Source organism: Biomphalaria glabrata, chromosome 16, assembly GCF_947242115.1.
Source record: "Biomphalaria glabrata chromosome 16, xgBioGlab47.1, whole genome shotgun sequence".
Lineage (NCBI taxonomy): Eukaryota > Metazoa > Mollusca > Gastropoda > Planorbidae > Biomphalaria > Biomphalaria glabrata.
The window spans coordinates 25,057,643-25,177,220 of NC_074726.1; the positions used below are offsets into that span (position 1 = coordinate 25,057,643).

General features: G+C 33.9%; 7 protein-coding genes across 11 annotated transcripts; 5 read left to right on the forward strand and 2 right to left on the reverse strand.

Moving 5' to 3' along the window:
- Positions 1–3,542: 3,542 nt before the first annotated feature.
- Positions 3,543–15,505, reverse strand: LOC106060322 (2',5'-phosphodiesterase 12-like). The gene is made up of 7 exons (XM_056014408.1): positions 14,366–15,505; positions 13,064–13,203; positions 11,610–11,772; positions 9,695–9,827; positions 6,955–7,110; positions 5,852–5,966; positions 3,543–4,001 (listed from the first exon to the last, which is right to left on the reverse strand). Exons 1-7 carry the CDS (start codon positions 15,262–15,264, stop codon positions 3,739–3,741), a joined length of 1,869 nt encoding a protein of 622 aa, XP_055870383.1. The 5' UTR covers positions 15,265–15,505; the 3' UTR covers positions 3,543–3,738.
- Positions 15,506–18,023: 2,518 nt separating this feature from the next.
- LOC106060321 (voltage-dependent L-type calcium channel subunit beta-1-like) lies at positions 18,024–60,122 on the forward strand. 4 transcript variants are annotated; one of them, XM_056013979.1, is made up of 13 exons: positions 18,024–18,521; positions 23,592–23,675; positions 42,871–42,987; positions 43,432–43,554; positions 44,976–45,112; positions 45,377–45,462; positions 46,393–46,523; positions 47,258–47,397; positions 48,738–48,850; positions 49,349–49,500; positions 50,018–50,113; positions 51,763–51,965; positions 52,350–60,122. In XM_056013979.1, the coding sequence occupies exons 1-13, from the start codon at positions 18,459–18,461 to the stop codon at positions 52,588–52,590; spliced, it is 1,686 nt and encodes a 561-aa protein (XP_055869954.1). In that variant the 5' UTR covers positions 18,024–18,458; the 3' UTR covers positions 52,591–60,122. The 4 variants fall into 4 exon arrangements, with proteins under 4 accessions (XP_055869954.1, XP_055869955.1, XP_055869956.1 ...); XM_056013980.1 differs by lacking the exons at positions 18,024–18,521; positions 23,592–23,675 and adding exons at positions 27,070–27,415; positions 41,121–41,516; XM_056013981.1 differs by lacking the exons at positions 18,024–18,521; positions 23,592–23,675 and adding exons at positions 27,070–27,415; positions 41,180–41,516.
- A 2,365-nt stretch (positions 60,123–62,487) lies between these two features.
- Positions 62,488–73,589, forward strand: LOC106060320 (serum paraoxonase/arylesterase 2-like). Its single transcript, XM_013218146.2, has 9 exons — positions 62,488–63,013; positions 64,157–64,227; positions 66,316–66,371; positions 66,677–66,875; positions 68,106–68,232; positions 68,917–69,123; positions 70,368–70,449; positions 71,295–71,432; positions 72,051–73,589. The coding sequence occupies exons 1-9, from the start codon at positions 62,949–62,951 to the stop codon at positions 72,219–72,221; spliced, it is 1,116 nt and encodes a 371-aa protein (XP_013073600.2). The 5' UTR covers positions 62,488–62,948; the 3' UTR covers positions 72,222–73,589.
- A 5,004-nt stretch (positions 73,590–78,593) lies between these two features.
- Positions 78,594–83,562, forward strand: LOC106060319 (40S ribosomal protein S26-like). Of its 2 annotated transcripts, none has more exons than XM_013218144.2 (4): positions 78,594–78,695; positions 82,256–82,433; positions 83,221–83,354; positions 83,445–83,562. In XM_013218144.2, exons 1-4 carry the CDS (start codon positions 78,693–78,695, stop codon positions 83,502–83,504), a joined length of 375 nt encoding a protein of 124 aa, XP_013073598.1. In that variant the 5' UTR covers positions 78,594–78,692; the 3' UTR covers positions 83,505–83,562. The 2 variants fall into 2 exon arrangements, with proteins under 2 accessions (XP_013073598.1, XP_013073599.1); XM_013218145.2 differs by lacking the exon at positions 78,594–78,695 and adding an exon at positions 78,842–78,862.
- A 2,220-nt stretch (positions 83,563–85,782) lies between these two features.
- On the forward strand, positions 85,783–95,537 carry LOC106063250 (cell division control protein 6 homolog). Its single transcript, XM_056014232.1, has 14 exons — positions 85,783–85,966; positions 87,893–88,058; positions 88,242–88,343; positions 88,929–89,069; positions 89,507–89,710; positions 89,822–89,977; positions 90,425–90,624; positions 90,962–91,122; positions 92,247–92,353; positions 92,455–92,594; positions 92,751–92,901; positions 93,154–93,362; positions 93,728–93,868; positions 94,777–95,537. The coding sequence occupies exons 2-14, from the start codon at positions 87,929–87,931 to the stop codon at positions 94,867–94,869; spliced, it is 1,935 nt and encodes a 644-aa protein (XP_055870207.1). The 5' UTR covers positions 85,783–85,966; positions 87,893–87,928; the 3' UTR covers positions 94,870–95,537.
- LOC106075723 (integrator complex subunit 9-like) lies at positions 95,532–112,602 on the reverse strand. Its single transcript, XM_056014231.1, has 20 exons — positions 112,404–112,602; positions 109,920–110,047; positions 109,664–109,733; positions 109,480–109,548; positions 109,052–109,191; positions 108,374–108,460; positions 107,899–108,019; positions 107,651–107,740; positions 106,964–107,008; positions 105,751–105,862; positions 105,138–105,318; positions 104,573–104,633; positions 103,682–103,724; positions 101,562–101,690; positions 101,267–101,322; positions 100,249–100,398; positions 99,599–99,685; positions 97,998–98,216; positions 97,778–97,834; positions 95,532–95,730 (listed from the first exon to the last, which is right to left on the reverse strand). Exons 1-20 carry the CDS (start codon positions 112,410–112,412, stop codon positions 95,614–95,616), a joined length of 1,971 nt encoding a protein of 656 aa, XP_055870206.1. The 5' UTR covers positions 112,413–112,602; the 3' UTR covers positions 95,532–95,613.
- A 212-nt stretch (positions 112,603–112,814) lies between these two features.
- Positions 112,815–119,222, forward strand: LOC106060328 (coiled-coil domain-containing protein 103-like). Its single transcript, XM_056014233.1, has 4 exons — positions 112,815–113,087; positions 115,962–116,125; positions 118,197–118,347; positions 118,786–119,222. The coding sequence occupies exons 2-4, from the start codon at positions 115,965–115,967 to the stop codon at positions 119,170–119,172; spliced, it is 699 nt and encodes a 232-aa protein (XP_055870208.1). The 5' UTR covers positions 112,815–113,087; positions 115,962–115,964; the 3' UTR covers positions 119,173–119,222.
- Positions 119,223–119,578: the final 356 nt, after the last annotated feature.

Here is a 119,578-nt window from a genome sequence, read left to right on the forward strand (position 1 = left end):
TCACATGGAATAAATCAGGTTTCTGGTAATGATACATATCAGGTCGAGATGAGTGAATCACAATCACTTGGAATAAATCAGGTTTCTGGTAATGGTACATATCATGTCAAGCTGAATGAATCACAATCACTTGGAATAAATCAGGTTTCTGGTAATGGTACATATCAGGTCGAGATGAATGAATCACAATCACTTGGAATAAATCAGGTTTCTGGTAATGATACATAACATGTCTAGATGAATGAATCACAATCACTTGGAATAAATCAGGTTTCTGGTAATGATACATATCATGTCAAGCTGAATGAATCACAATCACTTGGAATAAATTAGGTTTCTGGTAATGATACATATCAGGTCGAGATGAGTGAATCACAATCACTTGAAACAAGACCAGACATAAAGACCAAAACGAGCTGAGAGATTTAAATAATTATTTCGAATCCTAAGCTTCAGAAAAAGAGTTAATGCTTGACTACAAATTTTGATTGAACTTCCGGCTGTGCATTCGTCCTTCACCCTTTCTCTTCTGCTTGACAAGATTCCTTTTTTTTTGTTTTTAGGGAAGCGTTTCTTTAACTGAGGGAGAACGGCTGCCAAACGTGCGGCGAAAAGGCGGCCATGTTCTCCTTTTTTTTTTTGGGTCGTGTCCTCCGTCTGGTAGGCATTGGCCTAAAGTGTAAAAATGTCCGAGTTTGTTGTTTTTGTTTTTTACAACAATTGGATATTATCCACCAATCAAGTTTATTCCTTCACATCTTCTGGATTATTTGCGCAAACTCACTCATAGACAGCACAGTGATAGTAGGGATTTTTAATTCCGGGATATTGAGCGCCTCTTGAGCCCACCCAGCTTTAATGGGTACTTGACATTAGTTGGGGAAAAGTAAAGGCAGTAGGTCATTTTGCTGGCCACATGACACCCTCGTAAAAACTGCCGGACACAAAAGCAGATAAGGTCTGAAAAGGGGGAACTCTATGAAAATCTCCAACTAATTGAGGATTTATCCTGCCTTTAAGAATAAAGGGTGAGATAGGATCCCCAGGAAAAAAAAAAAAAAGGTCACGTTGTAGAACGCAGACCACTTCAAACCTTTTTGAAACCTTTTGTGTAGGGAGCAAAACCCAAATTCAGTTCATCAAACATAAATCATAAAGGGTAGACAGCTTTTTATTTCATCTCAAAAGTCTTCTCGGATGATTATTCTTCCTTGTTGATTAGTTAATCTGTTTCATGCTCTAATTATCTAATAGCACTGGTGAAGAAGGAGCATGTTTATTATTAGACATGTAGGCCTACTACATGTCCTGCATAACAATTTTTTTTAAGCTCTACTGTAACTCTGTTTCTCACTTTTATTTAGTTGAAAAATTTTGAAGTTCAATGTCCTTGACATTGTTAAGTTAGGCCTTATTTACAATAGTTACAAAAAAAGAATAATTATATATAAATATATAAAGAATAACTATTAACTTTTTAAAAAATTGAGCTTTAAACATTTCTTTTAAAAAATTAATTTTAATGTCTAAAAATGTGAAGATGTAGCACTAAAGAATCATGGGTAAGATTTTTTACAACTTCAATAAAGACATTTGCAAACAAAAATATTGATTAAGTGGTTTGTAGGCTACAAACAAGTTACATTAAATCTAAACAAACACATTATTTGTGGACCATTAACAGATATGCTCTACATTTCAAGCAATCTGTTTTGTTTAAACATCATTTCAAAAAACCTTTTCTATAAAAATTTGAGATATGTAGCTAGAAAAGTATTTTTGTTGACCTCATTTTAAAAAATTATTAGTTATTACAATTTTTTTAACTTAGAAAATTTTCTTTTTACTCCCATCGGAGCTGTTCATTAAGTAATCCACAAAATTCAAAATGTAGCAAACGCTCATCTCTGAGAAACTAAAGTAAAGCAAATGCAGTACAAAGTATAGGTGCCAGGGGGCAGAAACAACGACAACTACATTGCACCAATCGTTTCTTTTTTATTTATTAGTTATAAATTTTGGATGTTCCTTCAATGATGAGAACTTATTACGTCCTAGCCCAAATCTTGTTCAGGACAGCACTCGTGCGCAGTGGATTCAAAGTCGTGACAATGAAGATGACAGTCCAAATTGAATGGCCAGGCAGCCTTTATGTTGGACTCGAAGACATGTTTTGTGATTAATATTAATAGGATGCATAATGGGCATCTCTTGTAGGGACCATGTCTCCAATCAGGAAGTTTTAAGATTGGCCAATATGAACAGCATGTATGCTCTCCTGACACAAAGAAGATTACGCTGGCTCGGACATGTCACCCGCATGCCAGATGGTAGAATCCCGAAAGATATCTTATATGCTGAGCTTGTGGAAGGAGTCAGACCCAAGGGCCGCCCAAGACTAACATATAGAGATGTCTGCAAGCGAGACATGAGAGCCTCAGGCATCAGCGAAAGTATGTGGGAAAACATAGCCAAAGACCGGAGTGCATGGAGACAGACTGTGCGTGCTGGTACAACCCTTGCTGAGAACAAAAGAATTGAAGCGGCTTTAATCAAGAGGGATAAAAAGAAGCTGCCCTGTCTGCTAGCCCTAAATCAGAGGCATACACATGTACGAATTGTGGCAAAGTCTGCCATTCTAGAATTGGCTTGATTGGCCACACCAGATTCTGCCCCGTCTCAAGATTAAGCCAAAGCCAGTGACTCATTTGGGCGCATCCATTGCCTTTCGAGACAAAAGGAGCCATATATATTAATAGGAAGGGAAACAAGGAGGAGGGATGGCATTGAATTGGAGGGGGGGGGGGCTGCTAATGCTTGAAGTGCCAAGACTAGACTAAATGTCAATAACTCTTTCCTTAAAGTGAGATCAAGACTCAATCATGACTAGACTATTCTTACAATTACAATACATCTTCTTCTTCTAGCCAGCATTTTGCTGCTGAGCTGTCAGCTCTTTTGCAGACTGTGCCAAGACCAAGAAAAAATAGTGTGCTGTTCTCTTCAGTTGTTCAGCACTGCTGTACAGGGTGTTGGTTACAATACAAGATAATACATTTTAGAAAAAAAAAAAAAACTATGATGTATAATGTAAATAAGAATTTTTTTTTAACTTGTAGATTGTACGATAAAACATACAATGTGTAAGTTTGTGTTATACTTCTTTCACATTATTACATTTCAGCCTAAACACTACTGCAGCAAGACAGGGGATACGGCAAAGATGTAGGGGGGGGGGGGGGGAGAGAATTTGAAAGCCCCTAGGGCCCCCACTTGAAAAAGGGGGGGGGGGGGCCAAATGAGCGTTTTTTACATTAAATATTAAATATTAAGCAAAATGCAGCGCCCCCAAAGAGCTCAAGCCCCTGGGTTTCAAAATGATGGCAGATTTTTAGCTACACCAATGGGATGGGAGTGAGCAGGGTTCAAACTTGGAACAATCCCAATGACAGTACAAAACGCATACCACATAACCATGTGTCAGGTAACCATATAACATTTCTACAGTGATGTCTAGTCACAGATGAAAAATTAAAATGGGGAACATTTTTGAAATCCTTTAATTACAATATTAATAGTCTTAATAAATTATGTGACAATCTATTGTAACAAATGGCAATGTCTGATCATATTACTACTAAATACATTCTCAAGATTTACAGGTTCTTTAACTTAACACCATTAACAATACCATTACAAACACTAGATAAATAACAAAGATTTGATCAGAAGATAAACCTATCTAAACTTAAGCTCACATATCTGAGCAATATGATCGGAGGGAAACACAACACTAGGGAGGGCTTGGTGTGCAGTGACGTCCTGATGGTCTGGCATTGGGATCACACGCGTAACCTCAAGCTTGTCAGAGTCAAAGAATATGTAATCCAGAGTCTCCTTGAAGCCCCGGGTGAAGTTGGTGTAAGGTGGCACTCCACAAGCGCTGGCCATGTTGATGGGTTGTGAAAGTTCGAGGCCTGTCAAATATTCCTCAGGTCCAGCTGGGAAAAAATTTAAGCAAAGAATAAAACTCTCAGTTGTGAAAAAGAAAACACCTTTTTTTTCCACTTCTGATGACCAATAAATACAACTCAAATGCAGTGCCATGAATAATACTATCTTGGTAATTATCATACTGTTTAGTCGTTAGGTAAATGTCACGGCCTGGTTATTGTTGTAGGCGTGATGACGCGAATGTCTCTGTTGCAGGTACCTCTTCTGGTACTACTATAATGTTCTTCTTGACTAAATACTTTCTTACACGCACTAGATTTGCAAGTGCGTAATAACACTAGTACACTAAAGTCTCCAACGACAACATTTAGAATTATTGATAAACACACTGGTAGCAGACATAAATTTTATTGACACGATAATATAGTTCACAAAAGATATTGGCAACTTAAGCCATCACAAATGTAATCCAATGAAAAGAACAGCATGCTACATAATAATTACTCAGTGCTCATATAATATACCTAAGGAGATAATAACGCTCCTCTACCTACAAAGGTCCATGGTTCACTGAGGTGTCCACCTCAAGGTCAGTCCCTGACCAAACAAAAACTTGTGCTGACAGCACAGAATAGTTCAGTGACTACTAGTCACCAAATATTACAGGGGTTCTAAAACTGATACATGACAGTAAAAAACAGTATGCATAACAGCTTCACTGAGGTCTAGTTAAAAAGTGCTGAGAAGTAGTGGTGATGTTAGAAATAATAATAAATTTTAAAAAAAGAGCAGTTAGATTAACTCTGTGTAGAAAAGAGTTATTCACTTAGGGGCATGCACAGAAGAGCACTTAGAGACATGTGTAATTAGATCTTTAGTTAGAGACCTTCACAGAAGGACACATAGGGACAAGCAGAATATTCAAATTTACTTTCTGGTTGAGAAATATATGACAGTTCAAGCCAATAGTACATACAAATTGTCACATACAAATCAAGGTCATATGTTTGAAAATAGCTTGTTTTATTTGTCACTAGTGTATTTTTAGAACAGAGTAATTGGGCAGCAAGATGTTTAGATTAGTTAGTTACAACTAGGACAACATTAGCATTGTCCATTCGAAACCAAAAAATAGCTAAGATAGTTCTAGCAAAAGGTGAAAGACACAGATTGTAGAGACTATACAAGGAGATGAATTCTATATAAGGAGTTGCATTAACTGTTTCTGGGTCTCAGCCACTGTTGTAAATGTATACATATTAAATTGTATTGTTTATGAAGTTTCTTCATCATTTCACTGATTCCAAGTTCTATGTATTTATTTAAAAAGTATTTCTGTATGAAACCAAAATTGGTATCTCTGGCATTCAATTATGCTTGAAAGATCAGAAATTACTTTGAAAGGAAAAATATAGAAGATTTTAATATCACAATCTCAACCACAATCGTATAGTTTTATCTACACAATCTCATCATTGCATAAATTCTACTGATCCTACACGACTGAACCAAGAACCATCTAATAAGTTTCATGAATATATTCTAAGGAAAAATATGTTAAAAGTAATAATAGTATAATAATCAAAAATACTTTTTCCCAGATATTTACTATAAACATTTTATACACATATAAAAATGAAGGATTATTTTTATTAATTAATGACTGTTTAAAATATTTGATAGAGCTTTCACCAATTACGATATCTTTAAGGCAAAAAAAGAAATGACCAATAAAAAATTAACTTTTTTAAAGAAATTTTACAGAAATGAAATAAAATAAATTGAATCAAAAATTGTCATTGGGATTTTTGAATTACAATTTTTATTACATAAAAATTAAATTTGACTAAACAAAAGATTTTATTACACAGGAGTAATAAAAAAGAAATCAACTTACCAGAGCTCCAGTCCACATGGTCAGCTGGTACCATTTGTGCTGTCATGAGTTGATAGATTCCCAGGTGTGGGGCGCTATTAAAATCTCCACAGAAGATAATAGAGATGTCTTTATTCTGTTGGGCAAAAAGCAGAAAATACATTTTTAAAAATGTATCCAAAAGTAGATATTAACAATCTAAACATGCCTGCTTCTAAGTCCGCAACAAAGACAAGACACTTTTATTAATGATGAAGTCAGATAGGCTAAAAGACTTCAAGTATGAAGAAATTAACAAGCAAAATATAAAAAATACTTTTTAACAAAACAAGGCTTATATTAAATATAATTGTATCAATTAGTTTGGATGGGTCATGTATTATATATGATCGACTTAGACATAATAAATCAGTGCAATTAGAAATATTTTTACCAATAAATTTTTTGTTTGTCTTTTTGCTTTCTCTATGCCCTATGGTCCTAGCACTTATCTGGACCAGTTGTGAAAGGGGGAGGGAAGATGGGGGTATCTTTGTGAATGTTTACATAATCTTTTTTTTTTAAATGCATAAAAAAAATGTTCATTCAAGGCTTGAGTCTTCAAGGGGATTAATTCAACTTATAGCACCATATCTGTCAAGTATGATTTCTTTCCCTTATTTAAGATACCACAACAAAATAACTAATTACCTATAGTTAATTAATTAATTGGTTAATTTTATTATTGATTCGTGTGTTTTCAGTTAAAAGAAATAATTGTGCAAAAATTTCAGCTTAATCCGAGATTTGGTGTGGGAGAAATAACATGTACAAACTTTTTACCATACAGACACAGATGTTTCTTCAGTTTGTTGTCAAGTTATTGATATACATCTCCGGCAAGATGATTATGTTTGAGCCATTGTTAATATAAGAATAAATGTCAGGCAATAAAGGAACAGAAACCATCACAGCAAGAAGGTTTGTCTTTTAATAAGTTAAGACAGAGAGCTTTAGAGCTTTGAAGTTTGTTTTTTTTTTATTTTAATTACCACACCCCCACTGGTGCTAGACAAAGGACCTATGAAAATGAAGTGACACAATGGCTGGTCTACTAAAGGGAGAGGGAAAAAACAACAACTTACCTCTTGAATGTATGCCTCTCTGATACTCTGCAGATGCCTCAATGCAGTAACTGCATGGATGAGGCGGATGTTGCAAGCGGTTGGATGAAAGTAGAGGTGTGTGTTGGCTAGACAGACAAACTTTCCAGGAGTCTCTAAGCTTTCAACAACAGAAACCTGTTTACAGTCGACATCAAAAACCAAAAAATGAATTTTTTTTTTCACAGCAAAATATTCTATCTACATCTGTATTAGACTAGAGACTTTCAAGGCCAAAAAAAAAAATTAAATGAGAAAGAAAGAGCTTCCTCAAATTGGGGATATTTTATTTTGGTATCGTCTTCAATTTATTTTCACACAATGTTCTTTGATCTATTGATAATGTCCTTTATTTAAGAAAAAGCAGAGTTACTTTCACCATGGTCATAACTCTTTTCAGTTTGTTTTCAGGAAGAATTCAGATTTTATGTTTATGTTTGCCAGTTTTCCTTTTCATTATACAAGAAATAACGAAACTTCAACCCTCGCTGATACTCTGCAGATGCCTCAATGCAGTTACTGCATGGATGAGGCGGATGTTGCAAGCGGTTGGATGAAAGTAGAGGTGTGTGTTGGCTAGACAGACAAACTTTCCAGGAGTCTCTAAGCTTTCAACAACAGAAACCTGTTTACAGTCGACATCAAAAACCAAAAAATGAATTTTTTTTTTCACAGCAAAATATTCTATCTACATCTGTATTAGACTAAAGACTTTCAAGGCCAAAAAAAAAAAAAATTAAATGAGAAAGAAAGAGCTTCCTCAAATTGGGGATATTTTATTTTGGTATCGTCTTCAATTTATTTTCACACAATGTTCTTTGATCTATTGATAATGTCCTTTATTTAAGAAAAAGCAGAGTTACTTTCACCATGGTCATAACTCTTTTCAGTTTGTTTTCAGGAAGAATTCAGATTTTATGTTTATGTTTGCCAGTTTTCCTTTTCATTATACAAGAAATAACGAAACTTCAACCCTCGCTGATACTCTGCAGATGCCTCAATGCAGTTACTGCATGGATGAGGCGGATGTTGCAAGCGGTTGGATGAAAGTAGAGGTGTGTGTTGGCTAGACAGACAAACTTTCCAGGAGTCTCTAAGCTTTCAACAACAGAAACCTGTTTACAGTCGACATCAAAAACCAAAAAATGAATTTTTTTTTTCACAGCAAAATATTCTATCTACATCTGTATTAGACTAAAGACTTTCAAGGCCAAAAAAAAAAAAAATTAAATGAGAAAGAAAGAGCTTCCTCAAATTGGGGATATTTTATTTTGGTATCGTCTTCAATTTATTTTCACACAATGTTCTTTGATCTATTGATAATGTCCTTTATTTAAGAAAAAGCAGAGTTACTTTCACCATGGTCATAACTCTTTTCAGTTTGTTTTCAGGAAGAATTCAGATTTTATGTTTATGTTTGCCAGTTTTCCTTTTCATTATACAAGAAATAACGAAACTTCAACCCTCGCTGATACTCTGCAGATGCCTCAATGCAGTTACTGCATGGATGAGGCGGATGTTGCAAGCGGTTGGATGAAAGTAGAGGTGTGTGTTGGCTAGACAGACAAACTTTCCAGGAGTCTCTAAGCTTTCAACAACAGAAACCTGTTTACAGTCGACATCAAAAACCAAAAAATGAATTTTTTTTTTCACAGCAAAATATTCTATCTACATCTGTATTAGACTAAAGACTTTCAAGGCCAAAAAAAAAAAAAATTAAATGAGAAAGAAAGAGCTTCCTCAAATTGGGGATATTTTATTTTGGTATCGTCTTCAATTTATTTTCACACAATGTTCTTTGATCTATTAATAATGTCCTTTATTTAAGAAATAGCAGAGTTACTTTCACCATGGTCATAACTCTTTTCAGTTTGTTTTCAGGAAGAATTCAGATTTTATGTTTATGTTTGCCAGTTTTCCTTTTCATTATACAAGAAATAACGAAACTTCAACCCTAAAAAAAAAGGCAGGTGAACTGTCATATAGTAATCAAAGAAATAAACTCAAGAACATATCACCCTTGAACTTAGCAAGGGACAAATGAAAAGAGGTGAGACAAGTGTTTTGTGTGTTACTACACACAGCTGATGCACACATTGTCACCACGTTGGAGTGTGTCAGATTAAATGTGTTGAACTATTAAGAGTCAACTGTAGTTTGTCTACACATAGTTTATGCTGAAGAGTAGAATTACTCAATTTTATTTTAGATTTGCCTCTATTACAGAAGGCGCAGTGACAGAGTAATGTGATTTTTTATTTGGGATCTTTAGGGCACCTCTGAGTCCACCCAGGTGGTCATTGTGCTGGCCACATGACACCCTCATTAACCATGGGCCAAAGAAACAGATAACCTTACATTATCTGCACCATAGATTGAAAAGTCTGAAAGGGAAACTTTGAAACTTTACTCTATTTCAGAATAGCTTCATAGTACAGCCACTAAGGTAGACGATAAATATAACAAGAAAGAAATAAAACTATGGGTGACACAGAAAAAATAAAGTCGATGCCCCATCAGTGGAATAAGATACCTTTCAAAATGGAGAAATTAATAAGAAGAACAATGTATATTTCATAGATATAATTAGAGATGTCTTCTGATTCTCTTATATAGAGCTTGCATACTTTTCATCCTACTTTGAATTCTAGCTCCACTCTCCTTCCCAGTGGTTCTCAAACAGTAATCTGATATAATTATTAGTCACATGTACTACACACACCTGAAGAATGGAAGACCTTTGTTCAAGTTTTTCTTTCAGTGCTGGTACTTGGCTTACTTGAGCCCAAATGTCTGCACAGTTTGGGCTAGTAGATAAATATTCTGACAATGTTACGTCCAATTCACTTACTAGCCTGAAAAAAAAAAAGAGACATCAGTAAAATTTGCTGCTAATCTGAGACCACTGAAAACACAGTAATAAAAACAGAATTTTTGCTGTATTATACTACATAACAGGGCTATTTGGTGGATACTGTTAATCTAGACCAGTGATCCCCAAACTAATTTGACATGCTGGCCATTTTAATTTCCAACACTTGTCTCTAATACTAAATTAATTAATGGGGATATTTGACAATTATATTTTTTTACGTGTCAGAAAATAGCATCAGACTTCTATTTAAAATATGAGCAACATGTCAGTGACTCATTTTCTTGTCTCTTTTTGGTAAATATTCCAATCAATCCTACAATCTCTACGCATAGTTAAACAATTTATTTATTTGCGGGTCATATCAAGAATGCCTCAATGTTTATTTTATATGCCATTAGTCTGTTCTTGTTTTATTGGTATTTAACTCTTTCTCTCCTATTTGACAATACCATTGTTGATTTGACCCCATTAAATTAATTTTTTTTTATAAACATTAATTTGGGTTGTATAAAAAGAGCATGTATTCTCTGTCAATTCTATACCAAATAAAATATTTTCTGATAACAAAGTTATAGAAGTTTAATCATAACAGGTAAGTGAACTGCAAATGAACAAAATGAATAATTCTGTCGGGTCATTAAAATAGTTATGGAGAGAAAGAGTTAAACAGCCACACTTTCTTTATAAAACAAACATGTTGGCTTACTATCATGTTCCACAAAAAAAGTAAAGATCTGTTTACTTTTTCTGGTAGGCTCTAAATTCAGAGTCCCATTTCATAATCACACAAATGATAAAGACCATGATACCAATCCATCAGAGAAAAAGTGAGGGCCTTAACGTAGGTAAAAATACATCTTTCAACCTTTTCTTTTTGGAGGGGGGATTTTCTACACTTTGTGCAGACATTTCAGGAGGCCGGATAGAGCTGCTTTGCGGGCCAGGTCTTGCCTGCAATCCGTATTTAAGGCAACACTGATTTAGTCTATTAATTTATATTCTTCATCTGAGCCATAAGCTCTTGGCAAGGAAATTTATATCAAGAACTTAATCACTGCCAGCAAGATAACTAGCAGAAGATCCCTTTCTAGAATCTGTCTGAAAAAAAAATGTCCCAAAAAAAAAAAAAAAGCTTTAAACAATAAATAATACCCTCATAGTATCAATTTGTATCCTTTCACAGTTGAAATTTGATACAAGTCAATGATGAATTTCAAATTGTCTATTTGACATAATAATAATAATAATAATCATCATTTTATTCTAATTTTATTACCTTTTAAAAAAAATGTCTCAGTAAAGTCACAAAAGTCTTAGAAGACAACCACAATCTGTGTCATTATAACTATGTCAAGTGAGAGACTTTTGTGCATCAAGGCTAGAACCAAACATCACAAAAATTTGTTTATTCCAGACTCTGTCAGACTGTATCAGAGCTACTCATTGACTAGGGCTACGCATTGACTAGGGCTACTCATTGACTAGGGCTATGCATTCACTAGGGCTACTCATTGACTAGGGCTATGCATTCACTAGGGCTACTCATTGACTAGGCTACTCATTGACTAGGGCTACTCATTGACTAGGGCTACTCATTGACTAGGAAACATAAAAAGGATTGAGACATCTGTGTATAGTCTTTCAATGAACTTCTCTGACTGTTGTGTCTGTTCTCTCTTGTGGAATGTTAATGTTGTTTTTGAATGTCAGGAATGGGTAATAAATAGGTCAAAGAAATTTCTTAGAGACAAAAAAAACTGACCGAAATTTGTCTTGTCTGATAAAATGGCAACACCCCTCAGCTACTTGACCAGCCTTAGGTCTAAACAGTCCAAAGTATCCCAAGGCAGTGAGAGCTGGTGTTAGATGAGAATGAAAGATTGAATAATCCACTTCTTGTAAGCATAATAAGTCTCCCTTGTAACCTAAAAAGTTAAAATATTACAAATGTATTAATTTACATCAATTACTAATTGGGTGTTTTAAAAAATAAAAAGTAAAAGTCTAATAAGGCCAAGAGATTTATTGGGCAGATGATGTAATCATTATGTCTGGGAAAGGATGGGGTGTTGTTGTCAACAGTTAACAAGGGTGTCATGCTGAGAGCATAATTAGCAGCATATACCTTGTCCTAAGATCTTGAAATTTAAAAACACAGCCTTTAACAGGATTCAAATTTAAAACCCAAACCTATTGAACGACATGTTGTGCAGGAAAAAAATGGTTGGAAATAAGTGAAGGATTAGAAAAAGTCAATCAGATAATCTTCAAAGCAATTAGACTGACAACTATTACTTGACAAAAACTTTCACAATGCTTTAACTAATTTTTTCTATTCATTTAAGCATACATATGCGTTAAATCAAATCTTTTTTATCTTGGCCTTCTTCAGTCGTAGAATGACTATGGTTCATCTTGTAAAGCCCTACTTTTAAGAAACATTGCTGTCCACATATATAGCTCACCCTTCGTGGTCGAAGATGAGCAAATTTTCCAATAAAAACTAAGATGACTATAAAGTCCAATCCTCACTTTAAAAAGCCGGCCTCATATGTGGCATGAGTAGGCTTGGTCAATTGCAGATAGACCTGCTTCTTCTCTCAGCTTTTTGTTAGTTTGACACTCTTTCATGCTGGCCACTCTCCTTCCTTCATATTTCAGTGACTCTGACATTCACCTGTTCACGCCATGAGGAGCTCTGAACGGTGTCTTTATAGCGCTGGTATTGACAACCCTGGGAGCAATCAGTTCCTGTAATTAAGTTGTTTGGGAAGGTGTTTTTCTGACATGCACACTATGTGTACCGCCCATTGAAATTGGGACCTTCTTACAGTGGCATGGATACTGTTCATATTTGACAACTGTAGGATTTCAGCATTCGGTATGTCAGAACAATGAACCATATGGATTTTTCTAAGACAGCGAAGTTGGAAGGAGTTTTAAAGCATTTTGATTAGGCAGGAATATAAGGTCCAGGAGTATAAGAGTGAAGGGCGCACTACAGCACTGTAGACTTTCAGTTTTGTGGATATGCTGTCGACCACATACAATGGTGGCATTTGCTCTGGTGGTAGAGGAACCAGCCATTTTTTTTATTTGGCTCACTCCACTCCTAGAGCTGAGACGAAACACTAGGTTTAGTTATTCAACATCCCAACACAGCTAGGGATATTAAAATTGGTTTATTAAGTTATTATTCAAGCCTGCTTTACATACCAATGATTTCTTTTAACAAAAGATGTTTTCTGTAATTCATGTCTAATGCCTCCAAAGGACAATAATTGAACAGTTCCTGTCTCGCTAGATCGGTGTCTGCGTAGATCTGTGCTAGTATGTTGTAGGTCAGCACTCTAAAACTGTTTAAATAATATGTAGAACAATAAATTTAACATTATCAGTTACAGCAAAACTGTTATATGAACAGTTGTAATATTTTGTTTAAGGTAAAACCATTTTCCTTCAAAATGATAAAGAAATTCTTCTTCTTATTTCTACATTTTATTACATGCACAACTAGATTAACATATGGATACACATTAGACGTAATTTACCTGGATGTAATTAAAAAGATTTATTAAAAAGCTTATATCAACTCACTGTCTGTCTGGTAAAAAGTTTGTATACATTATTTCTCCCACACCCGATATCAGATCAACATGAAATTTTTGCATATTTATTTCTTTTACCTGACAACACAAGTATCAATAAAAAAAATTAACCAATTAGTTAATTAATTATTGGTAATTCATTATTTTGTTTGTTATCTCAAACAAGGGAAAGAATTTGTACTTGACTGAAGTGGTGATATAAGCTGAATTAGTCAGAGTCTTAGTGAACACAACATTAAAAAAAGGACAAAACTATAGAAACAATAGATAAATTATAACAATACAATCTTCAATGCTCATAGGCTCTCCACTAGCAGAGTGGTTACCATGTTGGCTTGAGCTATGAGTTTGAAATAAGGTCGTTCACCCTTTTTTTTATTATTATAAATGCTTTTTTATTGTTAGTCTAGATCTATTAAAAATTTATTTACATGATTGATCCAAACTAATTGATGCAAGTATGCTTAATATTTATAAGCTTTGTTTTTTAAATGCTTTTTTTATATAAGCTTTGTTTGTTTTTTTAAGTACTTTTTTTATTATTTTCTTATTATCAATGTCACACTTAAAGAGGCTTTAATGTCTAATATGTTTACATGCTGTTTTTAAACACCGGCAGCTAAATTCATTGCCATTAGCTTTAAAATGGAGATTTTGTTCATATAATATAATAAAAATATCTGAGCATTTAATATCATTTTAAGCAAACCTACAGTACATGTCAAATGATAATCAAATAAAAGAAAATGGTTGTGCGTAATGTAGTTAACCTATGAATGATGTTAGTAGTAGTTAAAAGAGATTCAGTACTGAAATTACAAATTAACTCCAAGTGTATCTTATTTAAGCCTAAACAAAGGAATATGACATTTTAACTTTTACCATCAGTACTCATCATACAGGTTTTTACCTTCCTTTTGGAGCCGCTTCTAATGTATGTGCATGACGCTTTTCAAAAGGACAAGGACCTGGTCCTTGAGTTACAGGAACTGTTGATATGACAGCTTCCATTTTTCCAGTAGACGCACTAAATTTTGGTACACAAACTAATAAAATATGATGTCCTAAATCTCCAACCAAAGGGGTGTAGCTGTAACTTTTTACTGCATCGCTCAGATCTACCTGACCCTTGCTAACCAATAAATTCATTTTCTGAAGATGTTTAGCTTCAAACGTTTTCCAATAAAATTCACATTCTTGAAGGTTTGCGAACTCAATCTCTATCTCGGGGAATAAAGGAAACCCTTCTAAAATGATTGTAGGCAAATTTCTTAATTTAACACTTGGTGGATTAAAATTTATAGGAATTTCTTCCTCACCAACTTTAAGAAGAGCTCCTCTCACCCAGGCGTCTTGATTACTAGTAGATAAATCAACACTTTTTCCATTTAAAATTATATCTAGAGGAATTTCTAAATAATCATTACTTTTATCAGTAGATTGGTCAACAGAAGACTCAGCATTATTTTCTGTTTCTTTCTTCTTTTTCTTTACTTTTTTGTTTAACTTTTTTGACAAATTGAGACGCAGTCTGTCCAATGTTACTTTCAGCTCTTCATTTTTCTGTCTGTTCAAATTGAATGTTTTTACTGTTCCCCGACCTTCTTTTGAGTCTGACAAATCAAGTGTTATTTGTAATCTTTCTTCGGTTTCTAAATTTCTGACGAATACAGTAGACATTTTAGTTGGAAAATAGGATAGCTTACTGGCCTGCACACTAGAGAAATTTAATTTTGATATTAAATAACGCTCTTTTGATAAAGTATTCCAAGTGTGTTTGGTGAAATAGTGCCACAACTTTGATGACATCGTTAATACAGAACCGGAAACACACTGTTGAAATTGAAAGTACGAAATAACACAGGTTTATCTAAAAATTTATTTAGATTCTAATGATTTTGCTGACACACATTTCCATTTTAAAATAAAATCTACAAATAATCTACATCTACTACATCGGCATATCTAGATCTATCTAATGTTTCCTTTATTATTTCTTTTTATGATAAACAATTACATTACATACTCTTGCTGCATGTATAGAATTACGAATTCGCTTTTTTAAATCAAGTCTTTAACACAAATTCGAATTTTTATTATTAAGTATAAGTATGAAAAGTTAAAATGTAGCCAGCATAATTAAGCTGTGCTTAAAATGACGTCTGGCCATTTAACCATTATGTAAACGGTATATTTAACCATTATATCAACGATATATTCGATATGATTGAGCTCTACGTGTTCAACAAAGTAATAACAAGATGTAGATCTAGAATCATCTTTTTTTAAGTAACGTCTGTATTTTATAAGATAAAATTAATTTAATTTACAATCATTATTCCCTATCCGAAGGCGTTTCTTATATTGAATGAGACCCCAAAACGACAATTTCGTCTATTTTTACGAGTTTTATGAGATTTCCAAGATCTCCTGGAAAATCAGGAGGCCGAGGGAATCTTTATTATAAGTTATAATGGTTTAAAATTAATTTAATAATTTACACCTTGAATTAGCGCGGGGCCTATGAAAGTGTGGGGCCTAAGGCCGGCACTGGACATATATACGATATAGTATGATCTATTTTTTTAAACGCTCAATGTAGCCTACATTGTTTTCCTACACCAAGCAGTAGACCTCTCTGTTGTACGGATGTAACGTCTGTATTATATAAGATAAGAAGATAAGATAAGATGAAACGGAGACTCTTGAAGGTAAACATATTTAAGGTTTTGTGTGGCTACATGTAGGTCTACATAGATTTTTTTTTCGAGCCCTTATCCCTCCCAATGCTTATTTTGGGACAGAGGCAAAATTTTAAGACACGTTAAAAATAAAAAGAGGATAACTCTTTTATTGTAAAAATTATTTTCTTTTTATTTCTTGGTTGTTTCCCGTTTACCATATTTTCATCATACTTAGCCACTCGTGGAGAAAAAACAAAAAGAAATACCGGTAGAATCATTACATATAGGCTGTACAAAAGTATATAGGCCTAGATGAATCGAGAAAGTTATTGGAATATGTTTCTACATATAAGAACTAACTAGATGCTACGATGTAAAGAAGGTTTATTGTAAACATGTTATAATTTTGCCAATTCATTTTCACCAATTCGAATCCCATTAAATAGTTTAACCTGGTAAGCTTATAAACTCATTTCAAATCATAATATATAGAAAAATATGAATAACACAAGATATTGAAATTTTACAAAAAGAATTAGACGAATTTTAAAAATTGGTATCAAATTAGGCTATGTCTAAAAAATACCAGTTATGAAAAGTAAAAAAAAAATCTACAACAAATAAAAACTACTTACTTTATCTACGGTAAACCAGTAACGTGACACAGACTAAAAACTCAAAAGATGTTGGTGTATTAATAAATGAATAAGTTATCATGGAATCCCCAAATTTTATGAAATCATTTAAAAATCAAGCAAAACATTAGGGCTTATTAAAAGAATTCTTTACAAATCAAGTAAGAAAATAAAAATTGAAATGATTTTTAACTTCAGTTAGGCCAATATTAGAATATGCATCCTCTATTTGGAATCCCTCAAAGAAATTAGAACAAATACAAAATAGAGCAGTGAGATTTATAACAAACGAATATTCACATTTTGTTAGAGTAACACAATCAGTAAAATCACTAACATTAGAGACACTTCAGGACAGAAGAATAAAAGTAAAGTAGCTATAATACATAAAACACTAAACCATAATTTAGGCCTACCAATAGAAAAACAAAACCTAATGAAATACTCAGAAAGATACAAAGATAGAGGCATATTTCTTATTCCATACGCTAGAAAAAATTCATACAAGTGCTCCTTCCTTCCTAGTGCCATAAGAGAATGGAATGGGTTGCCTCAATCAGCCAGGAAAACCAAGCACTTAGAAGAGTTTAAGTCACTGATAAACACGCGTGACAGATGAAATGCGTAGGGCGCAATTATATTCTTTTTAGAAGCAACGTCTGTAGCAGATAAAAGATAAGATCAAATTTAACTAATCTTGAGAGCATGTTGGTCAATTCAAGTTATTGGTTTTAGTATTCAAGTACATTTTTTGGGCCTGTGAAACATGGCAAATTGTATACGCTACATTTTCTTGTTGTTTTTTTTTTTTTGTAGGCATGCACTAATCCACTTTCAATAACAAAAATCTAAAAATCCCCAATTTACTTTGGTTTATCAATACTTTTTCAGTATAATATAAATGAGAACAAAATTGCGTTAATAAAAATTAACTAAAAAAAATATATATCTGTTGCCATTTTTTTTACGTGAATAGTTACAGACTTGTTGATTTTTTTTTATTGCTTGCAGTATGTAATAAATAATGCATTTTTCGTGCCACTTCATCGTTTTGTTAAGAGCATGTTAATATTCGGAGTTTCTCAAAATAGTATTAATTAATTAAGCTTTTATTTATTTTAACGGTAAAAGTTTTGGCCTAAAAAATCCAAACTGGCAAGAAAAGAAATACTCACGGGCTAGATGCCAGATTATTTGGCCTAGTTACACAAGTACTCACGGGGAAATACAACCAATGAGACTTAAAATAGACATTTGCTTCGCCTGTTAAAATATCTGTGTTACGATCGAAAGGAATGTACTAATATTTGTAATTTGAAAAAAATTAATTTAAGAATTCAACGTTTATTTTCACATTCTCATTGTGTTTATTCGTGATAAAATCGATTGATAACTTTAAAGTTTCCCTGCAATTGCTACTCAAAAATTGATACATTTGTCAAGGACTAGCATCCTTTCGACCTAACGTGAAGTCAACACATCCATGTTAGTGAAGAAAATTTTACTGGGACATTAATTCCAGTTTTGTAATTTCATTCATCACTTTCGTGCTATTTACTTTTCATCAACTGCTGTAGGGACATCACGCTATGTGACAGGTTTGAAGGAGTATCCTTGTGGAGCCTATTTCTATGGCTTCGATTTGGGCTAGCTGTAGTGCTAGGGTGCATCTTCAAAGCAAAAGATGGCGCTTGCATCTTCTCAGTTTCAGGAATTTGTAGAGACTGCTTTGCCTAATGTTTCACAGGTAACAACAAACATCATTCGCAATGTATTAATTTAATTATCACACTTATAATTAACTAAAGTCATATAACCAAGTTAACCCTTTATTTTCATGAGTATAAAATCCTTTTTTTCTTCTTGCAAGCCCCAGGACTTAATCTGTATACAATGATCATAGTATGATGTGTATCACATTCACAGTGTATCACTGCAGTGTATGAAGTGTAGTACTACTCCTAGTACTAGTACTACTCACTAGAGTACTAGATCTAGAAGTAGTACTAAGTACTGTGTAGGCATATAAATGATATTACTTTTATTACTATATAGTTAGATCTATTATACGATACTCTAGTATAGTCTATAGATAGGGTCTAGTTATTAGATTCTATCTAGCTCACTTCCACACAGATCTAAATTCTAAATCTAATCTTCTAAATCTATTAAATCTATTACCTTGATCTATTTACTTAGTTTAATTTCACAGTATTCATACAGCTCTAAAATCTAAATCATTGAGCAAATCTAATCTTCTATTACAATTGAATTAGTTCACTTTCACACAGCTTTAAATCTAATCTTCATTGATCACTATTAGTTCACTTCCACACAGCTCTAAATCTTATCTTCTATCACTATTAGTTCACTTCCACACAGCTCTAAATCTAATCTTCTAAGTTCTATTACTATTAATTCACTTCCACACAGCTCTAAATCTTATCTTCTATCACTATTAGTTCACTTCCACACAGCTCTAAATCTAATCTTCTAAGTTCTATTACTATTAGTTCACTTCCACACAGCTCTAAATCTTATCTTCTGTCACTATTAGTTCACTTCCACACAGCTCTAAATCTAATCTTCTATCACTATTAGTTCACTTACACACAGCTCTAAATCTAATCTTCTGTCACTATTAGTTCACTTCCACACAGCTCTAAATCTAATCTTCTATCACTATTAGTTCACTTTCACACAGCTCTAAATCTAATCTTCTATCACTATTAGTTCACTCCCACACAGCTCTAAATCTAATCTTCTATCACTATTAGTTCACTCCCACACAGCTCTAAATCTAATCTTCTATCACTATTAGTTCACTTTCACACAGCTCTAAATCTAATCTTCTATCACTATTAGTTCACTCCCACACAGCTCTAAATCTAATCTTCTATCACTATTAGTTCACTTTCACACAGCTCTAAATTTAATCTTCTATCACTATTAGTTCACTTCCACACATCTCTAAATCTAATCTTCTATCACTATTAGTACACTTTCACAGCTCTAAATCCATTTCCATTAGCCTAGTAAGTTACCACACACACACACACCAGGCATACACAATCTTATTCTCACTTCTAGATCTTCATATAGAGTCTATTTATTTGTGCCCCTCTGCCTATGGGCTAATGTGCATCAGTTATATAAATAAATAGCTTTGTTGAGTTGTTAGATTTTTCAAGCTACAAGTCTAAATTACAAGTAAAATATGCAGTAATATTCACCACTGTAGGCGAGATGGCTGACCGGTAAAGCTCTTGGCTTCCAAACTGTTGTTTGAAACCTGATGAAGACTGGGATTTTTAATTTCGTGATCTTCGGGCGCCTCTGAGTCTACCCAGCTTGAATGGGTACCTGACATTAGTTGGCGAAAGTAAAGGCAGTTGGTCGTTGTGCTGGCCACATGACACCCTCGTTAATCGTAGGCCACAGAAACAAATGACCTTTACATCATCTGACCTATAGATCACAAGATCTGAAAGGGGAACTTTTTTTTTTAATGTTCACCACTGCTAGAAGAAGTATTTTTATAGATCTATAATATTGCCATTGGCTGCCAGGTCATGTGGAATGCACTTTGAACTGTAATCTCGATAATTGAACCTGCCTGTCACCCACCTCCACTGTTTTGTAGGAGCTTTGTTCTTGGTTGTAATTATCTTCAATTCAGGATTATCAGAAACACATGAAACAAACAAAAAACTTTGTTAAAATGTTAAATTACTCCCTTTGTGTTTCTTAGTTTGATGTCATCTACTCTCTTAGTTAGATACTTAGGGTTAAGTACAGTTGCATGTCAAAGGTGGAATAGTATATATAACAGTTGACTCTTGATAGTTCAACACTTCATAATCTGACACATTCAGTAACCCAATCCCTTACTTCAATACATAAAAGAAAAATAACTTGAAATAGATTTACCAAAATATTTACTTTGTCATTTGTATTTTGCTAACAATACCTGTACGAACTAATCAGGAAAGACTTTCAATTTTGGCAGTTTTAGCTATTAAAGCAGATATTATATAGCTTCTGAGATTATATAACATACTATTAAAATAGTTAAGTTATGTAGAAGACCTCGCAAAATTTATCTCGACCTCATGAAATTTACGTCTTGCCCTGCCATTGCAATACTCATTACAAAATTAAAGTGCTTGACTTAAGACCAGAAGTGTCGTGAGTAAAAACTGGTTTTTGAACTTCAGGACTATTAGAATTTTCCAGTGTCCACCCAATTCAAGATATGTATCTCGCATTAGTTCGGGAAAGTAAATGCACTTGTTGTACTGACCACTTGACACTAAAGAAATAAATGAGCTTTATTTCATCTGCTTCATGGTCTTGAAAAGAAAAAAACATTTTTATTGAGGTTGGGACAAATAATAAAGTTACAGACAAAATTGTTTAGGGTGTTGGAAGCAAGCAAGGTTTATGCTGTTGATGTAAACAAAATATTATTTCAGTATATACATTAATTAAGAAACATTAAATGGTTCGAATAGCAGAATTAATTATAAGAGGAAAACTGAATCCAACCCCATAGTAATTTGTAAATCTAGATATATTTTTAAAGATCATTTGGAGTCAGGCCTGAGACAAATCCATGAGTGTCTTTATAAGTAATTTGTAGACACATTGCTTCATTCTGGCAAATCCTGCAATTGCTGCTGATTCTAAATTGTATTTCTTAAAGCCTAACAGATTGATATTTCTATAATAAATCTAAGAATTATATTTTGATATTAATAACAAATATCGACAATTACCACACATATTAGGTCATACAAAATAAAATGCTGTTATAACACTATTCTTCTAATTGCAGTGCCGGTTAACAAGTGTCTAATATTATTTTTATAACCAAGTTCCAATAACATATACATACCAAAATCACACACACACACACATACTTCATTGTATATTATATCTAATATATAAAGTTAAATGTAAGGAGTCTGTATGTATAGATATATCCTGCATAGAAATAAAAACCATGTGACCAATCTTGATAAGACTTGGCATAAATGTTCCTTAGATCATGGCGGAGACCATCAGTGTATGTTTATTGTCCCTCACACAACCGGAAGGCCCTAAAAATAACAAAAAATACCTAAATTTATCACTATTATAGAACGAAACTTTTTAACAAATCAGGTAAACCTGTTTTCAAAGTATTTTATTTTAGATATCAATATGTCGGCTAAACTGGCAAAACCTTTTTCACACTCTAGTTTCATTTTTTGTAATCAAAATATTTTTTTAATTTGTAGGGAACGTTTGACAGATCTAAATCTAATCCACTAGATCAGTAATATCCAAACTAAGGATAAATAAAGCTACCTATTGGCGTCCCAATCATAAGATAAAAATTGACAATCATTTTGTGCATATGAGAGGCAAAAGACCTTGCAGACAATAAGATAGCTTAGTTGGAAACAAAAGCATAAGAATATAACTAATATGGGTTCCATTGAATATTTTAGTTTTATTCAAATAGACCTAATTGCAACCTAATTATTACATTATTTGAGGATTATTACAAATTATTTAAGATTCTTGTAGGTTTCCAATAGCATTATATTTATTGGAGATCCATACAGTTAGATAGGCAACATTTAAACCTGTATTTCATCTTCACAATATTCTTACCTAAAACTTTTAGATTGCCCACACCACAACCAATGTCTCTTACTTTGACCCTGTTTTTTTGTTTTTTTTTTAGCGTAAGATAGACAATCAGATGGTATTTACACACTAGAACTAATAAACAGTGATTCTATCATATCATTTCTCTTTATATAATTAGGCAAAAAAAAAATGTACAGTTGCAAAATGGACAGTGATAACACACTTCTGATGCAGAATGATGTTTGATGCTTGTAGAGTGACACAATGGTATTTTCAGAAGTGTAATCTGGTGATCCAATTGTATGTAGGATACAGAATGCCTCTTTAAGGAAATAGAATAATTTAGTCCTTCATGTAGAGATCATGAAAAGATTGAACACACACTATATCAAGAAATAATACATGTTATAATTCAAATTTATTTAACAGTTTTTCAAATGTAGACTTAACATAGAGCTTGTAGGTTTTCTAACCGAAAGTTCTAGGAGAAACTAAATTTTAAAAAATGTCATTTCTAATTATCTTCCTTACATTGTTTACTCATTGTTATAGAAACTAGAAGCCAAATTTCTTCTTTACGTACTTCTCTGGCAACTTGGATGTGTACACTACCGAGACAAGACATGCCAAGATAGAAAAGAAATAGGACATTTATAGACATACACATTTTTTTTTTTGTTTAATAGTTCTCTTATTGTTAGTAAATGGGATGTAGGGCAGAGAGGCTAAGTATGCTTTAACTTGACTTGGCTACCCATCAAGTGGGTAGAGGTTCGACACCCAACTCAAGCATAGTTGTGTTTTTTTACTGAGCACCTGTAGGCAACACAGAAAACTTCTCCCACATACCCCCTCTCCCCACTGGTCCACAAATATATCAAGTTTCTCTATTTCCCCTTGGTGAATAATTTCTTTTAAAAAATATTGTATACAAATGAATAGAGTATGTTTTAAAATAAGTTTTATGTGTTCCTTCAAGATTTAAGGGTGCTTACATCCTATCCCAAACCTCCTGCAGAACAGCGGGGGGTGACAAAGAGAAGGTGTAACCTTGGTCCATTGTGATGGCAGTTTGACTCAACTGGAACAATATAAGAATGTGTAGCAAGAGATGAAACACTTCCATGAAAGGTTATATACATTTTAGTATGATTCTTTTTTAATATTTTGCTTGCAGGGCAAAGGAGGCAAAAGAAAAGGAAAATTTAATAAAAGATCAGATGGCAGTTTCTCTGATAGCTCCAACAGTTTTATTCGACAGGTAAGAGGACTTGAATTTTTTATTTAGTCCTTGCAAGTTAGTCTTTCAGAAAGTAGTCAAATAAATCGAACCAGCTGATAATTTTGACTGACTCCGAAAGTATCTATGCATTCTTGCAAAATAGAAAATATTGGCTAAGACCAGCAGGTTGATAAGGACCAAACCAGAAGTCATGGATTGTACTATGTGTAAATGTACATGTGATTAATAGTTCAGGAAAAGTGAATCCAACTTCATTTTGAACTAAGGCAAAACTTCAAAAGTTTCAGATGTATTGTAATCCATGGATCTCATCCTTGTAGACTCACTAGAGAAGACCTATTAACGTTTTGTCTGCAATTTAATACGAAAATTGCGCCATTGGCATAATAAATTGTTATATGGAATGGATTTGGTTGAATGAATCTTATTGTAAAAATACTTTATGAACAAGTGGGTTATGTTATTGTAAAACGCTTTTAAGTGTAAACCCAAATATACATTGGAAATAACTTATTCCATGCTGTTGTGACATTTGGATAGAAAATGTATTTGTCCGTCAAAGACAAAGAAATAAGCAAACAAAATATTTGCCTTTAGTTATGATTTGCATATGAATCCAGAGCTCTAGATCTTTGTGGACTGGGTTTCTTTTGGTTGCAATGCTCTGTTCGTTCATCTAATAGGACGCGATGCTATGTACCACAAGCTTATACGGTTTATTTTTAGACAGTCATTAAGCAAAACGTACATTAAATACAAATGAAGGGCAAAAGGCCCCCCCCACCTCTCATTTTGCGTTGTCTGCTCACTGACCAGGCCTCCTCGCCACCATCTCCTTACTCTCCCCCCCTCACTCACCCCCCCCTCCCCCCCCCGTTAACTTTCTAATGGCGGGCTTCCCTCAGCGTGTCGCGCGTGGTGGAGGAAATAAATGAAGGAAGAAACTCGCTCGCGACAGACGATGGACGAATAAGCGGTCATTGATCGACCATGACGTCATTTAAAATGGGGGGGGGGGTCCGCGAAGCGTTGGACGGAGGTGGGTCTGATTGAGGCACTGGTTCTCTCCGTTGTCCGTAGTTAGCGCCACCCCGCCTCTCTCCCCCTGTATCATAAATATTCCGTTAGCATGTTGCTTTGTTTTCTTGAAATGCGTCTTCATTAGACTCCTGAGCTTATAGTGTCCTGGTGGCCAGTTGCTCGCTATCAGACCTTTGTAGCCAGCTGTATAGTGCGTACATCACAAGGAATTACCGCTACGCAAATGTTTTCTGAGTAAAACCTGGTGCACTAAGAGGAGTTAATCACATCAAACACAAAATTTTAAGTTTTTAAACTTAACTCATCCATGTCATAGGTCTAGTGAAATACCTGTTATGGCGCATTCGGATTGGGCTTGCTGTCGTCATACCGAAGTCTCGTGATTTACCGCTCAATTTCTAGCGTACTTCGCTCTATCAAAATAACAGCCGCAATATAAAGGGAAAGAATTCCCAGTCGGCGAATCTTTTGGGGATGCAATAGATGTGAGCATTGAAATTGTAATTTAGATCAGGATCGAACTATCAGTACAGACTGTACAAACACACATTATATGGGACATGGCTCATTGAGCTCTTGCCTTCGAAAAGACAAGGCGTCGGTTTATTTGTCGAAATGCTATGACTCCACATCTTTGGGTTATGTCCTATCGTGCATAAAGTGTAGCTGATGATGTCGCGGGCTCATTAAAGCAAACTATAAGAAAAACACAAGCAGCTGCCCTAATTAATGGCGACAGTCAACAGTTTTTTCTCTACATGCACAATGTGTTGGTCATATTCTACGTTTTGACATTTTGTACTGCGTCATACCTTTGATTGTTTCAACACGATGGCATAGTTGAAAAGATGCAAATACTCAGAGGAAAGAAATACTAGAAGAATTTTAGTAGCAACTTTTCTGTCTTTATGACTATCCATGTAGATCAACATATTGAGTTTCGTTTTGTTGTATCAGAAAGATGTGGATGGATGGACTGAAATAGATCACTATATTACTTTTGTTATGAGCTGCGTTCAAAGCTGCTTACGCGTTCTATTCATTGCGGTAACCAGAGCATTGCAATCAAAACAAACAAAATTGAGAATAGAAAGTTTTAGACTTTCAACTGTACAGTGTCAAGATAACAAACAGAAAATGGTGCATTGTAAGCCTACTTATTAGAAACACAATATATCAGACACAATTTCAATGATCTCAAAGTTCATGCTTGCGTGGCTACCAAAAATTGAATAGACTGTTGTTGTTTTTTTAATTCAGTGATGTCACTGTTATAAAACTCTTATCTTCTGGCTATTGGGGGTCACTGCTATAACATTTTATAGTTTGGCCATTGGGTCACTGCTATAACACTCTATAGCCTGGCCACTGGGTTAACGTTTCTTTAGTGTATTATGAAATTATTCATATAATCTCCGGTCTGTGATGGTCTGTGATGATTCGGTTGGATCAATAATAATTAAATATAAGAAGTATTACCAAGAAATAAATAACACAGAAATCGTCACACAGTGTACCACATCTCGTGATGATGTCAGTGTATCACATCTCGTGATGATGTCAGTGTATCACATCTTATGGCTATGTCTGTACATACATCTCGTACACATATACATCTTTTGGTGATGTCAATGTACCATATCTCGTGATGATGTCAGTGTATCACATCTCGTGATGATGTCAGTGTATCACATCTCGTGATGATGTCAGTGTATCACATCTCGTGATGATGTCAGTGTATCACATCTCGTGATGATGTCAGTGTATCACATCTCGTGATGATGTCAGTGTATCACATCTCGTGATGATGTCAGTGTATCACATCTCGTGATGATGTCAGTGTATCACATCTTATGGCTATGTCTGTACATACATCTCGTACACTTATACATTTTTTGGTGATGTCAGTGTATCACATCTCGTGATGATGTCAGTGTATCACATCTTGTGATGATGTCAGTGTATCACATCTCGTACACATATACATGTTTTGGTGATGTCAATGTACCATATCTGGTGATGAAAGTCTTTGAATCTTGTCGTGTAGTCTTCTACGTTGATACAGATTGATTATCAGAGTTATTATTACCTTCATGTTTTAGCGAATCGACGATTAACCTTATTTTGTGGGGCGGTGGTGGTTACAACTTGATTGTCACATGAAAGGTATCCCCTGCAGAACTTGACTGGCCTATATGTTGCCGTTGTACGCACCTCCCTGCCATCTGTTGTCCTCTACCTCATCAACATGTGTTTTGTTTTCATTAACCCTCGTGTATTGCCGCGTGCGCTGTTGGCCAATCACTCGACTTGCAGGCTCGCTAGAGCCTGGTGGTAGGGCGAGCCGTGCCCGAACATCTAATGGGTAACGGGTGCTGTGAGTTTGTGGCGGTGGTGCTGCTGGTGGGGAAACGGTGTTGACCACAGATTCTTGCTGGTGTGTCTGTGTGTGTGTATAAATTTAAAAAAAAATAGATCAATGTGTGTGCGCGCTTGCGTGAGTGACGCGAAGACTCTTCCACTACACCACTGCTGTTTGTGTGTCGTTCCTATTCATCTATTGTTGTTGTAATCTAGGCTGCTGACAGCGGCAACATCCTTAGGAATGCCAAGACTTCGTGTGTTTGTTGTGATGGGCAACCGTTAATAAGTGTAATGTTGTTGACTTGGTGTCGTGTGGTGTTTTCTAAGCGTGGTGTATATCAACATTCATCTAGGTCTGTGCATTGCTAGAGTATCTCATCTGTAGAATGGACAATCGCTGTATAGACTTATTGCTGTATAGGCTTTGGACACTTACATCTGTCTATATTATGAACTAGAGTTCTTGTGCTTATTTTGGAGAAACGCTTTGTTGCTATTACGAGCTATAAATAGATTCCAACATAGAATTTCTCGTGTGTTGCTAGTATGAGACGGTCGGGGACGGAGTGGGCTAAATATCAGGAATAGCATCTTGATTCAATAGATTGTAGTTATCTACGTTACCGGGGAATTCATTTGTATCTATACGACTATAACGCAATCATTTGCGATCTACTTGATATGACCATGAATTAGAGTATACTTCATGTAGCCTAGGCCTATTCATTGACATAGAATCAACAGCGTCTTCCCTTAACCGTGTGGTTTACTTTTTAGGTATATTTGACTGCGTATATTTGACTGGGGCTAGACGTTCTGAAACGCAACCTATCCGTGATTGTCACTACATCTAGTTCGAATCTTGACCAGAGCGAAATGGACCATGAAAAAAAAAACGTACATTGTTATAGGAATAACAGTGTTTACCTCAAGCCCATTGGGCATTGTCTTGTTTTTTAGTGCTCAGTATTAGATCCTACATTACATCACTAAATAACATGGGGAGGCTTGGAATCATTGAGTAAATTGAGTTAAGGATTTCAAACAACAGGCCACAGAGAGCAGTCGCTCTGAAGTACATTGAAAGTGATAGGACGTATCGAGCTTCTTTCTACAAGTAGATCTGTTGATTAAAAATTTTAAAGAAAATCATTTAAATCAATTTTGTTTTTTTTTTAAGGGGGGGGGGGTTTATGATGAAATAAGGATTTATTGATCAGTCAAAGGATTTTTTGTTTTGAAAAGTTTCTTTCATTGACACTTTCGAGCTTATGACGTTTCTGGTTTGTTTTTTAATTTATTTAACAAAGTGCATTCTTCTTGACTTTGTTTAACAATCAGGTGAGAGATACATCTTACAATGTACACTTAGATCTTGATATTGCGCTATTCTGTCGTGTGCTGTGTCAGATTTGAAGTCGTGGCCAGAGGTGATGTGATGTCATGTCAAAGCTGTATCGGCAGATGCTGGCAGTATTGACGGAATTTGTAAGTGTTCACAGCCAGACCTGTGTTAGTGATTGGGCTGGCTGTATTGACCCGGAGTATTGTTGTGTTGAGTCAGTGTCAAAGCAGGAACTGTGTTTGCAGCTGGTAGCAGTGTATCGACCCGACCAGCTGTTGTTGTCAGATCGAGAGCTGTATTAACAAACGACAGTCGTTTTGACCAGGTCTATGGTCTTGTTAGGGCGAACCTCTGGGAATGAGTATAGACCAGACCTGTTGTATTTAGCATCGAACCTCAGGGACTTTAGTCTTGACCAGGCATGTATTGTAGTACCGAGCCTATGGGGCTAACTATTGACCAGGACTATTGTCTTGTAGCACGGAACCATTGGGACTGAGCAGGGCCGGCCTTGGATAATTGGAGGCCTTAGGCGAAGTGACTTAGGGGAATTAAAAAGAGACAGCGAAAAAATAAATTTGCCCAATGGAATAAAAAAAAAACTTTCTTTCTAAATCTAAATCGGCAAAAAACTAAAATTGATATATCGCAATTTACGTAGAAGAGACAAAGTTAGACTAGAAAACATAGTCTTAGTATAGACAAAGTTAGACTATGTTTGAGATCCAGTTTTCCAAAAAATGTTTAGTCCTGGTGCGAGGCCTCCACAAATTGGAGGCTTTTGGCGGCTGTCTAGTTTGCCTATGCCTAAAGCCGGCCCTAGACTGTGTATTGACCAGGCCACTTGTCTTGAAGCACCAAACCTAGGCCTATTGTATCAAGCAGCACCGAACCTATGAGATTGGGTGTTGACCAGGCCTGTTGTTTTGTAATACCGTTCCAAAGAATCATTAAAAAAAAAAAAAAAAGACTACAAGATATTTTGATATAGCATTATTCTAGTGGAGATCCTTCCCTTGCATATAATATGCTCGTGAGAAGTGGAATATTAACCAGCCTACCATCTTTGCCCACCCTTTTTTTTTTTGGTACTTATCACAATAACTTTCTTCTGGCACTATTTTTAGCATTTCACCAATTGACAAATCGGATGCTTCACCCGGTTCCATTGTTGTTTACAGTACCGTAGATTTAAAAAAAAAAACAGCAGTTATTTAAGGCTTCGCTAATATAACACCCATGACTATAGTAGGCCCTAAGTAGAAACTGCTGTAAGTCAGGACTATAGTCTTATCAATACTAAAGTTAGAATGGGAAATTTGATTTGTATCAAATGTACAGATTTGATCGGGGTTTTCGTGTCCACTTTAAAAATACTCGTGTGTATATATATATATATATATATATATATTGTTAAGGCCTGACAAATGAAAGCTAGAGTGTATTGGCCTGGCATCCTAGGTTAGAGGCGGCGGCTGAATGCGATATTGACCAGACGTATTGTGTCAAAGCTGAACATGTATTGACCTGGCATGTCAACGCTAGATTTATGTACCAAGTATTGACCAGGCCTGGGCTTCATTGGCTGATGGTTTGTCCGTTGATGTGACTGTCAACTCATTGAGTGTCTCCTGTGTACAATATAGTGATCCCTTCGTGTAAAACACAGGAAGATTTCTCGAGTGCCTAGTAGTCACGTGACTTGCACTGAAACGCACTGTTTGAATAAAAAGGACACAGAGGGGGGGGGGGGGGATTGGATGTAGGATTTCTAGTTGCTGTTTACACATATTTGAAGCATTTGTATTTGTACTTAGAAAGGTATAAAGCATTATGAAGCTTATTACGAAGCTTATTTCTACTCTCTCTGTCTGTCGGATACACATTTCTGTTCACTCTATTTCACCAACACCCATTTTCGGATCAAGTTGAAACGTTACACAATTATTTGTTTTTTACCTACAGAAACATGAATCAATCGAGAAAATACAACAGATTTATTAAGTAATTATAGGTAAATAATTTATTTTTTTTTGGTATAGAAAAAGGGAAATAAATGATACTTGTTGAAAGATGTGGCTGTATATATGGGGATATATTCCCCGTAATAACATTTTGTACACGTTATTTCTTCCTCTTTCCATTTTGGAAATAAGCTGACATGTTGCACAATTAATCATAGTCGAGGACCATACATAAGTCGATGAAAAAAAAAACACTTTGTTAATTAGTTGGTGACCATACATAAATCGATGGGAAAAAAATTGTTAATCAGTTGGTATGATTTATTAATTTTGTTTTTATATACGAAAAGGGAGCTTATTCGTGCAGTATTGAGTTATATGGTAGTGATTTTGCGTTTTTTTTCCCATACTTAATCTTCTGATTTGAAAAAAAAATATTTTTTTTTTAAAAATAAATCTATATATTTGCTTGTTTGTAGTTAGTTTCAAATCTACCTATCTGGTAGTCTCTAATGGTGTGTCCTGTATTCTGACCATTTTCTTCTGTGTTTGCTCTGACTGGCGTCTCATTCTGTGTAAGGTTCGTCCATTCTTTGATGTTATGTCTCCCTATTCTTTGTCTCGCCTATTTCCTGATGTTTTCCTTGCAGGTCCTGTACCCCAGTTTGCCTACACCCGTTTTTTTTATTTTGTAATCTAATAAACAAAACAAAGCCGTTCCTAGATCTTAACACATACGCGATGGGAGGCTATGTTTACCCTAAGCAAGATTGATAGCCCTGGACACGGTCTAATGAAACATTAATAGAACAGGTCGTTGTGTATAAGCTTGCACAAAGTTTGTGTTCACTTGAGTTAGCTATTGATTTGACATGAAACTAGTGTAAGCTGTAATTTAAAAAAAAAAAGGTTTCGCTTATATTGTTTTGTGCGAAGGTGAATCGATACGTAGCGGGTTTAGTAGACTGCTGAGATGTGCGTGTGACTTGGCCTCCGTGAGTGTGAACTGTGTACACACGCTCGTAGAGGTACCGGTAACTGTCTGAACTTTGCGGGGGGGGGGTGTCAGTGCAACAAAATCTTCACAAGAAATGCAAAGATGGGAAACATGTTTCTTATATAGAAGTGAAACGATTCCCTTTACAGATGGGATTATAGGGGTCTACTGCGGGTGTGGAGGGAAGGGAAAAGGAGGGAGAATGGATTAAAGATTGGCACGTTAGCGGAGACGTTTTTAAATGTCTTCCTCATAAGGTTTTTAAGTCGATATTGTCGCTGACCCCCCGCTGGTGAAAACGGTAGATATTTGAAAAGCTTCTCGTCATAATCTTATCTTTTTATATTATTGAGACGTTACTTCAAAAAAGAAAAAAAAAAGAAGATAAAATGGCGTCTCTAACTTGAAATATTGTAATTGTTAAAACATTGGTAACAATGCCATTTTCTTTGGTTGATATTTAAAGTTGGATTGTACAATGCATATACAACTTATTTTTGGCTCTTGATATATAAATTAACCCGACCCCTTTCTTAGTCAGCATCTCGCTCTACCCTTGAGAGAGGTGCTACCCACAGTTTAAGAAACGCTGATGTATCATTATTTACTCTTGTTAAAATCTCATTGGATAAGTATCATAGTCAATGCCATCTGTGTCCTGAAGAGCTTAGCAATCCAAATACTAGATAATACTAAGAAAAATGCAACACTAAAGTGTAGGCCTATCATGAACACTTTTTGAAATAATGTGGCCTAAAAACTTTTGTTGCATCATAAGTTGACTTTTCATGGCATTATCACTTTTTTCAAATGTTAACTATTGGAATCATCTTTGTCTTTCTTGCTTGTCTTATACTGCAGCTGTTACCATTTAAATCTTCTTTAAGGACAAAATCTTTCATTTATATTTCAACTTTGCAAACTGAAGACAAAGATTAATTCTGTTCTACTCTGGATTTGAACTCCAGCCCCTCTTGATAGATCTTTTCAATTATTCCCATACAGCCATTTTCTCTTTATTGTAAACTGAATTAACGTTTCCCTTTCAGACCTTGCGGTCTGTAGGGCAGATGATGTAAAGGTCATCTGTTTCTGTGGCCCATTGTTAACGAGGGTGTCATGTGGCCAGCACAACAACCAACCGCCTTTACTTTTACGCAACTATTGTCAGGTACTCATTTGAGCTGGGTGGACTCGGAGGCGCCCCAAGATCCCAAAATTTAAAATCCAAGTCTTCACCAGGGTTTGAACATGGAACACCCAGTTGACAACAATTTACAGCTCTCTTTATTACATTAGAGAACCATGTCAATCACAATAATCTGCTTTTGTGGAACAGAATAGCTTTTTTTCCCCAGTTTTTGGCAAAGAAAGGATTAAAGCAATTCTTATTGTGCTATATCTTTTTTTTTTTTTTTCTAAAAGTTTAAGCTTTACATTTGTCCATTTTGATTTACCTTTATTTTATTTTGTAAGGCTCTTTAAATATATGATAAAAAAATAATTGTTTAAAAAAGAAAATAAGCCTAACCAACACAGCTAAACATTTTTCTTCAATATCAATGATTTTAATCTGATGGTCCTAGTCTCAGATGTCTGTCACAAAACACAACTCAGAATAACCAAGCTTATGCCCCTTGAATGTTGGTTGGTTCCTTATGTTGTGCATATCCCAACTAATGATACACTAACTATGCAAATAGCCCTCGCATGTAAACTAGAGTATTACAGCCGGGAGACTCTTTCTACAGGGGACTTGGCAGAATAGCAATCAGGGTTGGTCAGATCAGGCCATAGGAGGAAATGGCTGGAAGAAATGGCGACATTTGATTAGTGTACAATTCATCCTGTATATATGGGGAGTTGACATTTACAGCCACTATTTGTAACAGATGTCTGCATAAGTTCCCTAGAGAGTTAATTATGATGCCAGCTGAAGTTCTTTTACTTTTGCAAATATTATCTTAGTAGAATGGATAAGCAACCAGTAATAATGGTTATTAAGAATTCTATCTTGTCATTTTACTGATTGCTGTTAAAGGTGTTTTTTTATGTCTTATTAAGCAAGATATTTGTAAACATATAAATCTATGATATAAATGCAAAATACCACTCATTCATTCACTGATCTGTTGAGAGATCTTAAAAAGTACAAAACAGATTCTCGTATACTTTTGTACGCATGTTCCTTTTACCACTTAAGTAAGGTACTCACTAAGAAACAGTTTTGATAGATTCATGGCCTGAACTCTGCAATTTGCAAAAAATCACAAGCTTTCTATTAATCATTTGTATTTTATTTTTGGTCTTTCCCAAAAATGCAAATGTATGTAGGTGTGTATGTATGTACGTCTGAAAAAAATCTAAGCCGTTTGACCAATCTTGATAAAACTTGTTATAAATGTTCCTTACATTATGGGGGGGATGTCCCTACCACATTCTATATCTATAATGTAAAGCAGAAAGTAAAGGTGTATGTATTTATATGTGTGTTTGTGTTTCTACAGTATTTTATATTTGGTATGATTGTATCAGCTTAGTGGGTAAACTTATTTTTGCAATCTACTTTTATTTTTGTGGATTAAGAAAATAACTTGAATCCAATCCACTAGATAAGTAATACCCAAACTAAGGCCTGCAAGCTGCATTAATATCCGGCTAGTATATACATATAAAGCATAAATACAAATAATTCAGAAATAAGACTTAGGTTTTGTTTTTTTTTAAAGCAAATTTTCTTTCTTTTTCCCTAATTCTACTTAAAAATAAAAATAATATAAACATAATAATAATAATATAAAAATGAAAAAAAAAATTGCCTTTCATCATGTTGTATGTATTTTCATTTCTGCTTCCTTGTAGACACAGTCAAAGTAAAGAACAACACTTAACATCAAAAAGATAGATGTATTTCTTTTTTTTTTTTTTTCTCAATAGAGAGCAAAGACTACAATGATTTCGCACCTGTGCTTGTGTATATAAGACTTAACACTGTCTTTCCTTTAGATCTATAGCCACATTTCCTCTATACCGAGAATTAACATTTAGAACCCACAGAATTGTTGCAGTGAATGTGAGGGATTATTCACAGACCTGTTGGGTTCTCAAATGTATTTTAGGGGATTGGATCTGGTGTTGTTCTATATATTAATATAGTATTTATATGTTAGGCCTATATAATTCACAGGCTATAACAAAATGTAGTGTGAGGATTCAAAAAGGGTTCAGTTAAACATATTAATAAACATATTTGGTTCTTTTAGAGAACACAATGCCAAAATAAATGTGTTGTGGGGGGAAAGGGAGGCATTCAGTTGAGTGCTTCCGAAAATGCTGTTTTTTTCCCTTTGGGCCTGAAATTGAGGGTCTAAAGAAATGTTTGTGGTGTTTAATACCCTACATTTTCTGCCTTAGGATTGAAGTATAAAAAAAAACTTTGAATGGTTAAACTAACCAAAGGTGCTATATCTGGAATTCAAGAGCAGCTGAAAAGTGTGTGGTGAGAGGTCATTGGAGGATGCTTTTAAAGAAAAGTTAAGGGCTGAAAAGTGTGAAAGGGGAGGGGGGGGAGTCTGGTTGGCAAGCAACATAGAGTATATTAAATATATTGCATTTAATCAGAACATTCAGAGATAGGGTCAACTTTGCTGCTTGAGGGTGGAGGGAAGGGCCAAAAGTGTGTGTGTATGTTGGAGGGGGGGGGTGTAAAGTGGGTCATTCCAGTTCAAGTTAAAAGCCTATTTAGAGAATATATCACAATGTGCAGGCTGAAAAACAAAATTGGGGTACCAGAGAAAACAAAGAGAGCTGGTCATTCCAATTCAGTGTAACAGAGGCCAGAAAGTATGTTAGGGGCGGATGTTCTGGACAAATTAACAAATAATATAGCCTGGTAACAAATCAGAAGCCAGTCTGTAATGCTAGTACCATTATGTAACACACTAATGTCATAATTATAATAATAATAATAATGTCTTGCGATTTGTGCATTACTCCAAATAAAACATTATAGCTATAGAAAATAAAATATACATTGCTAGCAATATAAATATATGAATCCATCATTTTAAAAAAAGATACATATATATATATATAGCGAATAATTTGTTTACCTTGAACTAAATTTATGGTTAAAATAATATCCTTTTGTGTATTTGTGTAACTTGAGACATGGCATCTGCTTATGTTAACACACTGACTCACTACTTTCTATGCACAATTAGTGACATCATCATGTTTTAAATAACCATCTGAAACTAGTTTGTGTTATTAACTTGTAGGTTTTAACTTCAATATTTTGAATAAAAGAAAAAAAAAAAGGTTCTTATCTAGCATAGATCTTGGTTGATGTAGTTGTCCATGTGTGGTATGTGCCCTGCGATGTCATCTAAGCTGTCCTGGGTTTGAACCCTATCTGCTGCCATCCCCAGCAGTCCAGTAGGAGGTTTAGGCTGGGATGTAATAATCTTTTAATTCTGAAGAAACATCCATAACATGTCAAACAAACAAGTACCAACGATAGTATGTTTAATGTCACTGTCATAAGGGGCAACATAATGTGCTATTGAACTTAAATTGCCTGGAAATATTAAACCCGCTCCAAGTGATGTGAAATATTCAACTTAATGGCATATATTTAAGTACAAACCAAAATAACTGGCTTCCTTTTGTACTTGAAACACTTATTTTCTTGATTACATTTTAGTAGTAAGTTTTCCTAGGAAGGAGCCTTGATGACATAGTAATTTTTAGTTTCCAAGTAATGACCAAGTCCTATACTTCTATTATTCTCTCCAAGCTTGCTAGGTGACATTTATAGTTGGTTATTGCATTGTATCTATTGTTTAAGTGTTTAATTACACTAAGCTTAGTGTGCTTTAAACTGAGGCTTTATTATAGTGGGAAAAGAATTGTATGTCTGGTCTTGGAATTTTAGGTTGATGATTCAGGATAGCAATTATTTTTGCAGCATTCTGGTGCCCTGTGGCATATTCTAGATATATTTTATAATAATGTGAAGGATCCTACAACAAAGGGAAGCATCTGTAATTACTAACCCTAACTTGTTAATGTACTGTGCACATACAAAGCTGGCTATACTCTTGGGTTGTGTGCCACAGATTGTATAGAGTCTCTGTGTCTCCCCCAAGGTATTAACCATGACACAAGACACATAAAAAAAAAAGCTTAGCCACTAGTCATGATTAGCAAGCACAGGGGGGAGGGTGTGATGAGGAGCAGCAAAGGCTGGATGCTGAGAGAGCAAATTCATGTGTGTATTGATCTTTCCTTTACTGGGGGGCTTGTAGCATTGATGTTTGTAATAGCCCTGTGTCATTGGCAATACCAGACACAATACAGACCCTGTGTGCTGTTGCAGGAAATGTAGTTGCTGTATATCTGAATGTGGTGAACTCTTTGGATGATGTACTTAGTCTGAGTGTAAGATAGGGGCCTGAATGTGACTTCTGGGGATTTCTGTAACTCCATTTTGTTTCACATAGGTCTTAGTCCTGCTTCTTCAAAGTTTCTTATATGTAGTCCCTGTTTTATTCACTTGGTTGCAGAGACTTGTAGAGATCATATATGTAGTCTCTGTTTATTCACTTGGTTGCAGAGAGATCATATATGTAGTCCCTGTTTTATTCACTTGGTTGCAGAGACTTTTAGAGATCATATATGTAGTCCCTGTTTTATTCACTTGGTTGCAGAGACCTGTAGATCATTTTAAAAATAAATGTAATAGCCAACTTGATCCCATAGACTTGTGGTTAAGGTTGTCTGGCCACTAGATATTCTTAGTTTAGAAGTGAGGTCATCTTTCTTAATTAATACATTTTTATCCTTGACTAGAGGAGTTGAAAAATTGAGGTACCTTTTTAAACTCAACAATAAGAAAACCTTAAAGGACTACATAGTTATGTGTCATTGCTATAAAAGACAATTATGAAGTGATTTAATTTTTTTTCTTTTTTAGCGGCCCCCGAAAGGGGAAAAGACGCTATTAGTTTTGTGTGAAATGTCTGTCCGTCCGTCCCGTTTAGATCTCGTAAACTAGAAAATATATTGAAAATTGGACATCACAATATTTTAGACCATTCAAAGTTCTGATGCAATGGCTACTTTTTTTTTTCCTGAAAGCGAAAAATCTAATTTTTAAAATGCAAGAGAAAAAGCTAATTAGTATGCATTATAAGTTAGACCTAATTTAAAACGAATAGTAATCTTATAAACTTCATTTTTCTGAACCTTTTTTTTTATTGCGGAATTTTTTAATTTTTTTTTTGAGGTTTTGAATAAGAGATTGAGCCTTTTCAAAAAATTAGATCAATTATAAGACATCAGTTACGCCAGGGGAGGCGCGGTGGCTGAGCGGTAAGGCGCTTGGCTTCAGAACCTGGGGTCCCGGGTTCGAATCCTGGTGAAGACTGACATTAGTTGGGGAAAAGTAAAGGCGGTTGGTCGTTGTGCTGGCTACATGAGACCCTCGTTAACCGTAGGCCACAAAAACAGATGAACTTTACATCATCTGCCCTATAGACCACAAGGTCTGAAAGGGGAACTAGTTAGGCCAGGTTCACATCTAACTTTACATTCACTTTCACCTATCCTTTGATGTGGTGGACCGTTGGGGCACTACACAAGATCTGTTAACCTTCTTTTTCCATTCTTATCTCTCATTTGTCTTTGATATAATTTCATTCGGATGTTCTTTCTGAAAATATTGAAGCCTGCCTGGGTGCAGGGCCGGTCTTAGGCCACTGCTACCTATGCGGTCGCAGTGGGCCCTGCGCTTTCATAGGCCCCGCGCTAATTCTAGGTGTAATCATTATATTGCAAAATATATGCGGAAAATTCATGGAAATCTGAATTTATTAATTTATTATCCTCATTCCCACCAACACTAGGCCCAGCGCAATCAGTTTCGTATAGGGCCCCGTAACTGTTAGGACCAGCCCTGCCTGGGTGGACCACTTCGGGGCCGATTTTGAGTTTGTGTTTCCACACAAACTGTCTTTTGTAACCTTGTTTATTTTTTTGTATTCTTTTGATTTTTTTTCTTGGTGCCTCTATGAGAAAGTAATAAAGATAACTAGATAATAGTTTTGTTTAGAATTCTGCAAGTCATTTTCTTAGTTTTGTCAATGTTGCCTATATGTCTTCTCTAGTTGATGCTCTTAACCATCTCCAAGATAAACTAAAGAATAGTGCTACTTCTTTGAATTAATAAAATTCTACACAATCTTTAAAATCTTTGTTCTAGGCCTAATTAAATGACAATATACCTCTGTTTTCATGGCTGTACATTAATAATGGTTTGATGAAGCAAGCTTGTGGAATAACATTCTTGTCATGTTTCCATTTGAACAATAAAAAATCACAGCCTTCTTTGGTGTCTCTTGGTTCAGAAGCCAAACTCTGCTCCAACTTATTCTTTTGTGGCACTAATAGTGTTGCAAGTTACTGTAAGCATCACTTTATTCAAAACAGTTGTTCATGTCTTGCTAGACAGAGACAATTTATAAATACATAAGAAAGCTTCACTTTCTATAAATCAAATAAGAACATAAATTTAAAATGTTATTTAACCTTGGTTAGGCCAATAATAGAATATGCATCCTCCATTTGGGACCCCTCAACTCAAGAAAACATTAAGAAACTGGAACAAACACAAAATAGAGCAGTGAGATTTATAACAAACGAATATTCACATTTGACTAGAGTAACACCATTAGTAAAATCACTAAATTTAGAAAGCCTTCAGGACAGAAGACTCATAAGTAAAGTAGCAATTATACATAAAACACTGAACCATAATCTTCAAATACAAAAACAAAATTTAATATAATACTCTGAAAGACACAAAGATAAAGGCACATTCCTCGTCCTATATGCTAGGACAAATTTGTACAAATACTCCTTCTTCCCTAGTGCTATTAGAGCATGGAATGGGTTGCCTGAGCTAGCCAGGAAAACCAGTGACTTGGCAGAATTTAAGTCATTGGTTAATATGCATGACTAAATGCATGAGGCATAGGACGTAATCATCTTCTTTTTTGAAGTAACGTCTGTATTATATAATATAAGAAGATAAGATAAGATGAACAAGTGTTTATATATTTTGTTTTATTTGATAGCATATTAATAATAAATAATAAGAAAAGAAAAATCATAATATATATATCATGCTGATAAAGCTTACTAAGTCACACTAAAAAGTGAAAACAAGAGTTGTCTTTATACTGTTTGGTAGGAGGTGGCTTAATTTGCTCAAGTCATTGCTTTTGAAGCTTATCAAAAGATAGACTGTAAACTGGTGTACTTTAGAGGACTTAATTAATCAGCAAGGCCAATATTTACTTTGATAGTAAGCGTTAGGTCATTGTCAGAGTGAGACTGGGCTGGGTGCCAAAGTGGATTAAGTGGATACAGGTGTGCCTGGAATGTCTTCTCATGACATCAGTTCTTGTCTGTCTGTCTCTCAAGGTGTGCTACTACCTGAGTCTAGCTGCACCTGTAATTTGATCTTAATAGAAGATTGTGAATAAAGTTTGTTTTGTAGAGAAACAGTTTCTGTTGCTAACTTACTAAATAGACATCTAAGTTGTTTTGTTGTTTTTTTTACTTGAATGCTTTTAGTTAACTAGTCACTTGATGAAAAAGAAGTCAATTTCTATAAAGCAATAAACTAGGAATGACTGTGATGAGAATAAAATATAAAATAGAATTTTTAAAAACTTAAGTTATTTATTGGGCCAGGGCAATGTTGTTTAGTAAAAAAAAGATAATTGACTGGAAAGTTTCAAAGGTTAGGAAATAGATGGCTGCCTGGTCGTGTGGTGTGTGCTCTGGACTGTTGTCTCGATGAACCCTGGCTCCAGACCTGCCAGCTACCATCCCCCACCATCCTGTGGAAGGTTTGAGCTAGGATGTAATAATCTTCTATTCAGAAGGAACATCATTAAAACAATACAATTTTCCTTCTGAAATGCATATTATTATCCTAGACCCAACCTCCTGCAGAAGGCTGGTGATGGCAGCAGGAAGGGTTTGAACCTGGGATGACTATCTGGAGTGCACAACCAAGCGAATGAAACGGAATCTTATGTGGAGAGCCTATACTTAAGTCATTACTAAAATAATGATAATAATTAAGCTTGTTAAATCAATATTGTTGTTGTTGTTTTTTAATACAAAAAAATTGTGTCGCTAAACGTGATCAAAAGATTAATTGACTTTTTAGATGAAAATGCAAATAGTTTTATTAATTTTAGGTCTGTTTTCAATTCTGTTTTCATTTAGTCTTTTATTTTATCTTATCATGGTCTGTGTAGAAAGAACAGTAGTTAACTTGTGATGTGATAGGTGAACTTTTTCATTGTGATCCAAGATAAGCACAGTCTCATTCCTGTAAACTGAAAGATTGCTATAGAGTCTAAGTCTATTGATGGGATGGTTAGGTTGTTGCTGTAGAGTCTTGAGTTAAACCAATTAGATTTAGGCCATGGTTAGATTGTTGCTGTAGAGTCTCAGATAAACCAACTACATTTAGGCCATGGTTAGGTTGGGCTTAATAATAGATGGATGACACAGGTTATGAAAACATCTTGTAGTGCTATATAAAATTCAGGTCTTCCATTTTCAAAGATAACTGTGGCTGTTTTACTTTCAAATGAAATATGTGTTTGAAATATTCAGAGATGTGCAGATTTTTTTCTGTTTATATAATGGGATTATCAACCATTGACCAGATTATTATGGATCCATACATTTTTATGTCTCTTTGATTATTTGATCCTTCTCTTAACAGTATGTTTCTTGGATTATTTTCTGAATGGTGAAATAAAAGTGTAGACATCTGTGACATATTTATTCATAGACATGTGCTTGAGTTTTATAAAACTGTGGTGTCAATAAGACAGATAAGGCACTACAGGACAGAGGTCTTTCATGGATCCGCGCTTAGTTAGTTATAGCCTTACTCTTGCACTGTTTGTGACACTGACATGCGACTCAAAGCTGGGGAGGCCAATGGACTTCTGGGTACTATGGAGAGCAATGCCATGATTCACGAGACCTTGCCACAAGGCAGGATGGGCCGTTTGAAAAAGGATGTGACTTCTGGGCTCAGTGACATCGACTCCTTGGTAATGAAATTGCCTATGCACTGATACATTACATTTTCTTAATTTTCATCAAATCATTATCATGATCAAACGATATGAATGAAAATAAGCTGCTAAACTTGATAACCTAGTCGAACATAATTCCTGATTTGTAATTAAGTTGTTTATTTAAAAATGCATTTTTTGAAGTTCTGCACTAGTTTTGTATCTCTCCAGTGTTATGATATTTTTTGCATCAACAAGAGCTATCAAGTGAAAGAAGAAATATCTTATTAGCTTTAGAATTAATCATATAATAAAAGAACATTCCACCATAAATTAAAGTAATGTAAAATAAAGTTCTCCAATAAACCATTGAGGGATGTAGGGGAGGACACCACTTATGACTCACAACTGTGTGCTTCAATAAATTCTCCCAAGGAATATCCGTTTATTATAAGCCTCGCCCAACAAATGCCAGGTGCTCATTAGAGCTTGGTGGACTGAAAAAGGTCCATTAAATGAAGTTTTCACGAGGATTGGAAGCCAAGCTTTTTACCACTCAGCCACTACTTTTTATCTTCTTGCTCTGCCCCTTAAGCAGTGGTGTAAAATTTTAGAAAGTGATGTGATTGTGGACATGAGCATTTGAATGTAATGAATAATTTGTTACAAATTTGAAATTGAATCAATCAATCAATACTATCTACTTTTATAGTTATTCTCAAAATATTCAAAGCCCAATTCAATCCATAAAAGTTCTAAATAAGTTAGAGACCAGATCTTTACTCTTTCACTATAGTACTTAATGTAATAGATGAATAACCATAAATTCAATAATACAATATATAAAATTAACCTTCTTCAGTACATACATGTACATCAAACTTTAATTAGGTCTTTCCTGTCAGTAAAGATTTTATTTCTTAATAGGCTATGAAGATTTTTGTTGTGACTTCTAAATTTTCCACATCTGACACAGATATATGTTGTAAAAGTATAATGAATATGTATTTTTACAAAATTTATTAGTACGCTGACTTAAATGAAAACATCTTAGAAAAATGGCTCACAATTTGTTTTTGGACTATCACATTTTAAAGCTAGTATTTGAACTTTGGGACAAAACGTTATTGCATTGACATTATGTAAAATGGCTGTAAAATGACATGCAACTTGTGCCTTCCTATGGTTGTTATGTTAGAAGCATAACTAATCTGTACGTAGGTATTGTTCTATAAAAAAAATATTTTTACCTCAAAGTATTAACAAGCTACTTTTTCTTGAAGTGACATGCTATACAAGCATCTATCCTTTTTGATAATAATTTCAAGAAAGAAAATATAAAACCAAATGAAACGTCTGTATTTTCATTCTGTATTATTGTGTTGTCCAGGGCTCAGCAGATTCTAACTATAGTCAGCCATCTTCAGACATCTCACTAGATGAAGAGAAGGAAGCATTACGGAGAGAGACAGAGAAGCAGGCTCTATCTCAGTTAGAGAAGGCTAAGGTATTGGAAACTAAATAATATACTGCTTTCAACAAGCATTCTAAATTTTCTGACCCAATAATAGTCAATCAAAAACAAAAACAACATTTAGCACTATTTTGATTATAAAATTAGAAAAAGAAATATTGAATGATCTGTTCACCATCTTATTTTAAAAGTTAATTAGATAATAGTGTTTTAGTTCTATGAAATTAAATTGAATCAAGCATCTTATAATGGCTCAAGACTTCAACCAAATAGAAATGTTTTGTGTGATTTCCTACAGGTTACATAAAATGTGCAGATTCTCTTCCCTTGTAGGTCTGTGTATTACCCTTGACATTGAGAATCACTTTAACTAATAACCGCCATGATTCTGCTTCTGGTATATGATCACTTTATACTAATGCTATTGATACTGTCTAATATATCCGATGTCTGATTACTTTATCTTTTGCTCTTTAGACTAAACCTGTAGCCTTTGCTGTTAGAACCAATGTGTCCTATGACGGGTCAGCTGATGATGACTCCCCTGTCCATGGTTGTGCTGTATCTTTTGGCGTTAGGGATTACTTACACATTAAAGAAGTAAGTGCTGCTCCAATAGTGTAGAACCCATATTGAAATAATATATTGTAATACTATATTCAGATGCTATGTTGAGATACTTTATTTTGACTTGTTTTGTTTTGTTTATACGTTTTTTGAATGCTCATTCAGAATTAAAGATTATAATATCCTAGCCCAAACCTCCCATAGGACGGCAGGGTATGGCGTCAGATCTGTGAGGTGGCAACAAGCTATCTAAACTGCCCACAGGTTGCGATGTCGCAGGTCAATGTTGAGGCCTACTATAACAATTGGTCTCGGTAGGCAGGGTTCGAACCCGGGACCATTGATTAACAGTCCAGAGCGCATTCCATTATTATTCATTATTATTATTTTTTAGATACCTCATTGAAATGCTACATATCACATAAAATATAGCCGTTACATTAAAAAAGAAGATGCACTAACATAATTTAATTAGCTTAATGAAACATTGAACTTCATTGCGTTCTTGTGTGTTTTGAGGTACTAAAGTGTAGAGCACAACATCTTTATATAGTCCATGTCACTGATATATATATCTTTAAGTCTTTTAGGACTCAGCTTCACACTGTATATTTTAGCTCAACTCTAAACTGTAAATACATTATTTGATGGTGGGCATAGGACATGTTATGAGGAAAGTGATATTTATTTATTAGAAAAATAATTTGAAAATGTGTCCAATGTTCCACTAAATCAAAACGTAATGTACAAAATCTTTATTTGTATAGTTAATTTTCAAAATGGAATGTTTATTATTATTATATGAGTAACATGTAAATCAGGGTGACTGCGTAGCCATGTGGTATGAGATTTGGACTGTCATCATAAGTTCAAACCCTGCCATCCTGAAGAATGTTTGGGCTAGAATGCAATCTTCTTTTCTGAAGAAATATTTATGACTTTGCCGTGCCTAGGTTATTTCCCTATAACTTTATTTTATAGAGATTTTTATGTTAAAATTCTTAAATAGTTGGATTAAAGGTCATATACAGAGAAACTTTCAAGACATAAACCTGATGTGGTGGCTAAGTGGTAAACCACTTTGCTTCCAAACCAAGGAGTCCCAGGTTTGAATCCTGGTGAAGACTGGGATTTTAAATTTCAGGATCTTTAGAGTGCCTCTTGAGTCCACCGAGCTGAAATGGATACTCATCATTAGTTGGGAAAAAGTAAAGGTTGTTGGTCGTTGTGTTGGCCACATGACACCCTCGTTAACTGTGGACCACAGAAACCTATGTCCTTGCGTCATCTGCACCATAGATGTCAAGTACTGAAAGAGTACTCTACTTACTTGGTTTGTGTAGGCACATACAATACTTCATTCTTCTTTACTCTTCAGACTTGAAGACAAGCTTTATATAGAAATAAAATAATTCACGTCTAATTCCTAAAGCTGTTCTTTTCTTTGTAAACAGAAATTCAATAACGACTGGTGGATAGGTCGTCTGGTAAAGGAAGGATGTGATGTCAGATTTATTCCTAGTCCTGCTAAGCTAGAGAATCTGAAGACCCTGTCAGGAGGAGGGGGGAGACAGGGGAAACTATACACAAGGTAAGTCTGGATGTTACAAGTTCCTGGTCCTTTTTTTTAATCTCTGAGTACATGAGAGACTGTTTACTGATAGAGAGTATTTCTTTATTGGTTCTGAGTTAACTACAATCAATGTCACTAACAAGTTAATAAAAAAAAATTAGATCTTATTTTCAATTCATTTCAATTTTGATATATTTTCATTAAAATTAGTTTTCTTGAAGAATATAAAAAGAAGTTTCATTTGGGTGTGTTTTATATCATGTCTTTAATTTCTCTTCCCAGTAAAACCAACTCATCTTCCAATATAGATAATTTGTTGAATTCTTCAAAGCCATCTAACTCAAGGGGATCTACTCCACCTACTCCAGGTAAACACTATAACCCCAAAAATGTTTTATAAAAAATGATCACATCTTTGTGAAATTTTACAAAGCTTATATTAACTCACTGTGTCTGTCGTGTCAGTCTGACCAAAAGTTTGTACATGTTATTTCTCCGTGACCCAATCTTGGATCAAGCTGAAATTTTGCACAATTATTTCTTTTACCTGACAACACAAGAATCAATTTTAAAAAATAACCAATTAGTTAATTAACTATTGGTAATAGATTATTTTATTTCTTATTTCAAACAAGAGAAAGAATTAGTACTTAAGTGAAGTGGTGGTATAAGCTGAATTATTCCCCTTTATAGATTGCCATCTGAGGCTTAGTGAATTTTAAAATAAAAACAATTGTTAACTATACAATCTTCCTTGTTCATAGACTCTTCGCTAGTAGAGTTTTAAAATGTATGCATGAAAAAAAAAAGTATTGTAGAATTGCTTATTGTTTTAGACTTTTCAGAATCACAGAATAGGATGGAGGGGAAAGTGTGTCTTCCTGTCTATTGGGGGGGGGGGGGGTATTTTTTTAAAATGTAGGAATACATATAATTTTTTTTTTTTGAGTCGCATTACATTTTGTTACTATTTCCCTTTAACTGTATAAGGATCTCACGAACAAGTCACAACAAGTGAGACTCATTTCATTTAATTATGGACTGTAATGTCTACTGGAAAGTTTGTTCATTATTTTTCAGATCTTTTTTTTTTCTTCTAGTCCATCTCGGAGCTTTATTGACCTATGCATTATTCAGCCATTTTACTTTTACTATTTTTATTGGGCAATTCTAGATCAAATTAAGTTAAATCCACTTCTTCACCTGCTGCTATTATTTTCTCAAAAACTGTGTTCATTTTAAATATGATGATATATGAGTTTTGAGCATCCAAATAAAATTGTCTTATGTCCCGCCAGGTATTGAAGAGACCCAGAATGGAGTGGATAGCAATGTAGGAGAAGACAGTGATAGCTTAGGAAACTCCAAGTCCAGTAAAGCCAGTATAACACCTCCAGCTAAAGAGAAGAGAAAACCTTTCTTCAAAAAGGTATATGCCTTGTGTCACTAAACTAAACTTTAATGATAGTAGGAGTTGGTAGATGATTGCTCACACATTGTTCTGATGACATTTTCAATGTATTTTACCTGAAAAGAAATTAAAATGTTTCTGTTCCTAGTAGTGTTTACATTTTCCAAATTATCTACAATAGTGGTGTAATTTTTTAAGTTATACTATAAGCCTCTAGATATGTCTGCTCTCAGCATGTGACTCATGTGTGACACACATTTTAAATGAGTGGTCTTAACTTGAGAGCAGGTGTTTTCAAACTTATTTCGAAGTTGGGGATTCAGCAGGTCTCAACATTGTGACCTTAAGGTTTCTTTGTGATCTTGGCTTCCGAACTGGGTGGTTCAAATCCTGGTGAAGACTGGGATTTTTAATTTTAGGATCTTTGGACGCCTCTAATTCCACCCAACTCGAATAGGTACTTGACATTGGGGAAAGCAAAGGGTTGTGCATTGTGCTGGCCACGACACCCTTGTTAACCATAGGCCACAGAAACAGATAACCTTTACATCATCTACCCTATAGGTCGCAAAATCTGAATGGGGAATTTTTACTATAGTGAGCAACTGGAACTAATTTTAATCGGCAAACTGTCTTTAAAATTTATTGGAAAAAAAAACTAGCATGTTGACTCTGAAAATAAATGATTTATTGAAATCAGCTCTAGGAGTTGTCACGTAACCTTTTGTTTTACCTTTTTCTCTCTTCACCAGTCTGAAAGTGCCCCACCTTATGAAGTTGTGCCTTCCATGCGCCCCGTAGTTCTCATTGGGCCGTCTCTCAAGGGCTATGAGGTGACAGACATGATGCAGAAGGCACTTTTTGACTTCCTGAAACACAGATTTGAAGGACGGTATGTAAAGATCTTCTTGGTATAAGGAGAGAAAAGAAAGAGATGGCTGTGTAGGACAGGCTAATGTAGTTGGTATAATTTTCTGGAAAAAGGGCATCCATAACTTGAAAAATAGATCATTCCAAAAGCTTGCTCTTTAAAAACTTTGAAATGTAAGACATAGTGATTGTCTATTCTTTTTAGTCGCCTGTCCTTTAATCTGGTAGATTGAGTTTTACATGTATCTTGCTACTCTTTGGGCTTTATAGCATCATTCATTTCCTCCATTTCTTGATTCTTTCTTCTCCTTTGTTACTTCACCAAGCCCTTGGTCAATTCATAATATGCATACATATCCTCTGGAGCTCATCTCATAAAGCACAGTCAGTATTTACACCATTAGGTGTGAGTTTAACCCATCTTCCCTACTTACTGCTTTCTGTTGTATTTGACACACAAATCACTTTTAAAGTATTTATAGACAGGGAAGAGAATATTTTTCACTCAAATATTTAGTGACTACTTGCCTATTCTTGAAGTAACAGGGTTTTTTGTATAAATGTATTGATTTTAGAAGAATTATTTTTCGCAGTTATCATCATCTTAAAAAAATATTCTTTAAACTGTGTACAGTATAAACCAGTGATGCCCAAAGTACAGCCTGCGGGCCAGATCCGGTCCGCCGAAATGTCTGCACAAAGTGTTGAAAATCCCCCCTTTTTGAAAAAAAAAATGTAAACATTTATCTTTACTTACGTTAGGGGCTTAGGGTTCTCAACATATTTGTTTTATAAAGAAAGTGTGGCTGTTTAAAAAAAATAACAACATATAAACGACATTATGAAACAAATATGACAGCATTCTTGGTTTGAGCCGCGAATAAAAGATTGTTAAAATAAGCCTAGAAATAGGAGGATTGATGAGTATATTTACCAAAAAAAATTACTCCGTTGTAAAGCTAGCTACAATGTTGCTGATATTTTAAGTAGAGAAATGAAGCCACCTTCTGACTCAGGGAAAAAAAGATAAATTTCAAATATCCCATTAATTAATGACACACAGGATCTATGGGTTTCAGGTCAATATCGTTTTTGTAGACCTACTTTTTGTTCATGTGGCCTAGACGAGTGTTGGAAATAAAAATGGTTATGTGTATGCCTAGCAGTGCATGTGTCTTCAGGGTAATAGATCATCCTAGTATATTTTTTTCATCTTTGAATAACTTTTTTGTATTATTTCAATTTGTGTTAGACCGTTGGGCTATTTGTATCTTAGTGAGTGTTAATTATTTTCAAACCATGTACGATGATGAATGTTATAATTTATAAAATTAGTTCAATCCTTAAATCTATACATTGCAGAATTATAATAACAAGAGTAACTGCTGACATCTCATTGGCCAAGAGGTCATTGTTGAATAATCCAAGTAAACGAGCCATTATGGAAAGAACCAACCCCAGGGCCTCAGGTTTAGGTAAGATTTGTTTGCGTAGTAAATATATAGAAATGTTCCAAAAATCTTTGATTCATCCAGGCTAAGTGCTCATATTGATTTTGTACTGGCGAGTGGTGTATAATGTCAGTTTGTACTGGCTTGTGGTATTAACTGTCATTTTGTACTGGGCAGTGATCTGTACTCTCATTTTTTAATTGTAAAGAGTTTATATCAGCTAAAGCTTTGTGCTGGCCAGTGAACTATGAGTATATAGTGTCATGGAGACTATACTTTTAGAATATCTATTGGCTAGCCAGGGCGTCTATTTATAAGTATATCCTTCTAAACAAAATGTTTTTAGTATAGCAAAAATGCGCTTTTCCAATTTAATTGCAAAAAATATTTGCTCTATAAAGTTTTGTATGGCTAAATACTGTTACCCTCAACAAATAGTTGCTACTGTTTACTTTAAAAGTAAAACTTCAGTAATGTTTGAAAATTGTGAAGTGCATGACATATGTACCTACTTATTTTCAGCTGAGGTCCAAGCTGAGATTGAAAGAATCTTTGAGCTAGCAAGAGCGTTGCAACTGGTTGTGTTAGACTGTGACACTATCAATCACCCATCACAGTTGGCCAAAACCTCACTAGCACCAATAGTTGCTTATGTGAAAATATCTTCACCAAAAGTCAGTCAAAAATACTTAAGTTTTATACACCTATAATTATCAACACATTATTCATATTATGTTTTAAAGCAAAAAAAAAAGGTATCTTTAAGCCCTTAAAAGATGTCTGAATATACTGTATGCTTTGAGCAATTTCAAAAAGCTGTTAGGTCTTTTAAAACATATCTATGATCTAATTAGTAAAATATATTTATGATCTAATTAGTAAAACATATCTATGATCTAATTAGTAAAACATATCTATGATCTAATTAGTAAAACATATCTATGATCTAATTAGTAAAACATATCTATGATCTAATTAGTAAAACATATCTATGATCTGATTAGTAAAACATCTATGATCTGATAAGTAAGACATATATGTGATCTGATTAGTAAAACATATATATGATCTGATTAGTAAAACATATGATCTGATTAGTAAAATATCTAGGATCTGATTAGTAAAATATATTTATGATCTGATTTACTTAAACAGGTTGAAGAGTCATATGTTTGATCCTTTATCTTTCAGGTATTACAAAGGTTGATCAAGTCACGGGGGAAATCTCAATCTCGTAACATGAATGTACAGTTAGTAGCTGCTGATAAGTTGGCTCAGTGTGCCCCTGTAAGTTTTTGTAGAGCTAAGTTTTAAAGCCCTTGCACATAAGTTTTAAATGACTTTGGTATCTCATTGTGGGAACCATTTTACAGTGCATTATCGTTACTAGCCACTTTTTAAATACAGTGTTGTTACTCCTAATAAAAATTATGAACCACAGGTTAAGAGTAAAACTTTATGATCCAACAAAACTGCACAAAGACACAACCATGTTTTTTAGCTCTATGACTAGAAATTGGCTTGGGGGCAGAACCATTGTCCTTTCTGAGCATACAAAAAAAAAATGTACAATATAAAATGGTACATAACATATGTATATATAGAAATACAGCACTAGAAACCTATCAACAGTGAAGATAAGATGTAATTTGCTACAGCCTGATATTAATTAAACTGTTTATTCACTTGACACAATTTGACATTGTCCTCCAACAACTAAAAAAGATATATTAGATGATTTGTTTATTTGTTCAATGAACAGACTAGTTAATCTGGACATTGCTGACCCAAAAGTTCAAATGTAACCATGATCGGAGGTCAATGTCTATATCCATTACTTCCAACTCTTAGTAAATAGACATAACTCGAGTTGAATATTATTATAAAATTCTTAAAACTAATTAAATTCAAAGATGAACGAACTTTGAAATGTAATTCATATACTGAATTAGAATTTTTTAGAATACCAGAATACTTATTACCATTAGAGTAAGCAACAATTATAACAAATAGTCCCTTTTTTTTTTTTCTTTTTTTTTTTAAAGTAAAACTCACTATTTAAAAAGTGATCCATGTTTGCAATACATTTTACTCTTATACACTTGGCAATCCCTTTTCAACATGGGACAAATGGATTGGAACATTCTGTCTTTGAAGTTATAATAATTTCCAACAGAGTATTGAAAACTCACAAGCCTAAAAGATAGACTAACTTCTATTGCAGTTAAAACAATGCACAGTTTTAATAAAAATACCTCAGCAAATCTTGCCAGTTTGCAATGTCTTTCATGAAACTATGGCAGAGTAATTTAATTACTATCATTCTGTACTTAATGACTGAAGATTTCAACTAGTCTCGACTAATAACCAGAAATCTTGAACCAGAAGCCACAAAATGAATAGAAAATTTAGCATTATAAATAAACATGAATGATTGTTCCTTAGTTGTAATGGACATTTGTTGTAATGATAAAAACATAATCAGAATGTGAATTGATCTGATCATCATGAATTTAAATATTATTTATATATATATATATTCCAATGTCACAACTTCTCAATGTCACTCCAGGTCCACAATCTAGTTCTCTGTTCACTAGAATCCTTAATTACTTCTTGGCCCTTTTAGGCTTGCGCTGGTGCAGGGAAAGAGTTGAAAAACTGTTGGTGCCAGTACCTATTATGAAAAATGCCAAAACATACTTTTGGTGCCATACTAAGAAAGATTGTAAAATTTACTGTAAATAATATTTAGCAATAAAGAAAGCTAACTTATTGCTTGGTGATTAAGCTAAATACATCCTAGAGTGTATGGGTTTGGTGCATGTTAATAATTCGGAAAGAGCACTGATAGTTGTTGGGCAGAGATGTCTTAATGCATTTGTTCCTTCGTTTGAAAGGATGAACTTAATTGTTTGTTCTGTTTGTTCCACTAGGAAATGTTTGATGTCATTCTGGATGAGAACCAGTTAGACGATGCATGTGAGCATTTAGCTGAGTTTTTAGAGGCTTATTGGAGGGCCACTCATCCTCCCAACATGAGTCCACCCTCGCCCCATGGTCCCCATAGAAGTCTGCCTGGCTCCTCCATGCCTTTGGCCAGACACAACACAGCCCCTGCTAGTCACATGTCACACAGGTCAGTGGTTTTAATTTAGAGTTTATTGCTAATCATGTTTATGATTTCCTTTAATTTAAAATTCAAATCACTTAAATCATAAATTAAACAAATACATTTTTGAGACATTGATGAATAAAATAAATTGCAAATGTAGGTATCTCTCACAGAGTGAAACTGAAGTTTGGGAAACATGTTCAGTTTTATTTAATTTGATGTAAGCCAAACTTAAATAAGTAATCTTGTATATATTTGTGTTTATATGTTTAGGCTTTGTCATTGTGCATTAATTGGAAAAAAATGCGAAAAGTACATGTATTTTTTTTTTCCTTATTTAATCATTTAAATGCTTGAAAATTTTATTGCACCTCACTTCAACATTAATTATCTTTTCTACTGTTTCAGTCGGTCAGGAAGTCTTGACAGAGTCAGCTCCCCTGATGGTGAGCGCCAGCACCACCACCGAGAACACAGCAGCCACCACCACCACCACGACAGGCAGGGCAGCAGCAGACACCACGATGACGACTACGACAGCGACCGGCATGGTGACCACCACCGCTCACATGACCGAGATCATGATCACAGTCACACTTCCCCGAGAGGCTCAAAGTATCCTGTGAGGCAAGGAAGTATAGACATTTAGCGTCAGCTTGTTTGCGTAGGGGCACTGGCTGGCTGAAATCTGAACATTTGCATTTTTTTTTTATTATTAAATCATATTATTCCATTTATGTGAATTGTTTATTTTGCACCTTACTTGACACTTGAATTGATGCACACAAACCAGAGGTCATCAGTGCACTACAGAACAAAGAGAACTTACTATGCTTGTTTATTTTTTTGTTGTTTTTTTTTCAACATTGTTCAACTGTAAATGCAAATTTTAAAGGAATTCATGTCAATGAGAATTGTGGATTTATCTTTTTTTCCGGAGGATAGTATTCATTGTGAATGTATGACCTGTGATCTTTTCTAAGCATAAACTAAATGCAGACGTGAATGGGGATGTAGCTGTGTCAGAATTGACAAAAAAAAAAAACTGAAGTTCTGCTGGAATCCCTGGATTAATATTTTTTCTTTCACCAGCCGATATGTATAGTTGGAATGGAATCTTGATATATTTTTTTTCTTCAAATTCTGCAGCCATATACGTTATCTTTTTACATGTCCTAATTGTATACCTTTTACTTTTCTTTGTTTTAACCACCTGTTTACATCATTTGAAATGCATGGGGGTATGGGGCTTGATAGAGCGTGTGATATGTGACATTTATAAAGTTGATATCTCTTATAGCTTCAATTTGTTACATTTTTCTATGTGCAATATTCATAGGTTTGGAAGGATATATCTGTATGGACTTTACACTAGCAGATTTTATTTTTTTTTAAATCCAACAGATCATTATAAGTTTCCAACCTAGCTATACATAAATATTTATATATTTATACATTTATAATTATTTATTTATTTATTTCCATATTAATATTTATCACAATTGTAACTTTAAAACTAGTATTCCTCTCGATAAAATGTTATTAACAATATTAATTCTTACTCAATGTATTTCGATTGAAGAGCTACAGATTGAATATTAAATTTGGACAAAAGTAAAGAGATAAAAAGAAATTTTGCTTGTTATGAACAAAATCATTCTGATCTTTAGTGCCAAAACCAAAATTCAAGCTACATTCGATGTTAAATGACAAAACCCATTCAAACAGCTACTGTTTGTAAAAACAATCTAAAATTATTGTTATTGTTTGATCTATGTCATTAATTTATAACTACACTCAGCTAGTTCATTGAAGAAAGACATTTATTTTCTTGTATACTTTTGTAAAGATTTCTTGCAGTTTATCTCTACGTTTTTGATATGCTCTAAATACTTCATCGCAATCTTCACAAATGTGATGTGTGAGACTAATTTTTTAGTTGTCCTGCATGCAGTGTGTGACCTTTTTGTGTAGGTTTATATGGGCTTAGTAAATTGTCAGTTTAGGTATCAGTTTTAATGCAGTTCATGTTATGCTGGTTTCAATGATTGCTTTTTTTTTTTTTTTTTTTGTTTTTTTTTTTTTACTTTGGCTATGGGTATTAAAGATTAAGAAATAAGTCATGTTGATTTTAGTAACCTATTATATTGGATCATTCAGGCATTAGTGATAGATCATCTGTGAATTTTGGTAATATTGGCTTACATATAATGATATTGTTTTCACAAACAGGTCTTATCACTTAATTAGCAAATTGAAAAGGCTTTAAGTATTTTCACATTATTGTCAGTGACGGGGAAGGGGGGGGGGTCATGAGTAGTTATCTTTTTACTAGATAAGCACATTGAAGTATTTTCGCATTATTGTCATTGTCAGTGACTCATGAGATACATTTGCTTTGATTTCTGACCCATTAGAATGTGTTCTTGTTTGTATTTTTTAGTTAACTCATTTGATCTTTATTTTTTGGCCTTACAATGTGTGATACAAACATTCACTACAAGGTAAATCAACATTTTCTTTAGAACAGTGAGAAGATCTAGGTTAATGATCTGTAATTGTGTTTCATTTTTTATCATTTGAATTTTTTTGGTGGCTGCCTGGTCATGCAGTATGCGCTCTGGATTGTCGTTCGGTCATCTAGATGGTCCGCATTTCCCATTGTCCTGCATGAGGTTTGGACTAGGAATTTTTTTTAAGAAGAAAACAAAAGATTTGTTTTTGAATATTGTTAAAAAGGAGGGAAAGGAGTACTTGGTATACAGTGTACTTGAGAGGGGAAAAAAAGTTGAGAAAACTGAACTAATTGATAGTTCTAGTGGCTTTTTTGCATGTGAGAAAGAAAAGCTGATTTTTTTATTTTTTTTTTTGAGTGCTGAAATTTGCTGATAAGTAATGCGGGTATCACTTACCTGATGTTTTTTTTACATCAGGTCATAAGCTTTGAGTGTTGTTGTATGTCCCTATTTGGTTACAGATCAGACTAATAAGCCCCTTTTTTAGTATTTTGATTGCAGAAAGGTCTGGATTTTGTTGGTTTTATTGCAGTTGAGATTAGGCTTGCTTGTTTTCTATCTTCTTTTTGTTGGTTTACTTTATTTCATCATGTTTCCCCTCTGCATAGAGACTTTATCTCACCATATTTATACATTTTTTTTGTATCAATCAGTATGTTTAATGTATAGTTCAAAACATGTTTGGATTTGGTATTCAGTTTTGTTACCTAGAGTTAAAAAAAATATTTTTAAAATTTTATTATCTTTTTGGGAATTTGGTAGTCCGTCTACCTCAGCCTGTGTTTGGCATCAGTTGCATTAAAGGTATTTGTTTCTGTTTCCAATGTTAAGGAATTTCAGCACTAAATTACAGAATGATCCTGAGTCTACCCAGCACTAAATTGTAGAATGATACTGGGTCTACCCAGCTCTAAACTCTGGAACTAAATATATTGGCAGCAGTATATACAGTTTATCACTAAGCTGACAAGGATCACCTTTGCAAACAAATGTATACACACAAAAATGAGCTTTTCTTCCCTTTAAGTCTCAAAAAAGAGGTGCAGATAATAGAGAGGAAGTGGAGATGGATCGGTCACTCCTAGAAAAGATACCAACATCAGAGCTAGACAGGCCTTAGAATGGAACCCCCATGGCACACCACTGTAAAGTAAGACCTAAAAGAATGCGAAGCTGTGTACTGGATAAAGCCGAGAGGACAGGAAAGTGCTGGGAAGTCAAAAAAAAAAAAAAATAGCAAGAGGCAGTGGAAAGTGACATGTTTTTACTGAGGCCCTGTGTTCCATGAGGAATGCAAAGGAAAGATGATGATGAAGTCTCCAAAAAGAAGTTTGACATCCAGAAATGAGAACATGTAAATCATTAGAGAGAAGATACATCATATTTAACTCTAAATACTTTATTGAGGACATACAACAGAATTGACTTTTGTAATAAAGAGAGAGAGCAATATTAATAAAGATTAAATGATTCCCACAAAAAATGTCCTAGTTTCTTAGAGCATCAAGTTCTATCTGCCTTTATAATCCTCAGTTGGAACTGAATAGACTTCACCAGGATTTAGCTTTGATTTTTTTTTCTGGAACATTGTTAGCACTGCGTGTGCACACCTATAGACATTTTTCTTTTCTTTTTGAAATATAGCATGTGTGTGTAATTGACTCATCATTCTTCATCACAGAAGATGTAATACCTCTATAGGTATTGCAGAGAAAAGATTGTATGCAAACAATTATTGTTCATATTTTTGTAAATGACCCCCCAAGAAAAAAATAGTGTAAATAGTGCTGGTTTGACTGTATATGTTTGTGTGTGTGTGTACATATTTTTAAACAATCACAAGGATTGCATATGTTGTTTTTTTTGTTTCCTTCTGCACTGTAATTTGATTGTTGAATGTCTAACTTATTTCTCATACTTCCTCCTCCAAGAACTACAATTGTAAAGGGATACAGCTTATTGTGTGACCACCACTGCATGGCCTTGAGTAATCAATCATTTACCTTGTTACAGCTTCAAGTTTTGTTGCATTCTTCTCATAAAAGTGCAACTATTTGCAGTTAACTACAATTAAAACAATCAAAGATACTGTAATGTTACATTTTAAAAAATGTTATCAGTTACAAACATTTTATAGTAGTGTCTTTTCCATCTAAAAAAACTGTAGATGAATGTTTACAGAAAAAAAAAATGTAACCAAATACAATTAACTTGTCTTATTCATGGTAAACGCATGGCTGAAACTAATCTGAAAATACTTTAATTTTTTTATCTTTTAATACAAAGTACAAAAGTAACTTAGAAAAAAAAATTATGGTTTACAAATATCCTTACACTTCTTCATTTTAATTAGAGATTTCAATTCAATTCATTAGTTTTCCTAGCTGGTTCTGTTATTTCTCTTTGTAAAGCTGTTATGGACTCCCATATTGATGAAATAATAGACAAGCAAGGCATAATGGTTTATTAAATAACATTTTACACATTTATAAAAACTTTATATGACATGTATTATTATTTTGGGCATAACATTGAGAAAATAAAGCAGTGAAATTTTTTTTTATTTTTCACAGTCAATTTGGTCACTCATTGTGGTGCACTCCAATGTTTGATGAGAAAATAGATAAAAACATACAACTTAAAAATCCAATCTAAAACACCTTAAAAGTCACATGGGTAAAAAAAAAATTATATTCCATAAAGCTGGACAAAAGATATAAAAGCACATTATTTTCAACTGCCATTATAGCAAGAATGTTACCCTAATTCGGGTAATATAACCTTAATTAAGAAGAATTCAAATCTCAAATTAGCATATAACTGAAATAGAGCATTTAAAAACAATTGATATGCATTGAATGTAATAATGTTCCTTTTTAATTGCAATGACTTCTAAGACCGGAGAAAGTTGTTTCTCATATTACATGCTTTTGAAGATGTTAGATTTCAAGAAATCACCTTGAATCAGATGATGAAACAACTAATAAGTACTTAGATCAAATAGATCAGGAGCTATGAAATAAATATTTTTAAAAAACTAGAATGAAATCATATTTTCTTTTATAGCTTTATTTCTTGACTTATTTCTAGGACTGTATTGCCACGAAACAAAAACTCTTTTAGTTGCAATCATTCTTATTGCACTCAGCACATTTTGCTATTTCTGTTTCTTCTCCTTGACTATTTAAACAAAAGTTTTTGTTCAAGTTTTACTAGATTGTTATATCCTGTGCTAATCTGGATGTATATAGTTAAAGGCCAGATTTTAGGCTTACTTTTCTGATATGTCTAACCGGCTATTGTACATTTTTAGGGGGTCATAAAATTTGGCTGACTAACACTGATAACATTAATTACCTTCCCCAGTTAAATGTTGTTTCCATGTCAAGCGCATTTAATGGCCGAAAGAATGATACTGTAAGCCCACATCATCAAGCTACTGTCTGATTTCTATAAGTTGCATATAAATGTTTTCCTATTTGATAAAAGACTATTCGGAAGCCACGATTCATTGTAAAAATAATAAAAGCACAGACTTGTATGGCTGTGTGCAGTGGCATATCTAGGGTGGGAAGAGGGGGGAACCAAATTGGGAAAAGCCCCCAGTGTTTGGGGGGGGGGGGGGCAAATGAGTGTCCAAAATGTATTTTTAGATTAAATATTATGCCGTTATCTCCACATGTCATGATGTCGAATGTCAAAATGCAGGGGGCCCTAAAGAGGTCAAGCCCCACCTGGCCCCCCCCCCCCCCCTATGTATGCCACTTGGTTGTGTGTGATGGAGATTGTTCAAGTTATCATTGCTTCCATGTTGTAGAAGTAAGTAAAGAACATTGTCAATGACTACAGTATTTGGAAGGAAAGCATGCTGAGAGCTGATGTCAAATGTCTAGGAATTACTTTAGGTGGCGTTTCTCATTGTTTTTTTTCACACTAAAGTCTGTAATTGGGACATGTTAATATAACTAATTATATGTAAATGTATACATATTAAATATTTATAGCCACATGCATGTTCATTTATATGTAGTGGTATTAATATTTAATATATATACATATATTATATAATCCAAGTATGCCAGTATACATTTACATACGTATATATGGATGTCAAGAAAGATGAGGTGATTTTTTTTCCAATCAGTTTATAAAGCCTTTCGTCCCATGTCTCAATTTATTTTACTTGGCACTTGCCAGTTTGTCATTTAACATGTATAGTGTTTTGATTTTTTTTTTTATTAAATATCCCTCAGCTGTGATATTTATAAATAAGATTACCCTCCACCTCTAAGTTTTTTTGTTTGTTTGTTTGTTTTTTTATGTATGTCCACCATTTCATACAGACTGTTTTACTAACCTTATGTGTGTTTCATTTTCACGTCTGCTCACTATTTGTCAATGGACAACATTTGTGTTCCATTATTTGTGAATGTTTGTTTTTTTTTGGAGTGCAGGGCAATAATCAGAAGTGTGAGTATCTATTAAAGTTGGCAAATAAACAATTTTATATTAATGAAAACAGAAATAGTCAGTTGAAATAAAAACATTATTAGACTTTTAGATCTAGTAATTTTTTTTTTCAATTATAAGATGTTACTACAGAGAGATGTTCACCCAATGGACCTTTCAGAGTTACTACTGGCATTACGTTAGTGGCTGTTCAATCTGACTATTATATTCTCATTACTATATAAATGAACTATTATTGATAGCGAGCTTTATTGGGCTTTAAAAGTGGATGGACTTTTTTTTTTTTTTTCAATAGAAACTTTGTTGTTTGTCTATCTGCTGTGACCTCCAATTGTAAGGCTGATATTATCATTTTGAAATAATACAATATTATTTGTGTCACATTGCCCTTTTTATGCTATTCAAAAGTTTTTGCAATTACTTAAGCTAATATAATTCAATTATTATTATTACCACTTACTAAAACAAACCCTTGAATCACTTTACTACTATTCTATGGATATCTTTTTTTCCTTTTTAACACTTGATATTTTTTTTTACTATCATCATAATCATTTTTTTTTTTTTATTGCTGTTAAAGTTATTATTTAAAAAAAAAAAAGGACTAATTTAAAGAATGCCAGAATTTGCATGGTTTTCTCAAGTACCTTCATATATTATAGTGTAGGGGGTACTTTCTATTGTACATTGCTTTTTTTTTTTTATATTCAAAGTATTTTTAGCTGGCATCTTTTCAGACATCCACTGAGGAAACATCTCCTCCCCCACCCCACCCCCAACACACACACACAAGATTAAAATTATTGTATAAAGTATTTGTAGAGGATAGCTGTATTTTCTATCCTGTATTTATTGATGATAGTCCAGCACTAGATATGGAAACTTGTATACCTCATGTGTATACTGACATGTAAAGATAGTTATTAACGTCTGTATTCCTCTATTGATCTAATCTATTAACACTGTAGTTATAAGGAAGTAATTCATTGTTTACAGTTTCGTCTTTAAAAAGGGGACTATCAACTCTATAGTTATCCAAATGTGTACTATTATTAAGTAAAGTTCACAAGTATTCTTTGTTTTGGCTGTAGCAAAGAAACTGAACTGATGCCTGCTAGATTCCCCTTGGTTCACTCCCCTTGTCATGTTGTTGGTTTGTAAATAATAAAAACATTTTTATCTCCTGAGTACAGAAGTGACTTGGTTTGTTGCTTTATTTTGGTGCTTGTGTTAGAATGGAAATGTCACATTGGCATAGTCTGGGGTGCCCTGAATGTTTGTTGCTGCGGGTCATTTGGTGTTTGTCATTTTACCTTAGGGTTGCAGTGATAAAATACAGTACCGGTAATGCTGGTTTAGTGAGATGTGTTGCAAAAATATGTGACCGTTTTGTGTTTAGAGTTTACTTTGTATAGAATGCCAGTAGGTCGACGTCCACAATACATTCTGTATGGCGATCTAACAGAAGGCAGGAGAGCCGCTGGTCGCCCACTTTTACGGTATACGGATGTATGCAAACGCGACATGAAGCTCTTCAAAATCGACACCAGCAGCTGGGAATAAGTGGCACTGGATAGATCCACGTGGAGAGCGAGCATACAGGAAGGGTCCCGGATTCCAGATGCCAAAAAAATAACAGTAGTAGAAAGAAGGGTGAAAATGCAACGGCGCCTGGTTATATGCCCAACCTGTGACCGCATTTGTGTATCAAGGATTGGCCTCTTTAGTCACACAAGAAGTTGCAAAGGGAACATATCTCTGAAGACAGTTTCCTTTTACTCTGTCCACCTATTCCATAAACCAGTCAAGGGGGGAAAAAATGTTGACTAAAGCTCATCTACAGAGGCGGACTGGCTATATGGGCATTCGGGCAAATGCCCGGTGGGCCGGTACCCCAATGGGCCTTTAGGGTCACCTGAAGGGTCTCATGAATGCCACTATATAATGCATTAATTGTAAAAAGTTTTCTGATCGTCGTGTTTAAAAAAGAAGCCTTTTACAGACTCTACGGTGTAACGCTAATTTAATCTAACACATTTTCCGAAATAATGCAATAGTCTACACCCGTAGACAGTGCTACTAGTAGGGGGGCCTAGGCTTCATCCTTTCAGGGCCCACACTTTAAGAGATTAAAAAGCAACATAAGGCCTACTATATTTATTTTTAAAAATATCATTGTATCATGCGATCAGTTATCAATACATTAACAAACTTAACAGAATGATTTTTATGGACAGGTAGACCTAGAAATGGATGTCAATCATATGATATACGATTTGTGTCCGAATGTATAGAAATGCCTGGGCCGATATTAACACCCAGTTCGCCCCTGCTAATCTACCAAACACGAGGCCATCTTAACTAGTCTTAACATCATGGGAGCTAAACAATACACTGCTGGGTCCTCTCCCTTTTTTCTGTGAGCCTAAACACTAATGCATGCAATAAATGAGCATTTTATAAAATGAAACATATAGCTTTAATTAAACATTAAAACAATAATAAGGAAATCAAAGTCAGTAACATATTGGCCATTTTTTCGTCTTCTGCGTCTGTCTTGAAATTGCAAAGCATGAATCAAACCTCTGGCCCTGTGTCTACCAGTCTAGCTCAAATACGATTCAAGGTTTTTATACACGAATGTTCAGATCAACTGGTTAGGCTACACATGTTATAGAAGACCATCGTCTCTTCCTCTTGGTGAAATGCCAAAACGTTATTTCGTCTTTGAGGTAGATTCGTGCTATCGGCGCTATACAAATTTAACTTATTTAAATTTGTTGATTTACATATAGATCTAGACATAGATACAGGAATATTTTTAGATCATTGCGTTGTTGTTGTTTTTTATATCATTTGGGGCCACCCTATTCACTTCGCCTAGGGCCTCCTATTACCTAAGGCCGGCCCTGATATAGGCCTTATCTTAAATTCGTTTCTTAAGGAACATCTGAAACATGTAATGCAAAACCAACAAAGAATAGGCTATTCGTTTTCCTGAGAGGGATATGGGGTGAATATGCCTGAGCTTTTCAAGTGGCATAATCATGTCATATTCCTCGTTATAAAAGGAAAAATAAATTGTTACACCAAGAGGCAGGAATTTGTAGGTCTACTTCTAAACATCTTGAATATATCTAGACTGTCTCTTATAGTTTCTCCAGAGTAGGTCTAATCTAGACTCTTGGTACTTTAGACTCTACTATAAGGTTTTATTTTAGAGAATTAGCCTATCTAAAAAAAAAATGAAGGAAAAATTAGTAGGCTACAAATGCTCCTTCTTCCCTAGTGCTATTAGAGCATGGAATGGGTTAACTGAGCCAACCAGGAAAGTCGGTGACTTGGCAGAATTTAAGTCATTGGTTAACATGCATGACGCGTAGGATGTAATCATATTCATATTTTTAAAGTAACGTCTGTGTCTAACAAGATAAGATAACCGAACCTGGGCCCAGGCCGACTTCTACCATGAGGTCACGAAGGTCATAGTTTGATTCCCGTCTTAAATATATAGGTTTGTGTCTAGACTATATTGCTATTTAAAAAATGCGAATCTTAAATGTTAACGGAATAATAGATTCTAAATTCTACTGAGTCCTACTGCTAGATAAAATCATAAAATATCTATCTAGATCTAGATCTAGGTTCTAGACTAGATCCAGTCCTAAAATAATGGAGATAATTATTACTAACGTCTATATGGGACCTTTATTTTTATGCGCAGTTTTTGTTTAATGCCACATTTCTGGAGTCATTCTTTCTTAATCTTATTATGATTCTAGACTAGTAGATCATCTTGAATCTTGACTTATTTTTTATACTACTAGAATAACCTATAATGTATAATTGATAGTATAATAATGGCTATAACTACTAACTAGATCTAGTTATTCTAGACTAGATCTACTCATTCTTATGATGATTCTACTATTCTAGATCTATATGCTAGATATCTATATAGATCTAATTATTCTAATAATAATATCAACTGATTCAATATCATTGATTATCACCAAAAAAAATGTATCGAAAGATTGCTGCTGTCAGCATCATTTTATTTGCTTTACAACATATCATAAGGATCATGTAATTTTCATTATTTATTTTATAATTTTATGGTTGAATTAATGAATCATTAAGTTAATTATTATATTATATATCTAGAATCTAGACAAGTCGGTAAAACTAGGTTTGCGTGGTTCGGTAATTTCGAAATTGCCTTTAATATCTTATCTAGAATCTATTCTATCATCTATTCTACTAATTCTAGTCTAGAACTTATCTTATATAATAATAATTAATAATATTATTATTAAATACAATATATAAAGACGAATGCCATTGGGCTGCTTGACATAGCACATAAAGGCTGCACCAATCAGCCCAGCTGTACACATTGAAGAGTACCCACAAATAAGCTGGTTGTTCAGAGAGCCTGTTAACTCTCTTACTAACCTTTCCCCATAGCCCCACAGGTGTTGGGGTTTAGTGCATAGTCCCTTTAATTGCACTTTTACACTCACTTCTGGCACTTACAGATGTAGTGAGCAGCCACTCCACTTGGCCACCCCTAAAAAAGAGTAGGGATGTTCAGGTGAAAACCACAATAAGATGGAACTGAAATGCCATGGGTCTATGTATTAGACTGGAAAGATTTACTATATTATCTAGACTCTATAGCCTTTATTCTGTCACAATATGATAAAAGTAGTTTTTTAATATATAACAAAAACTAAAAAGTTATGGTTATTCAGCCTAAAAGTTTTTAAATTTTATCAACCATCAGTACTGGCAATAACCAATAGGCATGTGCCCCAAAGGCAGACCACAAGTTAGGTGGCTTGATGACATAGAGGCAGATCTACAACAGCTTAAAGACAGATATGGAGATGTGACACACAGGATAGATCAGAATGGAGATATGTGCTAAAGCAGGCTAGAGCCCTCCATGGGCTTTAGCACCACTGAGATGGATGGATCAGTATCAATAATCATATATAACCAAATATTTATTGTATATGCTAGATCTAGTTCTGGAGGATCCTTCAAAAAAGAAGATTACATCCTAGCCCAAACCTTATTCAGTGATGGCATTGGGTAGTGAGACCATTACGATGACAACCCAAAGCTCATCCAATTGTAAAATAGACAAATTGAACTGATGGCTTGTTTTATGTAGTCTTGCGGGTAAGCTATTGAGCTCACTAATCCATACATTTGCATCTACAGTTACTCACTGGGTTATCATCTGCAGTTTTATCAACATTATCCAGGCGCTTGCTATGAAGTCAACGGAATAGGTTTGTTACTCTAGTTAATTTATTAATGCATTGAATAGTAAGTGGGAAAACATTGAGTGAATAAATTGAAGTGGATGGGAATGAAGAGAAATAGAAAGTACTATACTATGCTCTCCCCTTTAAAACCCTAATAGTTTCAGAATTTTATTTAGAAAGAGCTGTGTATTGTCTCCCAAATCTCATGACATAGGATGCGTGGTCAAGAGGCTAAAAACGCTTGAGCTTGGCTTGGCTACCTATGAAGGGGGCTTGAGGTTCGACACCCGACTCGAGAGTTGTGTTTACTGAGCGCTTAAAGGCAACACAGAAAAACCTTCTCCCAGATACCCCTTCCCTCCCACTGGTCCACAAATGAGATTATACCATAGCGCTCTGAGCATGCTATAAGCATGAAAGTAGCGCTTTAAAAAAAGCTATAATTTAATTAATTTATTTATGACATGTGAGTTCAGAATGTATCTATATTTGAACACACTGGAGTAACACAGCGTTGAATATATTTTCCTTGAGTTTAATGCTTTCAAACTCAATTCAATCGACAAATAATCCAGCAATGAACAAACATAAAATATAAATCACTTGTACAAATAGGATAATAACTTGACTGACATCTAATAATTTAATATGTTCTTTTTATAGTTATATAGTTCAACACCTGCAAAAAAGACTTTTCTAGATTGTTTACATCATTATTGGTATTGCTTTCAAGTTTCTTAAACTTCTACCTTGACCTTCTATCCAGTTCTAAATATTTCTAAATGTATTAACATCAAGGTCAGCTAGATTGTTCAGTGTACCAATGGACCTCATTCACCAATCGTAAACAAACAACATTTAGCCACATGATAATATTGATAAAACAACAAAAAAAACTGTCATGTGATAGCCATTGTGTATAAAAATTAGATCGTAATTTGTATAGAAGAGATAGAGAATCATGTGGCTAAATGTTGTTTGTTTACAATTGGTGAATGAGGTCCATTAATAATCTCACACACTCACACACCATACAAAGTGACCCATTAACCTGATCAGCTTTCTTCTCCTGGCTTGCACACTGATGTTAGCTTTCTCTCTCTATCTCTCTCTTGTGGCTTACACTCTGAAGTATGACAAATAGTTATTAGTCCATGAACAACACAAAGTACTACCATCTTTACTCTTACCAACAAACATCTGGTAGGCTACTGTTGTGGGCTAATCTAATCTGACTTCGACTATGTATCAATTATTACTTAACATTAGCCACAGAACATTATAAGTTGAATATAGTTGATAACAACATTCAGTTCTATAAAATGATACTTTATTAACCACTGGGAAATCGGTCTAGTCTTCCTAAAACGTCGCTATATCTAATTACTATTCAACTACTATTCAAAACACAACCTACTTCTAACATAACGCCATGTTGGTCTCCTGTTCGCCTAAGTCTACTACGTCATTAGTCTGTCTTACTACGTCACTAAACTATACACAATATATTTAACTAACAAAACTAACCTACTCTCTAAACTAGTACATTACACTACCATCTTTACTCTTACCAACAAACATCTGGTAGGCTACCAATCTTTAGAATGCATTTAATGTTTGATTATACTCTGTCATTGTGTCAGGCTAAAATCATTTTTAAAAGAAGGTCAGGGTTATTTTACTAGCTATGCTCATTACATTTAATATTGTGATTTAGCTTAGAAGTGTAATTCTTCATTAGAATAAATTATTTGTTTTATCAGAAGAAAATTTTAAGTTGGCAAAATCAAATGTGATATCAAGGCATTTTTTTTTTACAAAGCTTATTAAATATCAACTCACTCTGTCTGGTAAAAAGTTTGTATTCATTATTTGTCAAATACCCATTCTGGGATCTAGTTGAAACTTTGCACAATTATTCGTTGCCGTAGACAAGACATGAATCAATAAAAAAAAAATAACCTATTAATTAATTATTGATAATTATTATTTTGTTTGATATTGAATAACTTATACATTACTGAGAGATATATTCAGTGTGTAGCTCTTTCCCTTAGATGAGCTTTGTTTTCTTAAAAAGGAATTTTTATATTTTGCTTGTTTAATCTTCAGATTTTGGAGCAGGAGATTTTGATATTACACAAGATGGGATGACTTTCATAACATCAGTAAGTCAATACATTCTTGTTTTTATGCATTTTTTTTTTATTCAAATAAACTTAATGGGAGATACCATCAACTTCTTAAATAAAATAAAATCTTAGTTTAAATGTGTCCTTTTTTTTTTTTTTTTAAAACGTATATTGTATAGCCCTAAATAGAAATGTGTATGTCCAATTGTAGGCCTATAGATTAACTTCCTTATAAACATGCTGTTAAAGCCGGTGTTTACATCTCGTATTTATTTAACCTTACTGATAATATCTTTGTGGTATCTGGTGTGATATTTTGTCTAATTTATTTTTAATCTTAGGGTTGGAATATGAATATATTCTCTGACAGTTTCCAAGATTATTACCACAAAAATGATATTACCGGAGCCATATATCTACTGAGGGTCAGGGGAAATGGATCCACTCCCATGAAACTAAATATCATTAGCAGTGATGCTTTGTTTAAATTAGACAGTTTTCGACCTCGTGGTATTAGTGTGTATCCCAATATGTCCACAGGTTTGTAATTATTTCTCTGATCTTATTATTGTTTGTTGTATATGTTGTTCTTCTCCTTCAAAGAGTCAATGTTAAAGTTGTATGTTTTGAAAGTATGAGAGTACAGGAAGGCAATAACATAATAAGAGTCTAAACATTGAAGCAAATAACAGCAGACTTAACTTAGCATATAACAGCAGACATAACAGGCAGTTTATATGAAAGGAAAAGTGGTTTATACCTGAAATGAATTTTTTACAAACTAATTCATGAAATTATTTTATTTTGTTTTAACTGCCCCAGACTTGCTGATCTCCATCTCGACAGGTCTGGGAAACCATAAATTCTCGACCTGTATAGTGACATATGCACTCCGCAAAACAGCAGGCTTTCTGTCCAGGGTTTTTGCAAGAGAGGTGATGATCAAGAGACCTCTTGATGGTCACGGGTTATTACCCTGCCCAATGCCATCCACCGTCGTCCTGTGGCAGATTTGGACTAGGAAGTAAATTATCTTCATCTAAAACATGTAAAACATTTTTTTTAATGTGATAGCCCATGATGCTCACACACACACACTCAAGAATCGTCTCTTTTGTCTAACTGCCTTTAGCCACTTTTTGAATAGTTTTAAAAACAAAAGGACATGCTTTCAAAAGACAAAGCATCAATGCTGCACCTGTTTTTAAACACTGATGAAAGCAAATTTGAAATTCAACAACTGTATAGTAAACAAATATTCATTGAGTGAATTGAAAATTATATTTTTTTAAATGTTCATAAGCTGCTAACAAAACACATCCACATATAATATTTTTCTCCAAATACAGTTGCAGACTGCTATAAAAAAAAATGTATACTTTTAAAAAATACTGTTTTATACTTTACTTAGATCTAAACTACTTTTACAACAGCTAACCAATTGTATTTTGAAATAAAAAATTTAAAAACAAAAATGTTAAGTTCCTCCCTTTCAGACCTTGAGATCTATAGAGCAGATGGTGTTAAGGTCATTTGTTTCTTTGGCCAACGGTTAACGAGCAGGGTGTCATGTGGCCAGCACAGCGCACAACTGCATTTACTATCCCCAACTTAAGTCAGGTACCCATTAGAATAGGGTGGACTCCAGGGCCACCCTAAAAATCCCAAATTTAAGAATGCCATAGCATAAATAGCTTCACACTTAATGTAGAATTTTGTAGGCCCGTTAATGACTTTTGACTTGAAATTGACTTTCTAATCTTATTTCAGGTAAACATATTCTTTTCGTTGTCAATCATCCACCCAAAGAAGTCAACAGGGTAGAAAAATTTGAGTTTGATCCATTGAATTCAGTTTTACATCACATTAAATCCTACACTAGTGACAAGCTCAGATTGTAAGTTGACTGTTATACCGTTGTTAGTGTTTGTAAATAAGTGCCTTTTCCTTAGAAGTTTTAAAGCAGACAAGGGTAAAACTTCTGCTCCTTAGAAGGGTGGCCAAGGGTAATGGTTGCTCGCTACTGATGAATGAGCAGGCAGCGAGTATAAAACTGACTCTAAAAGGGTTATATTGGCTGGGATCTCCTGGGTTATATTGGCTGGGATCTCCTGGGTCCTGGCTGATTCGCAGGTCTCTCTAATGGGCAAAATTGGGCTGACTGGCGCAGGGTGTGTCGGGCGGCTCTTTTGCGCTCATGAGCTAGGCTCTAACAAGCCCGTCCCCTAGCGTCATAGTAGAGGAACGGTCGAACCCAGTGACAGTTCTAATACTGGGGATGTCAAAAAACCTTCGTCAAACCATTCACCTTGTGGGAAACTCAAGCCTCATGTCCATAAGAAAGCTGCCTCATTGTGTAGTATACGGTACTATTCAAACTGTTGTCATGAGTTAGATCGTGCCCACAGCCATCTTTTTTATAATAGTCCTTTCTTTTTTTTTTTCTATTCTTTGAAATACATAAGTATAAATAATATTTTACAGGTTTTGCATAATCTTGAAATAAATAAATATAATTAATATTTTACAGGTTTTGCATAATCTTTGTCGATCTAATATGTAAATTTTGTTTATTTGGCAGAGTGTACGACATACAGGCACTGGGAGAAGATTCCTTCTATGCAACCAATATACTTTATGAGAACAAAGTCCGTTTCTTCATGATCCTAGAACTGTTTTCTCTCATGCCTTGGTCCAGTGTTGTCCACTACAAGGAAGAGACTGGTTTCCATGATGTTCTTACTGGACTGACTAGCACTAGTGGCATATTTTTGTCTGGGTGTGGAACGTAAGTTTACTTCTTCCTCTTCGCTCTCATTTCTATGTTGGAGATTTCAGACAAGTAGTCGGAGAGTTCAGACACATAGTTGGAGAGTTCAGACAAGTAGTCGGAGAGTTCAGACAAGTAGTCAGAGAGTTCAGACAAGTAGTCAAAGAGTTCAGACAAGTAGTCGGAAAGTTCAGACAAGTAGTTGGAGAGTTCAGACAAGTGATTGTACATATGAAATTAACTGCGCAGTGGTTTCCAAATCTGGCAGCTCTCCATATATTTTTATTCTATTGTGTGTGTGTGTGGGGGGGGGGGGGTTTGGGGCCAGTGTCTTGTTTGGGCCTCACGATAGCTTTGAAGAACATGGACACCATTTTCTGGTGATGCTCCACAAAGGCAAATCTATTTTGTCCTTTTTTTTAGCGCCCAGAACATGTGTAACTGATTTTGTACCTTTTTACTTACTTGTACCATGATAACACTTTCTTCTTCTACCAGAAGCTCTTGATTCTTGTACAGTGTATCACTGAATAATAGCTTGGTGTTATTCTCATCTTATTTATGGTGTTCACTATCTCATAAGGAGGCACAGTGGCTGAGTGGTAAAGCGCTCAGCTTCTAAACTGAGAGTCCTGGGTTCGAATCCTGGTGAAGACTGGGATTTTTAATTTCAGGATCTTTAGAGCGCCTCTGAGTCCACCCAGCTCTGAAAGGTACCTGACATTAGTTTGGAAAAGTAAAGGCGGTTGGTCGTTGTGTTGGCCACATGACACCCTCGTTAATCGTTGGCCACAGAAAAATCATCTCCTAACATAAAAACTGTATTTATTTTGTCATTGGTTTATTAAATTGTAAAGACTTGGTTGATAAATGTTCCATCTGATTACTATTACACATTGTATCCGGTTTCGCTAACCAAGCTGCAGGTTCCACAGAATGCAGTAGAATGAAACATAAATGCAGTTATTTTTTTTATGGAGTTTCATCGTGAAGTGGATTATTTCTAGTGTATTCAATAATGAGCTGGAACAGTGGTCATGAGTTCTCAATTCATTTTAAGCAGGCCAACTGTGAAGCCTTGAATTTGTTAGTGTTTGTAGTTCTAGTTCTGTACACCAGAACATGTTGCATTTAAAAAAAAAAAGAAAAGTATTTTTATAATTAATATCTCAGTTTAATTTTTCTATAACTAGTTTGTGAGCATCACTAAAAGTATATTAAAAAAGAAACGCAAATGTTTTTATTTTTTTTTTCTTACCCAGATACGTGTATGTATTACTGTGCATGAGTTCAGAGGTCAGAGTCTACACAAGGCACAAAGATCACACCTTGGTGTTGCAGCAGGTATAACATATAACAATTATATAAGGTTGCATATAAGGTTACATCAAAACTTCATCATATGTCAAAAACTGTCAGGAGTAACAATCTAAACTATCATGTTGAAAAAGTGAGTCAAAGATATTTAGAACTAACAAGATTATGAAGTAAAATAAATCATCTTCTGTCAGTGCCATTAGACAGTAATGTGTATAGGCTTAGTTATTATTTAAACAAAAAAATAAAGAATAATTTTTAAAAAAATATCTTCTCTATTCAGTGTTATATTAATAAGTTGTAGAAATTTCTTTTGAAAAGAAAAAGTTGAGAATATAGCCAAAACTTTTTGTAAATGAGGAAGTTGAATATCTGAATGTATACAATAATGAAATTCACTTTTTCAGTTGAATGTCTACAATAATGAAATTCACTTTTTCAGTTGAATGTCTACAATAATGAAATTCACTTTTTCTGTTGAATGTCTACAATAATGAAATTCACTTTTTCAGTTGAATGTCTGAATGACTACAATAATGAAATTCACTTTTTGAATTTGGTCCCAATTTTTGCTAAATTGCTCTGGTTTTGATACTTTTCACTAACCTCACCACACATGAATTCAATCACTAATTTCCTCAAATTTCTCAGATTGCTAGGGACCATTCTCAAAAGTTGTTTTTGTTGTTTGTTTGTTTTTTTGGCATTAAACTTCATCATTTAAATAAGTTTTCTATTATGATAGTGTTTGCTAGTGGACATCTTTTCTATATAAATTATACAGCACACATATTTATAAGCTTTTTTTTGGTGTCATTTCTATTCCACACTAAGCTGCCACTTATTAAATTTTTCCTATTCTGTTTGGAAAGGTGTACCCACTGTTAAGCCATCCTGACAATGGGCTTGTTGATCCTGTGACTGGGGATCTCTACATTGGCACACATCCTATTGCCTACCAGTTTATCAATCACCTTGACAGACCCAATAAGTTCAAGGCAGCATCACAGGTAGAGTCTTCCACTTGCTTTGTTCTACTGTAAAAGAGAGCATTCATCTTTAGTACAGGTGTCTCTTTAATATCGTTCTTTTTTTTTTTTATTGGAACATTTTGTAGATTTGTTTCTAGTACTCTCTTTTTTGAATAATTTTTTTGAATTTGAAGCTGAGACGCAGGCTTTGAACTTGTAAAATGATGGGCTGGATCTTAAATTAGCAGCTAACCACTTTACATTATAGTTAAGATATTTGGTCAAAGCCCATGTTCACATTTTGTTATTCATTCAAAGAAAACTTTGGTCATTGTGCTAGCCACACAATTCTCTTGACAACAGTTTGCCAAAGGAATTAGTAAACCCTACTTTAACTGCCTTGTAAGCACCATGTTCAAGTAGCATTCTTTTCTTTTTGATGACTGATACTTTAAAGCGATATAAAAGTGTTATCCCAAGGGCTGTTACATTTTTCTGTTTGGCCAAATCAACAAAGCCCTAAAGTTTTGTTTTTGTTTTTTTTTTTGCTGGCTAGAGCAAACCAGGCATCCTTTTATATTTATTAAGCCAAAACATTTCTATTTCAGATCTAAATAATTTATATAACCAAAATAATAATGAGTATCATTTTGTTAGGTCTTGCAACTACGGACCAAAGACGGACTCATTGTTGCTGTGACAGAACTCTTTTATGATGATGGAGATCTCATCTCAGGCTCATCAACTGCCGTTGTGTACAACAAGAGCTTAATAGTGGGATCCACCGTGGACAAACTCATTCTTTGTCAGCTTAACATCCCAGTATAAATGTATCTTTATATATTTCCTATCCATTCCCTTCTTTCCCACCATGATAACACAGTGTTCAGTGTGTATTGTGTCAATTTTATTGCGAAAATGAAGCGGCTTACCCAGTAAGCACTTGTCCAGATGTTGTTGTTTTTTAACACAAGGCCTACAATGTGGCCAAAACAGAATTTAGTTTATTAAATAGAGCAGAATGAGTGAAACATTATTCTGGAATTTAAAAGGAAGAGGCGATAGAATTTTTTAAAAAGCTTGGCTATCAAAGTAGTCGCCAGGTTAAACTCCTGATGGAGGCGTGATTTTTTTATTTTTTTTGACATCTTTCAGTCTAACCTACTCTATGAGAGTAAAATGAAAGCCTTTGAATTGACACGCTCTTCAATGTTTGACCTAAAAATCTCGACCCCTTGTGACATCAACAGCCCCTGTTGATCCATAGACCAGGGTAGAAAAGTTAAAACTGTAGTTTTAGGCATAATCTTGCTTTCTACAATTGATCTTAATGCTCATTTAAAATGGACTAAAACCTTATTAGAATAAACTCATATACAATGCACTCAACATGTGAGGGCACGAAAAATATATACAGCTTAATGCATATCCAACTGCAAACACTGCTTTCACCCACATGAATTTTTGAAAGTAGCCAATCCAATACGTAATGCTTTCTTCGGCAAACCACCAACATTGTACAATAGGCCTACTAATGAATAAATTACTAATCAAATTCCAACGTCTGTAATTTTTGCCAAGAAATAGAGAGCATAGGGCATAAATGGCTGACATTTTTGCATGTTATAAATGAAACATTTGATGTAATTGTAATGTGTTTAATTGTAATGTTATACTAAAATTGTTTCTTGGAATTCTTGTAATTCTGTTGTACATCTTAACGTTTTTGTTGATTTATATGTTAATGTTACAGAATAATAGGATAACACTCAAAATCATATGTAACTAGGTTCATGTGGTTTATGATGTATATGTCAAAAAATGGGGGATTGAAGCAGGACTTTGTTTTTATAGAGTTTTTTTATTATGCTTTATATTGACTGAATATCAAAATTTCTTTTATCTCATGTAGTCAGAGTTGTCCACTAATATTTCAATGTGCTCTCCACAAATATTCCAACGACTTAGTCAAGCTGTCCGATAATGTTCTAACTAGTCACAGCTTTCCTTTAATGTTAACTCATGAATATTTTTTTGAGTAATCTGCTTCTTTTATTATTTTCAAAGTGTGATATTTATTTTTTGTTTACTATTGAATTTTTTAAAAAATGTGCAATATTTTATTTCAATTATTTTTAGCTGTGCAATACGTTATACATTTTTTTTATTTATTAAATATAATTGATTTTTACCAAATTAATTTGTTTGGTGTTTTTATTAGATTGCATCGATTTTTCATCAAAGTCGACCTGTAGATGTGTTAGGGATATCATAACAAAAATAATTAGTTGCTCTATGTAGTTGTGCCAGTGGTTTAATTGTAGTGTTTAATATTATATGTATCTGTTAGCTTTCTAACCATATTAAAGCCAGATATATCACTGGATGAAAATAGGTTTTTAAAACATCCTAAACCTATTAGCTTGTGGGAATATAAAATGAGCCATAAAGAAGGACATTTCTCATGATCTTTTTTTTTCTTCTCAGGCTGGAAGAAGGCAAATAATGTTTTTGACCAAATGTTTCCATTCAGGTAGTGATGGATAAGACATTTATTTTTGAGTTCCATTAGAGCTATGGCTTATCTTTGATGAGAGAATAGCTGCTTAAGGCTTAACACAGTAACGGGGGGACGGGCGCAGTGGTAAAGCTTTTGGCTTCCAAACCAAGAGATCCGAGTTCAAGACTGGAATTTTTTAACTTTGGGTTATTAGGCCACCCAAGTTCACCAAACTCTAATAGGTACCTGACATTAGTTGTGAAAAGCTGAGGGTGGTTGGTCATTGTGCTGGCCATGTGTAATAATACTACTTATATAAAGATACATTTTAGGATAAGATGAAACTTAGTTACCTTGGTATATAACAACAAACTAGGATGTTCTGCTGCATGCTCATTTGTACAGTTAAGTGGCAATGTTCCACAAGTGTGAATACTAAACAATGGCTTCCTTATTATGTTGAAGGAATGCTTCATATCACTTCCATTACATCTTGGGTGATAGTTTTTTTTTCTTTTGGGGGATCATAATTTGTTAGTGGAAAATATCTTGCTATGCAGGCTTACCAAAGTCTGTTATAATAAATTACAAATCTGCATCAACAAAACTATTATCAAAGTGCTACTGGGTAACTTCATCATACTTTGAAATTTTGTTGGTAACCTAATTACCAGGCAGCCATCTATATGAACTATGTAATAATCTTAAAATCACATGGAACATTTAAAATAAACAATTATTATAAGTTGTCAAAATATATTCCTGGTGTTAAATAATATCTAGGTTAACCATTAACAAGCAAACAACTACAATTGGCACCAAGGCGGGAATCACTTCTTTATTAGGGCTATCTTATCTTATAAAATACAGACGTTACTTCAAAAAAGAAAATGATTACTTCCTACGCATGTCTCTGGGTCAATCTAGTCATGCATGTTAATCAATGACTTAAATTTTGCCAATTCATTGGTTTTCCTGGCTGACTCAGGCAACCCATTCCATCTTCTAATAGCACTAGGGAAACAAACATTAGCCTAGATAACAAAACATAACATACATATGGACACATCAATGAGTATGCAACATATGACATTTAAAATTCAACATTCTTGAGTGCATTAGGAAACATAGTCACTGAATCTTGTTGGTTTCTTCAAATGATCTTTTGATCGCATGGAATTATAAGTATTCGTTTGCTTGACCTACAGCTAATATTTTGGTCTTGACTTCTATTGTCCGTTATATTTTCTACAGAATCGGGAAATATATCTTGTTCTGCCTCTCTGTTCAGCTTGATATGTAGGCCTACGTTTTTCTGTTCAGTTTGATATGTAGGCCTACGTTTTTCTGTTCAGTTTGATATGTAGGCCTACGTTTTTCTGTTCAGGTTGATATGTAGGCCTACGCTTTTCTGTTCAGGTTGATATGTAGGCCTATGCTTTTCTGTTCAGCTTGATAGGCTACATTGCACCTTTGTCTTCTAGAATAACGTACGCTCTCTGATTTACCTGTTACTGGATTCTTCTTCCCCGTCTCCGTGTAATAGATCTAAACTCCTGGAGAGCTTCATAGGCATCTGACTATTGCCTTTTCTCGATTTCTTCATAATGTTCATTAGAATTTTAACTACTGATTCAGACTCGCCATTGGATTGATGATGTCTTGTGGGTGATCTAAATTGAGTCACTCATCCCCATTCCAGCATAAACTTAGAAAATATTCTGAGTCAAACTGAGCTTCAAAACCCGTAATACAGACTTTGAGTACTCCCGCATCTAAAATGCTCAGTTTCTTTATAATAGCGTGCGTTGTTGTCGACTGCATATTTTGAAACTTATAGATTTGGAATAATAATCCAATACAGCTAAGTATTGCTGGCCACTCATTTGAAATAAATCAATTTCAATCTTTTCCTGCGTATTGGAACTAATTTCGTGTTGAATTAATTCTGCCCTTAGTTTTGCTGGCTTGCTTTTCTAACAAATGTACCATATGTTTGCTATTTCCTTTATCTTTGCTGATAATCCAGGGCAGAAACCCATTTTTTTGTTCTTCTCCTTGCTATTATTATTTGCTCTCGTTTTAACAAGAGCACGTCTTTGAATGTTAACATATCTCTCAGCGAAAAATAGAAGGTGTATTTTTGGCTTGGCTTGGCTCTTCCAAATAGGCTGCAACCTTTGGAAAATGCTCCCTGCCTTTCCTATTCGGCACACTACGTCATGGTAGGCATCCCCATCGTTTGTTTTGATGCTGCCTTCTTTAACACAATCGTCATCCCAATAGCAACATATGCATGTGAGACATGGAAGTCATCTGCCGAAATTGAGAAAATACTAAATTTTGGGAGTCAGTTATATAGATCGGGTCTCAAACAAGGAAATTCTATGCCGAACTGGGAGTCGAACACTTAGTGAGGTTGTGACAGAGCGTCGCATGAGGTTTGCGGGACATGTTCTCCGACAAAATGAGCTACGTATACCAAGAGTTGCGATGACATGGAGGCCAATACGAGGAAAGCGCTAAAAGGGACGACCTTGTATAACTTGGCGCCACACTTTCATGGAGAACCTCAGAGCAGTGGACACCAGGTGGGAGGAGACTTCAGACATTGCCAGTGACAGATCTTTGTGGAGACAGCTTTCCGCCCAATGCGCTGAACGGCGCGGGAGGACCTAAGTCTAAGTAAGTCAGCGAAAAATACTCTTTCCGTTCAGGTAAGCTGTTGTGTTTGTCTGGTCATCCATTTGAGTACCAGAGTATTGCCAGTCCGACTGTATTAACACAAACATCAGGGATATCACTCTTTTCATATGATAGATCTTTATATATAGCGTAAGATAGGAACAGTTTTTTCAGCTGGAAGGTGTATGACGCTTGTCGGTGAAAGCCGACGTACCGAAGACCATCATCTCCACCAGAACTACCACCACCATCGGTACATGGAATGTCCGGACCATATACGAGACCGGGTTGAGAGCGCAAGTGGCAGCGGAGATGAAGTGATTCAACCTGACCGTCTTAGGAATAAGCGAGTCAAAATGGACTGGTTTCGGACAGAAGCGACTGACTTCTGGTAAACAACTTTTATTCTGAGGACTTGAGCAGGTGGTAAGTTACCCCGAGGTTGCCCAAACAGACTTAGAAGGCACTTATTGGGTTTGAAGCGCATGGACCACGAATAACAACAGCCTCATTCCACAGTGAAGAAGATGATTAACTTAGACATTGTCCAACGCTACGCCCCATGAAACGACAGTGAAAAGGGGGAGAAAGACAACTTTTACAATAGGCTTACTATCATCTTACATGACAGACCTAAGAAGAACATCCTCATCATAATTGGTGACCTCAAGGTTAAGGTTGGCAATGAGAGCAGACGATACGAGAAGAACACGAGAGAGCAGAGGCTAGGCGAGATGAAATATAATGGAGAGAGATTCGCCAACGTTTGTGCCATAAGCAACTGAATAATTGGAGAAACAGTCTTCCCACACAAACGAATACACAACTTGGGTATAACCAGACCTGTCAACAGAGAACCAAATAGACCACGTTTGTATTTTGAATACGCGTCAAACAGAAAGCATATGTTGCTTCAGTCGTCCTAGTGAAACTGAAAGAGTCGGACAGGGTGATCCAGCTAACACCAGTATCACAATACCCCTTGCGTTGAAAGACTGCACAAAACAGGAAGAGTTGAATGTCACCCAACCAAACAATTTTTAGCTCCTAGAAGAGCTGCTAGAAGTATGGACAGTGACTTCCACGTGCCAAGAAGTACTGGGTCCCAAGTCAAACGCCCACAAGGAGTGGGTTTCAGCAGAAATTCTTCAGAAGATATAGGAAAGAAGAGAGAAGAAAGCAGGTGTGAACAGCGGTAAAACAAGAGAGCAAAAGTAAAAGCACAAAAGGAATATGCGAAAGCGTCATAACAGACATCGAATCACTGGCAAAAGAAACAGAAGCAGCAGCTCTTGGGAGCAGCACTAAAGACCTGTAATCGGTCATCAAAAAGATATCTAGAAAATTTACCAAGCCAGAAAGGGCTAGAATGCAGAAGCAAGATGAAGAAGGGTAGAAGAAGAGATGGATCGAATATTTCTAGGACCTACTTCTACTAACCCGCCAGAGATACTGCCAGCTGCAAAAGACTTGCCTATCAAGTGCAGTGCGCCCAAAAAGGAAGAGATTCGCAGCGCAATAAAGCAATTGAAGAACGACATATATCCGCAGGATCTGATAGCATCCCGGTTTAAGCGGCCATCTGTAGAGTGTGAAGCTACGGTATTCTACCATCTCTTCTGCAAGATATGGGGGAAAAAAACAAGCGCCGCCAGAGTGGAATATAGTATAATATGGGAGAAATTATGAAAGTGAATGTATGTATATGTTTAATAAGGCTCGTCTTTTTTTTTTTTTTTTGTAAAAAAAAAAGGTGCCGGTACTAGATCTAATGCAGTTATGGATATTGCCCAACTTTTAAGTACTAATAAATTAATAATAAACGTTAAAATACAAGAAAATTAATATTTTTTGTCCACATTAAAAAAAAGTTGCCGGTACGCCGTACGTTACGTACCGTCACAAAAAAAAGCACTATATATATATATATATATATATATATATATATCATTGAAGACCAATGTGGACGTCATAAGTGGAGGATTTCATAAATGACAGTATTCCGGGCTCGTCGACATAATTTGTATTGTTCTCTATCTTTCCTAGATCCTTATTTTGTTTCAATCTTGAAGAAATTTTCATTTGCTACTTCCTTTTCCGCGACACTCGCCATCATGGTAAGTAGGCATGTTGAGGTGTCTGAAAATTAAACTTATTTAACGGATACTTTACCTTTGAAAAGACGTAAACTTTTAGTGCTTAAATTTAGTAACACATATTAATTAAAGCAACAAAAGTGTTTTTAATTCTTGAATGGAGATCACGACCTAATTGATCTAGAATGGTACTCTATCGAAAATTGATAACGTTGTCGTTTAACTTTTACTTAAACTAAGTTAAAGACATCTCACATACTGATACTGTAGTATTAAGTATAGTATTTTAGTTTTATAATTTTTATTTATAATATTGACTCCCTTCAACTTTAGTTTAACTTATGTTATATTATTAAAAGTTTAGACTAGACAGTTTAGTAATCTATAGGCATAGGATGCCATAGGTGATTGGGGGGGGGGGGAATAAAAAATTTATCTTTGAAAAAACAATTTTTTGTTAGTAGATCTACATCATTAAAATACTTTAAAAGAACTTTCCAATGGACATGGTGTATAAATTATGCCTGTATTTTCCTTATGTTTAATATTAACAGTTAAATCTAGAAAGTTATGATTTTTTTTGTGTCATTTTGACCTAACATTGTTGACAAGGAGCAAGAGAGATGCGAGCTTGTCGCTGGCTCAGCTTGAGAGACATGCCCGCAGTTCAAAAGTTAATAAGTTGGAATTGTTTCATGGACGATAGAACTACTTATTGAATAAGACATTTAATATTAGTATTAGATCTAGTATTAGTAGTAAATTTCTAGCTCACAAATCTTTCATTTATATTTATGAACTTCACTTGTTTATAAAGTAGATATTGATGAAATAATATATAAACAAATAATTGGGTCTAGACTAGAGTTGACTAGAGATACAAAAATGTCAGAGAGGTGTGGACAAAATGGGGTGCTGTGATGGCAGAAAATAACAAAATATTAAAAAATTGGGATCAAAATCGCCTGAAACATTTTTTTTTTCAAATGCGTTTTAAAAAAATTGCAAGGTAAAAATCTTTAAAAAGTATCTAGATTCTAGAATATTCTAGATCTATTCTATAGCTAATAATATCTGCTACAAGATTATAATTTCACTTGTTGGTGACAAACAATATCTTCTATAAAAAAAAATAATTAAAAACTGAAATGACCATTGAGGTCAGTGTTATTTTGTTTTTTTAAGTTTGTAAGATGTTGACGATGGACCGATCTGAAAATTGGTAGGAATATAGCCAGACACATGTTACATGTACTATTAGCAGGAAAAAAATCAACACGGTACCACTTACCTGTAATGAGTATCAGTAAAAATAAAAATGTATATAGTACTATATACTTTGAATGCAAAATATTTAAATGATTTTTTTTTTTTTCAAAAAATTGTGAAAGACAAAAATGTTTTCCATCATCAAAAGTAATAGAATTCAATCTTTTTAGCAATGATATCTTTACATATACTGATCATAATCAATTTCAAAGACCTATGTAGCAGTAAGGAAAACTCTTCTCAAGATTTTACGCCATTTTTGGACACAGGAATTACCGGAATTTCACCTCCCTATTATTGTATTATCTAGAAAGAAGTTAACTATAAACGAGTTTATAGACTCTTACTCTTAGAGTCTACATTCTTCCATCACATTTTTATTTTCGATTTTGCATCAAACATCCAGATAACTAGATTCTAGATGTATTTAATTTGACATTTATAATCTTGTCTGTAAGGAAATTTGTCTTACAATTTGTGCATTACACCTAACAAAACATAACTAGTTAGTATAAAGAAACAAATGTACATTCACACCATGCTCACTCATAATTTACACATGAAAAGTTTATATCAGATTGTTTCTATTTAATAATTTGATTGCCAAGGAAACAGAAAAGTATTTTTGTCTGTTTGCCTTTGCTATCTGTGTCTTAATCTCTTTTGTGACGTTATGAATATGTAATAGATTTTTGTCTTCTTTTCACATTCACCACAGTTCCAGCTTCATACCAGCCAAATTTGCTGGTGATGATCGTTCATAACTGTGAATATTAATATTCTGTCACGCTATGTATTTGGATTTTTTAATAGTCCAAATTACTCGTAATGACAGATACATTTTTATTTCAAAATATCTTTGCATGGGTTTAATCAAAAATTGTAACATTGATAATTTCTTAACCTAGTGTTTGATAATCCTTTTTGAGAAAACTAGTATTCATCCTTGAGCTTTAAAGAATAAGCATTGTGGATTTTGAATTTGCTTAATAATGATAATGTTATAATATTTATTGATGAATGTTGACCAGTAGAATGTACAGAAATACAAAACTTAAGTTTATTAGAAATATGTGTTATAAAATATCAAGTAAATCAAAACCAATAAAGCTATTCAATAGTAAAATGTATGGAATAACTTATTATAAAATATAATACGTTAATTGTATATTTGTCAGAGGTACTCAAATAATGAAGTCATATTTTTTAACAGAAAGGGGGGTATCAATTGAAACACTTTTATTGTGCAAAATTTCATGCTCTACATTTACAAAAATATATATGATTCAATAAAGGAATTCACTATGGGTACCAAACTTCACAGTTCCAGCTTCATACCAGTTCAATTATACTGGAGATGATCGTTCATAACTGTGAAAATTATTGTTCTGCCACGCTATGTAATTGGACTAAAAAAATAGACCAAACTACTCGTTATGGCAAGATACATATTTTTTAATATATTAATATCCAGTTTTAAACATATTCCACCATCTCTTGCTTTGATTTTAAGATCTTTTAATTTTTAAGGAAATGAACACCATAGTTATCTACTGCTCTGATAAAAAGTAGCAGTATGCTGTCTATCCCAAAGGTCACTACTGACCGGTATTGATGCCAAAAGTGTAATGTCATGGTTCTAGCAATCTACATGTATGCATAATTTGAAAGAAAAAATCTCCATCTTTATTACAAATAGATCTAGATCTATTTGGATGTAACATTTACTGTAAGACGGAAGTGAGAGAGAGCATGTAGCTGTAGTTGAGGTTATGTCAGAAAGTCGGCATTGATTGACAGTAGCTAAATTATTGACATGACAAACCGGGTCCTTCAGTGCAAAGTTTTATCAATTTAGGGATTCACTGTGGATACTATTGGATTCACTGTGGATACTATTGGAAAGTTAATATACCTGCCTCACAGTTCCAGCTTCATACCAGTTCAATTATACTGGAGATGATCGTTCATAACTGTGAAAATTATTGTTCTGCCACGCTATGTATTTGGGCTTCAAAATAATAGACCAAACTACTCGTTATGGCAAGATACATCTATATTACTTTACAAATTTTAATCATATTCCACAATCTCTCTTCTCCGCTTTGACTTCAGTTAAGGTGTAAGACCTTTCTAGATTGTGAGGAAATAAATATAAAGTTAGTCTTTGTCACCGCACAGTTTGGCTTTTGTATTAGTATTTTTTTAGCCAGTCTGTATGTTTAATAGACACATTCAAAAGACCATCTTTCAGTATGTTGAGTGTTTTAAATTTTATTGGCTCTGAATATCTTTTTTTTTTTTCTTTACAGACTGTGAAGCGAAGAAACAACGGGCGCAACAAGAAGGGTAGGGGACATGTTAAATATGTGCGCTGCACAAACTGTGCTAGATGTGTCCCAAAAGACAAAGCTATTAAGAAGTTTGTGATCAGAAATATTGTTGAAGCTGCAGCAGTTAGAGATATTTCTGATGCTAGTGTGTATGAAAGTAAGTTTCTTTGTATTCATACTTAATTTGCTTTTTTATTTATTTATTTTCTCCACCAGGGAAAAGAACATAGCAGGATTGTGTGTTTATCATAAATTCATCTAGATCTAATTATTGATTGGTCTTCAGTCCTAAAGTAGGCATAAAAATGGACAGTTTAAAATGCTTATCTTGTTTTTTGCTTCATAGCTATTTTTATACTGCACTCCTCATTAATCTTCGGACTCGAAGACAAGCCTTATTATTATTTTATATAATTTGTATTTATTGGTGACCTATAAATAGTTACTCACATTTACAAGTTTAAAAAAAAAAATAAAGTGACAGTAGCTTAGGCGCAGACAGTTGTTTGTATTGCAGGTGGAAATTTGTTGATTCACAGTTTCAAAGATCATCTGATGCATAGTTTCCATGGGTAATTTTTATTCACTGTGAAATTGACACTTTCCAGCTTTGGAGCTTATAAGGCATTATATTACCAGCTTCACAAATGGAAAGAACAGTAACATGTGAGATGCATACTGATATTTTAAAAGTGGTGTACACTTGCTGTTATATAAAATTTGTATTGTGCCTCCATTCTACCACAGATCCTTTTAATTTACACTGACAGGAGTGTCTGATGCGACTTCCGTGCTGCTTTCATTTTGTTTATGTCAGCTAGAGAAAATCATTTTAAAATTCCTTATGCTGCTTCAGAATTTGAATTTAGAATCCTAAATTTTAAAGACAGATCAGTCTATGCCACTTTTTTAAATACCATTTTTAACTTTTTTTTTGTCTGCAGTGTATGCCCTGCCCAAACTGTACGCTAAGCTGCTGTACTGTGTCTCCTGTGCCATCCACTCCAAAGTTGTCAGAAACAGGTCTAGGGAGGCCAGAAAAGACAGAACTCCACCAATCAGGTTTAGACCCATTCGTGTAAGTACATAAAAACATTCTATCCACACATTTTCGTTATAGCGAGCTATAAGCAATATCCATAATTTTTTAATTTTTTTTTGTCAACAGGAAGGTCAGAGTGGACCAAGGCCAGGTGGTCAAGCTCCAGGTGCAGGAAGGAACCAGTAATTGGTTTGACAGACATTGATCTACGGTTGAAAAAAAATTAAAATGATTTACATTTAAACTTCATTTTGTTTGTTTATTTCATTAGTATTTGTTGTTTTTCTTTCTTAATCAAAAAAATGGAATTATTAGTTTAAAAAAACTAAAAAAGATAGTTACTTCATTTTCCTGTAGCAGAGAAATAATTATAATTTGTGCTATTGAAAGTTCATAAACCATTGGGGGAGATTTCTACTTAAAACGAGTGTTTGTTTGAAACAGAAAATTAAACATTAGTTGGCATGTAAAAAAAAACACAACTATACTTGAACTAATAATATGTTCCTACGGTACATATGTACAACAAAATACAATGTCACTAGTCTTGGTAAGCATTTTTGTCTTCAATGACCTTGCTTTAAAATGTTGCTTCTTATAAGTACCGATACCGCGGGGGTACATAAGAAAGCAGAGGAAAAAATGGTCACTTCTATTGATGAAAATGTTGCTTTTAATCAGAAAAAACTATTTTATGGTTGAGAAAGTAATTAAAAATACCTTAGTCTTTTTAAACAAAAAAAAAGATAACCTCTCGATCTAAAACATGCTAATTGAAGTATTTTGAACAAGAGAACAAATTTAAGTTAAATATCCACACTTGTTACACTTAGTGGTAAATTTTGGTTAAATAGCATGCAAAACGCCAAATGATTTGCATAAAAAATTGTCACTAAGAAAAATGTTTTTTCCCACTATAGTGTACATAAATCTTTTTATCTGTTTAGGTTTAGGCTGAAATGGTCTTTTTTATAGGTACCGTATCAGGAAACCATAAATGGTAGTACCGGTACCAGATAAAAGTGAAGCAAGGAAGAAAAAAAACATTCACTTTTGCCATCTTGAAAACAGAGAACCTTAATTCAATATGGCTTAAATTGAAGGCAATACTATCTAGTTTCAACAATGACAGCTCACAATCAATATTGGGGAAATGAAACTGCAGGCTAACTGGCTGAGCAAGAGCAAGTATTAGTGTGATAAGCTACAAAAGAAGGTCTTAAGTGTACTGGTACTGCAGTTAACATTGGTGCTTACAAGTGCTAATTTTTCCTGGTGAAAATCGAGTATAGTGGTACCAGTAATACCTGGCTTAAATGCAGACAAGTGAAAAACAAAATATGTTGAGAAAGTAATCAGAAATACTCGGTACCATAGTCACTTTTAACAAAGAAAAAAAAAGATAACCTCTCGATCTAAAATGTGCTAATTGAAGTATTTTAGGTTAAAAATAAATGTTTATAATGGAATTACCCATGCACCCACTTTGGTTTAATTGATTAGGTGTAAAGAAATATTTTATAAATGCAATATACGGTACCACAAGTAATTAATCAAGACAAGTTTCCCTTTCAAACCTTGTGGTCCAAGGGATAAAGCTAATCTGCTCCTATAGCCCATGGTTAGAGCCAAGCACTTTACAATTACCCTACCATGCCCCATTAATTGATACATTTAAAAAAAAAAGAATGCATTTATAAAGTTTAAAATAATCATTACCAACTGAAAACACCCCCAAAGCTATGGTTAGTAGACCTCTGGCAAAATGAGAACCTGAACAAGTGGTTTTATTCCATTATTTACTGACATGACACATTATCAAACAATAAAATTCAATTCTTAATATCTGCTGGTATTAACCCACAAACTCACTATAAATTACGCATTCTCATGTGATCGATGATCATTTGTTTGATCAGTATTGCAACTTGAAATCATTTGGATACCAATAACAGAAAGATGACCCACCCTTTATTTTCTGGCAACTTTCTTCAGTAACATTTTAAAATATTCAAATACTTGTTGCTTATAGCTCAACTGACAAAAAAAAAAAAAAAAAAAAGTAGACTCTACATCGACTCAGTCAGACGCATTCTTCTCAATTACAATTTGAAAACAAAAAAAAAATATCTTGAGACTAACTCTACCAATATTATTTTGCACCCTGTGGTTTAGGCTCTAATGTTTAACTAATTTATATTGATTCTTTCTCTTTTTTATTCTTTTGTAAGGCTATGTCTTCCTTTGGACTTTCAGGAGTCTGGTAACCCTACCAAAATCTGTATTTAAAAACAAACAAAGAAGGCAGATCTACGCTATTATAGATAAGAAGACGTCATATGTGGATGATCTTCTGATCTATAATGCTTTGCTCGGCATATCTTTATATATATATATATCAGTGCTGTACGCGTAGTTATAATTTCCAGGTTTGTGTTTTTAATGTTTCCTTAGTAGCCAATCGTCAGCATTTTAACGTTGATACGCGCCAAGTAGGGCATAAAGAACAGGTGTTAATGTACACTACACATACTAAAGAGATCTACAGTAGATCTACTTTACACATTGACTTCTTGTTATCCTAAGGATTATTATAGATCTAATACCTAACTAGAGAGAATCTAGATCAAGTAGCTGTGCTAAGAAGGGTAGGATCGTAGATCCTAGTCTTGTTTCCTATTTATTTTAAAGTAGTCTAAAATGTCTAAAACCTTAATATATAATATAATATAATTAATTATTAATATACTAGACCGTCTATATAGATCTAATATCATCTAATATAATATAAATAAGACTAATATAAAATTAAATATATTTTATATTATATATTAAATTAGATTAATTAAATTATATATAAATTTTATACTAAACTGTCTAAACTAATTTATAGATAAGACGATAAGATAATTATTATATTTATATTATATATTAATATATATAGATCTAGATCTAGTATAATTATAAGTATATATAATATAGATATCTAGATCTAAATATTCATATGTTTATAATATTTATTAGAATAATTAAATAATTATTATAGAATGCGTGTGTGTAATAATCTCATCATAATCATTCATTCATAATCTAATGTCTAATGATAGTTCAAAAGTTGATATTGATAGACTAGATTCCTAAATCCTAGATCTAATTTCTAATCAAATATAATCATTAACTTAATTCAGTGATTAACGGACAACTCTAACTGTACTCTAACTCTAGATCTATCATCTAGATTACTCTAGATGAGATCTATAATTTATAAATAGTATAATATAATGATACTATAATCATAGTATAATCATAGTCTATAATAGTGAAATATATAAATTATATAAAATATTATATATACTAATATATACTGATATAGATCTAGAATCTAGTCTAGGTCTAATTAAATCTATACTAGACTTAGACTGTAGATAATCTAGATCTAGATTATTCTAGATAATAGTTACATAATAATGATAATAGTAGTTGAAAACTAGTTGGTTATACTTAACAGCTCAACTGTCTTATTAATTTATACATTATAGCTAGATCAGCTAGATACTTTCTGATACTAACTTTTCTATACTATACTAGTATTAGTATACTCATAATACTGTAACTGTCTATAGAGTATAGACTAGATCTAGTAGCCATGATTATTTGGCTTGTCCCAAGTCTAAAAAGCTCCACAGACAAATCTTAGTGCTTTTAAGTTGAGACTATCTTGCCAGGCCTAGAGCCAGTAGAGCCATAGCTCATATGATGATAGATTTGCACAGGTAGACTGTAGTTGACGTATGATCGGACTGCTCCAAAATTCAGTGATTGAAGCAATGGACCTCATTCACCAATCGTAAACAAACAACATATAGCCACATGATTCTCTATTTCTATACTCTATACAAATTACGATCTAATTCTAATTTTAAATACACAATGGCTATCACAAGATAGTTTTTTTCATTGTTTTATAAATATTATCATATTGTTTGTTTACGATTGGTGAATGAGGTCCATTCTGTTAAGGCTGCAAAGTTTCCCTGAGCGCTCAAGTCTTTTCATGAAACTTCTTGGTGGTGCTCACACAATTTTAGTTAGCAATCTTAAGTTACACTTACACCTAACACTTGGGTAGCTTCTCCATGCTGACAGCCACTCCATTGAGTGAGAGTCTGAAAGGCTGCTTAACTTGGCTTAAGAATGACAGTCCCGAATGTGAACAGAGAATAGACTTGTCTTGGAGACATTTATCTCTAGCCCCCATTTTTTTAGTGTATGAGCAGAGCGTATGGAGGTCTTTCTGCAACACTTTTTGTATAGTGGTTGCGCTCCTTTTGGATTTCCAAAGGACAATAACACCAGCAATGCATATAGCAGCTTTTGACATTTTAGCTGGGCTGTTAGGTCATTTATGAAGGCAGTAAAAATGGTGCTATTGACTTAAAAATAATTTATTCTGATTTACAACTGTCTAGACATGCTTTAAAATCTAGTTCTTATAAATATATATATAATATTTTATATTATATTAAAAAAATGTTGACTTGTATTATTCTTATTTTTTACATTTATTCCTACAGAAATAAACATCTAGCTTTCACCATATTAGACTATAAATGGAATCATCCATTTTGTCAACATTTTCCATCAGAAAGAGCTCACGTTTAAGTGTCCGGCAGAGCAAATGTTTAACACCTTCTAGTGCCAAGAGTGGTCAATTACTTAAATTAGTTAAAGTTGGATCTGGTATGTTTCTTTAAATTTGATTTAAAACTTTTAATTTAAAGTTATGCATCAGCCTATTTTGTTTGATCTTTAATTTTATATATATAATATATATATATATACATATAGTATTTATTTATTTATATAATATATATATGATTATTTAAAATTAAAATCATTTAATGATCTTTTTCCTTTGTTTAGTCTCAGAACCAAGGAGTACTAAGGAAATAAAAACAACTTCCCTATTCAAAACTTTACTTCAGAAAGACAACTCTTTACCAGTACAGGAAGTTTTGGAAATCAGTATGTATTATACATGAGTTTAATTATAATTATATATGAAATTTTGAGACTTGTCATGCTGATGGATTATTAAGAAAATTTATTGGTAATGGATGTTACAAAAAATTATTTACTAATAGCTGGTCTGCTAACATTTCAATATCATAAGTTATAGGCTACCCCTTCTCCGACCCTGCAATCGTTAGGGCAGATGATGTAAAGCTCGTCTGTTTCTATGGACAACTGTTAGCAAGGGTGACATGTGGCTAGCACAACATCCAATGACCACTTTCTCCAATTTATCTCTGGTACCCATTATAGAGTTGGGTGGACCTAATATCCCATAGTTTAAAACTCAAGACCCCTTGATTCGAAAGCCAAGTGCTTGACCACCATTTAACTTTCAATCTATTACACTGCCATCTCTTTTAAATCTCATTCTAATAGTTGGTTTTTGTGTTTATATAGTTTTATTGAACTTTCATTGAATTAATGGAAATGAGTTACAACAGCCTCAGTTCATTGCTGATCATGATGTATTTGTTTTATTCTCAAATCTAAAAAGTCTTGCGATCTGGTTTTCAAGATTATTTATTATAATTCCAGAGAAAGACTCAAGCCTCAGTTTTAAAAAGTCTTTAACAAAGGTTGACAAGTCACCAAGTCCCTCAAGCAAACTTCACCCCAGTTCACCGAACTCTTCAGATAAATGTCAAGCTTGTGGTGGTCAAGAAACTTCCCCTGAACGTGAGTTGAAAATCTTCCTAAATAACTTCTGAGAATAGTTAATTTTACAATATGTCGCAGTCGAAAGTCAAAAACACAAAATTTGAATAATTTATTTGACAACTTTTCTTAATTCGTTTGAGCTGAAATTTGGCATGTAAACTCATAAATCTTAACCAATACCATCTCTATTGTTTCTTGACTTCTCAATTCAGTATATATCTGGTTCTTTTTAGCTTTTTATCCCCACCCCCATAAACTGTGATAAAAATAATCCTCCCCAAAACACACACACACACACTTCACTTGAAATAGGCCTTCAATATTTTGTTTTCAAGAAAAATTATGAAAGTATTAATTTGCTTTTTTTAGTTAACTTGTGAAGTGTCTTTATTTTATGTGCTCCAGTAGTATATTTTTAGAACTGTATATCTTAACAAATCTTATTTTTAATTCAGGTTTGTCCAAGTTGAACATTTTGGTGTCCCCAAAGAAAAGAAAGTCAGATGAAAATGACTTCAGAGATCTCCATGTATCTCCCATCAAAACTCCCAAAGCCTCCCCAGAAAACAGAATTCCCCACTTTCAATACAGAACACCTACTACAGATTCTTGCTCGACCTCGCCACAGACCCCTAAATCATCTAAGATGGTGCCTATAGGTATTGTGACAAAAAAACTTTAAGCTAAAAGAACTGTTGGTGACTTGCTATTTTAAAGTAATAGGTTCTGTATTTTGTAGTTTATAAAATATTTTATTTTGTGCTTGACAGAATGTAAATCTACACCTAGACGGCTGTTTGGCTCTCCTCAAAAGAAAGGTGAAAATTTAGCTTCTATGTTGCTCAAGCAGAAGGCAGGCTCATATTCTACCCCTGATAAAAAATCCCCTAAAAAGCTTCAGCCAGTTAAACTGTACAAATCAGACAGTAAGTATTTGGTAATTATATATATATATATATATATATTATATTATATTATATTATATTATATTATATTTATATATATATATTATATATATATTGCCATTCATTGAGACTTAGAAATGTTGGGTGCTTCATGACAGCAGTTCCAAACAAAATGATATAAATGCTAATTAAAATTACTCAAAATGTTATCTTCTTCATCATTCTCATTTTTTTATGTTAGAGGGTTCAGATGAGTAGTCCTATTTCTGAGATGAACTGGGCAGCAGTTTGCAGATCAGGCAGTTCTCTATTGTTTTTCTTCTATGGGGTTTTGAGAGCTTGTGTCTTGTTTGGGTTTTTAGAAAGAGTAAAATGTTTTCAAATTTTTATGCTCAACATCAAACAGTTATTTTCTAACTCCAAATTTTTGTTTAAAAGTGATTGAAATGTTATTCTCTTTCCGTACAGTTTCTCCATACCAGTCAGCCAAAAGAAGTCTTCACACAGCTAAGCCAGATTTTCTTGTTGGGCGGGAGAAAGAAGAGTCTGAGATTGAAAAGTTTATCACTGACAGGATTAAGGAGAAAAAGAGTGGCAGCATGTATATATCTGGTGCTCCAGGAACGGGAAAAACAGCAGTGGTTAGCCATATCCTCGACAGAATCAAGGTATTTGTTACAGTGAATCATGTTTTTTTATAAGTGGGTTAATTAATTTACTAAATTGATTTTTTAAATTGAACATAAGAGACATAGGTTGGGGTGTCTTTTTTTCTCCACATGCCACATTATCCACCATAAATAAGTTAAAATAAAGACAAAATTGTTAAAAAGCATTAAAGGTTGTCTTCCCTGCTAGTTTTTTCACCTAACAGTGAAATAGAAATTGACTTTTGATTGTTATTGATTAAAAACATCTCTGTTGAATTATTTATAATTGATATCTGCTATTGTGATACTTCTCTAAAAACAAATGTTATACATAATTGTCTGTCTTAATTTTTAGTTTCATCACACCAATCAAATAGCATTCATCAATTGCATGATGCTAAAAGATTCCAATACTGTGTTCAAGCAATTGCTGGAGCAGCTTGGGACTTCACCTGTGAAAACAAAGGAAGCTATGAAGGCTTTAGAGAAATATTTCAGATCTGTAGAAGACCCTGTGTAAGTTTCTTTCATTACCTCCTTCTAGACAATTTTATTGAGTGTCTTACAGAATGTTTCAAAAAAGTTGTATTATGTAATGACACAATTAGGAATTAGTTATTTGTTTTGGGAATAAGGGGAAGTTTTTACTTAGTGACGATTACATGATATAACTTTACAAAAATAACACTCTAGGAGACGATATAAACAAGAAGCTTTTCTTATCATAATAGGAATAAGAAGCATTATTTAAACAGTTAGAAGGTAGATGACATTCGATGGTTCCCTTCATTGGTATTAAACATGTTTTGTTGTTCAACACTAGCGTTGACTTCCTTTATTGTTTGTTAGCCTTTCGCCGGTGTTCTCTGTTCCAGCATTAGGTTCGGTGTTACCTCCATTTGAGTTTGGTTGTATTTCAAGAACTAGACACAGCGGAAGCGCTTAATAATTAACTCTTTTTCTATTAATTGACGATACCATCGTTAATTTGAACTCATTGAATTAAATTAATGTTCAATTTTATAAATTTTACTTTGTCTTGTATAAAAAGAGCATGCATTCCCCTTTTATTCTTTACCAAATAAAACATTTTCTGAATCAAAAACAAAAAAGTTATTGAAGCTTAATCATAAAAGGGTAGTGAAATACTACAGTGCAAAATAAAGAATCCCATCAAAATGTGGAAAATAATTACGGAGAGAAAGAGTTTATCTTCTACTATGGCCTCTGTTTGACCTCATTTGTAAGCAAACAAATCCATTTTTAAAAGTATTTGAATTGTGGTCTTTTAGCTAAGACATTCCCATTAAATTGCCACAAATGAATAAATCCAATTCTTATTTGTAAAAAAAAATTGATTTTCAATTACTTGGTTAAAAAAAATTTTCATACATTCCTTGCTTCTTTTCCTTAGATTACTAAATTGAGAAAAACGTTTATTCTCATACAATAAAAATTGTTTGGTTTTACGTCTTTTAATGTTTAAGTTATTGTTGAATCACTCTAGCCGTAAATGATTTTGAGGGGATTTCAAGCTAATGGTCCTAAGAAATTCATTTTTTCAATGTGAGGTTAACTACTATATGTTAAATCTTATATGTTGTGCATTTAAATATATTTTTATGTGTGTGTGTTTTTAGTCTTTTAGTACTGGACGAGATTGATCAACTTGACAGCAAACATCATCATGTCCTGTACCAGATTTTTGAATGGCCAGCTTTACAGGATATTAAGGTCATTTTAATAGGCAAGTGAAATATGACGCAAGATAAAAGAGAAGTTATTATGATTAATGATACCTGTTTTTCTCATCGCATTTGATATTTATGATTATTTGTATTTTTTTAGGAATCGCCAATGCTTTGGACTTAACAGATCGCATCCTTCCAAGGCTGCAGGCTTCATCATCTTGTCAACCTGCCCTCATCAACTTCCCCCCCTACACCACCTCCCAGATTACTGACATTATTAAAAACAGATTGCAACAAGTAAGATTTTAATTTACACTTTACTGTTTCTTTTGATAAATGCAACATTTCATGTTGGTTACTGTATTGATTATTTGTATTGGCTGAATGCAGTTAAATTTGCTTTTAATCAGTTTGACTGATAATTTAAAGACATTTTTACATTTTTCTTCATAGGATAGCGTATTAGAACCTGCTGCCATAAGCTTTTGTGCCAGAAAGATTTCAGCAGTTGCTGGGGATGCCAGAAAAGCTTTAGATGTCTGTCATCGAGCAATAGAACTGGTTGAGTCAGATGTCCGTGGCCAGCAAGTATTGAAACCTGCAGGTGAGCATTCAATCCACTTAACTATAAATAGCTCCTTCCATGTCACTTGCTTATGCTGCCAACTTTCATGAATTATTGAGACTCTTGACATTTATTTTTATTTGCTTGAAAATCATCTCACAATGTACACATCATCATTACTCTTTTTTGGCTCTATTTATAGCTTCAAGTGCAACACTGTGTTTTGGATAATATAGTTGTTTATATTACATTTTTATTTTATTAGTTTATTTATTTTTATTTTTTTTTCAGATTGCAACAGTCCAACTAAAAGACATCAGACGCCCATGAAAAAGGTCACTGTCATGCACATTTCAAAGATCATGTCTGAAGTCTATAGCTCCAGTGTTAACTCAGCAGATGGCAGTGAACATGCCCTGCCCTTGCAACAGAAACTAGCCATCTGTTCTTTACTTTTGTTGGTGAAGAGTGGCAAATTCAAGGAGGTCCTTCTTGGGAAAGTAAGTTTTCATTTTGGGCTCATTAAACATTTAGTTGTTTACAATCTTGTCAACAGTTAGGATCAATAGTATAAGTACAAAGGGCGTGGTGGCTGAGTGATAAACTTCTTAGCTTCCAAAACTGAAAGGTCTTGGGTTTGAATCCCAAGAGAAGAATGGTATTTTGAATTTCAAAATATTTTGGTTGCCCTTAGACCCAACCAACTCTAATGGGTACCTGACATTAGTAAGGGAAAAAGTTCTGCTAAAACTTAGCCGTTCTATAACAAAGGACATAGGACAGTAACCATAGGGAATCACATTGTCTATTGAAAAACAACAAATTGTGTGTATGTATAACACTGTAAAATATATTTATTTTCTAGCTCCATGAAACTTATTCTAATGTGTGCAAGCGTCAGCAGATGGTGCCAGTTGACCAAAGTGAGTTCCACTCTGTCTTGACTCTGTTAGACTCCAGAGGAATCATCATCATGAAAAAAGCCAAAGAAACAAGATTGAACAAGGTGATTTGTTTAGTCATTTGAACCAAACTTTTGTAATTTAAATATAAAGTGGATACAATTTTAAAATCTATGGTTCAGAAATAAACTTGGAGGTTTTAATTAGGAAACCTATGCTTCAAAGAACATTTTTTCTAACATAGCTTATCTTAATTTTAAGCTTGTTTCATTTGTTCAGTTTAACCTCTGGCAAAATCTTTTCCAACAAGAGATGCCTGTTTTTATATTTCTGAGCTCAGTTCTGTAGAATGTTTGAAGCTTTGATCCTGTCAATCCAGATCAGAGCATATTCAAGGCTATTGACCTGGTGGTTTCATGCAGTATGTCTCATTCTCTATGTACAAGGTTACTCTTCATCAAGTGCATGTATTTGAAGTTGTCCCATCTAACATTTCTGTGTTGAAATCTTTTGAAATTAAGTCACATATCAGACCAGATGTCACTTCAAATAATACTATTTCTATTTTTTTTTTTAAACAAAATATCGAAATAAATGTTGTATTCATAAAAACCCGAATGATTCATAATCTACATATTTATGTACACCCAAAACTAAATGGTAACAAATGGAAGGGCACTCAATACTTGAGATTTTCCTGGCCAAAAACTGATCTTCATCATTGTACTATTTAGATTTTTTATAAATATTCTTTTGAAGCAAAGTTTATATTTCTTTAGTTTTTCTTAAAGAATCTCATCTTTAAAAATCTTATCTTAACTCTTTCTCTCCGTAATTATTTACCACATGCTGGTGGAATCAACGTTGGTATGGTCAGTTAGGAGAGAAAGAGTTAAAAAATCTTAAAGAATCCCAAGGGTTGCAAGGGATCTTCCTGAAAAAACAACAAAAACAACTAAAGAGTTGATATTCAAATAATCTAATTCTATTGTCTTTTCCTTTTCACACATAGATTTCCTTGAAATTGGATGAACACGAGCTGGAACAGACGCTAAAAGACAAGACCTTAATGGCTGCCATTCTAAGTGACAAAATTCCTAAATAATATTGTGTTTGTGTGAATTCAAATTTTTATTTCGTCTTTCATGAGAATTTCCAATGCAATGAAATTTTGATGTTTGAATATGTACCATACATTTTTAACTCTTAAACATCATTTTGTAAATGTTAATTTATTTTCTGGATGCATCATCATGGTAGCAAGTGCAATTTATTCCTCATTAAAAGTAAATTAAGATCCATTTAAATAAATAATGTATTGTTCTATTGATTTTTTATTATAAGTTTTTTTTTTATAACTGTAAATGGTTAAGTTAAAAAGATAAGTTTAGTAACAATGTAACAATTAGAATTATTTGTTGATTCTGTCTGTAAACACCCCCACCCCCCCTTTTTTCCCCACAATGAACTGGTGTTTTCAGGCCCCAACCCATTGAGCTAACATTATGGTCTGGTCAGCCAGTTTTATTGTTATTTTGAATTATTATTATTTTTTTTTTAAATCAGGAGTTCATGACTAACATTGTTTCCTAGGCTTTTAAAATTTAAAAAAACAAAGAACTTTGATGTTGAGGAGATATTGATGTCTGTTATTACTTAAAGCTGCCATTAGTTTTAAAAATACACTATTGATGATTTGGGTATGAAATTTTTATTTTTACTGTTTTAAATTATCTTAAATTTTGCTCAGTAAATAAAAGATTGTAATGAAGACCCAAGTATTTTTATTTAATTTTTTTTATTTACATTTGTCTCATTAACATTTACAAATATTTATTATGACTAATATTTACAGTTGTTTTAAACATTTTAACATGACTTCCTTCAGCCTGAGTCTGATCTCCTCACCCTGACAAATGATGTGTGTTGAGTTGTTGTCTATCTGGATCAAGGAGTCTTCTTTCACCTGCAGCAATACAATATCATTTACAGTTAATATTCAAGTATCTTTCATTTGAGCTTCATGGGGCACACTAACATGACAAGCACAATTGTTGCCCCTGAACTAAAGGACCCTGATTGTGACTCCATACAAAGAAAGTTATTCCAGAATATAATAATCAAATAAAATTGGCCACAATGGGGATCAAACCCACAACATTCATACCAGTTTTGGGGGATTTCCAGACATAACCAACTTTTTCTTTCCCCCATGAAGTAATAGTAGGCATTGAAAACCATAAAGATCAGTATAAGATGATCTTGAGTGGTGATAAGACCATCTATAAAGATTGTCTAGTACAGTGTATCCCAAACTGTTCCCTGAAACCCTAGTGTTCCGCATAGCCTGAATAGGTGTTCCATGAAATACTGGAATAATTAAATAGTAGGCCACCATGTGAATTCATCTCCAAAAATTATTGCAACGTTTTCTGCTAAATACTCAATGTGCAAGGAAAAAGTTTGCAAACTGCAAACACTGGTCTAGTATTAAAAAAAGAAGCTGACTGTTACATGCGCAGCATAGCATGAATGTGGGAAAACAGAGGATGGAGTAATGTAAACGAAGATCTAATTCACATATTAGTATTTGTTGTCAAGTCCTTATTATATACTATATATACAAGTCTGTTTGGTGTATGATTAAGAGTCTCATCTGCTCGTAACACTGACATGGTCAGTTGCAGGATGGACATGACCCAGCACCAAGTTAAAGTACTTTTGGCGAAGTAACGATTGCCATGTTCTTTCGCAGCCTTAAGGTCCACAGGGAATCATGTCAAGTACAAACTTTTTCATTGTTGATGTACACTAAAAGGTATGTAGATGTGAAACTGGTTCGGTGCCACAAATCAGAAGTAACTTGCGACCTGTTTCCCATAACTTGTCTCTTTTAGAAGCCATTTGCAGTAGCTATTTTTCTCTATGCCAATGAGGGGAAACTGACGCCTAAGTTTGTCTGAAAGGAGGAAATCCTGTGAGGCTGTTTTCACAAAAAAAAATTTGCTACTGCATCAACTGTGACAAAATACATATAGGTAGCAACTTGGTGTGAATTTTCAAAGGAAATACTGCACTCACCCCTCAATCTTTGGTCTTGAAGACAATACCTTATTATTATTGACTCAAGTGTTAAATTCTGCAACCTTTCTCCATCTTCCAATTTCAACTCAGAAAATAAAATGCAAACATTTCTGAGAAGATTTGAGCTATTGTATTTTCAAACCTAAGATTTACCTTTCATCAGACTTGTTAAAAACTGAACTCTGCCTGCATGCTATGCTTGTTTTTTCTCTTTGTTTTACTATTTATTTGTAGTATTGCTCTTTTTATACACAATTGAGTTTCTCCCTTCACTGCTTAACAAGCTTTTATAGGCCTTCATCCCCTGAATTTATAGGCCTTTATCCCCAGTATTTATAGGCCTTCATCCCCTGCATTTATAGACCATCATCCCCTGTATTTATAGGCCTTTATCTCCTGTATTTATAGGCCTTCATCCCCTGTATTTATAGCCTTCATCTCCTGTATTCTGAGAATTAGGTTCTCTGGCTTATGTTTAAGCTAATGTATGAAAATGTTTAAAACAGACCATACATTGTTTTATTAAAGATAAGAATCTTTTACCCATGACATAATTTTGTGTCTAAAGCCCTTATTAAAGACGGAGAGAAAACTTAAAAAGACCGCCAGCGGACAACGGCTTTGTCTCCAGGAGATGCTGTAAAATATGCAGGTCAAAACTGGGCTTGCATAGTTATGTGAAACACTGCACTCATCCTTAATCTTCGGAATCAAAGACATTACCATCATTATTAATCTTGTGCCTTGAATTATGACATATCTATTATGTAAAAAAAAAAAAAGCTTTTATATCACATATAGCCCTCCTTTCATTGGTGTAAGCTAATTAGTCTTGTGTGTTGGATCTTTGACATGTTTCTTAAGACAAAGCATCAATGTCTCTAAACTTACTAAAGTATTTATTTTGTTTACTTTTATTTGATACATACCAAATGGATAATGGATCCAGAATCATTTTCTTCTACTCTTAGTGAAGTGAAACCATTCTGAAATATAAGAGTAAAAAAACTCAATCCATTTGTCTTTATATGATATGTTTGTTCAGGATTATATATATATACAAAAGGGACATATAGTTAATATATATTTCTCATGACATTTCATTCACAAGTAGTTTCAACACACACTCTTGCTACTCTGGTTTATTACCTGTTTTAGACTATCCACTATCTCTTGCAGATTTGGGGTTCCGAATATATACGGCTTGCGCCAGAGTAGGCTTCCATCAGCTCTGCGCTTCTTGGGCACATCATGAAGGTTTGGCAGCAGTTTCAAAACGTACTTGTTATCTTTGGCAACCAAAGCAGCTGTAATCATGGCGATGGCTGTACCTGGCTTGACTTCCACTGGCTCTAAAGTATTAGCTAACTGAAAGTTAAAAAATATTTACTCTGTTGGTTAAGACTATATTACTGGTATTATTATCATGAGGTAAAATATTTTCCTGTTGGAAATCTGAATTCATTAGTTCTTTCTAGAGGCAATATTTTCATGCAATTTTAAACCATCCTTTAGAATTTTGAACTCTTTTAGCGTTTCTCCTTGTGACTGTAAAACTTTAGTATGGAGAAACAATCTCGCCCCAAAACATCAAAAGTTAGTGTCAGTCTTCTTCCATTTGGCTCATTTTTATTTTGGGGCTGATCACTGCCACCTTTTTGTCCAGAGTTTGCCTTGTCACCACTCGTCTTCACATATTCAGTTCTAGGGCTACATCTTCCCAACAGTAAACATCCAACCCCCCCCCCCCCCCCCCCCCCATAGCTTTAAGATCTTTAATCACATCCACATAATGGAGATAGGAGACACCAGTTGCCCTCATGGCTGTAACAAGGAATTAGTTTATCCTCCATACAATGAATATGACCAAATCAACAGAGACAGAGCTATTTGATGGTGTGATAATTTGTCTTTTGTATGCATATTTCAATAGTCCCAGGTTTATCAAGCTATATTGTGACTGTTATGCACCGGGTGGACTCAGGGGCACCCTAAAAATCCCAAAATTAAAAATCCCAGTCTTCACTGAGATTGGAACCTGGGACCCCAGGTTGGGAAGCCAAGTGCTTAGCCATTCAGCCATCAAAGAAATAATATAAAATCATTTATCATGCATGCATATAGATTCCTCTGGTGACTAAGATAAAATGAAATGAACTATTGAAAGGAAATATTTTATAATAATAATGCTTGTCTTCAAGTTTGAGGATTAAGAGTAAGAGTGCAGTACTTCAAGTGGCTACACAGTCCCAGCTGTGAACTACATATTTTGTCACATCCAGCACAGGCATAACCATTGTGCACCAGTGGCCAATTTAAGTTCTCTATTTGCTATCTATGTCTGTCCTCAGCAGTGGATTGCTAGAGGCAATACAGTATTATAAAAACTAGCCTACAAATACTTTATAAATGAACAAAGAAGAAAAAAATCTGTTCTGAAAAGATTATTGTTATGATTGGTACTACCTGTACTGGATTATCAATATGAATGGATGCTTAAAAACAAAGTGTATGAGCTAATATCATGGTTTAACCTTTCTGCAATTCTAGTCTAATGTGATGCAAGCATAGACAGAGTGAACCAGTGTCTTAGATATGGAATAGGCTAAAGATCCTATTTAACTACAGTGATCAATTTGAACCAGAGACTTCCAAGAGATCTTATTTTTTTAGCAACCCCTTTTTATATTGTTGATTTTTGAGTATAGTTTTATAGATACTGAAGATCAGAAAAGATAAATACAACTAACCTCAGGCTCCATCTCTACAGCTTCATATTGTCTCTTCACTGGCAAAGACAAGATCTCCCCCTGTTTGTATGTCAATGGCGATGGATCCTAGTGAAAATTTGTGTGAAAATAAAGCACAAATTTAAGGTCAATACTAATATATAATTAAACAATTATTAGAAATATATAATGGAATGTTGTAATTTTCAATGGACCTCATTCCCCAAAATGAACGGTCACATGACAACCATTGATATAACACCGAAAAATACAGTCACATGATATCCATGTTTGATTCAAAATTAGGTAGTAAGTTGTGCAGAATAGATAGGGAAGCATGGGTTTTTGTTTGCAATAGGTCCATTAAAAAAGAATTTTTAATCACAATTATCAAATATTTAAATAAGGATCAATAAAGCAGTCTTAGTTTAGTCGTAGTCTCATTTCCTTTTACAAAACTGGTTTACATAAAATTATTTAACTAATATTACATAAAAATTGTATATTTATATCTTGTGTACTTTATTTGATGGACCATTCAGAACCAAGAATTGATCTTATAAAGCTGTGGAGACATATTGCACCATTAGAGGAGCAGGAAGAAGACCAAGTGCACATGTACCAGTGATTCTATCTGCATATACTTTATAAAGTGGAAGCGTTTAGCTTACAAAGTCAACAGTAAGGTCATTCCTGAGAGGTTCCAACACAGGGGGGTGAGTGTAGCTCTCCGACACCACAAGGTGAAGGGGTCGAAGGTCACGGATCAATTTATTGGCTTGAGAGAAGTTCAGGCTGGTATCAATGGGACAGTAACAAACCTGTTGGAATAATGCAAACATCTATGACAGTGTCGAGCATAATTTGTTTTTTTACACAATGACTCTAGAAATTAAAGCTGTTAGCGTATCAGGACTATTTTCTCAACTATCAGTTAATATCTTTTAAATCTACCAAAATATGATAAATAAAACACAAATATAGGATTAGGGTATAGGATAGTAAGAATTTTAAGTTAGGATATAACACCCTCCTAAATAAGTTTTCACATAAACTTGATAATTCTTCTTCAAATGCTTTAGTAAAGAGTATCTTAGGCTTAAGTGGATTCTAGTTACCTTTTTAGTTTAAGCCCCCAAAAAGTAAAAATGATGTCAGGTCACAAACTATCTAACTTCATCCTTATACAATACATATCCGATGTGTCACAGATATAGGTGCATTTTCCTTTATTAGTATAGAAACTTTAAGGTTTAGAAATGCAGCGCAGTAGCTGAGGGGTAAAGCACACAGCTTCCAAACCAGGGGTCCCAGGTTTGAATCCTGGTGAAGACAGAGATTTTTAATTTTGGGATCTTTGAGTGCCTCTGAGTCCACCCAGCTCTAATGGGTACCTGACATTAGTTGGGGAAAAAGTAAAGGTGGTTGGTTGTTGTGCTGCCCACATGACACTCTCGTAAACACAGAAACAGATGACCTGTACATCATCTGCCCTATAGAACACATGTTCTGGAAGGGGAACTTTACTTTTTTTTTTATACAATACATATCCGATGTGTCACAGATATAGGTGAATTTTCCTTTATGATTATAGAAATTTTTAGGTTTAGAAAATAGCTCCAATCACTTAAAGTACAGGTCAGGATTAACATTATTTTGGAAAGTAAGGGGCAGAATACAAAAACTTACCCTCATAGCGATAGGCAGAAAAGGTGCCAGGGCATCAAGATGAGGAAAGTCTGGTTCTAGACACAAAAAATAATAAAATAATAGAATAGAATAGAATAATGATTAATAAGATATTCAATTTTTACTGGAAAACTTGGCATTTTCATATTTTTACTGAAACTTGTGGGATTTTTTCTACATATTTGTAAAAAGAAAGTTTAAAAAACATAGAAATGAAAAAAAAACAACACACTTTTGTTACACATTTCTTACATTTAAAAAAAAACACATTATAGAAACCTAAATAGACACTCACCAGTAAATATGATAGTGTTGGATGGTGAGTTCCCCCATAACTCAATGAAGTGGACAATGTCTCCCATCCTGAGAGAAGGATGTCCAGCAAACAATATACATGGTGTGACAAAGTCTGTACTTAGACCAGCTAGGGGGGAGAAAACAAAAGCAACAAATTTAGGGGAGATAAATGGCTATTATTGTTAGTATAATGCACAATAATATGATGCACAATAACCATAATATAACCATGTTTTTGAAGACCTGTTTTATTTTAAATATTTGATTAAGGACATAGTATTATTGCGTATTATCAAATGATACACTAATGTTGAGAGACAGATAAAATTCAGGCTAAAGCTAGTGTTTCCATGGAATCAGAGCTTAACCCTAAAAACATGTGCGGTAGTTTAGCCTCTAAACATCGGAATTGTAATTCTATTTTGTATGCGCTCATTATAAAACAGCTCAGCACTTTAAGGGTTAATATGTCTTGTTTTTTTTCACTGTAAACTGGGGATCTTTTTTTTTACTTCACAAAGTAAAAGAATTCCTTTTTACAAAATAAAATCTTTGAATTCTTCAAGTAGAGATCATGAAAATATTGCACGCACACTATATATGAAGCAATAATACACACTAGAATCCTAATTCAATATTAAATTCACAGAAGTACACTCAGCATGAAGCTTGAAACCTTTCGACTCAAGAAGAAACACATTTTTTTGGCCCCTCTTCTTTAAAAGTTTTTTTCAAACCAAAAATGCAATAATATTTTCCCACAGAAATAAATGATCTCCTTTTCATTCATTGACTCATGTGCTGGCCACATGACACCCTTGTTTAGTATGGGCCACTAGCAACAGATGACCTTACATCATATTCCCCATAGATCACAATAATTGAGGGGAGGATATCTATATATACCCGTATATAAAGTAAAAAAAAAAGTAAAGTTCCCTTTTCAGACCTTGCGATCTATTGGGCAGATGATGTTAAGGTCATCTGTTTCTATGGCCAACGGATAAAGAGATAGGTTTCATGTGGCCAGCACAATGACCAACTCCCTTTACTTTCCCCTACTTAAGTCAGATAGCCATTAGCGTTGTGTGGACTCAGAGGCACCCTGAAAATCCTGAAACTTAAAATCCCAAACATCAGTGAGATTCAAACCCAGGACCCCTGGCTTGGAAGCCAAGCACTTAAGCCACCGTGCCCCCTGGTATATAAAGTAATATAATCTAAAGCTTCTTGAATGACTGAACTTGAACTCTATTTAATGCATCAAAACTACAGACTAAGTGGAGGTACTACTTTTTGTTTGCTACGTTGTGCTGTGTGGGACACTCTCTTGTGAGATAACCATTTGCCAAAAGGCAATGCTTGTTTTTTTTTAGCTTAAAGGAGAATGATGTAATAAAAATGCCTATTAGAGATGCTTTAAAACAATATCAGGTGTTAGCCTAGAGAAAAATACTTGGAGTTGGAGAGCTCTTACTAAGACCCAGCATTTAAGACCCTAACGGAAGCAACATATCTAAGGTTCAAATTTCTATTTTTCAAAACTTAAATTTCCAGTCATTCTTAAAACTTAAATGGATCAATAGAGCACCTAATTTGATAACCCTCCCATCGATTTCAGATTAGCATCTAAGATTTCATATTAGCATCTAATATTTCATATTAGCATCTAAGATTCCATATTAGCATCTAAGATTTCATATTAGCATCTAAGATTTCATATTAGCATCTAAGATTTTATATTAGCATCTAAGATTCCATATTAGCATCTAAGATTTCATATTAGCATCTAAGATTTCATATTAGCATCTAATATTTCATATTAGCATCTAAGATTCCATATTAGCATCTAAGATTTCATATTAGCATCTAAGATTTCAGATTAGCATCTAAGATTTCACATTAATATCTAATATTTCATATTAGCACCAAGATTTCATATTAGCATCTAAGATTGCATATTAGCATCTAAGATTTCAGATTAGCATCTAAGATTTCAGATTAGCATCTAAGACATATCCTCAGGGCAGGGAGATAGCTCTGGAAGTATTGTTTTAAAAAGACAATGAACTCAAGTTCTTTTTGTGTGTACATTGATTCAAAACTCAAGAGACTTACTGTGAATGCTGGAGAAGTTTTTTAATCTTCCTTTACTGAGAAGCTGTGACAGAACACAAACAGTTTTATTATCATTTCATTTCAACAGGTGAGGGTTATACATAACTATTTAACATTATCCAATCAGTAATATGGCCTTGCAACTAGACAAAGACTTGAAAGAAAATGATCACTTGTTCAACAATCAAGGTGAAACATTTCAAGATGGGATATACATCGATAAGAAACAATGTTTGTGATTGTGTTTGTATTTCATGAAATGTTACCATCTGTGTCATGATGAAACGATAAATAGAACAGAGGATTTTTAAAAATGTGTCAACTTCTTTTTAGCTGTCTTCAGGGTGATCTTATCAAACAGAACTCAGACAAGAGGGGGTAGGGTTGTTTTTTGACAAAGATTTTACTGACAACGTTAAAAATGTATGATAATTTCTCTTCATATAAATATTACCAAACCAGGCAAAAATGTTATATCAAACATAAATACTTGTATCTTTAACTTAGATGTAAGTATACAAACATTGAAACCACTGTTACACTACATGACAAACTTGTCTTTATTTGTCTTTCATTTTTGAACACAGTTACCATTTGTTAATGTATGTATAAGTACAACCTATCAGAAATACATCATTAATTTCTATAGCACATCTTCCATGTTCCTAAAGCAATCTCAGTGCAATCTGGTCTAATCTCTTTTGTAAGGGGCATCCGAGCGCAGATTTCCACACTGCCTTTAGTTCAATCAACAAAACTTAGTTAAATGTATTAAATATTCAGAGTCTACACCTCCATTCAAACTCAAGCTCCTTCAGTTGAGTACCCAAGTGGTTTACGCCAATTTTTAAAACAAATAACAAAAAAATAATAATAACAAATTGTACTTACATCAGCGTGAGGAAATGGACATTCTGGGAGAAATACTTTGGACTGTTTCCCAGCTGATAACCTGTCAATATAATTCAATAAATGTCTCATCATAAAAAGTCTTAATTACAACCAGCCTTTACTCTCCAAATATAATTAATATAATTTTATATAATTATGTAGCACATCTCAAATACAGTATTTCAGTGTCTGTCCCTTTCCCTGTTCCACCCCCCATCTATAGATCTATAGCATTTAATCATAAAATATCTTAGTACTTGGAGTTATTAGGTTCTTAACTCTAATTAAGTACTAAGATATTTTGTGAGAAAAGGCTGTAGATTTACATAATTTTTTTTTATTAACTTAATAGTGAGCTTCTTTATAAAACAGCTTACTGATCAATAGATAACAAGGAAGATAAATCTTAACTTCATCTGAGCTATTTATAGTTTAGAAAGCAAATAATTAATTTATAACTCATCTTTGAAACTGGAACAGGATACAGTTTTGAGATAAATTAATTACCAATAAAACAGTCTAATAAAATCATTGCAATTAAACTGAAAGGTGAAATAGTTTGTACCATTCTGCAAAAATGTTTGAGTATGCCAGGGTACTGTCAGACACAGGGGACAAGAAGTACATGGGAACACCTGCCAAGCCACATTGATCCAGATGACCAGACAGGCACTCAAAAAGGTCAAAGGTTACCCCTGAAGCATAACAAGGCACAAGCACATTGCCTCCATTTTTGACAGTCACAGCTGAAAGATATGATAGCAAAAAAGTATTCATTGATTTCCAAAGCTATTTTATTTCAAAAGATGTAAAGAATCATATTTCCAGAAGGGCGAAATGAAATTTACAATCACAATTATAATCATAACCATTGTTTATATATTACATTTTTTTTACACTTTACCTTCCATGATGTGAATCGTTCTATGTTAAAATATGATAATTATAGTAAAAATAAGCTTTGGTTCTTATTTCATAACTGAAATTACTAAACATTTATTTAGAGTTCATTACTGTTTTTTGAAAGCCTAATTTATTAAATATACTTTTTAAAAAAAATTTAGGACCAGAGATAAAGAAGAAAGAAAATTAGGAAATGATTTGGTAAGATAGAAAACCCTGAAAAACTGATAATTAAAGAAATTTTTAGGTATTTTACTATTTAAATTTTTTTTTACCTGCATTGAGACAAAACTCTCCAATCATTGGGTCAGGCAATGACAAGGGAGTTTGTGTAAGACAGCTGACAATTAACACATCAGCATTTTTTAGAGGGGATTGATCCATTGGCTGAGGAGATAATTGTTTTTCTATATTAGAACTAAAAAGAAAAGTAAATTATTTTAAATTTTAGTATATGAGAATTTGGGGAGCGTTGTGGCTGAGTGGTTAAGTGCTTGGTTTCCGAACTTGGGGTCCTGGGTTCAAATCTTGATGAAGACTGGAATTTTGAATTTCAGGATTTTTAGGGGGGCCACTGAGTCCACCCAACTCTAATGGGTACCTGATTTAAGTTGGTCATTGCACTAGCCACATGAAACCCTGCTTGTTAACCTTTGGCCAAAGAAACAGATGACCTTAACATCATCTACCTTATAGATTACAAGGTGTGAAAGGGAAACTTTACATGAGAAATTGAAAACAACTGACAGTTATGACCAATAAAGTTAAAGAAAAGTAATACATGATCTTTTGTAAATAACTGCGTTAGCTTTTTTTTAAAGTTTGAAAACAAACTTTGTACATAATTTCTAGGAACAAAATGTGGTGATTGATCAGCACAAGTTTGTTTGTGAGGAAATTATTCATGAATTTCATCCCTTACTTGCATCCCTTGAATTCCATTTTCTTTTGTTAAAAGAGTGCCAATTATTCATGAATGTGATAAAGGGAGGAAGGGAGAGAGAGGAGAGAGGGATGGAGAAAGAGAGAGAGAGAGGGATAGAGAGAGAGAGAGAGAGAGAGGGATGGAGATAGAGAAAGTAGATAGCATTAAATGTTGTTGCCATTGTTTATCATTGCATTTGAGTTTTAAATTGCACTAAACTGAATGCCCTACAGTAAAGCCATTATTGAAAACAGGCACAGAAGATGGAAAGAAAAATTAAATAGACTGCCAGTGGACAATGGCTTTGTCTGCAGAAGAATATGCTGGTGGCAACTGGGTTCACCTAGTCATGTGAAATATTGCACTCACCTTAATCTTCGGAATCGAAGACATTGCCACTATTATTAAACTGAACGAGTTCTTTGAGTTACTTCAATGTGTGTGATCTGACTGATTATTATAGTATTATTAATAACCACCTACAGGTTTATTTGACGGTGAGCTGTTGATGGACAAGAATGATAGCAAATTATAGTAAATGTTAATAATCAGACTTGACTTACCCGAGGATGGGTTGTTAATGTTGATGTGCCAGCAATATAACAAATCTGTACAAGTAAATAGGCAAATTTCTTTTTAATACAAATTTTTTTTTTACATATTTACATGCACAGGATAAAGCAAAAAAAAAAAACAACAACAAAAAAACTTTGAATTAATTTTAATCATTTCATCTTGTATTTGTCAGGGGGAGGTATGGCGAGAGTGAATGTTAGTTTGATATTTTGGTATGATAGTTATATCCCCTTGTATATGCATTCCCAGGTTGTGAATGTGTACAGTCTTGCACATGTTGTGAACTGAATGGTTAAGTCTTCGTTGAATGTAAGAGAGAGCGTGTTAAGTTAGTGAGGTCTTGCTCCCGGTCCAGGAAGGTTGGACATTGCTTCCTGGACTGGTGTTATGTATAAATGTTTCATGAGAGTTGATAGACTGGTGTTTGTATTATTTCTTGACAACCCCTGACAGTATTATAAATGGACACACTGAGATAAGAATATTAAATGATCAATAAGACCAACCTTCTTGCTTAACTATAAATACACCAAAAAGTTATTCCCTGTTTTATCTTTAGCTTAATCTTCAGACTTGAAGAAAAGCCTTTTTATTATATGGTTACTATGGGCAGATGTTAGGTGTCATGACATATTTCCTTCAAACAAGACAAAGTGAAAAAAATATTAAAAAACCTTTTCATATTTGGAATTGATGATCCAATTACAGCTTCCTATGCAGCATCCAGAGCTCGCAGGGGAGACAGTCAAAGCACCAAAAATATCCTGCAGAACATGAAAGAATTAAAGTAAACTAACTTAAGTAAAGAATCTGAAAGACTGAACCTAGTTTTTTCCCCTACTGGATGTAGACTACTATTAAGAACAGTAGGGGAAATAAACATGACAATTAGAAAACTAAAAAAAAAAAAAAAGTATTTTACCAGCTTTTCACTAAAACCAACAAGCTGAACTTTAGAAAGAGAAGAGTTTATATCATGCAATGTGTACAACTTCCTCCACTGACGAGGACGTACTGCATCACGTAGAGGTGCTGGCAGGTTCCTAAATGTAGAAATGATAGATATCATTTAAATTCAAATGTTAGCATTGATAGATCTTGAATAAAAAAAACAACAACATAATTACCATAAGACTCACTTAGTTATCCAACTTTTATAAAGCATAATATCATTAATAATAATACTTTCCCCATTAATAAAATAAATGACGGATGTAAGCTACAATACTTTATAATAATTTTTCTCAACATTACATCATTGGTGCATAGTTATGCATTCAAACAAAAAGAAAAGGTAATAAGTTGGAAAGCATCCTAAACGTATACAATAACTAACTGCTAACTACAAATAATAAAGTGGATAAACAAACTAATGAAGCTTATTTTGACCTACTTACTTGATAATATTTTCCTGTTTCCAATGGGAAGCTATGCTGGATTTAGGGTTTCTCTCAACATATTTCACTAACTCCTCCATGTACAACCTGAGAGATATTGTCAATTCATAATTAACATGATGGGATTTCTCATTTAATTCAATGTTTATCTTTGACAGTCTAATGACAAAATTTAGGTCATGTAACCATTTCAGACCTTGCAATACATGGGGAGAATGATCAAAAAAAAAGGGCATCTATTTCTAACAGTTAACGAGGGTGTCATGTGGCCAGCGCAATGAACAACTGCTGTAAACTTTTGTCAACTAAGGCTAGGCGAACATAAAAGCATTCTAAAAACTACAAAATTCAAAATCTGTCTCAACTCAAGAACCTTAGTTCAGAAGCCAAGTACATTATCACTCAGCCACTGTGCCTATCATGTAGATGAACAAAAATTTTTTTTTAGAAAAATCATGGTTTGTAGTGGGTTTGAGTATTGTTAGCAGCTGAATCTCCTATGTTCATTCAGCTGGAGAAAGTAAAGGCAGTGGATTCTAGTGGTGATCATGCAGCATCTTTTGTACAGTTGACTTAAAACATATCTGCTTCTAGATATCCAAGGGACCACAGCAAATTACAAATGAGGATTTGCATAAAATAGACAGTGTTGTTATAAATACTAAATGGTATCTATACCTTCCAATATAAAATGTAGGTTCTGTCATGTAGATAGTTCCCTTGAAGCCGGTGTACTCTGTAATGTAAGGCAGAGCCAGCATGCAACTGTAACTTGAAATAAGGATGGCGTCCAGAGTAGAAAGATCAACTATACCAGTCTAAAAAAACACAAAGAGAATGTTTTTTTCTTGTTTTTTTCTCTAAGAAACACTTTTTAAACTAAATGTATCAGCTATAAGACATTAAGGAATTGGAACGTATTACAAAAAAAATAAAAAAATTTGTTTAATTTATTATAAGTGTCTAGGTGGCGCTCTGGCTGAGTGCTTAAGCGCTTGGCTTCACCACCTGGGTTCCTGGTTTCGAATCTCTACAGTTAGATCACAGGGTCTGAAAGGAACTTTACTACTTTTTTTTTAATGCTACTATTGTTTCTAATTCTTTACCTCTGGTATTGAAAATTCTGGATTGCCATCCACTAAAAGTCGTCCACCACATTCTTTCAATTCTTGAGCCTATAAACAACCAAAAAATTTTTTTCATCAGCAACTATTTAAATACTAATAATCTTCTTCATTTGTAAAGGTGTATTATATTTATAAAAAGGACTCTATACTGTTTTCAACTCACAGCATCATCTGGAACTCGATTTCTTTTATCACCCCCCTGGCTCCATGTATGTGCCTTTGATACTTGAAAGCTGAAAGGAAACAAGAAGTTAGCAACACAATTATTATTCAAGGGACATTTTTTTTTAAATTAATTCACAAAAATAGGAAATGATTCCAGTGACATTATAAACTAAAAACAAAAACTTCAGTCTAGGCTTCTCATTGGTATCCAATTGATTACCAAAGAAACATTATTTATAATAAGAAAAAATTACCCAGGCACCACAAGTAGAGGTATGTAATGAAGTATCTGTTTGATGTCTAGACCGCAGTCTAGCATAATTTTCACTCCTTTGAAAAACAACACAAAACATGGTTTACTTGGGTTGTCTGAGAGACAAATCTGAAATAGAAGACATTTTTTTGTTCACCAATCTCAGCTCCTGCTCTACAATACATAGATATAATTAAACCTAAGCTAATACAAAGTCAGTCTTAATCTAGTAACTAAGTAGTTTAAGTAGAATGCCTGTGTAAAGAATAATCTATAATTTATCATTTTATGACTCTAATCTTCAGAAATGATAATTAACCTAATTAACCTAAGCCGGCTAAGCTTAACCTCTAGAATACTCTAGATCTTTTATATATAAATTCTTATACTAATAGCAGAGGCATAGTGAGCAAAATGTGTGCCCAGCTACTTTATTCAGGGTTAGTAGCACTTTTCCATGAAAAATTTTTAGGAGATTTTAGGAGTTTTTTTAAGGATGAAACGTATGTGTGTGTGTCCCACCATTTGTGTGATACATTGTAAAACCTACACAAAACTAAAAAATAACATCATCAGCTGTGGTATGTCCACAGAAAATGTAATGAAGTTATGACAATCAAGTAACAACTTGACTCTCATGCCAAAAACTCAAACAACCATTTTTTTTTCCTAAAGATTTATTAAAGAACATTAGAAATGGTTGCTATTCCATTTAAAAAAAATAAGAAACATTCTTAGAGATGCCTTCATAATGTGTATTCTCTGTAGTGGAAATGTAAATTTTTAGTTCTTATGTGTATCTTATAGATACTAGAGTCATTGTGTGCATTTGAGGTAATGTTTTATTCTTTTATTAACTGTGCTTAAATCCTCCTCATAAACAGAGCCTGTAATATACAGGCCTATTTGTATGTTTAGTTGACATTTGCTTACTAAATAATGGCTTTTGGAGGGGGGGGGGATTGGACCTATTAGCGTTTTTGTTACCTTGTTTTTTTTCTTTTTCAAACACAATTTCTTTTTCAACTATGTAGTTTCCCTAGCTTTTACCACTGAATTAACTTTTAAGGACCTTTCATAGCTGGTGCGAAATATTTTCGTTAAAACTACAGTATATATAGATCTAGACTCTTGATCTAAGTCTGAAATTTGCGGAATTTTCACAGCTGTGTGAGAATTATCTTCACTAGATTCTATTGATTTCAGCATAAATTTAGTCTCTAGATCTAAGTCACTATAATTCGCAGACTGTTCACGGCTGTATGCAAATTTTCTTCACTGAATCTACCATAAATCTAAACTCTAGATCTAAGTCACTAAAATTAGCTGACTTTTCACGGCTGGGTCCAAATTATCTTCACTGAATCTACCGTAAATCTAAACTCTAGATCTAAGTCACTAAAATTTGCGGGCTTTTCACAGCTGTGTACGAATTATCATAACTAGATTCTAGTGATTTAGCGTAAATCTAGAATCTAGCGTATTTCTAGAGTAATCTAGACATCATAAAATCGACTAAAATTTAAGGAGTTTTCAGGTTAGGTGCGAATTATCATCACTATTTCTAACTTAGATATAAATCTAGATACTATTTCTAGCTAGTTGATTTACAGACTTTCCATGCGAAGTCACTTTTACTGTCCAAGAAGATTTTAGGTGACGGAGGGCCCAGAGGGATGAAATGCTTGTTTGAGCCAAGGCCATCTTTAATCATGAGGTTGCGCTTCACAAGTGGGTGAAAGGAGGTGTAGACGTGTCACTGGTCAGCTCATTAACACAGCCAGCCCATAATGTCATGCGATCAGAATACCTAGTTACACTGTTGTTTTTCCCCCACATTTTTAGCAAGAAATAATCACAATTATATTTTTAAAAGTATTGGGTAAAAATTTTAGGAGAGAGGACAAAGTTTTAAGAGAATTCTAGCAATTTTTAGGGGAATTTTAGGATTTTTCCATTTTTTAATAGATTTTAGGAGCGCTACCAACCCTGTTTATTGGTGCCCCTACCCCATTTTCCCATGAACATCACATAGAAATATAGGCTGCATGTGGTACCCAGGGCATGGTGCCCCTTTGCCCACACTCACTACACCTCTGACTCTGACTAATAGTAGTAATACTGTAATTTAGTAACACTAGTGACTATTAACTATACGACTATAGTAGGATAGAATCTGTACTCGACTATAGATTAGTATAGATTCTATATCTAGTTGTACAGTATCATGAGTGACATGAGTATGAGTTAGCCTTTACTAAATAATACTAAATTTACTTATTACTATATTTTACATTACTATTTACTACTAATAGTAATACTAGATCTACTCACAGTCTAGATTACTTAAGTCTTAACTTGTCTAGTAACTAGACTAGATCTATCTATTACTCTAGACTATAGTATAGGGTACTTTTTTTTTGGATCTAAAATTATAATCTAGATCTAGAATTCTGTCTATTTTATGAGATCTAAAAGAGCTTACCAACTTCATTGTTTATTAGATATCAACTTATGAATTTTTTCATGAGCGCTGACATGTTGCGATCAGTAAGGCGTACTGTAAGCTTTGTAATGCGAAGCTCTTTTTTTTCTTTTTCTATTGATGTGAATTTTGTGATTGTTTTGATATGGTCAATATGGATCGAGATCTTTTTTTTTCAACATAAGTCATAAAGAAAAATGTCTAACTAGAACTACTAACACACCTACAAACAACTAAAAAAAAAAATAAGTTGATCGAAAAAATAGATTGAGGGTAAATAGGACAAATTCATGATAATAATTGCTACGACCATTTTAATAGATTTACTACATAAACATTGTCACCTAGATATAAAACCTGCTGGATCTGCATTTAACAAAACAATTTATTAAATAAATAATTGACCAAAATAAAGATCAAGATAAGATAAAATGTTTAGTTTTGAAATAAATCAAGTTGTCTATATTAGATCCATATTTTTGGAAAATAATTGCAAACTATACTTTTTAATGATTTAATGAACAGTATCTTTGAAACAATTTAATTGTTCTCTTGCGTTGTAAAAATATTTGTATCGAAATTTGTAGACATGTTGTGAAGGACGCCGTTTTATCTCAAACTTTTTACTTTACCATCAAATTAGCCAAACATTTTCCGTTTGTAAAGCTTACATAGATCTAAAAGGTACATATTGATTCTAAACCTACCCTTTTCACCATACCCACTTTTCTAAATAACAATTAAGATAATTTAGCGTCTATAATTATAATCATCTTCTTTTTTGAAGTAACGTCTGTATTATATAAGATAATTTTAAAGTTTAAAGATACCCTAGCCCTAACCCTAAAAATAATATTATTTACCTTATAGCCTTAGAGGACTAGTATGTCTTTTATTAGTTTTATTTTTCATACTTGGCTTGCTACTGAAGTTAATCTTAAATTTTTATAAGTTATAATTACAGTATAAGTATAAGCAATCGTCCATCGATCTGGATTTAAACCAATTATAGAATGTAATTTCTAGTCTTAAATAATGCTTTCCCTATCTTTAAATCTTAATTCATAACCATACTCTAATACTTAATTACTATCAGTGCTTTTTTGTAAAATAAAAATAGGTGCCGGTACTCAGTGATGGATTGCCTAACTTTTAACTACCGGTACTAATTAATTACTAATAAACGTTAAAATGCAAGAAAAGTAATAGTTTTTTCCTCACATTGAAAAAGGTGCCGGTGTGCCATACCATCACAAAAAAGCACTGCTTACTATACTTACTAGAGATACTTTGATAATACTGAGATAGGAGGTGTATGACAAAAATTTCAATTTTTATAAAGAACCAAATTAATTTATCAAACATTTACAGCTAGTAATTAAGCTACATCAAAATTCACATTTATGATTGATAGACAGATGGAAGAAATTGAATAATATTAGGACCTAAGACTTGAACCTTCTTACTTATTTACTTAGGATGATAAAACCCGCAGGGCAGTGTTCTCTAGAATTTGAAGAGTTTCATATAGAAAGTTTTTAATAATAATAATAATAATAGCATTTTAGGACTTTAGGTAGTTCACATTGTTACAGTAATTACTAATATCTGTTTAATTATATATAGGCCGACAATTTAATCATTATAAATACAATTTAACTGTCTAATATAAACATTTCACATGTAAATTATGAGTGAGCCTGGTGTGAATGTATATTTTGGTTTTCTATAGTTTTCATGTTTTGTTTGGTGTAATGCACAAATTGTATGACAAATTTCCTTATGGATAATAAAGATTATTATTATTATATATATGAATCTTGAAAGTAAAACTGATATGGCATTAATACATTCAAGCCCAGTGCTATTTTTGCATACACTGATGGGTCGGCATCAATAGATTCTGGAAGAGCAGGCTATGGAGCCTACATCGACTTTCTTGGCTCTTACACAGTCAGAATCTTTGGACCATGTGGTAGTGTTTGCAGTTTTGATGCGGATACCATGGCAGTCTCAACTCGGCGAGGGACATTTGAGGGCAACACAGATTGTTGTGGTCACTGACTCAAAATCTGTACTACAGGCTTTGCAAAGCCCCGGACCATGGCCCCCCAATATCAACACTGTCATCATGGCTTCATATAACATTAAACAACGCTATGGCACCCCTGTAATTATGCAGTGGGTACCGAGTCACATAGATGTGACTGGCAACACAATTGCAGACTCTTTGGCCCACCAGGGAGGGCAAATTCCACCCACTGATGAGGCTGTAAGCTTTTATCAAGCCCTGGCTATAATACAAAAAAACAGAAATGGAAAAGTGGTTTGAGTGCTGGGACAAGTCCCAAAAAGCCCGTGGAGTCTGGGAGCTCATGAGGCGCCCTGACCGCACTTCCCCGTGGTGGAGGCTGTCCAGGCCTGAGCAAGCTATTATAGCACAGTGCAGGACAGGCCACTGTCATGTTGGCTCATATTTCTTGCGGCTGTGGCCAAATTTTGATTTACGGTGCTCCCGCTGCGGGGAAAGAGAGGAAACCTTGCCTCATATTCTGTTTGACTGCCCCAGACTTGCTGATCTCCGTCTCGACAGGTCTGGGAAACCCAAAATTCTCGACCTGTATGGCGACATTTATGCACTACGCAAGACAGCAGGGTTTCTGTCCAGGGCTTTTGCAAGAGAGGATTTGAGCCTCTCAAGCCCTTACTCTAATGGAGTTTGATGATGATGATGATGATATGGCATTTATGTCTTAAAATACACTTAGTAATTCTTAGTCTTTGCTTAGCCCTTTAATAAACTTAATATAGTCTTTGTATGATTCAAGCTATTTCCTTCAAACATAAGAAAATGAAAAAAAAAAACTTTTACATTACATTATGAGTGTCAGGTTTTTTTTCTATAGAAAAGTAGTCTGCTATTAAAAAAATATATTTCTCATTATACACATATATTCCAGTGGTGGATAATTAAAATACAATATACAAAGTTTTATAATATGCTATTAACATTTTTCAAACGCTTATTTAAATTATTAGACTAAATTGGATGTAAATGACAGTTAAATAATAATATTTATAGTTATGATAATTTCTAAAAGACCTACATAATAAGCTTCAAAATAACTTAAATGCGTTTTATATACTTGTATTGCTTAAAGTTACATTTGCAGGTCAATATTTGCATTGAAACTGTCTGATAAACTTTAATTACAATAATTTGTTCTCTTCAAAAGGCAGTGGATTATAAAAGGATTATTTAAATCTCAATGATACAAATGTTTTCATTTCAGAAACCATTTTTAGTGATCCCTGAAATGGGAAAAGTTGCTATAAGTAGCCCATGCACCTATTTTAACATTTTACAGAGTATGCAATTGCAGAATGAGATTGTCACTTCTGCTTTTTGTTTTTGAGATGTTCAGGACTCTCAATGGGGAATGCAGCTTTGAAGAATATGGTCGGCAATCTCTGATGACCTTCCACATAGGCAAATTTCATTAGTAATTAATTATAACATTATTGTTTAGTAATTTTTCCTTTATTTTTATTTCAAAGACAATGTCTTCAAAGAAAATTTCTCACGACGATGATCACCTAGATTTTAAAAAACTGGAGGAAGAGGTACAAACAGCTGTTGTGAATGATGAGCGATACTGGCGTGAAAATGATGCCAAAATAAGAGCAGTGGAACAAAGAGTTCCTACTTATGATGATTTCAGGTAAATAGATAAAATAATGAAAGCTCTTCATTTTCACAAAGTTTAATGTAATCAAAATATAAATTATTCACATCAGTTAAGTTGCTTAGAAACTTAAATTAGCAATGATATCATAGAATTGAAAAGCAAGCACGATATAAATTAGAAGAAGTAAATGTGTGAAAGAATAACAAGAATTCTTATGTTCCTATTGAAAACTTTTCTTTTAAGCATTCTTCTTATGTTTCCTTGGCATTTAGTGTAGGCTGGGTATTTCTTCAGGCTATTTTTTTTTTATAATCCCTGCATTTTAAGGAAGTTTTCAGTCTTGACAAGTTGCTTCAATACTGACATAAAAACTGTAACTGGAATATCCATGGGACAAGGTAGGGTTGGCTAATGGTCCATTCTCCGCCATCCAGAGTTCTCCAAATAAAACTATTCTGCAGTAGAAAGCTTAAGGTGAACTGTGCCCTGGGTATGCCCTGTGGAATCATCACATCTTGGATCCAGGCCCCTTCATGCTGTCACAGTTCCAGAAAAAAGTTTGTGATGGGTTTACATCCTATAGTAGAGCGTAGTGAGACATTGACATTCGTCTGGAGTAGAACAATCCAGAAATGCAAGTGGAAAGACAGTGGGGTTATTATTACTCTTGGTCATTTCCAAGCCCCAATACCCACACGGGGGAGTATCACCACAATGTGGAGGTTTAGAGTCAGAGTTTTCCTTCTCCTAGATGGGTTGCATTATTAAGGCTGATGTGTCCCATTAACACAAAGCTAAACTGGTTTTGAGGCACCAGTGTTCTGCTTTTCATCCCTACTCCTGTCAGTTTGTAAGAACAGGATCAATGGTTTTTAGAAAATCACATGTGAAGGCCAGGAGCTGGATTTGATTGTCAGAGGCATTTAGAGACGCAAGCCATGGGAGCATTTCTTGGAAAGTAGGAGCTTATCCACACTTTCACCCCCAGCATTGACAGTCCTTGCAACCTTTTCTAGGCATTAGAAAGTGGATGGCAAACTGGTTGTGTGGTGTGTGCTATGGACTATCTCACGATGGTCCTGAGTTTAAGCCATGTCTGCTCTCCCATCTCCTGCCATCCTGCAAAAGGTCTAGCTGGTTTAGGACATAATAATATTCATTTCTGAAAGAGTGTTCAAAACATACAAAACAATAACAAAATTGAAAAAGAAGTTTCCCTATCTAACAGTGGCACATTGAGTTTAACCTTATTCAATAGATTAAATAGTCTTGAAAATCAGATTGCTCAAATCAGAACAAAAGGCAATGACCTATTCTGTTATTATCATGAAATTATGATTGCTTGATATATTTTTAGGTCCTTCTAGTTCATTAAATTGTATATGTTTTGGATGTTTCTTCTGCATTGATAATTATTAGTCCCTAGAACCTATTGTCTGTGAACCAGTTCTCGGTTAATCATTTGTCTGGTGAACCAATTGTCTTGTCAAGTACTATTTCTTTTCCTTGTTTGAGATACCAAACAAAGTAATTTATTACCAATAGTTAATTAACTAATCGGTTGATTTTTTAAAAATTGATTCTTGCGTTGTCAGGTAAAATAAATAATTGTGCAAGATTTCAATTGTGCTTGATCCTGATTAGGTATCAGAGAAATAAAGTGTACATACTTTTGGACAGACAGACACACAGAGTGAGTTGATATAAGCTTTGTAATTGCACTTTGTATAAGCTTTTTTTTTTTAAAAAAGTATTTTTTAGGTTTTTCTTGTTAAAGTTTCTTCAGTAATGAAGATTAAAATCCTATCCCAAATCTTCAGGATGACATCAAATACAATTTGAGCTTCTGATTACATGACAATTCAGATTCCAGACCATCATGACTACAATCCAAAGCCCATAGCACAAGACCAAGCAATCATTCAAACATTTCCTTGTGAAAATAAATTTGGTTAACCATGGGTTAACCTACTCATGTTCATTTATAATTATCTCCCTTCCATTTAGATAATACTATATTATTTTATAAGCTACTGTCTCATACTCTTGTTATATTCTGTCAGCAGCCATATCATATTTGTATGTACTATAACTTTGTTAACAGAGAATTGGTTTTGGCAGCTCATTTGAAACCACTAGAAAAGGAAGATAAGATGAATAACATAAAGAATTTTACACAGATCTGGAACCAGCCAGCCACATTATTCCCAAAGTCGAATATTCCAGATAACATACAAAATGAAAATGAAGCAAAGGTAAGTATAATTATTTATATGTATTTCATTATCAAACTTAAAAGCATAACGTCAAAATTATTATGAGGTTTGATGTAAAAAAAAAATGCCAAAATTATAAAATATTCTTAGTGTTTTGTAGATGCTAGTGGCCTAAGTGGTGTAGCCTAATGTTTTGCTGCTGAGCTTAAGGTCCATGGGTTATATCCTTGTGGAGTTCACTACTTTTACTCATGTTTTTGAGGGTTATTCTGGGATCATCTTTTATCTGACATAAGTGAAAAAATAATGATCTTTGTGATGGCCATAGGCCACATAGGAATGTCTTTACTCATATGACTGTCCATATAGACTTTTTAGTGTCTAAAAAAAAAACATTACATTTTTTTACTTTGTGTTTATTTTCCTTATAAAAAAAATAAATTTAAAAAAAAAATGTTTCTTTCTTTATAATTTCAGTCAGATCAAGTCACGGTGAACTCTGGGCAGGAATTTGCACAACATTGGAAACGCTACTGTAAAACTCACAAAGAAAAAAAAGCTTTTCTACTCTCTGTCGGGGCTTCAAAGCTGCAATCAATTTTCAAAGTAGAAATAGCAGGTGGCTTACTGGGAGAATTCATCGAATGCTTATATACTTTTGAAGATCATGAAGCTCATCTGGTTGCAAGTTGCTTGGAATCACTGTCGAAGTCACAAAGGTTTTCTTTGTCTAAAACATTTTTAAACAAATGTGAGTTGGAGCTGTGCACTCTTTTGCTTGACAAACTTATGGAAAAACAAAACAAAACAGATGATATTCAGTGCATGGACAAATTGAAAATGCTTCGAAACATTTATTGCTAGTCTCAGAAATTTTACTGAATTTAAATGAATGATTAAACTTTATTAAGGTGTTTTTTTTTGTTTTTTTTTTAGCTGTGAAGGAAATAAGTAAAATGCATCAAAGAATGTATCAATCATACTTTGTTTCCATGACATAACGATGTTTAAATATCAGGGGAAATTAAATATCCAAAACTTAGGGATAAATATGACAAAAACAACACTGAAATATAAACAATTTATAATAGAAATGATCAAACTGAAAAACAGATGTCTTCCTTTGTTAGCATTGGAGCTGACATTGACTTTTGGCACTCACACCTCTGAGTTAATTCAATATTTTTTTTTTGTTTTTCAATTTTATTTGGCGAATTCTCTTTCAAATTTGTTGATTAGTTGCTGCAGCATGAATTAACATAGCCACGAC

Excerpts from the sequence above, each read along its gene's own strand:
- LOC106060322 (XM_056014408.1), bottom strand. The coding sequence starts at position 15,264 with ATGTCATCAAAGTTGTGGCACTATTTCACCAAACACACTTGGAATACT. Across the intron at positions 9,828-11,609 it reads ATCAGACAAGACAAATTTCG|GCTAGTAAGTGAATTGGACG; the intron begins GTCAGTTTTTTT and ends TTTTTTTTTCAG. Across the intron at positions 5,967-6,954 it reads GAGAGGCATACATTCAAGAG|AATAAAGACATCTCTATTAT; the intron begins GTAAGTTGTTGT and ends TTTGCCCAACAG.
- LOC106060321 (XM_056013979.1), top strand. The coding sequence starts at position 18,459 with ATGGCGCTTGCATCTTCTCAGTTTCAGGAATTTGTAGAGACTGCTTTG. Across the intron at positions 43,555-44,975 it reads ATTACTTACACATTAAAGAA|AAATTCAATAACGACTGGTG; the intron begins GTAAGTGCTGCT and ends CTTTGTAAACAG. Across the intron at positions 48,851-49,348 it reads CCCCAGGGCCTCAGGTTTAG|CTGAGGTCCAAGCTGAGATT; the intron begins GTAAGATTTGTT and ends ACTTATTTTCAG.
- LOC106060320 (XM_013218146.2), top strand. The coding sequence starts at position 62,949 with ATGTATCGAAAGATTGCTGCTGTCAGCATCATTTTATTTGCTTTACAA. Across the intron at positions 68,233-68,916 it reads ACTAGTGACAAGCTCAGATT|AGTGTACGACATACAGGCAC; the intron begins GTAAGTTGACTG and ends TTTATTTGGCAG. Across the intron at positions 69,124-70,367 it reads TTTTTGTCTGGGTGTGGAAC|ATACGTGTATGTATTACTGT; the intron begins GTAAGTTTACTT and ends TTTCTTACCCAG.
- LOC106060319 (XM_013218144.2), top strand. Across the intron at positions 82,434-83,220 it reads TGATGCTAGTGTGTATGAAA|TGTATGCCCTGCCCAAACTG; the intron begins GTAAGTTTCTTT and ends TTTTGTCTGCAG. Across the intron at positions 83,355-83,444 it reads TCAGGTTTAGACCCATTCGT|GAAGGTCAGAGTGGACCAAG; the intron begins GTAAGTACATAA and ends TTTTGTCAACAG.
- LOC106063250 (XM_056014232.1), top strand. The coding sequence starts at position 87,929 with ATGGAATCATCCATTTTGTCAACATTTTCCATCAGAAAGAGCTCACGT. Across the intron at positions 88,344-88,928 it reads ACAGGAAGTTTTGGAAATCA|AGAAAGACTCAAGCCTCAGT; the intron begins GTATGTATTATA and ends TTATAATTCCAG. Across the intron at positions 90,625-90,961 it reads ATATCCTCGACAGAATCAAG|TTTCATCACACCAATCAAAT; the intron begins GTATTTGTTACA and ends CTTAATTTTTAG.
- LOC106075723 (XM_056014231.1), bottom strand. Across the intron at positions 101,323-101,561 it reads CAACACTATCATATTTACTG|AACCAGACTTTCCTCATCTT; the intron begins GTGAGTGTCTAT and ends TTTTGTGTCTAG. Across the intron at positions 97,835-97,997 it reads TAGTGGATAGTCTAAAACAG|AATGGTTTCACTTCACTAAG; the intron begins GTAATAAACCAG and ends CTTATATTTCAG.
- LOC106060328 (XM_056014233.1), top strand. The coding sequence starts at position 115,965 with ATGTCTTCAAAGAAAATTTCTCACGACGATGATCACCTAGATTTTAAA. Across the intron at positions 116,126-118,196 it reads CCTACTTATGATGATTTCAG|AGAATTGGTTTTGGCAGCTC; the intron begins GTAAATAGATAA and ends CTTTGTTAACAG. Across the intron at positions 118,348-118,785 it reads AAAATGAAAATGAAGCAAAG|TCAGATCAAGTCACGGTGAA; the intron begins GTAAGTATAATT and ends TTATAATTTCAG.